Here is a 102681-nt window from a genome sequence, read left to right as displayed (position 1 = left end):
TGTAGGTAAAAAATCCACTTATAAAATATCAGTCTGGTCTTGTGTCGTTCAAGGTCGCACAGTGGCGCATGTCTGGAGAGAAATGAAATCCCAAATCAATCGGATACTCTGCTGGGCTCTGACGGTAAACTTCAAGAGAGAAATACTGTCAGGAAGCCTCAGAGCACGACCAGAAATGAAGCAGTCTAGTCGTTTAATATAGAGCGGTTGTTTAATGTGAATGATGCACTCACGACAGAGAGGAATAAGAAATGACGGTTGTTGTGCAGTGATACCGAAGACTGCATTCTGGATTCTGATTTGATGGAGGTACAGAGAGCATAAAGAGGGGGACTTGCAATTATAGGCAGAAAGGTTTTAGTATGCTCGGCTTATTTTTATTCATGGCACAATCTGTGACCCCACACGTGCACACACTTCTTATCTTGTCAGTGAGGACACAGACACACACACTTTCGTAGTCATAGTCACAGGCATGAGCCTCTGCATCATAAAAATCTCTCCAGCCTCCCCCCACAGCCTCTGTGTTTCTCCCCGGAGGAAAATAGCTCAGGAAATCTCACTTATGTATCTTTTATGTATCTATTTGCTACTTGTTATTGATAATCGGTTGCAGGTGACTTGGGGGAGGGACATTAGAGACCATCTGATTGGACGAAAATTTGCACATGCCTGTGAGTGCAGGATGAGTCACCGGCCCGGTTGTAGATGTAAAAAATGCTAAAGGTTAATTAAGTCCATGTTTAGGTGTACACAAGCATATAAATGACCACAAAACTCCCATTTCGGTTTCACGGGGTGTCCATTGGATCTCTACCCAATCTCAGGGCAGTCTAGGAAAAAAATAATTGCAAAATTCAAGAGATCTCATTTGTGATTTTTCTTTCCTGTGGATCTCTCCTCATCTGAGTGAACTCTTTCAACTCCTGCCTCATCCACACCGCACTTGCACTGTTGACTCACACACACAGACACACACACACACACACGCTTCAGCAGCAGCTCTGATGAAAGATCTCTAACCTGTGAGACACCCTTTGAAGCTGACATCTTTCCCCTCCATCTCTGTCCTCTCTCTCTCCCAGCTAGAGCAGGTGGTCTCCAATCGACCCCCCTCACAAATCAGCATTCACACATGCATTCTCTCCATCCATCTCTCACTGGCTTGCGGACGGGCTGCGAGCCCCCCTGAGCTAATTCCATTATACATTCCATCTGGAAGTAAGAGAGGACTGCCCTCTAATTGCTTTCTTATCCCCCTGAGCCCCCTTTCTCTCCTTTACGCTCCTTTCCTCTCCTCCAAACAGCACCCCCAACCCCGTACGGCCCACCCCCAGCCCCCGCCCTGCTCCGCTCCGCTTCGAACATGGCAGCAAAGGGAAGGTGGAAAGTGAAATAGACCGAGAGCGACTACACACGCAGGAGAGAGAGCGAGAGAGAGAGACGAGTCTGCCACTGACAGGGAATATCTGCCATTTTCCGCGTTGCAGGAGGCTGCAGCCCTGATCCAGAGGACCGGGATCCAGGCACAGGCACCGCCGCAGGTAGAGACCCATGTTACTCCACATTTAAGGGGCTTAATGTCAGTGCGAGCGGATGGATGGATGGATGGATGAGCGCTGGGGGAGCGGAGCGCTGCTGTGCGTCTCCACAGCTGCATGCATGGGGACAGGGGGGCGTGTTGGAGAACAGGATGCCCATGTGTTTGCCGTTGCGCTCCGAGCCTGATCTGAGATCAGTTTGCTCCCGTGCGAATCCCATTCCAAAAACTACAGCACTAGCAACAGATAATATATGAGAGGGTTATTTTCTTTACACATTGTGTTCATGTCAACACTGTACTTAGTATGTAGTACAAGCTCATACACTCTTATGGCGATGCCATAAAAGAACCATACTGAGTTTCAGTGAACCATGTTTCTGTAAAGTAAAGAACATTTTAATATTCTAAAGAATCTTTTTTTATTATTATTTTATGGAATGGAAAGGTTCCATTGATGTTAATGGTTCTTCGTAAAACAAAAAAAGAATGTTTATTTTTAAGAATTAATGAGTGTTTTACCAATAAGAAAGGCATTCAGTCTAGATGTGAATCATGCTCTGTATTTATGTATGGATATGCAGCTGCAATAGAGCAGAGCTATATTTAGACGCATCATGCATATTCAATATGTGTCTTATATAAAGACCTGTGTTTATGTGATACTATGAGGATGATTTTTTGCGATTGAGACGTTCTAGAATGTGCTGAACAGGGGCTGCATGTTGAGTCGAAATCAAGAGGAACTAAAAAACTCGGCATGCTCCTGTGTTTATGTTGACGACACTACATGCATATGCATATGATAGCCTGTGTTTATGAGATACTATGAGGACAATTTTGTGTTTGAGACATTCAGTAAAGCATAAAGATCTGTTATAACATGCATTCAAGGGAATTCATACTTGTGTGTGTTATTTTGCATGCACCATGCCCTTGATCAAGAAAGCTCAGGGGTAAGACAGCTCTAACCTATTAAACGCTGCACTGAGACTGCAGTGTCACAGCTGACTGATATTGATGCTCTGGACAGCCCCCCTCCGCAAAGAATCCATTTAGAGACGTGTGTGTGTGTGTGTGGAGGGAGTGTGGCTGACAGGCAGAGAGCGTTGTGTGTGTGTGTGTGTGTGTGTGTGTGTGTGTGTGTGTGTGTGTGTGTTGGTATGTGTGAGACGGACAGATACGGAGTGGAGAGAGAACAGAGGTCTATGAAGGAGGGGGAGAAAAATGGAGGGATGACATGAATATGTGAGTGAATTAGAGAGAAGGAGGAAAAATTGATACCAACATCTGTAATAGCATACTAGATGGAGAAAAAAGGTGGCAACTGCATTCCCAAGGTTAAGAGCGTCACTCTGCATGTAAAACAACCCAAGACATCATCAGACAAGATCATGTGCCAAACACACACACACACACACACTTGCAGGGGGTGGGCGGTATGACCACAATCTTATATCACGCTATGAGTCATTTTATAACATGGTAGTGTAACAGTATTTTAATTATAAGAATTTGATGATAAATTTAATTATAAATTAAATCTTTTTTTTTATATTATTAGTATTTGTCATAATTCATGATAATACAGATAAATATAGAATAATCACTGTCTACTTTTTGATAATATAGGAAATTACATTAAAAAAAAGATTAAGGTACTTATTGATTTCACATTTATTACTATTATTGTCATTGTTTTGTATTTGGAACTTGATGGATACAAACCAGCAAAATGCCAAAAAAATAATTTGCATTGTTATTTTTGTATTTTTATTTTTGTATTTTTATTTTACTATTGAATTTTTTTTCCCAATAAACTATTTCCTAGATATTTAATATCTACTGAACCCTAAACAGGGCATGCAGGAAAAAAATAGTAGGCTAAATCATGTGCACGATTTTCTATTTTGTTCCCTCGATTTATAAATTGTGCGCACAATATACTAATTAGTTTCCTCTATTTGTTAAATTGTGCAGACGATTTATAAATCAAGAGAACAAAATAGTAAACCGTGCACATGATTTATAAATCAAGAGAATAAATTAATAAATTGTGCGCACGATTTATAAATCGAGGGAACAAATTACTAAGCTGTGCGCATGTGCACAATTTATAAATCGAGGGAACAAAATAGTAAATTGTGTGCACAATTATAAATCGAGGGAACAAAATAGTAAATCGTGCACATTATTTATAAATCAAGAGAACAAATTGCGCATGATTTAGCAAATCGAGGGAATGAAATAGTAATCATGTGCACGTTTTAGTACATTGAGGGAACAAATTAGTAATTCGTGTGCACAATTTATTTATTTTTTCTTGCATGTCATGTGTAGGGCTCCATAAACATCTAAACAAGATATATTTAATTGAAAATTATTCAGAATTCAAAATATTCAGACAATCTTTTTACTATTTTTTTTTCTTACTCCAGTGACATTTACTTTCTTATTTTAAACACTTTCATATTTTCTTAGATTTGTGCTAAAATAAGATTTTATAAATAATTACTAATATTAGTAGTAGCATTAGTAAAGTGCTAATATTAATAAGATAACAGATAAATACAAATAAATACATTTACCTTGTTTTAGGGATGCTTAGTACCCCCCCCCCCCCCAAAAGGCAATCATTAGAAATGAAAAAAAAAATTAAGTACAATGCTATTTTTAGCTAATCCAGTGAATAAAATCCAGTAAATGTCTTTTTTCATCTCACTTCAATATTTCATATTTTTATTTAGAACTTGTTGACAGAAAGCAAAAGATCGGATTAAGTGAGTGAGTGAAGTGACATTCAGCCATTATCATAACTGAATTAAACATCTTGCACAAAAGTACAAACAGCATCACAAATAAACACAACCCACAAAACTAAAACTAGCATTATAATGACTTTGAATTCTGATTGGATGAGCCATATTGAATCTGCTGCAAAATAGCTGATATAAACACATCAAGTTAATTCTATATTAATGCAGCCAGTTTTGATGTTGGTTGGCAAACCCCAGTTACTTCCCTTAATAACACGTTTGTTTGTCACTTGTTTGGGACACGACATAATCTCATCACTCTCATGTGTACTGAAAATAACCAAATGCAGTCCTGTCTACGCAAATACAACATTGAAGCAAAATATATAGTGGCTGACAAATGTCACCATTGCACAGTATATACCATAGTGCCTCCCAGCTCTACATGGCGCTATACCGCATTTTGTCAGGACTATACTGAATGTAGCATGGAGACTGATGCAATCCCCTGAAACTGTCACACACCTGAGGGTCAGTCAGAGAACAACCATGAAAAACAGAACGAGAGAGAGAGAGAGAAAGGGAGATCGGAAACCATCGCCTCTTTCAAGAATAGAAGGTAATAGGACTGAAATTAGATAGAGGCAGGGGGAGGAGTAGATGGAGAGAGAGAGACAGACGGATATGAGGTGAAGAGAGGGGAAGACAGCACCCCTCCCCCTTCCGCTGTTTTCTAGGTGCGAGAGTCCTGAGCAACAATCTGGCACGGCTCAAAACAGATCTATAAGGTCAGGACGGGGCAGAGCGCGCAAGGGAGGAGGAGAGGAGAGGAGCGATGGAGGAATTATTTATCTCCAGATGCTGCTGTCTCTGCAGCACTAGGCTCAGCAGTCTTGCTCCTAAAGAGCGGAGAACAGGAAATGAATGGATGGAGAGAAGAAATAAATAAACAAACTCGACGTTCAGGGGTCAGATATGTGACGCCGAAATGAATGGACACCACACAATGCACCAGGCTCAGGCGCATTAATGCGCAACCAAGGGTCGCCAAACAACCTGTGTTCAACGGATGACATATTTACAGGCTAGATGTGTGTGATTTCTCACACAGTAATAGCTTCAAATGCTTACCAAAAATACTGTTTCCAAACTGGTTTCCATAGCCCCACCGCATCTGCTATTGGCCAAATTAAACAGACACTCCCGCCCTAAACTCAATATCGTAAAGTAAATATTGCTGTCAGGATGCTTAAACCACAATATTTTGCTTTTGGCCATCTCTGCATATGCTACGATAAAAGACAATATCTGCTGGAGGGTTTTGTTTTGGAAACCTGGCAGCCATTCTCCATTCTCTGAAGAGTGCGGAGCTTCAAAAGCTCATGCTCGCAGGTACACCTTGCTTCCAAACGCAATTTTTGACTACCACATTCCTATTCATGATCATTCTGGTTGCACGTGAAGACAGCATTAGTGAAAACAGGCAGAGACAACGGTAGCTTTAGCAACATTAGCCTTTCAGAGAGCTATGTTTGCATAGTTTGGAACCGCTCATGTGTAGAGAGATTGTTTATGATTTTTTGGAATTATAAAACAATGCGTGGGTGGATTTTTACCATTATAGGCTGGTTGTTTTCACACAGCTGTGTTCAAACACCTTGGAAAGTGTTTTGTTTTTTGTGCATTTTTTGCATTCTGTGGCACCTTTAAATTGTGATAATATTTCAGAACATTACAGTTTTTACTGTATTTTTGGTCAGATGCAGCCTTGGTGAGTGTAAGAGATTTATTTCAAAACAATTAAAAAATATATAATAATTATTCCAAACTTTCAAACATTAATGTACGCATACATATTTGTGAAACATATACAACTAAAAGAATAAAGCAATAGAGAAACTGTTTGGAGATATCAGTTAGATAACACTACTTACACTTTTTCACAAGGAAGCAACACATTGTGACACACCAAAACTGCTGTGCACCGCTTACAAGATTTTCTGTGACATATGATAAGATTTGTAAGGGTAATCAAAGCAAAAATGGTTAATAGAAAATTTGTTAAATTAAAAAACAAAAATTCCTGGAGGCTTTTCTGTGTAGGCTTGAGGTCTCTGTTTCTGAAGTGTGTATGTGTGTGTTTGTGTTTGTGTGTGGTTGTGCTTAATGAACTCATGGCCTGTTGTTTATGTGTGTGTGTTTACGCCCCTCACCTCCACGTGTGTCTGGATATACACATCTGTGTGCATTTGGGAGCGTGACGTATGGCGTTGGTGGTATAGCACAGTGAAATCGCTTGGATGTCATCCAGCTCAGAGGAAGGGCATCTAGCGTGTCTCCAAATAGATCCAGCCTTCATTTCCACTCCACAGCCGCTGTATTTACCAGTCCACTGGCCCAGAACGCTAGTGCACACACGCATGCGCACACCTCACACACACACATGCACCTTACGGCTGAGAAACGATTCTTTAATGAAAGAGCGGAGTAATGTTTCCAGTGCTAATACAATGGCTTAGCGGTTAGCACAACTGCTCTGAAACTGCAGCATTCATGTGGGGAATGCGTGTTCGATTGCAGTGAATGTTCTCCTTTTGTGTTCTTCTGACATTTGTGGGTGGTGCTCGCCTCCTGGCACAATGATAGGCCGCAGGTTCAAGCCCCCATAGAGACAGAGTGAAATCATTTCCATGTGATTTATTTGCGTCCCAATTCTGACTGTATGAGATCCATACCACGTCCCCTCAGGAGAGACCAGCTGCGCAGGCCAATTTACCTCCTAGCATCAGCACATCCTGGCCTGGAGTGCGACACTATCAAGGGCACCTACAGGTAGACGCTGGTGTGAGATTTTGGGTGGCGATGGTTGATCTCCGAGGCTGCTTTCGGACGCCGCAGAGCAAATTGTGTGGGATTTTTAACGACTCTCAGGGGCCGACAACAGATGAGAGGGCGGTTTTAAGCCACGCTGTTGCAGATTAATATTTTTCTTGCCATGATCACAGCAGCAGAAAAAGCATTTGAAAAGTTCTGCAGCTTCAAACAGCCGTTTGAATTATATAACCGTCAGAAGGAGGGCGAGAGGGAGAGACAGCGCTTAGCCTAGCGTTAGCATCAAGGCCCTCGCTGTAATAAAGACCACACAACAAGGTGCTATAGTCAAAACGGGCTCTGCTTTTGAAAATGAACCAAAAACTAGTGCTTTCATAGCATTACAAAAGCTGACAAAGTTGAAAAAGCGTTGGTTTGATTTGAGAAGATCTCATAGCTTTTTTTGAATGTCTACTTGCTGCATCAAACACACTGAAAAAAGTGATTTTGGAGAGTTGTAAATATAATCTGTGGAAACCATATAAAATGTACATGATTATTGCAGCCAGCCAACGAATTCTAAAGTAATGGGTAAATTCTACATATGCTACCCATTCATCAACAGTAAGAACCATCACATAGAAAAATGCAGTAAAATATACCCCCAAACCGTGAGTTTTTTTTTGCTTTAAATTGCGCATGCGTCAGCCCGCATTTTTGATTGAGTGTGGACTCATATAAACACTGAAGCATTGTTAAAAGTAACACTGAAGCAGAGTTGAAGTTAGTGAGATAATTAAGAAATTAATTGGGTCATGATTGACCATTATTGAAGACATCCGATGTTAACAAGCAGACTCACCAAACTAGAAAATCACAATTTGTGTGTTACCATTGTAGTGGTCAATGTTTCCTTTAGTTGGGTTCTTAACCTTCAGATGTTTACTTTAGACTTTGTGGGGCTGTGTTAACAGAATGATTACAGACAAATCAGCCCAAAGACAATCATGTGTGCTATTGATTGTTGTTTGAACTAATTGTTATGGAAAGACCTGAATGCGTCAGTTCAGGTTTCTTTAATGTATACATAAATTAAGTGGTGGGTGGGTGGGTGGGTGGGGATAGGAAGTCAGCATTTTTTGGCATAATATGACGTTTTTAAAAGTTAGTTCTACATAAAGAAATAATTATTATGTTTAGAAACACAGACATCAAGAATCAGCGTGAGCATCACAACAACGGTGACCATCAAAAAAGCATGTTGTAGCCAATAAAAACTCATCCATTGCTCCCATCATGCATTGCGGCATGAATAAATTATGGGCTGAACTGACTTTTTAACTTTTTAATAACTAAATTGTATTTTTGCTGAGATATTTTTTACCTAATTTTAATGAGTAAGTAGCTGTTGAATATATACATAAATGTGAGGTATTGTTACCCAATTTATGCAAGCATTTAATAGCTTTTTACTTCAGATAGTTTATACTCAATATATGGGATTAAATCTACCCCACCAAAGTCTATGCAAATTGTTACCTCACATTTATTGGGTAAATTCTATAGATTAGTTTTTACAACAGCCTTCACCTATCAGGGGCAGCATTCGTGTGTGTTGAGGAACATCATGCATGTGTGTGTGTGTGTGTGTGTGTTGGACGACAAAGACGATCTCTTCATCGCGTGACCCATGAGGAGTGACAGTGCAGTAAAGTTGGCCATGCAAACACACCTCCGTCCTGGATTTGGAAAATGCTGTTAAAGCTCTTGAATAGTGCAGAAGATATCATTTCTCTGTCCTCTTTTCATTGTACTTCAAACATCTTGTTCTTAATTGCAATAAAAATATCATTTAAACAATAAGTTTAGTTGAGAAGCAAATCATACTTGTTTTCAGAACGTGCATCTTGAATACAGTTTAGTAATATTTATGCTTAAACCTGAAATGCTTCATTTATTAGATATCTCAATATATTTCTAAAACTATCATGTACTCCATTTTCTTTTTAACATTTTTACAATTTATTGATTTTATTTTATTGATTTACGATTTATTTAGTTTTCAAATTTATTGAGTAAATTCTAAAGCTGTGAAATCATTGAAATATGCCTTATGAATTGGGTAAATGTAAAAAAAAAAAAAAAAAACAGTATACTGAGTATGCATGTAATAAACGACATTTAGTACTATGACCAATGACCGATAAAACTGATCTTAAGGCTGGTTCACACGGCAGGATAATTAGACCGATTTTAGCCCCGATTCACCCCTTCCGACAATTTTAGGATGCTCCGATTATCGTAAAATAATCTGATCAAATATTCCTGCCGTGTGTGGTGTGTTAAGACTGCTCTCCTCTGCTCGGAAGAATGTCGGGACCGCTCCGATCTCAAATCGGGGATATCCAACATGTTGGATTTATTTGGCCCGATTTCTTCTCGTTTGTGGTGTCCCCCGAGGACAAACAATCACGCAGCCTGTGGACTGTGGGTGTAGCCAATCAGAAAGCGAGGTGACGAGGCAGTGATAGTACCGGGAAACAAAATCAAAACAGCCGGCGTATATAATATAACAAATACAAATAAAGTCGATGGGCATAACTACATCCACAACTGCAGTCCACCAGAGTACAAACGAATATATGAACGTTTATTTCAACGGTTATTAATCTGTGTAGTACGTAACAACATTTCTATGAGATAAAACAACAACTTATCTCCATATTATGATATTTTTCCCGTTAAAAACAAAGCACAAACTATGACCACTGCATCCTCTTCGTCCGCCATGATTGTTTACTCTAAAGTCACGTTTGATCTCGAGGGATTTTGCGAGATTTCCCGTCTGACCTGGGAATGCTCAGGAGTCAAATCGGTTCGTGTGTGATGTGTTGATATTGCCGTGTGGCTGCACACCACACACGGAACGACCAAAACTGTTAGATCCGTGATTTTTTATCGCTGTGTGTGGGGTCTCTCATATTTGGAAAATCGTCCGACAATTTTAAAATCGTCCCGTGTGAACCAGGCCTTACACACTGTAAAACCTGATGTAAAACACAAAATAACAATCAAGTTCAAAATGTTATCTTTTTTGCAGTTGTTCAGTTTGTCCAGCTTCTTGTTTTTAAAGATGAAGAAACTAATTATATATATATATATATATATATATATATATATATATATATATATATATATATATATATATATATATATATATATAATAAAATGTATTCGCCATTTTTTTAATGAAAAAAAAACCTTGAATGTTGTACAATTAACAGTATTCTATAGACATTTTTGGTATGTGAAGACTTTATTAAGGTATTACAGCGTTTTATTATTGTGGTATAATTTTTTTCAATAAAAAAAACACTGATTCATTTATTTATTTATTATTTTTTATCAGATGTTTTACTCCAAAACAAATATAAAAAATATTTAACCTACTGATCAATCAGACTGCTTGGACCCTGCAATGGATATGGAGGACCAAACCTACAGACAGGAAGGAAGGAAGGAAGGAAGGAAGAAAGAAAGAAAGAAAAATAAAAAAGAATTATTCACTGGAGCTCTGCAAGGACCACAGAAAAGTAAAAAGAAATAAATTATTAAATTAATAAATGATTTAATAAGTCTGGAAATAAATACATGTGGGAATATAAAATAAATATGAAAAACAAATAAATGTATGAATAAATAATTAAATAAATATAAAATAAATACAGAAGCTATTACATACATGGAAAAAAAAGTTTTATCAAGTCATTTATTTCTTTATTTTTCTATTATTACATTTACTTATCTATCTATCTATCTATCTATCTATCTATCTATCTATCTATCTATCTATCTATCTATCTATCTATCTATCTATATTTTTAAACTAATTAACTAAATTTAGGAAAAGAGTGAGAAAAAACCCACCCCTCTATAACCCTCCATGGCTACTCTACAGCTTTGGAAGAGGTGTCATGCCCATATTTTGGACCCCAGTGGCAGTTGTGCCTCACTTGCTGCCCTATGAGACATGACCAAAGGAAATAAAAAAAAAAATAAACATGTCCAGGTTTTTAAGAGAGAATAAAGGTTTCAAGCAGCATAGGGATCAAGCAACATGAGTAAATGATGACAGATTTCAGTCTAAGAAAGTAGTGTCATTTCTATGCATTTAAATGCACTTTTTGGCTTTTTAAGTGGCTTTTTATTACATTAATATTATTCTTTTTGCAAGTATATTGCTTTTTCTGATTCTTCATGATTGAAATGATTTCTAATGGGGAAAAAATATAATCTCTGACGGTTTAGCTTATTTGTCCTAATATCACATTGTGCAAGTAAACTGCATTTTAAATCTACTTTAACACACTTACAGTATGTACGCTTTAAAAAGTCCACTTTAATAATTTCAAATTATGTGTTACTTAATGTTATTTAATAATCGTTGTCGTGCTTTAAAGATGCGTACTTATTCTGATGTGATGAATAACACTAAAATACATGTAATGTACTTGATTGTAATTTTAACTGCATTGTGTTATTAAATATTACAGTAAAATATATGTTAATTTATATTTTAAATAGATTTTTATATTTAAAAAGTAAATGCATTTTAAATATAGTAAATGACAACATTATTATAAATGTGTAATTACAATATGTGCCATTACATATAAACCACATACTGTATAAAGTGTACTGAAAAATCACTCTTATATTCCACTATTTTCACTTAAACAAAATTTCAGCTATAATACCTTTACATTTAATTGTAAAGAACATCATTAAATGTATGAAAACATTACATTCAGTTCACACTGACATGTATTTTTTAAGTAAGTATGTTATGAAGTGTACTTATTCACAAGGAAAATCATTTCAAAGAAGACCTTCGGGAACATTGCACCACTGAATCATTCCCATTAATGATAAAAACATGTATTAAGTTTTTTTTTGTTTGTTTGTTTCACGCATATATATATATATATATATATATATATATATATATATATATATATATATATATATATATATATATATACACCTATATATATCTATATATATATATATAGGTGTAACCTTAAAGTTTAGTCCACCCAAAACTGAAAATTTTGTCATTATTTACCCTTGTGTTGTTGCAAACTTGTAAACTTGTGAGTAACCAAAGCATTACCCATTGACTTCCATAGCATTTTTCTTTCTTATACATCCATAGCATGGGGGTCAATGGCTACCAGCAACTGTTTGGTTAACAAAGTTATTCAAAATATGATTTTGTGTTCAGCAGAAGAGAGAAACTCTTGCCGGTTTGGAACAACATTTAAATGATTGAACTGTCCCTTTAATTATGAAAGATTTTTTTTTTTTTTTTTTTGGCTTTCAATTTGCATTCAAAATGCACTTAGCTGAAAAAAAATCTGAGGGGGCACGAGGCTTCTGAACTTTGCTGTGTGTGAATACAGGCCCCCTGCCAGCCGAAAACAATGCCCTCGGCACTTTACCATCGGCAAAGACAATGGGCAAGCTGTGCCGGCGGCGCTGATAATGGCGCAGGCGTGATGCCGGCACACACGCTACGTCAAAACAGAGTGAAAGAAAGAAAGAAAGAACAAGCACCCACTGCAGATGAAGGGATGTCCAACACACTGCCTGTCTGTCTGTCTGGGTGATGAGTGTGTCTGCAGATGTGTGTGTAATTATGAATGTGTGTAGGCTGGAGTGCTTCCATCGCCTGGGAGGACCCATCAAAGCGGACGCCACCAAAGCTGGAGTGACAGAACAGACCCCTCCTCTACAGAAACACACACATGCACAGGCACGCTAGATGCTCTCGGCCGTCTGATGCTAACTAGCCACACTTCCATTATTAATGTCAGTCATTGTCCGGACACACTCCCGCTGCAGTTAGTCTGTCTGGACTCATCCGCTCACACACTAAGACATGCAAACAGAGCATTTCATTTTCTGTCGGCCGTCTTAGCTTGTCTCTAGACTCCTAACACCTGCATCCTGCTACAGGCGATCAGGGTGTAGAGCACTGCACAAATGTGAGGTACTGTGCTTGAAAATAACATGCTACAGTACTACACATACTACTCCTGCAGTATGCATGAAGATAGTTAACCTACTTAATTTACCAAAGTGTGTAGAATGCAAAAAAAAGCACACTACTGCAATGCTTAGAATAGCATACTAACATACTACTTATGCTATTTCTGCAGTATGCGTTATGCAAATTGTGCATGAAAGGAGTTTGTATGCATTGAATATCCAAATAACCTACTACATTTACCAAAATGTCTTGTATACTACAGTGTACACTGCCATTATGTTTAGAATAGCATGCTAAAATACCACTCTTTCTGCAGAATGCAGTATGCATATTGTGCATGAAGGGGGTTTGTATGCATTAAATACCAAAGTAACACTCTACAATTATCAAAATATCTAGTATACAACAGAACACATTGCTGCTATGTTTAGAAGAGCGTAGTAGTTTACTACTTACAGTAGTACACTATTTGTAGTATGCAGTATGTATGTACTGCATGAAGACAGTTTGTACACATGGAATACTAAAATACTGTAATACTGTGAATAGGGTTAGAATAGCATACTAACATACTACACTGGTTATGCAGTATGTATATTGTGCATGAATGAAGTTTGTTTGCATGGAATACTAAAGTAGTCTAATATATTTACCTAGTAATTGTGTAGATAACAACACAGCACACTGCAGCCGTCTTGGAGTTACATACTAGCATACTACTGTTACCTTTGCATGTATGTGTGTATAATTTTCTTTATGCAAGGAATACTCAGATGACCTGCTAAATGTGCTGAAATGTGCACTATACAACAGAGATTCCTGTGAGAAATAATCTATCCCAGAACGCAATACGTTCACCTTCCTTCCAGTGTAATGAGTGAACAAAAAATAATTACAGACAGAATTTTTAACACATTTTTTAACCCAGTATATGGTGCCAAAATATATATTAACACAACATTTCTATATAATTCTTTTAATTTCTAAAATGATAATGTGAAGGCAGTAACGTGCTACATGATGAGGTCATTCCTCATTATATTGTTTTTTGCAGTCTATTTTTTGTACCTACTGTTAAACCTACTATATTTAAAGATCTGTCATCACTAAATTAAACATGCAGCATGCAACAATAATAGCATTCTGCTGTTTAGTGTTGCACTAATGTTTAGTGTTGCATAATGCATACAGCATACTATTAAAAAACAGCAGTGTTCCAATACATACATATCCATAGACAAACCAGACGAAGTGGCATCTCTCTCTCTCACACACACACACACACACACACACACCTTTGTACTGGACAGATGAGAGTGTGCCATAGTCTGTGTGTGTTTACATGAGAGACATGCACGTCTGAAGACATTAATCCTCTCACTGTTTTCGTATGCATGGTTTCTAAGTGCATGCACACACACTCCGAATAGCTGTATGTATCATGGACACACACACACACACACACACCGCAGCACTACAGACAGATGTAGAGGCAGGGGGGGGGCAGAGCAATCGGACGGATGGATGCGTGTGTGTGTGTGTGTGCGGTGGAGAGGTGTGATGAGAGAGAGGTGAGTCGGGCTAAATGAAGTGTGTGTGAGTGTTGATCTCTAATGGGAGAGGGAGGCAGACAGATGGGGGGTCTAAATGATTAGTGTGTGTGTGTGTGTGTGTGTGTGTGTGTGTGTGTGTGTGTGTGTGTGTGGAGAGGCAGACAGCATTACCATGGCTTCTGTGAGTCATACTGAAGCTGTGCAAATCAATTCAACAATAATCCACACAAACATCATGATCACCGCACACACACAGCCATATGAACACACACGCTGTTCAAATAAAGGGTCAGCTTTTATTTTTATATTAGTGTTCATTTTAGGTTCATGTTATTATTTTTGTTACGAGGTTTAGTCATTTTTTATTAATATTTGCTATTATTTGTATTTTAGTTTTAGTCATTTCTTTACTTCAACTTAATCTTATGTCAGTAAGTTGCCAGGGCAACATTTCTTATTTATTTAAAACCCTGCTTTTTATTAAGAGCTATGTAAGTTGCAGATGTTCTTCAGGTCAGCGTCTTGCTTTCTTTGGAGCACCAGAGAATTAAAGGCTCTTTGTAAAATCATCTTTGGTTTTATGAAAGACCGCACAGCAAACAAAAAGTTAAAATACCTTATCAACTACAAAATAATGCCCTAGCAACCAGCCTAATAGCTGACTAGCACTTCGAACACCTTGGCAACCACATAACAACCAGCCACAACATCATGATACTGCATCAGCTTCTACACACTCACAGTACTACATCTTTATAACATTAAAACATAGATGCTAAAATGTTCAATCAAACACAATTAGAATACATTTATTATTATTATATAAATTGATATTTTGGGTGGCATTTCTTAACAATACTGTTCAAAAGTTTGGGGTGAGTAAGTGTTTTCTGAAAGAAATTATTATTTTTATTCTGAAAAGGATGCAATAAATGTATTAGAAGTGACAGTAATTTATGTTACAAAAATGTCATATTTCTATATCAAATAAATGCTGACATTTTATTTTTCCAATTTGTCAAATAATCCTGAAAATATATATATATTAAGGTTGCCAAAAAATAAAAAAAATAAAAAAATAAATATGATGCAGTACATCTGTTCTCGATATGAATAATAATAAGAAATGTTTTTTGAGCAGTAAATCAGTATATTAGAGCATTCAGATTTAACATCAATGGAATAAATCACACTTTACAGTATATTCAAATAGAAAATTCATTTAAATGATAATACTTTTTCACAATATTAACATTTAATATTGTAACATTTAATATAGTAAATGCAGCCTTGATGAGCAAAAGAGACTATTTTTAAATCTCGCAGACCCCAGACATTTCAATAGTATAACAGAAGTACCTGCTCCAGAAAGCATTGGGGTGTGTGGGTTGTATGATGTCTCTTGGTTTTATTTGGCGTTTCTGCACACAGGCACAGTCTGACGCTTGCTCAGCGGCCTACAGCCGTTTATATACAACGTGAGCCCGGCAGCCTCCGAGCAATGTAAAGAGAAAGAAGGAGAGTCTTTGAGAAAGTGGATCTGTCAGGTGTGTGTGTGTGTGTGTGTGTGTGTGTTGGAAAGGGAGGTAGCTGCACACACTAATACAGCAGAAAACAGCACCTCTGCCTTCCCTCCACGTCTGTCTATTTTAAAACCACACATCTTCCCTTTCACCCTCTGCGTCTGCCTCTCTCTCTCTCTCTTCACTTTCTATTTGACCCTTTTGTTTCCGTCTCCCCTTTCTCTTTCTTCATCTCATCTTCCCTATTTCTATCTATTTTTGCGATAACAATTTCTCTCACGTTCCCCGCCTCTCTCTCTCTCTCTCTCTCTGGTGCTCTCTCTATGACCCTGTCTCACTCTCTTCCGCTCTCGTTCTCTCATCTAGCTGCCAATTTGAACACTAAGCATCTCTCATGTGCATGCACCCCATGCACCCTCCCTCTCTCTGATTCATCCCTCTCTTCCTCTATCTCCCCGTTCTAAATGTAGCTCTGAAACCCTATCAGCCCAATACGGCACGATCATGTCTTCTGTGTGATGCTGAGAAGCACACGCCGGTCAGAGAAGAGGTGGCTGATGGGAATAGAGGCTCGCCGCAGCTTTAACACAAAGCGGCTGATTTCAGGGCAGATGTAGATAACAAAATCCAGATATTTTCTGGATAAATAAAATGGAAACAGTACGTTTTCATGATCAGTTCATATAGTATCATATGAATCAATGAATAGATATTATAAAAAAAGATCGGAAATGTATTTGATGCTTTACAGATAAAGAAATATACCTATACAGGTTTGGTTTGGAGTGACATGAGGATGGATACATGATTTAGATTTTTTTTTTTTTTTTAGATTAAATATACCTTGAATAACAAAAAGCAGAAACTTTCTTTGCAAATAATGTGAAACCGGAGCCGTATTGATAATATTTAGAATTAGCTTTCATGTCTGTTTTTCATTTTAATTTAATTAGTTTTTGTAAATTCATGTTTTTGTCATTTTTATTTTATTTATTTTTTTAATTTACTTTAGTTTTAGCTATTATTTAGTTATTTTAAAATTGATTTCAGTTAAGACAACAGGGTTTTTTCATTTTGATGAAATAAATGTTCAACAAAACCTTGTTTATGAAAAATGTGGAACCAGAAAAGTGTTATTTTTTTATACTATTATTGTTTTTTATTAATATTTTGAATAAACTATTCATATTTTCATTTTTTTTTAAAAATTGTAATTTTTTCTTTTGACATTTTTATAATTTTTTATATTTCTATTTAACTTTATTTTTATTTAGTAATAGTTTTAGTCAATGTAATACTTTATAACCTAATCTTATTTCATTTGCCGAGACGACCGTCCTAATTATGCCAACACTTTTTTAAAGCTCACGGTTTTCATCTAATATTTATTTCTATTTCAGCAATATTTCAACCGAAACACGTTTTAATAGTTTTAGTTTTAGCTAACCAGATCCAGTATTATTATCAGCATAACATAGCAATTTAAGAGCATATACAATATAGTACCATATAGGCGTAGTTAGTCTAATGTAGTATCAAAAAGAATATTATAGATAGTATAGTATTTAGTAAATACAGCAGGGGATGGGTTATCGGTTGACTTTAATATGTTAACAAAAACCCTTCAGAATACTGAGTGTGTGTGAGACAGAAAGACGGCTCAATCTCATTGCTCTCATCAGGATTTCCTGCTTCGTTTTACTCTAACTTTGTCTTTAATTATGTCACTTAAGAGCAGAAGCGTTCTTTTACAGCGAACTGAAATTAAAATACGCCTCCACACACACCACTCTCATCAGCTAAAAGCAGCCCAAAACAAAAGGAGAGTGTGGTTTTCCAGGTCTCTCTCCGTCCGTTAGCGTCTGTAGCCAGCTGTGTCTCGTGGCCATTAGCGTTCTGAGCCAAGCCTGATCCCCACCTCCACTCATTCCCTCCATGATTTCTATCCGTCTATCCTCCCACTTTGATCAATCCAGCCTCCGTGCCGCTGAGAGGCCAATGTCACAACATCCTTCACTGCTTCTCTTCGAGCTCGCCACAGAATTAGGAAGACGTGTGTTGTTTCAGAAAGTGTAAAATATCTGTATGATCGGGTGTTCATGGTACGACTCGTGAATTTATTGTATCTTCCATGAACGTTTTATAACTGAGAAACATACTGTTGTACGTGAGCATGAACACTTTAAGTCTGTGACGTACAGTGTGTGAAATAGCATGCTGTAAATAGCTTCAGACAAAAGTATCTTGATCACATTTGTGTGATGCAGTATGTGTAGGTATGAGATCCGCACATGCTGTGTGTGTGTGTGTGTGTGTGTGTGTGTGTGTGTGTGTGTGTGTGTGTGTGTGTGTGACAGACTAGACTAGTTTCACAGTTGGTCTATATAGTGAGGTTGTATCCTACTATACACCACCAGAGTTGCTGTTTTTAACCGGTTTGGGATTTTGTATCCGTTTTGTGCTGTGTGCTTTTATCTTAACACTTTTAACCTTACTATTTATTATTCTCTCAGGTTAGGTGAAGTAAGTCGAGTCTGGCCTAGGTTCAAAGCGTTTCCAATTACTTACAACTTAAGTAAAGCACTATACATCAAAACCTTGGTAGGCAGTTTTAGTAATCAATTACATTTCTTTGAATCGGTTACGTTTCTTTTTATAATAAACAAAAATGATCAAGGCAAATAATACTCAACGACTGAAGTATAAAATAGAGTGATCACATTTTCAATCAAAGCTCGCTCCTCTTTAGGTAGCACACACATAACTAACAGTTATTGTACGACTCTGACATTATAGTATTGGTTTTAAAAGGTAGATTTAGATATAGATTAGATAATGCATAATACACAAATGGGACAACGATATGGTCAGATTTTCAATTACACTACTTTATGAATTACCTTTTGTTCTCTTGTTTCTCTGCATTACTGATTTAAACATGGTAACATAGCATGCACACTAGCAAAGCAAGCTAACTAACGTTACTGTTCAATTTTTGGGGGGTTTACACATTTTTCAAGTCTCTTCTGCTCATCAAGGCTGGATTTATTTGATCAAAACACAGTAAAAATCAGTAATATTTTGAAATACTATTCATACTTCAAATAACCTTTTCTCGATCAGAATACATTTTAAAGTGTATTTTATTAACATTATTAAGTGTCAGCTTCATTCCTCCAGTCTTCAGTGTCACATGATCCTTCAGAAATCATTCTGATATGCTGGCTTGATTTATTATTTGTTGAATAAATATGAACAGCATAGATTTGAAATAGGAGTCTTTTATAATATTATAAATGCATTTACTGTCACTTTATGTGTGTGTATTAAACGTGTGTATTAATTTCCTTTCAAAAAGAGAAGAAGAAAAAACTTTCCGAGCCCAAACTTTAGAATGGTAGTGCATGAACAGTAATTTATACATTTTTATTCTTTATATATTTTTATACTAGTACATCCTTTCCATTCAAACATTTCAGATCTGAAATGGGTTACAAACATTGTCCAAAAGGTCAGTTACAGGTTGCTTTGGTTAAATAAGTTCTTGTGAGAGTGTATAAGTGTGATAATTTGTCCAGCTTGAGTACGAGTGCAGCTGAAGATGACCTGTTTTAGTTGACTCCCATCTCTCTCCCATATCTCTCACAGTCTAAAGGTGTTGTCACTGGTACTTCTAGCGGCAGATTGCATCCCAAGTGTGAACCATGTGGTTTGCGGCTTCATGCTCATCTTCACTTTTCATCTTGACCTGTTCGCCTGCTTTCCTTGAATAGAGAGAAATAGAGAAAAGGGATGGGCAGCGCATATGAGGCGCATTACATCACTTACATCTGTACAATGATCTAATCTCTGTCTGTTTCTTCCTCTCTCTCTCTCCTCCACCCCATTGATTAAATCGCTCCATTTTCCTGGCACCTTTAAATATGGATATGAGGTAAAGAGGTGGACCGCTGCGGACGGAGCCAAGACTGAGAGAAAGAGAGAGGATGAGTGAGATTGAATTGATTGGGAAAAGGTGGAGGGTTTGTTGTTGTGCATGCATGCATCAGACACAGGCATGTGTCTAACATAGGAAAATACACTTCCCTGCTTCTGTGAAACCGGGTGAGTCGGGATGACATCACTTTCCTCACAGCCGAGAGGAAGAGTGAGACAGAAAATCACTTTAAGTACGTCTCCTCGCTCCTCACATCAGTAATGGAGGTGCTCTTTGTGACAGGATTCTGGCTTCTTTACGCAGTCCCTTCTCAATATCCGTCGCTGACAGAGCCAAGGTCACTGTCGAAATGTGTCTGTCTCACACACTTTCATTGTAGAGTTTAGAGTCCTCAGCCTCAGATGGCACGCCCTAGGACTCTTTTTGGACTTCAGACGGGGCGTATGATGCACATTACATATAAATCACATTTAAATGCACTTTTATATGTTTTCCAGAAGACAAAGGCTTGTTTCCATGGTACCAATCTGCTAAATGCTTTTCTGAGGAAGAACTAAACACTGGATTTTAGAAAATTTGTGACGCTCTTGAAGTCAGATTTTTAAAAGACGTTTATCATTGAAAGCCGATATCTTTGTGCACACCTATTCAGCTTGTTACTTATGTCCAACAAATGTACTTACCCCAATGTGTCACGTAAAGATCAGACTAACTGTGGTCCTGTCTCTTCTTGTCTAAATGTGCGTGGTTCTTGGCTAGAATAAGTTAAAAAAGAGAACCTGACTTAATTCAAATTATTGTCTGTGCATTTGAAAAAGGTCTTTTGACACTTGGGAAAATAAAATGCACTTAATTTAAGTAAATGTACAGTGATTAAAATCTTTAAAATATATTTTAAGAATGGTACTTGCAATTAATTGTACTTAAAAAGAGTACACTGTTTTAACACACTTAAGTAGACTTTTAAGTGCACTTTGTAATAATCTTAAATTCACAGTTTTACTTTAAAGTACATTTTGAATCATTTTGTTTGAATCTTTTTTCATTCTTTATAAAATACATCTATTTGGTGTGTTGACTAGCACACGGAATGTAACTACATGTAAAGTACTAATTTTAATATATTTTAATATATTATAATGAATCATGTTATATTTTTAACTGTACTTTGTTATTCTGTATTACATTTAAACGTACAGTATGGGATTTTTGGCCACCAGGGGTCACTCAATCAAAATAATAACATAAGACGTACTTTGATGACGTCGGGAAAGAGCGTAGGCTCATGGGAGTTGTTGTTCATTGGAACACGCGCCATGTCGCTCCCTATCATTCCTCACTCATTCTAACTTAGTATTTTGACAATCACGTCTTTTCGAACAGAGAGATATATGAATTATGAGACCCCTATCAAATCAATATTCCATCTAGCTAGTAGTAATATATGTTAAAAAAAACACGGTCGCCTTTCGTTAATAATTATAATTACGTTTATATACTATGATATCGAACAAGATGCAGTGAACTGCATTTGAAGCTACTTTATCCAACTAGATGTAGAACAAATGTAGATTTACATGAGAGCTAGTCCGTCTGCGTTTTACACAAGACATCATCGTTTCACTAAATATACGGATAGATAAAGTTAGCTGAATGGATGCATACCTGTTTATCAGAATGCAAGCGAGTTCGGCATCTCTCTGTAGTTTCAGCTTGTCACGAAGCTCTCTCTATCTTGGAAATGCAACTCCAATATTTACCCGTGTCTTGTTGCTTGTCTTGTCCCAAAACCATCTCGGGTCATTTATTTCACCCGTATGTTTGCGCTTCACAGAACGTGCAGGCAAATCATAATCATGATCCATAAATAAGTTATTGATTGAGGTTTAAATACGAATATAAACAATATAAATATAAAATATAATAGTCTCGATCAAGGCTACTACTACTTTTTCTTCTTCGTCTCGTCTTTGCTTCTGTTCACCTTTGTATTTGGCGGTTCCGCAGGAAGTTAGATAAACTAGAGGGGTCAAAGTTTATATGATGCCATAGACGGGCGACAAAACGGAAATAAAGAAACGTGCCGTTTCTTCGAATTAAACTATAATTTTCTCCAGATTTGAAAGTTCGTAGAAACTGTCGGGATAATGTAAGTTCACAACTAAAAAATATATCTAACATAGATATAGTGATTTCTGCTATTTTTAAAGCAGAAAAATTACATATTGCGCCTTTAAACTTATATTGTAACTCAATTGAAACTTTATTACAAGTGTGCAGGTACAAATATATTTAAATACATGATACACAAGTTTCAAAGGAAATGACACACAATTTATTTTAGTTCAGCAGTACACTTAAACCATGTTTTAAAGACAACAGAATTAATTTACATATAAAGATGAACTAAAGTCCTACTCATCCCAAAGAATCATTCTTAATTGGATTTAATGTAAATCTTTGTAAATAAATTGTAAATAACATACATGTAATTATCTGAAAACATATAGTATATCCCTTACAATACATAATTCCCATAATAAGCAATCTTTAAAAAAAAGAGAAAAAAAAACTTCTATGCTTCTTTTTCACAACCTGATGAGTGTTTGCTTTAAATGCTGTCTTGTTTCCACATTTATATCCGGATTCTAATAGTGTTTACGTTTATTTAACTTAACCTTTTTCTCGGGAGAAAGGTCACACGTTAGATTTAGTATTCATGAGGTGATGCATTGCGTCAGTGGGAGACGACAGTGTGATGATGGCGCTGATATGAGGCTTATTAGTGGGAGGGTTTGTGTTTAAACTGCCTCCTCCTCTGCTGGAGCAAAATGTAATTACTGCAACTCTACTGCACTGCACTCCCAAAGACCTCTCACACACACACACACACACACACACTTGCCAATGCATGTCTATATGTGTGTGGTTCTGTTTTAGACATTGTCAACATGACACCAGCCAGCATACATCAATAAACACCCCTTTCTCTGGATCAATTCTCAAAACTGAAAACAGAAGAGAAAAAACAAAACAATGCTTGTCCTGCTTTTTATGACGTCATACAGGGCCATGCTCGAAAAAAACTTTCTGAAACTTATGTGAACCCTGAAGGAGTGTATCACATAACATCCAACTCATTTTTTGTAACTTTGGTCTTGTTTTGCAATGCATCTCTTCAACAGTGTACATAAGCCAGAATGCATGAACTAGCATTAGACCTCTCCTTTAAAAAGTACTTAATTACAACTCAATTGCAAGTTTTTAATTATAAATATATTTAGAAATTAAATAACATGGCATTGTAATAAGTCAGTGCATTCAGCAGTACATATAACCAATTAAATTAAAAAACAATAATCCTGTTTAGTCGGTCAAAAAGCACTCTCGAGCTGAACTAATTGCATTTATACTACATTTACACCATCATAGTATATTTAATTTAATTGTAAATAACTTGCAATTAAGTGTAGAGAAACATTACATTAATTGAAAGGATGTTTCCATAATAAATATCTTTCTTAAAGTATACTTCTTTTTCACAAGGTATCAGCCTTTTGAGACGTGCAACACCCTGCTGTGGAGATCTGAATGAGAATTGGTCAGGGAAATGCTGGATAATAATGCTAACTTAGCGCTTAGCGTGTTAATGAGGCTAGCCTTGCCATAGGGCTAGCAGAGGAGGCTCAGAATATATCCTTAGTCATAAGAGCAATGTGCCAGCTTATTGACTTCTGCCTGATCCAGCCTGCCTCAGAGCTGCGGTGGAGGTCTGCTTTATTGCTGTTCACCCCTCCTTCCCCTCTTTCAGATATTACACAGAGAGAGAGAGAGAGAGAGAGAGAGAGAGAGAGAGAGAGAGAGAGAGATCACAGGGGAGATGTGGCTGCGCTGCATGGATGGATGGACAGATGCATTGATAAGCACCAGCACTGAATGTCCAATCACTTCTCTCTCCCTCTATTGAGTTTCCTCTCATCTCAGTGGTCTCGGTCCCCTCACCTCATTCGTCCTTGTACACAGCATTAAAAGAAACTGAACATTTTGTGAGACGCGATTAATTGTGATGACTTATTTGAAGCTCTGATATTTTCTGTTGAATAGCTTTGACAAAATCAGTCAGCGAACTAAACCAGCTAAGACAAACCATCCTCCTTAAAAACATAGCTAATATATTGACAACTATGGTTTCATGAAGAACCTTGTAACATCCAGCATTCAACATATTAAACTAAAAAATAATGAGTAAGAAAAATCTACTTAAGTCAAAGTACACTGCAAAAAGTGATAGGCTACCCTAAAAATGATAGTAACAACTGGTTTTATTCAAGTCAAAAATACTACTTGACATCGCTGAACCCTATATACATTTATTTATAGTTATATGATTTATTATATGTTAAATGAGATTAAAGCTCTTTAAAATAGCCTAACAATTGCAGGTTAGCATTTTTTACAGAGTCGTTTCTCAAAAAATAAGTCACATTAGGGTCTCACGAAAATAGTTTTAAAGGCTGTTTCGATATTTGTGCTGGAAAACGAGACAGAACTACTTATAGAGACAATGAGTTTTGGAGGGTATAGGCCATTCCACTTTGCCCCTCTCTGTTCGCTCTTCAGGTTTCACGAGGTCCGAGCGCTCTCTAATGTCTTCGTGTCTATTAGAAGCTATGGGTCGAGGGATCACACTGGCAGCTCTTTTGCTTTCGTGCACCGGACCCAAACTGCCTCCATTTTGGAGGCGAGGACGTGGCAGGAGAGAATTAGAGGTTGTTTTGAATGTGGTGGTGGTGGTGATGATGTTCAGGTCTGGACTTATTCAGCACTCGGCTGCATTAGGCGTCTATTGAGAAGGTGTTTACCATTGGGACTCAGATGTTTACCGTCACACCTTGGGTCTGTTTTGTTTAGTAAGTTTTATCCATGACGTCGGTTTTATCAATTGGCAACATTTGTTTTGTTTGCAATGTTTCTCTATTGCTTTCCCTTTGAAAATCAGTGGCATTGGCCTTGAAACCTGTTATTGTCTTGCCTCTAGGATGGAGGCAGCTCAAAATGAGCTCGCCGGTTTCCATGGTTACCTCCCCAGAGACGGGAGCGCGCTTGTTTATCTCTGGCCGGTGCGCGCGCGGGGCAGACGGTCCCGAGCAGATGTGAGCTAGCGCTCGGCTTGAGGGAACGATTAAAGAACACACGTCTCGTTGCTGCGAAACACGTCAGTCTGCGGCGCTCTCACCCGCATTCATTGCCGACGCGTTTGTGTGAAAATCAAACCAGCTCGAATTAAAGATAACGAGGACGACAGGCTCCAGTGCGCTGAGACGCGCTCTGTCAACACCGCGCGTGATTCAGCCACTGAGCGTGCACGCGAGCGCTGACGTACGCAGCCCAAAATAAGCGGCATATAAAAGGAGGATGTGGAATGACCGCAGTCAGCTCCTGAGCCGCTGTCTGGAGGCGATACATGTCAGATGTCAGAGTGTGTAAGTCACAGGGTTGACCAAGCACAAACCCAGTCCTTTCTGCAGGTCTACAGCCTTTCAAAGAAGCAGAGACTTTTGCATCGCAGGGAGATAATCATGATGAGATGAAAGAATTTCAGTTTGCCAGAGATGGGATGGAGAATGCCTTTGATTTAAATGTTTTATGTATGAGCTCTCCCACTGTTTAGCCTGGATTTCAGTGAGCAGTTTGCTACTATGTGCTGCAAAATAAGAAGGCATTTTTATATAATGCTGGTTCGCTGCCACGCATGCCTATAACAGGGTAAAGAAATGCCCTTCTATTTCCTTCTGTCCCCCCAGTTTTTTTAGACAAGTACCTGTGAGGTTAGCATCAGAGTCACCCTCCTAAAAATAACCGGCTTGCTGCACAGCAGGTCCTCCCTGAGGAACAATAGAGCTGTCCTGCTGTGGCCCAGCTCTTCACCGCTGCCCTAATTCATACACACACACACACACACACGTCATTTGGTATTGTACCCCTCACATACACTCTGTCTCCATGGGAGGGATGCTCACACAGAAAAGAAAATTCTGTTATCATTTTCTTACCCAACCAAACCCATAGCCGTACAATTAAAACAATTTTAAATGTACTTTAAAGTAACATTTTATTGCAATATTATGTCAAAGTATACTTTTTAAGTGTGTGAAACTGCATGTATTTTTTTTTCTATGGAAGCCCATTTTCTGCCACTGAATTAAAACATTTAAATAGGTCATTGTGACTTTATCTCTAGCTATTAAGACTTGTGATTTATAGTCAGAATAGCAGGATATAAACTTGCAATTGCAAGAAATAAAGTCAGAGAGAAACTAGCAATTCTGTTTTTTTTTCTCACAAATGTGAGTTTGCATTATGCAATTCTGCCTTTTTTTCTTGCAATTCTGCCTTTTTTTCTTGCAATTCTGACTTTTTTCTCAGAATTGTGAGATAGAAACTACCAATTCTGCATCCAGTATATTTGTATTTTTTCCCCCGAGAACTGGACTTTATAACACAATTGCGTATATATATATATATATATATATATATATATATATATATATATATATATATATATATATATCACAACTCTGAGTTTTTTCATGCAGTTCTGATAAAAGCCGGAATGGCAAGTTTATATCTTGCAATTCTGACTTTTTCTCATAACTGATAACATGACTTTTTTCAGAATTGTATCATGCAGGGGTGGAAGTCAGAATTATGAAATAAAAACTCGCAATTACCTTTTTTATTTTATTCAGTGGCAGAAACGAGCTTTCACATTTTAACCTCGAAATGTCCGTTTCAAAATCATTCTGGTGTAAACCTGACTTCTAATGAGGCTAATGGCTTTGTTCTTTTTCTCACTCCCACCAAACGTCTGTTTTGGGAGTATGTTGAACAGGTACAGAATTCTGCGAAAGGGCGGATTGCTTTACAGCAGCAACAAATGGACGTCTACAGCGATCTACTGTAATTACGACTTACTGTGAATTCCACTTACATAACTGTAGGGCGTTGTGCTCTCCTTACTTACATTTAAGAGGCATTTTGTGAAATATGAACTGAAGTACTTTTGCAAGTGCACATTCAATACAATTAAGTGCAGTTCTTTTTAACAAGGATCTTTGTTTTCAGTGAGCAACATGGGCACTTTTTTCTGAGATGAAAATAACTTTGGAGTGAATCTAATGTATGGTTACAATGCAGGTTAGAATCAGTGGTATTTGGCAACACAGCTGTTTTGATGTTCATACAATATTATCAGTGTACAACTTTACTTTAAATCCTTTACTCAGAACACTTTGAACAAACTCCATATGTCACAATGTGGAAGTGGAAGAAATTAAGGCATACAGGTTTGGAATCTACTCCAACAATACTCTTTGTCTTAACGCCTCGGTCTTGGCATCACATATTGTGTTTTATGACCACTCTACTTATCCAGAACTCTCTCAACCCAGTCATCACCTCACAGAATAGAGGTGGCAGACCGTTTAAAAGTGCCCAGCGCACTGGTCAGCTGGTATTGTGCCGTCTCCATGCCAGGTGGGTGATTCACTACAGATGCCACATGATGTAGCAGCCGAGCTAAAGTGGGCAAGGTTGGCACCCGCTCCTCTGTGCCCAAGCGGTGTCGTTGTGGAGCCAGAGAGGCATCAGTATTACACGCTTCCTTGGTTCATCCCCATGGACGCGGGCGACTAATTGCACAAACTGTGCCAGCGCAGATGAGGAGTGATTTGGCGCTGATGGGATGGGATAATATAGGCAGGCTGGAGGTAAGGAAGAAAATCAATGAGCTTGAGGGCCGAGAGAGAGAGAGAGAGAGAAACAGACAGCCACCCACTGACAAAGTGTGAGCCCCTTTATGCCTGATGGAGTAAACACATACAGTATACGAAACTGAACTCAAAAGCATTAGTTTGTGTGTTGCATTTATTGTAGATTTCACTAAATGTATACATTTTATCATTTTGTACTTTCCTGCAAATCAAACCCATGGCGTTGCCTTTTCTACACTGGAGACTGTGCATTGCTTTGCATTGTGCCCAGTGCTTAATTTGTAAATAGTGGAAGGGCTGGTGAAGGATCAAGCAGGTTTGAAGGAGTTACGAATCTGGCAAGACTGGGAGATGAGGGAGTGTGTTTGACACCTAATCAACACTGCAAGCAAGCACCCCAATATAACCACCTCTCCCACTAATCGACAAAGCGGTATAGAAATGGAGATGCTACCAAATAAACAGTGTGATGTCAGGCTCTTGCAGTGTACACAGTTCTGTTCATTACCCTGGAAGGGATTACGTTTTCCAGCATCGCAACGCCCGCTTGTTGTGTTCATCGGGCGAAACAGGTGCATTGATAGCACTGGCAAAGTAATGGTGAGTTTCCTAATAACTTGTATTAGTGTAAATTAATATGAAAATAAGATTTTTCTGCAAGCAAGTAAACAAAATTATGAAAAAAGAAGCATTTTATCCTGACTACACTAGTGGAATAGCGACAGATCTTTTGTACTGTATTGTGACGTATTTCTGATATGCAACGGACAAATGTAGACCGAGGTCTTGGTTCAACCTACTCAAGTCCTGCATATATCTCCAGAGGGAAATCTGACATTTAACTGGAGAAAACAAGCATGAGATTTTGATTAAAAATGTAATACGGATGGATGAATCGTTCACCATAAGATCAATAACATGCACTTGGAAAATAAATGGTGGATTTTCCACTTAATACAGACTAATGGAGATATCACAAGGCTTTCAATAACATCAATATTACTCTTGATTTCTCTTGAAACTTATGCACAGCATTATCAATTTATGGTTAACGAAATTTGGGGATCCATTAAAACACATGCCTGGTCCAATTTCAGGGGTACCGGATCTGTATCTGACTTGCTTTGGCACAAATTAAAGCCTGAAGTGTGTATTAAAACACCTTCCAGTTGTGACTATTCAAAATATTGCACTAAATCTCATGCCTCGTGTACATTTCAACTTAACAAAATTGAAATTTGAACACAATATATCAAAGCACATTTCCATGTGATTGTAAAGGTGCTGTGTTTATATCCATGACTTTTCCTACAGACCAGCTTGAATGTCTCAGCTGGGGGAGGGGACACATCCTCGCTGTAGGTGTTGTGGCCACGTCTGTAGGGGGGAATTGAGGCTTCAGAGTGAATCAATGCGTTTGAACTGAGGGATTGCAGCGGAGAGCCGTCACAGCAGCGCATAGCCAGCTGGAGCACACACACCCACACACACATGCATGCTGTCAGCCCGGCGCTCCCTCTCTCCCTTCACTGTCACCACCTTTCTTTCATGCAGACAGGCCCGAGAAAGAGAGAATTTTAATGGAGGTCTCATCTGAGCTCTCAGAGGTGTTAGCTGTGGTCAGGGAGATAGACAGAGAGAGGAAGCTCTTATGACAATTGATGAAAAGGCTTCTCTCTTTCCGATCTATTCTCAATGGAGGAATGCATATCTCTTGCACACAAGTCCTTTCTTTCACCTCATATGTATGCAAATCAAGCATCCGATGCAAATGGGCCAGGCTGGCGAGAAGGGGGGGGGGGCTTTCAAACCTGCTGTGCCTCCAGCTTCCAATCAGTTATTCTTGACGCACACGGCGGAGTGCACCTGAATCCACGGGTGAATGGAAATCCTGTTGCAGTTCCGCAGTCGGCTTCATGCCGTTCACCTCGTCACACCGCCGATGCTCGGAGTAGCTGCTGCCAGGCTTTGCATTAGTTTCTGGCATCTGCATCTGCTCCACGCCCTACAGTGGCAACCATTGTCGCACCGCAGCCCTGAACTTCGTGTGTGTGATGTTAAGCTGCTTTCTCAGACACGGCTGTTTGCGCCTTCTGGTGAGAGACTTAGCAGGCCGACGGCATCATTTGCTTTCACGCTTCAGAGCCATATTTCCCCCCACCTCTACTTCTCTGTGTGTATCTCTCTCTCTCTTTCTCTCTCTCTCTCTCTCTCTCTCTCTCTCTCTCTTGTGAGGGAGAGATAGTGTTTCCCAGCCTCAAAGCTCTAAGCTGTCAGAGAATGTATGTGCAGATGCGACTCCTGTGTGGCGTGGTGTCAAAGCACCCAGCACAATGTCTTTAAGAGACCTTCATCAAAGCCATATTTGCAAGATCAGATTTGCCATGGACTACTTGATCTGAATAAGCAGAGTTTTTTCTTATGTTGACTTTCTTCCATGGAACACAAAAGTAGAAAATTTGAAGAATGTTCACACTGCTCTTTTCCAACAAAAGCATACAATAAACATCTTTTTTTATTCTTCTTTTTTTCAAAATGAGTTTTTGTTACAAAAGAATGTGGGACTGTGTCAGTTTTGTGTGCAAAAATCCTGTAACCATTCAAGACCCCAAGGCATCATGAAACGCACACATAAATAATGTAAAGAGAGTAATTGAATGTTGTTTAGAGTAAAAAAAAAAAAATTCAGATAGAAGGTAGTTTTTCAGAGAAGCTCAGCTGTGCTGATATACTGGTTAAAACATCAAACAGCAGTAAGTCAGGAGCCTGTAAGGTGAAAACTTAGCCGCTGATTTAATATTGTAAAACAACCCGTCATGCACTACACACACATTTATCAACAAGAGCTCATGTATGAGCAGACATAGCCCTAGCACAAACTACTATGCACAAACACACAACCTTCTCCTGAGAACATGAACAAGCGTGCAAACACATTTCATCTTGGCCTCGAACCATCATAGCTGCCATTTGTAGTTGGTCCAGTTTACAAAGGTGACTGCAGAATCACCAAAGCAGCTAGGCCTGAAACATACTTCACACAAGTATGCAAATTCGATTTCACACTTTGTAGAGATCCAAAATGTGTCAGAGCAGAATTTCCTAAATGCCAGTAGTTGTTGCATTCTCAGCATTGCCAGAAGGGGCACTATATACCAGGTATTTGTAAAATGTCTTTTACATTCAAGTTCATTTTCAGATTAGCTACTCCTGCCATGAGTTTGAATTGAATCTTATAGAGATGGAAGATGAAAGTTTTAGCTATATATCTGAAAAATGAAACAAACCTAGCCTGGTTCATATCAAAGATCTGCTCTCTGAATGGGTCTTGAAACACTTGAGGGTGGTTTTTCACACACTTCCTCTCCCAATGGACAGTATTTTTTAAATGCACAACAAGGCAAACACACACACACACATTTCTGCACTGGAAATGTAAAGATGTTTATAAGATCTGTTGGTGAAAGAGAGAGAATACTGGCACAAGGACTGCAAAGGGATAGAGGTCGACAGAATGAGACAGACAGATGAGAGACAGAGAACTGGAGTGCTATTGTGTGCCTTACCCAGGTGCGGAGCACATTGAGTCAGACAGGAGCCTCAGCTGACTGCTCCATTTTTCGAGCATCACAGACACCACTGTCCTCTATCCACTTAAAAAAAGAAGAGAGAGAATGAGACGTTTCCCCAGCAGGAGGGCATGACCTTCAGTATATCCCTGCATCCAACCCCTTCAGTTTTTAGTCGCAGCCCTCTTTAAACCACAGCTCTTTGCTCAATTACATTGCAGGTAATTTGTGTGGTATTGGAGATTTAAGTTTAATTAGGGCGACTGGAGTAATTTGAGCCTGGGTTTAATATAATCATGGTGAACTGGCTGCTTGTGGAGTGCTCTGATGTCAGACTGAGGTATATGGGATCCAATCGCAATTTTTCATCAACAAAGAGCAAAGCATCCCGACTCCTCCAGCCCTCTACTGGCTTGGCTGAGATCCACAAACACATTTTCACTCACCCATCCCTGTCCACACTCCCCTACCACACATACACACTCACAGCCCCCTAGCAAACAGTGGCACAGAAGCTTTGGACAGAGAGAGACACAGCAAAGAAGGAAACCAAAAGAATGAAAGAGAGCGCGAAATAAATATGCCAAAGCCAGCGTGTCCCTTTGTCTTAGACCTCATTCGCAAGCCACAGACTCTCAAGCATCAGAGAAAGCATTTCTGACAGAGCAATCGAATCGGTGGGCACTTTTCAAAGAGCAAATCCTCTCACCAACTACCACCCACCCCAGCCTCTGCAAGATAGGACGACTCGTGCGCTCTGTCAAAGAGCATGTTGTTGCGTGGATGTGTGCATTTGCGTTCTGAAGGAATTGAACACAGAGGCGTGTGGAGGCGGTCAGCATTGGGGGTCTAAAAGAAGCCAAACAATAGAGATCCCAAACAGGATTTTATAAGACACTGGGAGCCTTGTCCCAATGTCAGTTTGATTCCACTAGATGAAGATGCCAAAAATAAAAGAGGGGGATAGAGATCAACTGCAAAACCGCCTGAAAATAACAATCTCCATTTCATCTTCAACCATCCATCCACGCTAGTAAAAAATAACTTAACTGACAGATAACTTTCTGATATAAAAATTATAATTAAACTTTCCCTGGCATATTACTTTTTTAAAATATTAAGTCTAAAATGTGTTTCAATGTCACTTTTGATGAGGACTGTATGATATTTGAATAATATCAGACTTGAAAAATATTTCAAGTGTAACTGAAGTGTGCTTGCAATATATTGCAAGCACACTTCAGTTACACTTGAAATAAATAGTTCCACTTTAACACAATCAAATGTACTATATATCTTTTATATTACTTTAGCACTTCTTCTGCACAATTAAAGTGCATTAAGTAAAAAATGTGTTCCTCTAATCATCCCTCCCTTCCTTCCCAATCTACTATCTCATTCCTGCTTTCCCTGCAGTCTCTACCCCTTCAGCCTGCTCTGATTTCATCCATACTGTCAGTGGATTGTTGAAAGAGAGGCTTTTAGTGTCAGCCCATCTGGATTTTCAGCACTAGAAAATAACCCTGCTCATTCCTCAGGTAACAGGTCGGTGGTTGATAAGGCAGAAAGTTGGGATGACATACATAGAGCACGGAGAGACTGGGAACATCAAGGGCACCTTCTGGGAATCGCCCGAGGTTCTGTCACAAAATAGAAAAGACCCCTGCATGTGCACCTCAGCAACCCCCCTAAACCTTGCCACATTCACTTCTTTTCACCCTTTATCGTATTAAAATGCACTTTATTTTGCATCTCCTATGTGCCAACCTTGAATTCCGGCCTATTCTTTCACTCATCCTGCATTTAGACAAACCTTAGAGCCTAAGCCAAGTGAGTGTCCATATCAGCTGTCATTGCTAGAGCAGAGAGCAACACTCTCTGATGGTTCCCTCTCTAAAGGGCTTGAGATGATGTGATGATCTGCTATGTAAAGAGATCAAATTAGCATGAGCTTGTGGCCAAACTTCAGAGATACTCAACTTTGCCATTCAGAGAGAGTACAGTGACTGTTATGTCTACACTAAACCACCTGTGTAACGGAGGCCACCTTAAGAGATGCACTAGCGACTGACTCCAGTGGGTACAGTCTTTAGCCTACTTCTTAGTGCGTCCGCCTCCCATGCAGGAGACCTGGGTTCAACACCCACTCGGAACAAGAACAAGGTGTGGCAGTGAGGAACCGGGAGGACCCACATTGGTGCCATGACCCGGATGAGAGTGAGGTTTATGGGGGTGAGTGTAACGAAGGCCAGCAAGTAGGTGATGTGCAGATAAACCTCACTTCCCTGATCTCAAGAGACACACCAGCTAGTAGCTGTAGTCTTAAGCCTCCTTGTTAGTATGTCCACCTCCCATGGGTCTCCCTCCCGAAGACCTTGGTTCAAGACCCACTGGGGACAAGAAAGAGGTGTGATGGTGAGGACCCGGAAGAGAGGGGTTACATCTGCGTAGATAGCATGTTTGGATATTATGAAGAATTTTGGGGTATAAAAGCTTACTAGACAGTATTTTTAAGAACCACTAAAGATACATGAAGTACCTATACATCTGATGCCCAGAAATACTTTTTAGGTAGCCAGCTGATTTGGTTTTGAGCCTCGGTCTTTGTCTGTCACTGCTCTGCAGCTCCTGCAACAACACACAGCTTCGTCTCAAGGTCACTGTCAGCGTGTCCCCTGCTTCAGGGTAGAAAGGTTAATCTGTAGTTAAGGTGGAGCCAAAATAGGACAGAGCAGGGGTGCAGTACAGAGATATGAGACGGAAAGAAAAGATGTGTGAAAGAGAGAGAGATTTCGGTAGCCTGAGTGACACTGCGACCACTTCACATCATCAATTAACCGAGCTGAAGTGGCACAGAACAGGAGTGAGCGCAAAGTTGCGTGCCTCACAGGGAGAAATAAATGACTGTGCCCTTATTGAGCGCAGCAAGGCATATAGCATTTCAGGCCAGTAATGTCATTGTGCCTTTGTACCAGCGTTATTGATGAAGTCTGTCTCAAAGAAAATAATCCCTCAGCACGCCACCATTTGAGACTTCTCATTCCGTCTGAAAGATCAATGTAAGCGATCTTCGGGACAGAAAATGCACTGGGAGAACGAAACACAGCGAGCGTGAGTGTGGGCTGGGGGTGTGGAGAGCATGGCCACAGTGGAGCGCTGCAGCAGAGAGAGGGTGAGATTAAAGCAGATCGCTGCTTCACTGGAGCGCAGCACTGAGAGACAGGAGCGCAGCGGTCTCACCTGCCGCAAAACCTCCCTCTCTGTACATCTGCTGCACCTCACCCCTTTACTCGACTAATGCCTTCTCCTGTACATGCAGACCTGCTGAAGAATATCAATCAGCCTCGCGCCCCAATTTATAGCAGCTCTTTCTTTTAAATGTAGAGTCGCAATTCCCCAGATACTATGTGCCTGGTTATATTGCCACGTACAGGCTTGTTCCTTGTTGAGAATTTAGAGATGTTGTGTGCCATCAGCAGTTGGCTTTATGTTTCTTTAGTCCGCCACAAAGCAGCTTAAAGCCCATTGTGCTGGCGCAAACATGCACCTCAATCTTATTTAGGTTTTATTCAGGTATTAGGGCTCTTGGAGAGAAGCTTTAGCCCTGATTTACCTGTGAACAAAAACACACACACCACACGTCTTTCGCTTAGTTTCACATACTCTAATGCGCAGGCAAAAATCGATCACAGGAAGAGGACTCTCACCATCTCATACCCCGCACCCTCTCTAAACAGCTCTTATTTCAGACCCCTGAGGTGTGATGCCTTGGGTACCGCTGGCACAGATGAAATGGGCAGCAGGCACCTCATTGCAGGGAGGGCAGGTTTGCTTTTTCACTCCCCTTAGCGTCGCCATGCCAACGGTGACAGGTTTCAGCATTTAAAGGGCACGCTTTGCAGCCTCCTAATAGAGGAAGCAGCAAAATAACTCAACGTATTCTGGGGGGAAAGCATTGAGTGCAATTCTAAGCTAATTGGAGGATTTGTGTCTTCTGCGCAAGTCTTTCAAAAGTACCTCCCGCTTCCGTAGTCAGATGCAGTCATTATCACACTGTTGATATTACGACTCATGATTTTTGAATGATGAGGTTGTCAGTGAAAAGGCAATTATGTGGAACATCGCCACATCTGAGAAGATCTTGCGTAATCCTTTTATCACATAAGATCTATAGGCAGTCATACCTTTTTTCAGTGACTACTGACACAAATAGGTTAGTAAACTCTTTTAAAAATGTGTAAGTAATTAAAGGTTTTATCTCACAACTCTTGCTTTTTTTCTCTGAATTGTGTTTATATATGGCTTTATAACACAGAATTCTGAGTTTATCTTGCAATTTTGATTTTATAACTCAAGTTTATATCATGCAATTTTGTGAGATAAAAGCAAATGTGTACCATATGGTGTAGATCAAAATGCTTACTGCAAAGATAAATTATTGAAAACTGTACATGGGACATTTTAACTAAATTGGAAAAGTCATGACACTGATTCATTTGTAATTAAAAACTATAATAGTGTACTTTTTATGAACCTCTCATTTTGTCTTGTAATAGATATGCTTATTTACAAGGTAAATTGGTGAGGAAACCAAAAACACTTGAAATACTGTGAATAAGAAGAGAATGTTCTAGACATTCCAGGGGTCTGCTGCGGACAATGCCTTTAATCCTTTATTTTCCAGAGAACGCCGTTTCTTCTGTATGGTTCTGTTCTTTAAAAGGTCAGCAAAAAGCCGCGATGATGTCAATCAAAATGACATCTCCGAAGGATAGGCCTCATGCCTGGCCAAGACAGACACTCCAGTGGAAAGCCTCCGATCTGATTAGCATCTTTCAGTCCACTGTGAACCATTCAAAGCAATATGAGCCATCTCTAGAAAACCGACACTCTTATATAATAATATTTGTTACCCCCCAATTGTCCCTTGAACATATTTGTCTATGGATTCAGGTTGTAAAGTATGATTTTACTAAATTAATGCATCTGACTTGTGTATGCTTTTCTTGCAGGAAGCAGATTAAATTTGTTCCTCAAATTCAGTTCATGTCCTTAACGGACTGCACTGAAATTGAATCGACCCCCTACCCTGACCTTCACTCCCGCCTCCTTTCCTTCTTCATTGGCATCTTCTTTCCTGACTCAATGTTTGCTCTGGTTGAAAGCTCCTTATGTGCAGATTGCCTTTCTTGTGCCTTATGTCCCTCAATCTCATAACTAAGCTGTGTTATGAAGGATTCAGAAAATGGCAGAGAGCTGGTTTATTGGTTTATTATTTCTCAGAACAATCAGTGTGAGAGGATTCCTTCACCTTTTTTCTAATCCAGGGAATTTTTATTAATATAGATCTTGACTGCAGTGGTGGTTCATGCTTGTATGATGCCCTGGGCGACCCACCCCTTCAGCCATATATATATATATATATATATATCTACAAATGCAGAATATACACACAAATGGAATTTTTAACTTTTACACACAAACACACACACACACACACACACATAATATTGTGACATGATTGCAAAAACAAACAAAACAAAAACAATAATAATAATAATAATACAAATTTATACTTTAGCACAAAACATGCTGAAATGGTAAATTGATGTTTTAATAATGATTTGATAATGTCTAAATATAAAACTAAATGATAAACTTGGGAATGCTATACAGGGCATTGAGTAATCCACTGCTGCCATCTAGTGCCATTTATGTTATTTTAAAACCATAAATCCCCACAAAACTGCCCAAGTGCACAGTAAAAACATTAATAAGAAATATTGGCCTATTTTGTTATGTGTATATATATATATATTTTTTTTTTTTTTTTTCTCAGAGTGTCCAAAACAGATTAACTGACCCTCGCGGCAACATGATATCATCTATCTAATGTGCAAATAAGGAGTAAAACCAAGATTGTGCTTTTGTGCATTTTCTTTTTCTCCCGTGGGCACTCAGTGCCACCCCTGTCAAGATGCCACCCTTGGCAGTTTCCCATGTCACCCCCAATGCCTGACTGTGCTCCAAACAATGTGAAGACTTCATAGGCAGCATCCGAATCAAATTACAACATCTTAAGTTACTCTAATGGACATAAACAAATGTTTAGTGAAATGTATTGTTACATTTACATTTACATTTAGAGAAGTCGTGGCCTAATGGTTAGAGAGTCGTACTCCAAATTGAAAGGTTGTGAGTTCGAGTGGGGTGGGGAGAGTGCATGTACAGTTCTCTCTCCACCCTCAATCACACAACTTATGTGTCCCTGAGCAAGGCATCGAACCCCCAACTGCTCCCCGGGTGCCGCAGCATAAATGGCTGCCCACTGCTCCGTGTGTGTGCTAACAGTGTGTGTGTGTGTGTTCACTGCTCTGTGTGTGTGCACTTCGGATGGGTTAAATGCAGAGCACAAATTCTGAGTATGGGTCACCATACTTGGCTGAATGTCATGTCACTTTCACTTGTTAATAGAATGGAACTAAAAAAAAAAACTTTTCAGTACTGAATAAAAAATTTACATTTCATAAATGAAATTTCTGTCAAACTTGTCACTTACACTGTTTTGTTCATAAAAGACACAAAATAAGCCCTTATATATGTCTCACTTAAACTGTGAGCATTTGTGTTTATTTTAGATATGTTTAAGAGTCCATTGCACATCCCCTACATAATCTATAGGAAATACATAATTGAGACATGATTGCCTAACACTCAATGTGAGAGTTAGGGTGAAACCTGACTCCAGAGGTGATGTAATCAAGGAAAGGTTATTGACTGCAGTTGAGATAAACACACATGCAGACATAACAGAGCATATTCTGCTACAGTACAAATAAAAAAACAGGAACATCTTTTTTTTTTTTTTTTTTTACCTACATATCTTTTTTTAAAGTTGCCATCAATTCACACTTACTTTGTAGCACCACAGAAAGTTTGATAAATATAGCCATAGATTTTGACTCATGTTGGATATGGGCCAGTCCATAATTGTACAGTCATAGTTAGTCCTACAGTAAGAGTATTCTGCAAATTCTGCCCTCTCAGCAGACCTAGAAAACGTACTGTACCTTTTAGACCATGCTCTCAACAGATCTGTGGCTGTGTCAGCAACACAGCCACATATAAGTCTTTAATCAGCTGCAGTAGATGTCATGCAGTGTGTTCAAACAAGATGATCTAAATGCCAATGATTCCACAAAAAAACTGTATGGGAACAAATTTAGAAAGCAGGATCAGACATGTCACTTGCTCACTCTGGCCAGCTTGTACATTCCGCCACATACTGTATGCATTTTTAAAAGCCTAAAGCATAGATCCGAGTGGTCCTATTTGGGTCACTGTGTAAACAAGCAGAGCAGCTAACAAGCACAACTGAAGCAGTAGTGGATGGTGGGACCTCTTGGGAGGCTGCTATGAGGGGAGCACGTTGCTCTTGGGTCTGATGGCTTCAGACGGTGCGCTAGTGAGATGAATAATGTGCGTGTCTGATGGGACTGAGCGGCCATCCCTCGACAGGCCTACAGCTCCGGAGTGGATATAGAACAGCCTCCATCTATGCCTAAAACACACTTGCTACTTCAAACTCACTGTTGAGTGAAAAGAATATTACCAGAAAGTCACATTACCGAAACCGTAGATTGAAAACAAAAGGGACAATAATAATAGAACCCTCTCATTGCAAATGGATGATATTGAATATAATGCTGGTTTTATTTAAACATAACACTTCATGATCCAATAATAAAATGCTTTGTTTGTTTGTATACATGGCCCTTATGAACACATCGATTTTTAACCATTGTGTGTTTAATAATAATAATAATAATAATATTGCTGCACCTATCATAGGTATTTACGACACATCGCAGAACAGATGGGCTCAAATTCCTAGATTTAATAAAATACAACAATGATTGATTGAGCTGCAGTAAGGGAGAATAAGATTTTATAGTCTCATTGAGAGAGATATGATTAGATTTTATGAATGACCGAGTACGTGTATATTCTAATATGATTTGTTTTAGGGCAAATACAGCAGTGAATTCAAATTAATTGAATGAGAGAATAATCACTGATAAGAAAATGAAGCCACTAAGCACAGACTCTCTCTTTCTATTTTTCTCTCTCTCTCTCTCTTCAAAGAGCCCCTAGCCAAAGTCATGCAGTCCTTCAGAGAGCGGAGTGGTTTCCATGGCAACCAGCACTGCTACCAGCAGGAACCCCAAGAATTATCGCGCCTTGAGAGTTATAGACATCATCACAGCCAGTCCAGACAGGGCTACGAGCCACACTCTCTAGCTGCTGCAGGGATGTCAACAGCGGGAGTGGGTTCTAAAGACTGTTATGGACAGCAGACCTATCCCATCTACACCAGCACCAGTGGTACTCAGACTAAAAAAACTTATAGAGGAGCCAAAACTCCAAACCAGCATCTGCAGGCTGGCTACAGTAATCACATGGGCACTGGATACTCAGCCCAGTACATGAGTGAAGGTCACTTGCAGCAAAAATGGGATGAGTCACCTCAGATGACCCAATTTGAGCAGGATATGGTGGGACGGCTGGAGTCTGGGGTCAGTGGGTCATCCCTGTACCTAGAGCAGAATATGCTAGCTATCTCTCAAAGTCAGTGCCATCTACCTTCGCAGTCATCTGCCCCAACCTATACAAGTTCCCATCAACAGGGCCTCCCACCCAATCCAGCACCATCTCCTTTAATGTATCCACAGGGTCATCTTCATTTCCCTCAGCACTCACAACCCCTGCCTTCTTCTTCATCATCTTATTTGGAGAAATGTAATACAATGCCACATGGCTACAAAGGCTATGGTATACCACCCAATGTCCAGTATGGAAGACAACTCAGCAATCACAACAGTCTAAAGCAGAGTGGATACAGACCTCAGAATAATTATGGTTATCAGCAAACTCCATCTAGATCAGGATTTGAACAGGGTTCCATGCAAGGAATGTCTGGTACACAAGAGAACATTCAGAAATTCCAGCACTACAATCCGCCCCAGCAAAACTACTGCATAACAGATATTTCTGTAAGGTCACCAGAACAATACTATCAGACCTGCAGTCCAAGTTCTAGTCATTCACCTGCAAGGTCGGTGGGAAGATCTCCCTCATACAATTCCACACCATCCCCCTTAATGCCAAACCCTGATTCATTCCAGTATGGCCAACCACCCATCAACCCTGGTGCTTCATCATCCACAGGTTTGCAAGACCAAAATATGCTGATGCCCCCTCATACTCATTCATCACCCAGTGTGAACCACCAGTCCCAGAGCTATTCTGGTTCCATGAAAGAACGATTTTCAGAAAAGCTCTTGTCCAACCCCAGTTTGTGGAGCCTTAATGCCCTGACGTCTCAGGTTGAAAACATCTCCAACAATGTCCAGCATCTGCTGCTGTCTGAGGCCCTTATGGCTAACAAAAAGACCAGCAAACGAAATCATCCAAAAAAGGAAGAAGACTATAGAGGTCAGTTAAAGGGTATGGAAGAGTCATCTTGTCCTGATAACCAACATGGTCCTCGTCCATCTGATGCTTGCACCAGTTCCAGGTCCATGACAGCAGAACTCCAGGAGGGAGGATACTCTAGCAGCACTGAGGACCAGATGGACAGGAGCTACTACTATTTTGGGCAGGATAAAGGTCAAGCACAAACCCAGACACAGTCACGTCTCAACCTTGACGCAATGTCCACTTGCTCCTTAAACTCAGCTGATGATGTATCTGTTAGGTCAGGTGACTCAGTGCGAAGTCTTCAGAGTGTAGCGTCTGAGGATAATCTCAATTGTGACCCAAGAGTTCAAAGAGTATTGACTGGAGAAGAGCCCGACAGCTCTCTCTGTTGCATTAGAGATGAGCGTTCTCCTATTGGTGTAACAGCTCCAAGTCCTATGAAACAAGAGAGTAATTCACCACCAGACATAAAGAGTTCAGAGAGCACTCTAAAGGAGAACTTTGAGGAGTCAGCATGGACTGAGAGGATGGCTGATGAGGAGGAAACTGGACAAATTAACCTGTCTGCAGAGAATGACTGCAAAGGAAAGGTTGCAGGAAATCAAGAGAAGTGGATGGAGGATAAGAAATGTCCTTCTCTTTTTCATAAAATAAATAAAGCAGTACTAGAGGAAGGTTACTCATATGAAACAGAAGGAAATATCTACCAAGGACTGCAAAACAAATTTGATTCAGAAAAAGAAAACTCCACAGAGATGGACTGTTTTTCTGAACTTAATCAAAAAAGTAATGAAGGCACAGGAATAAAGTCAGAAAATTTCAAAACAGAGCCAAAGACCAATGCTGAATTGCTTGTGAAAACATCACCCAGCAATTCAGAAACTGATCTGTACTTGCCAGAGAAAGAAGAAAATGTAAAGAGTGAGAATTCAATAGAGAGCCTTACATACACTGAGGGACCAGTAGACACCCTTGAGGAGCAGACGTCTGTCCTCTCCCATAATTCCACTGAGGTGAGAGATGAAAAGGAGAGTCTGACAACCTCAGATGAGGTCATTAATAATAGAGCAAACCCACAAGAGTCCTTTGCAGAAGTCTGCAGTACATTTAAGGAGATAGGAAACATGCCACAAGTCGACATAGAAACTGCAGAAAGCTTTGCCCAGGACACACAATACAGAAGCAATGAAAGGAGGTCAGCCATATGTGACAATGCACCTCAGCCTTACACTGCCAAGATGGGCTTCTCAGCTCTCAATGAGAAAACAACACCTTTGGCTCAGGCTAGGGATCATCACATTGATCGTAGTGATGCAAAGGTACTGGAGCCAGACTCTCCTCAGTTGCCGGGCAAGTCAATACTGCACTCTGCACCATCTTGGGCTGACACCCCACCCTCTCCCAAGAAAGGGGATGAGGATATGGAACCAGGCATAAGCTGTCCCAGTGCAGTGACTCCCTTGGCCAAAACAGAGCTTATAGCCCCATCTACACATACAAGAATGTTTGGTAAGAAACATGCAAGGGGCAGGAGAAGACTAATGCATTCAAGTGCGGGAATCAGAAGGCAGCTAGTTGTGGAAGGAGACAGTGCTCCAACTTCTGCCCAAAATCCCAGTATGCCCTCTAGCAAAAGCACCCGTATTCTTGATCAGTTGGAAACTGCACATCAGGATATTAGCAGTCAAACACCAAAACTTGTGACAGAGAGTATACCATCCCGGATGTGCACTCGCTCCTATGGTTCACAAAGTAGCCCAAAAGTCTGCCCTCAAGAGAGAAAGAAACCAGGTCCAAAGCCTGGTCCAAAATCAAGTTCAAAACCAGGTGTGAGGCCAGGTCCAAAACCAGGTCCAAAATCAAATCTAAAACCTGGACCAAAACCTAGTCCAAAATCAATTTCAAAACCTGGTCCAAAACCAGGACCTAAACCTGATGTTATGCCCAGTGTAAAAACTGGCCCCAAAACAAGTTTAAAATGTACAGTACCCACAGAAAATGCAAAGCCTGGTCCAAAACCTACTTTAAAGCCAGGTCCTAAACCTGGTCCTAAATCAAATTCTAAACTACGCTCAAATCCTGTCGCTTTGGCAAGAGAAATACTTTTTACAATGCCAAGTCAAACCTCCACAGAGTCAAAGCCATTTGAGGGGTCAGTACCTAAAGGCCCAGGTCGACCAAGAGGAATCACCTCTAAGATTAAATCAATAAAACTAGATGAAAATGTTCAAATTACAAAAGACCATATCAAGGGCACACACTGTACACATGAACTTATTTTGCAAGACACGACCAGAGCATTCACTTTGGACACACTTGTTGGTGTTGTGGACATCACTAAGGATGAAACTGTGGGTTCCACTTCTGAATCTACTCTAGACAGCAGCTGTGTGAAGTCCTTAGCAAGAGATCAAAAGTCCATGGTACTGAGATCACGGAAACAAAAGAAAGAAAATGTGACTGAAGTTAAAGAGCAAGAGAATGGTAAATCAGCTGGGACACCTTCACCAATGTTCATACACTCACAAATACAGGATGTTACTGTGGATCAGTCATGTAAGACCGAATCTTCAAATCTTGAATTACCTGAGCAGAAGGATGTTTCTACAGACTCACTTCAACAACCAAATGAAGAGGTGGTTTGTATCAAAAGAAAATACAGTTTACCATCCACAGAAAGCAAAAAGAGAAAGAAAGGCGTTAAAGAAAGTGAAGTTAAGACACAAGAGCCTCAATCAGATACATTCACAGGAATCTGTACTGCAAAGGGAAAGCGAAAGAGAGGACAACACTTGCAAACAAAATCTATTAGGACCACTGTGACCACTGATAGCTCTCCCACTGATGACATCAGTGACATGCCTTCTGTACCTCCTCAGTGTCCCACTAAAACCAAATATTTGCCTCCTCGCAAAGGCAGGGGACTTAAATATGAGGCAATGGTTCAGAAAATCACATCTCCAGGGTCCAAAAAGCAACCTGTAAATATCCAACCAGATATTGTACCAGAAGAATCAACATTAAAACTGTTGCCACAGGTATCAGAGCAGAAAGAGACAATGGAAACCCCTGAGGTGACTCACGAGGCGGGTGAGGGTACAATAAGTACACAAGAGACCCAAAACACAGGTATTCAAACTCCAAGGAGGAGAAAGTGGGCCACTGTAGAGAGCAGCGATGCACCAGATGTAGCCCTGGAGGCTGGGAGCCTCATTATCAACACACCAAGGCTAGCCAAACAGAGAGCCATTAAGAACAACCATGAAATGCATCTGAAGCAACGTAAGAGGAGAAGAAAAGGCATTGAACCACCAGAAAACATCCCTATTGTGGAGCAACAGGAGCCTATCCAGACTGATATTTTGCCCCCACCTCCATGCTCCTTCTCTTTACCAGAAACAGCTGAACAGACACAGTATGAAGAGCCACCAACAGAATTATGCTTACCACTAATAAAACCCAAACGAGGCAGGCGGCCATCACTCAAAAACAAACAGGAGGACCTCTCAAGTCAAACAGATAACAAAGTAAAGGAGAAAAGAAAGCCTGGACCAAAAAAAAAAGTTAAGAATGTCCTCAAAGTTGTAGTGAAGAAACCTAACATAAAGACAAAATGCAGCAATGATCTCAGCCCATCAGTGAAATTGCAAAACTTGCATCCAGCAATTGGTAACGGAAAATGTTCTTTTAGACCATATGTACACATTGACAGTTCTTTGGAGCTAGCATCTCTTTGTACAATTGTCAACAGGCCTGAGGAAGAGCAGATGCTCAGCAAGGCAAGAAAAAAGAGTGCAGCTAAAATAAAAAACGTAGTCACAGTTACCAAGGCAGTATCAAACTCCTCGGTTATGCTACAAGGGCCCTTAGTTAACAAAAGCCTAATTGACAGGAGTCTTACATGCTGCCTATGTGGAAAGCCAGCAAATTTCAGAGAGCTTGGGGACTTGTGCGGCCCCTATTATCCTGAGGACTGCGTACCACGAAAAATGCTGTCATCAACACACAGGAATGATTTCAGGCAGAACAGCAACTGTGCAAATGAGACAGAGGTCAGCTGCATCACAGAACAAATGAATTCACAGAGTGCATGTGAGAAGGATGTCTATCAGGAAGGGGCAAGTGAAGGACACAGCGGCCATCCCAGGAGGGGGAAAAGGGCAGTTAGGGAACAGTTCAGAACCCGCCCCACTTTGCGGATGAGGTTCAAAAGACTGCTGCTGCTGCAGAGAAAACTAAGTGGAACTTCTCCCAATGCTGGTGAGGGGGGCAGTGGAACGGCTCTGAAGAAATTGCAGATGGAGGCTGAGGTGAAAGAGCACTGGGCTCATGAAGCTTGTGCTGTCTGGACCACAGGCATAATCCTGGTAGGAGACAAACTCTTTGGGCTGAAGGAGGCTGTTCAGAAAGCTGCACATGCAGTAAGCGTTTCATTTGTATTAAATGCACTTAATAACTTCCTGCACTGATAACTTCATGTACAAAACATGTTTCGATGTTTGAAAAACATACTCAGAAATAGCAATATACACCACACTGTATTCCACAATGCAATTGGTGGGTTTTTGTTAAATGTGAGCCAAAATCATCACAATTAAAACTACCAAAGACTTAAACTACTTCAGTCTGTGTGCACTGAATTTATTTAATACATAAGTTTCACAATTTGAGTTGAATTACTGAAATAAATGAACTTTTCCTCAACATTCTAATTTATTGAGAAGCACCTATATTATTGATTTCTATATTTAAAAAAGAACCCAATGATAATAATAAAATACATTAACAATGGGTCTGGAATTATATTAGTTATACTATATTATTTGCAAATGGTGATGGCTAGAGGGGCTGTCAGGAAAAGGGTCAGTATTTTAGAGAGTAGCTTCTCAGGCTTTCTGTCTCATCACAGAAATGCTCCAGGTGCCAAGGTGAAGGAGCTTCCATCTGCTGCAGCTGGAAGAGCTGTACACAGAGGTACCATTATGTCTGCGCCAAAGAGATGGGTAAGAGTTCTGGCACTTAGAAATGTGATATATTTACTGTCCATCTAATAACTCCACCTATGAAGCTCTGTTTAGGATCTAAGCACTGAATCCAAGCATATAGAATTACTAGATTCCTCCTACACTCACACACCAGATTTTTAACTATTAAACTACTGAAAGACCTGAGCAAAAGGTTCTGACTAACAGGTAAAAACAACCAACCACACTGTTATGATTTTTATTTGACATTTAGATATAAGTAAATCTGAGACTGGTTCAGAATATTTTTTTCTCAGAGTTACTTCACGTAATTAACCTTATTATGACAATGTTGTAGTTTACATACTACAATTCATGTGACTTGCTTTTCCTTGGACGCTTCCTGGGAACTGGTTTGACTGATAAAAACCTGTGTACTCCAAATCCCAGAAATTGCATAGAAATATAACTGGCAGATGTCGTCAGTTCTGGACAATATGCACCAGATGGTTCATGAATGCTCCATGGCGTGTCATCCAAGGCTGAGACTAGTTTCCCTCCATCATGCATTGCTCTCCGCCATTAGAAATTGACATCATATAAAGTGGTAGTTACATCATGGATTAAGTCAGAAATTAGGGCATTAGCATTTTCTAATTTCTACCTTTAATTCTTTGCCTTTCTTTCCTCTGTATCTTTTTTCCAGGCTGCACATTTCAGGAAGAGACCTTCTCCATTAGGTGTCCGAAACACAAGGTAAGCAGGTGAATTGGTTTCACACACAGCAAAGGACATCTCTGATCTAAAAGACAGTCCCATTATACCATGAACTTCAGTGTCCTTGTAACATTCTACCACCTCCCTAACAACAGCCGGGAGTGAAACTAGACAGCAGAGCACAGTTCCTCATCAGCACCATCTCTCAGGACAACAGATGAGCCCTGAGCATATCTCACCCTTATCTGTCTGCTATTGACTGGGCAGCTCTCCACTGACAGGAGAAGTTAGTGAGGGATGTTAATTAGACATTCTAGGCTCTCTCTCTCTCTCAGTCTCCTTGTCCCCCTTTAGGAGCCACTAACTTTAAAGAGCAGAAAAAAAGAAGACATTTAGAAGTGCTGCCTGATGATTATTACTCGTTGGGGAACGGCTACATTTTTCACTCAAGGTCTTGGATCTTGCCTGAAGCGGAAAGCCATCCAAAAGCTTAATTGCTCCTACTGATTTCTCAAATTCCTAAACCCTTAACATTCTGCATTATTTACTCAGCCTTCACGTCATTCCAAACTCACTGGAATCCAACGGGAACATCTTTGAAGAATCTTTGCACAGATCTTTTCCAAACAACGACTGCTCACCCCAACTGTCAAGTAACAAAAAAGACTACAGACCATAAAGAAGTCCATGTGGTTTGTCCATTATATTCAGAGCCATGACAACACAACTGGGAACCAATAACGTCAATCCAGGCTTGACAGTCTGTCAAAGTGCCATTCTGGTGACGTTGTAGAAATAGGTTGTGATTTTATGTATAGAGATTTTATAATATTGTGTGCTTGTATGATGTTTTGGCTCTTTTTGGAGCTTGGTAGAACTTTTGTTGAATGACAAATAGCTGCATGAAGATTCTTCAAAAAGTTTTCTTATGTATTCAGGTTGACCATAAGTTAAACTCATTTGATAAACCTTGTGGGGTAATGTTGGTTACTATGCACATTTTCTAGTCACTTGTTAGTAGCTGATAACCTGTGCAAATGGTGCACAACCTGTGCAAAGGTGCGGGCCAGTTCTGGTTGCAAAGGTGTTCTGAGTGTTGCTATGATGTTGTTAGATGGTTACTGGGCTCTCTAGATATGGCATGAGAATTTTTTCACAGATTTTTCACCAATGTCCAAGTCTAATACTTAGGGTTTTTTCAAATCCCTAACCTAAGCTTTATGCAGTAATATTCATAATGCTCACCTTTGCTTAGATTCACATGCTTCTTCATTCTTGTACTGTTCCATTTCGCTGGTCCACACGCCACCTACAAGTAATCTGTGAACTACAACAGAGGCAGCTCAGGGAGATAGACAGGAAAAGATGATATTCAGCAGTAGTACAGCTTCCTCTCGGAGACAGTGAGACAAAACCTGGATGGAGATCAAAACAACCCGCCCTCCCCTCTCTGGCTCTCCCCCTCCCTTCCTCGATCACCCTCCCACGACAAAGAAGAGGAGAACGAGAGAGAAAGAGACAGACAAACTGAGCGAAGAAGAAAGTTCAGAACAAGCAGGGGGATCTAAGGGCTTTGGGTCTTCGGGATGCCAATTTGCCGCTTTAATGAAACCGAGCGGTAGAGATACCACCCCCGTCCAGGTCTCCCAGGAAATCTCCTTCTTCCTCTTCATCTTCCTCTTCTCCTCTGTGCTCACACGCACTCAGTGGCGAGCTCTCTTTTAGGTTCATGTGGCTTGAGAATATGACAGCAGCAACACAGCGCTTTAGGTCAGGCTGAAGGGGGGCAGGACACGAGAATGATGTCGTTCTTTCCCCTGTGCTTGCATGAGAAAAACTCCATTTGCATTTCCTGAAGGAAACACCAGTCCTGGCCAGGCAGCAGAAGGATAAGTTTTGGGTGAATTTAGGTTTGAACTACGGTTCTGAGTGTATAAAATGCAGCTTCCACGGTACTGACTATTACATGACAAAAAAATTGATAAACATGGCGGGAAAAAAAAGAGAAAAGACCAATCATATCAGTGTGCAACTAGATGGAAGGAAAAGAACACTAATGCAAATGTTGCAATGAAGCCACTGTAATCAGATTTAGAATGTTGAACATTCTATCAATGTAAGTCAATAAGACATTCTCCATTACTACAGCTGTGATCGGAGATGGGCGATAACTATATTACTAGACTAGACAGCTCGAGCTGAACTAACTGCCTGTGTTTGTTTGGAACACCAGAACGTTTGATGAATATCAATGCAGTCCTTCCTTGCAAACACTGCAACACGACTGCGGATGCGTCGCGTGTGTGAGAGACGTGCAGACTACCCGCGATGAAGAGCACGAGGATTAGTTCAGAGATCAGAGAGAAAGCGAGGGATCGGACCCAGAGCAGAGGAGGGAAAGAGAGCGAGCGCAACAGCAAGAAAAGCTGCGGAGGAGGAGGAGAGACACATAAAACAAGAATAGCAACCGTGCCAGCGCAATTATAGGAAACGGTCCTGCAGTGTGTTTGAGAGAGCGGGCCGGCTGTAGATCCCGGCTCCACAGTGCTTTTATATCGGCGCAGCCAATTAGAGAGCGCGTGCAGTGCGTGATGCACAACCGCCCCGACATAAACATGTGCATAGTGCACCTCTGCTGCCAACACACGTGTCATGCTAAAGACTGCAGATCAGTGGCGGCTCCAGACAATTTTGATTGGGGGGGCAATGGGGGGGTCCTGGTCTTTTCAAGCGGGGTCTCATGAAAACCAACAAAAAATACAGTGGACATGGCTAATAACTGCATATTTCTGCTACTAAACAACAAAAACACCTTTGCAATGTAAACAAATGACAGGCTACATTTGTTATTCATATCCTTCACACTGCACTTTCATGTCAGGTATATTATGCATTATTATTGACATTGATATTTTTACATTTATTTCCAGATAGATATTATTGAGTTTACAGGCTAAAGTGGTCTTGCTGTTGTAAACACTGTTGCTTTTGTAGAAAAAAATATTTGCATCACATTTAAAATATAATTTTATTTTAATTCATTTCTGAATTGTTTTTATTTTTATAATGATAATTCAGAGAATGAGAAAATCTGAATAAGCCTTACCAGTGTTGTGATAATTATTTTTACGTGTTAAAAATAAATAAGTACTGTAATATAATAAAAGTTTATTCAAATAACATAAAAAAGACCAGACCCCTCGATGTCTGTGAAACTTTTCTCCCTCAAACAGCACGCTAATGTTACTTCTACACTACAGGCTACACACAGCAATATAAACAACGTATCTGCATGTTCTCACATCACATCGTTCTTGTAAAATAATAATAAGTAAATAAACACCAAAATCACTTCGCTGAGAATGAAACACCACTTACCAGCTGCCACGATGTTGAAAATATCCTCTAGCAATTAAAAAATGCGCGTGCAGCATGAGGAATCTTCCCGGTTGGATGAGGTCGTAGTCAGGTGAACGGTCATCATGTTGGTCATTTTATTTACGGCTAAATTATTATTAAGAAATTGTACTAATATTATGATTGGGCGTGGGCAGGCATTCACAAAAGTTTATGTTATTACAAACATGACAAAAGGGCACTTAAGGGGCAAAGGAGCAGGTGCTCAAGTGAACCGGTTCTTTCGGACAATTCGATCAAATAAACCAGCTGAAAAAAAAAATGGTTCACCGGTTCTTTTGCGCTCGATGTAATGCCGTCATTGGCGATGATTGCCCTTCATTCAAGCCTTTGGTTTACCCGCGCTTATAACATTAGCAAAGAATCAGAATCAATCACCAAAAGAATCAGTTCGGTTCAGATGCGCTCTGTGTCAGTCTGCTTCACACTGAATCACGCATGCGCAGTTATAATCAGCTCATCGGTTCTCGAATCGGACGCGTCCGACAGAAACGGTTCTCGGTTCAGTGTATGAATAAATGTCGAAATAATTATTATTTATTATTGTTCTGCGTAGTTTGAAGAGAAACATCTTTGGATCTTTATCCCGAATATATATATTTTTTAATCAGGAAGAGGCTGGGGGGTCAAATGGGGGGTCAAGGCATTTTTTGGCATGGTCTTGAGACCCCCCAAGACCCCCCCTGGCGCCGCCGGTGCTGCAGATATGTATTACTGTAGAAGTAATCATTTATTTATAATATATGTCAATAGTAAAAACAAATACAAATATTTTAATGTTAAATATTGTGTCAATTTTGTTAATTCAGCACATTTGTGTACATCACATTTTTGTCCTTGCCAAACTGATTATCTGCACATTTTTGGTTAATATCTTGCTTCAAATCAAATGTGAGTACATAAATAAATGAAATTAAATGAAATACTTCATTTTATGGCAAGAAAATGAACTGGATAGAAATAAAGAGCTGAATTAGCCATGGCAGCTGTACATGAGTAATGAAATTTTCATGAAGAATTATGACATTTTAAAAATAATGTTGAGGATGTTTCTTTCTTTCATTTTTTTTTAAGATATATTGTTTTCAAGTAAGACAAATCAACTAAGAATTCATTAATCCATTGCTATTTGTGATGTTGTTTTGGCTTGAAGATGTATATGACCCAGTAATATTTCAGAAAGCTCCAGAATTATTTCTCCACTCTTACACATTTCAAATGGCTCTGTTTTTCAGGCAATGTAACATCCCAACACATGGTGAATGTCACTCATGCAGTAGAACAAGGACATGTCTGCCTGTGTGCTAGCTGCAAGTCGCTGTGGACACCTGAAACACCGAGAACAACAGGAGCTTCAGTCGAAGCACAAAGATACTGTAGCAATACCGACCCAAGATCAGATCATCTCTGAATCCATTCAACCAGGCCTAAACACAAGACCCTTCATCACCAGACGCTTGAAAAGGGAAAGACGCTTTTGTTCTGAATCCGAATGTGCCATTCTTCCATGCTTTTCCGTGTTCTGGAGCGGATGCTATCTGTCAGGGACACCTGGTGGCAGATTTGGCCTGCTGCCCCGAGCACTGGCTGGCACTGACGCATTTCCGCTGAGGAAGGGCAATTGAAATATGAAGATGTCATGCAACATGCACTCACTGGATGTATTTCAATTTACACTTAATGTTACAAAGAAAAAAAAAAAAAAATGAAATTGTACATGGTGTGCTTTACAGGTATAAATATTCTGATATCATGGAGAGAAAAAAAAGAACATATAAATGCATTATTTTAATATATTGCTACTCCAAGATGTAGGCTTATTTTCATGTGCATTTGAAGACAAAACAGCACCACTGAGATGTCCAACTGTGCATCTGGATGACTAAAATATCTTACGTTCATGTTATGTGTATCAGCTGCTCAGCATTTAGGCTTAATTCACCTAAAAAAAAAAGAAAAAGAAAATTCTGTCATCATTTACTCACCCTCATGTCGTTTCCAAACCTGCATGGGTTTCTTTCTTCTGCGAAACAAACACAACGGCGCTCTAATTTTAGACATTTTCTTAAATGTCAGTCTGTATATCACATGACTTTTAAGTATTTATGGTGCATTTTTGTCATTTTTGAGCTTGACCGCTCCAGGCCCCGTTGACTTTCAATGCATGGAAAAGGGCAGCTTTGACATTCTTCTAAATAACTCAAATGCACAAAGGTGTGAAACGACATCCGAACGAGTAAATAATGTCAACGGTGTATTTTTTGGTGTTGAACTGTAAGCTTACGAAAGCCTCGGCAAAGTGAAACGATCTATACCACAAACCGATTTTACATTTCTGTTCATGTTATTTGTGAAACGACGCAGAAGACAAGGTGAAATGAGAATTGATAGTCATTGAATCAGATGTACATGTGACTTACAGAATAAAACCATCACTTCACTGCAGTATAACAGGTAAGAGATGACCGAACATCACATAATTATTTGATTCCTGATTCCAAGTAATTGTGTATATAAGTATTTGACGCTGTTTAAATGTAAGATGTGATGTACTATTATAATTGTGTATAGTATTTCTTAGAGATGTTTATTTTCTATAAAACGAATATGTTATTGCTTACAAAAGTTATTAAAACGACGAATCAAAATGACGTTTTCTTTGCAATTGTATTTGTTTACAGCTCATACTGCGATGCTGGTTGTTTTTGTATATGTAATACTGCCTTGAAATATAATAGATGTGTGAACATGAACATCTGTCTTTGGAATTGAGATGAAAATCACGTTTTGTTTTCTTTCTACGCATCTTTTTGGGCGTTCAACACAATTCAGTGCTGTTATCCTTAAAGATGTCTCTGTACGTCTCACAGCCTGTGCTCCGAAATTACATCTGGAGGCATACGAGAAACAGATCTACGCCTGCTTGCTTTCTTAACACCTGTATTTACTCTGTCGGGTGCTTCTGTTGGTTTAGAAACCATTCTGTTTCAGGGCGAAGAGTCTTGCACAAATGTTCAGCCCGTCTGGGCTCAAAGGAATATAAAAACAAGTGAAAAATTGCATTGGCACAAATGCACTTATAACGAAGTCTGTGGAAATTATGTTCAAATGCACAGCTCTGCAACAAAAAAAAAACTAAAACGGGAGACTGGAGCTTTTATACACAGATAGTGTAAATATATCAACTGTTACTTATATAAAACACTCTTATCCTGGGAACACAGTTCAAGATTTTGGCTAAAATCTGTGAGAGGTTTAATGTGGTGTCATGGGTCTTGTTCGTCAAAGCTGCATTTATCTGATACGTGAAATTTTATAACAGTTTCAAATAACTGTTTTCTATTTAAATAGCTTTTAAAGGGACAGTTCACCCAAAAAATGAAAACAAGGTCATCGTTTCCTCAACCTTGTGTTGTTGTAATGTCGTATGCCCTTCTTCTTTCCTCTTCAGACGACAAAAAGAGGTCACTCAGACTCAAGCCAGGAAAAGCACACAAGTTGTGGAAAAAAAAAAAACAATCAGCAGAGAGGATTTCATTACAAAAGACTTTTTATTTACATTGGTAAGAATAAATCGAACAGAAGACAGCATGATATGCTATGTGTGCGCCTGTGAGTTTAAACACATCTCGTCTTCGAGACTCGATCACAAGCACTGCAGAAAAGTTAGTGTACATGTAATGAATGTCAACTGCGAATCTCACGGTTACTGCGAATAGAAAACATGTCTAGTAATCAGAGTCCGTTCAGAACGGCGACTAGAGATACAAATATACGTCTCTCCCTAACAAGAGCTGCAGGCAGATCCCTATCAAAGCTTATCTTTGGATAAAGATGTCCGATTATTCAATAACATTCGATGCAGATGAAATTATTCGGATTTACTAACTCCGATGGAAGACTGGTGTGAAAATACAAGCTGAACAGTAGATTCGATGGGCTTCTTGTTGTCTGTAGGTGAGCGAGCAGCCCACTCACTAAACAGTGCAAATGGACACAAATCCAGTCAAACTGTATTTATTTAGTCCTGCTGACTTCTGGTTCAAAGTGTGCCATCAAAAACTGCTGTCCCACAGCATCAGACGAATCATAAATACACGTATTTAAAACATATATACAAAGAAAAATCATTTTTCTCAAATCAATGTGCAGAATTCATCCCAGATGATAACGTGCTGTGAGTAGAAACTACTTTATTCAATTTGAGATTGACATCGCAATGTTTATTTCTCTTAAAGGTGCTAACAGTGAAGCAGAGCTCTACAATACGCTTTCAGTTCAAGCAGGGTCCGGCGTCCGGTTCACCCCACCAAATCAAGTCAGCACGGACGGCGCATCGTTTCACAAAGCCATCTCACAGAAGAAAACAATCTCCTCAGTTTCTTTTAGGGCAGATAAATAAGTTAAATATTCAATTTCATATCAAAAATGTCAAGAGAACACTGCGTTTGGATGAGGGTCCCGTTATTGCCTCGTCATTGGTTTTGAATATGCAGTTCTGAATTGTTGGGGAAAGTCGAAACGGTCGTGGATGATACCGAGGCCTGAAATAAAGAGCGTGTTGATTCTTGATTGAGAGATGTTGGGGTGTGTTTGTGAAAGTGCTCTTAAGTGTGTGTGTGTGTGTGTGTGGTTGGCTAGGTGGACGTGACGGTCGTTCCGCTGCCTAGTTTGATGATCATCTGTTGACAGTCGTGGAGGGTGCGTTTGTCGCCCAGTTTCTCCAGCGTCCGAGCGGCATCCACCAGCATGCCCACCCTCTGGCCCGGAGCCGACAGGAAGGAAGGGGGCAGATAGCGGCACGCCAGAATCATGGCCTCTGCCTGCTCCCGCTGGCCTGGATGCACCTCACACTCTTCTGTGCAAACACACACACACATGAAACATTCATAGGGTGCCAATGGAGTTCCCCGTCAATAAGAACTGCAACACGATGCATGATGTAAATCACCTGTCCTGCCTCCAGGCGTGGCGCGGCGGCGCAGACTGCGGTCCAAGAGCTGGTGTGTGCGTGTGGGACTGGCTCCCGCCATCAGCCGAGCTGTGGCCTCATGCAGGAACAACTACAGAGAGAAACGAACCATAACTAAATAACCCAGTCAGCTCAACCCAGAAAACAATGCATTTCTGATGTCAAACTTTTTCTGTAATCCGCTTGACATAGGAACATCTGACTAGATTTGAAACACACTGCCTGACCCAGGACTAGTTGTATGCAATAGTGTGGACTCTGGCCTCTCACCCTGCGCATGGCCGGTCTGAAGCTCTGGGCGAGTTTGCGGAGCGAGCTGAGGTCCTGCTGGAAGCCCTGCAGCTCTGCAGACGAGGCGGCCGTCGGGGAGCTCTGCTGGGACGCCCCCTGCTGCTCCCGCCACACATTAGTGCGCGTCACCAACAACAGATCACACAGCAGCAACTGCACCAGCTACAGCACACACAATCATTCAAAGAGACGGGTTTCTTTCAGAGCACAAATACCATCTGCGTGTGTGCATGTGTGTGTGTGTGTGTGTGTGTGTGTGTAACACGCAGCAAGACACAACATGCTCAAATAAAGAACAGTTTGTGTTGTTATACAAACGATGTCTTGACATCTGTAATATCATTCAAACGAGGTGATGCCAGACATTATTTCCCTCCAAATGTTTGAGACTCAATTCGCATATTTTTACATAAATTGTCAGTTAATTACATTTTCTTTTCTTAAGAGGGAACTAAATGACTTTTTGAATAACAAAAATAAACAAACATATTTAGACGCTTAAAAATGGATAAATGTTTTGGGACCGTTTACATTTAATTAATATTAACAATAAAACAAATATAGAAATGGAACAGTAAAATAATTGATACATTTATGGTTTCATTATTGTATAATCGTATTATTATTAAAATATTAGAACTATGAATGCGTGATCAGTGTTTGTTTTAAAGACCACACAAACACACTTTTCAACCAAAACACTTGATAAAACACTTCAAAATAAAAGTATTGGAACACTTTGTGCTAGTGTCATTATTGTTAACTAAACTAAAACTATAAAAATCAATCAATTTTGTTATTTTAATTAAAGCTAAAATAAAATCAAACTTAAATAAGAATAAATAAAAATAAGAAATGGCAGACCAATTGAAAAAAAGTTTAAATACAACATTTTTGGAAATAATATATAAAATATTTATAATTATTATTATTTTTTTTTCAGTTTTATTTCCAAAAATGTTGTGTGTGTGTATATTATATTATATTAAATATATATATATATATATATATATATATATATATATATATATATATATATATATATATATATACATAATTAAAGCTCATTAGAAATATTAAAAAAGTAAAAAAAATGACAAAAGAGTATACAATTTTTAAAATTTTAATTGAAAATGTAAATAAAAAAAAATGTGGTTGTACATGTCCTGAAACAGCATGATGAACTACTACTATGACATCTGTGTTACCTTGAGGAGAACTGATTTCATTCAGTTAGTAAACGGTTACTAAATCAAAGTGTGTGTGTTCAGTCACTGCGGTCCAGCTCTGTATTGCACTGCAGGAACATTGCACAGTTGAGACACATGCAATGCAACTACAATGCACCACAGCCCTGTCCAAGACAAACCCACACAACGCAAACGACCTGCTGCTCACGATAAAGTGAACCCAAGTGTGCATGTGTGGCTCTACCTTGTCTAATGTGTTGGTGCTGCAGTGCGGGCCGAGATTGAGGCTGTCTCTGAACAGACCGCTGGCTCTCTCACAGTAGCTGAGGCTGAGCTGGGAGCTCTCTGGTTTGGCCAGCAGGGAGCGCACCGCTTTAAAAGTGTTCAGACAGGCTTTGGGCAGCGGACTCCTACAACACAGACAGGATGTGCTTAGCACAGACCGAGCTGAAAACAACTAAGCACACATCAAACCAAGTGTTTTTCCCAGACGGTGAGTGGAGAGATAAACACAACTGTATCAACAAAGACGGATTCGCCAGGAAAAGCCACTCTGATAACTGCAGTCTCTTTACAACCAATCTGATCTTTATTTACTTGTGGTAATCATATTTTTGAGAGTAAATATGGTTTGAGAATGGCATTGGGGGTGAATTTAACAGCTTTTCCCGGAGAAACCACAGCATTAATAAAAATAATGGTAATGTTTGATATGTATATATAGTTAAAATAAATAATAATAAATACATTTTATATATATTTAAACATAAGAAGTGTGTGTATATATTTTAAAACATTTAAACATTAGCAGTATTGATTTTAAAGAAAGTATTGATTAAAAAAATTGTTTAAAATTAAGAATTATTCTGACAAAGCCAGTGTTATTGTTAACTAAACACATGACTTTTAAAAATAATTTTTGTTAACTGAAATAAAGCTGCAATAAAATGCAAATACTACATGAATTAAAAAAAAATAATACATTAAACTTTATTGAAAATTATAAATGGCAGAATAACTGAATAATAATATTAGTACTTAAACTTTTTTATACTAAAAAAGAAATAAAAATTAAAGATAAATATTGGAAAATAAATAAATATGTCAAAAAAACTTAACAAAAAACAAGAGCACATAGAATTTAAAACAAAATAAATAAAATAAAAGCTCATTTAAATTAGAAAAAGATAATTTAGTAAATTATAGTAAAACAACATAAATGTTTGAAAATTATTTTTTGTAAACTTAAAATATTTGTAGGATTTATAAGTTGTAATTTTTATTTTTATTTTGTAAATTTAAATATTAAACCATACATGAATACTACATGAAGTGCACACTTTGTGGTTGTCAAATGTGTCAGCAGACAACATGATAAACAACTCTCAGGAACCTGTCAGCCAATTTGATCTTCATTCACTTAATAGTATGTTTCATCATATTTTTGAAAGTAAAATGTGTTTCCTGTAGACTGTGTGACATGTGACTCACTCAGCGGTCTGAAGGCTGCGTGGCAAGTGCTCCACCGCTGGGTACAATCTCTCTGCTGCCCCATCATCCCCCTGGAGCCAATTAATGATCACCACAGCAACCGACGACCACCATTTGGAGTGAGGGTCACATCCTGGAGGTCAAAGACACAATGGTGATCACACACACACACACTCACTCATGAAGTGTCCTACATTCACCCGGACTGACATCTGCTTGAATGAAAACATGCCGAGAGGTGAAAGTGCCGACTGTACATACACAGCCCAGCAGTCCCCAAAACAACCCTCGGGGTCAAAAGGTGACGAGAGCTGACCTGTGACGGTGGCCATGTTTGAGCCGATGGCGAAGGACTGTGTCGTGGCTCCTGCTGCGTCTGAGGCGCTGGTGAGTAACTGCAGGTACTCCAGAGAGTCCGAGTATTCTCTGTCCAAACACACACAACTCAAATCAGCGCCCCAATCACTATAAAAACTGATTCAAGAGCAAAGCATTTGTAAAATAAAGGGTCAAAAAAGCACAAATCTGTCCAGTTGAATTTCAGTGAAATCATTCATCAAGATGAGATTGTGTTGAGAAAGATGACCCACCCTTCTCCATCAGTGAGGCTCTTTTCGCCTCGCGGCTGTGCCACGCAGTAGAGGGCCTTTTCCAACAGATGCTCGCGAAACGCCTGGGTCACCTGAGCCAGCGGGTCAACTGCAGACAAACACGGGGCACGTTCAGAAACACACAACACAATGACAAACCGGATCCCTTCAGCCTGATGTTCTCTGTACGGAGCTGACCTGAGTTCCCCGCCTGGCTGTAGATGCTCTCTTTAGGGGTGCTGCGTATGGACCAGTCCTCATCCACGAAGAAACGGTGACCCAGCGGGTGACACAACCACTGCATGGCAGGAGGGACGCTGCCACTGGGCGAGAGACAGGCCTGCCGAGCGCTGCTCAGGAACACTCGCTGCAGGACAGAGAAATCAAAAGTCATGTCTCCACTTAACAATATAAGCAGCACGCAAACAAAATATGGATACACTATCAAACAAAAAGAAAAGAAAGAAAGATTCGGATGCTGTTCCAAAACCTAGTGAGCTTCCTACCAAGGCAGCATTTTAAGTGTCACACATGCACTACAGTCGCCAAGTCTAACAAGTACTTGCACTTCTGAGATCTCTCATTTTGGGCAGCATTACATGTATCCTTGACACAAAATTCAATCCCATAATGCACTATGACAAGCTTGGTGAAATATGAATCCAAGACCAGGTGAGAGAAATGTCAAATTTCAGAAATAATGGAAATTACCGTATTTTCCAGACTATAAGTGGCACTTTTTTTCATAGTTTGGCTGGTCCTGCGACTTATAGTCAGGTGCGACTTATTTATCAAAATTAATTTGACATGAAACGAGAGAAATGAACCAAGAGAAAACATTACCGTCTCCAGACGCCAGAGGGCGCTCTATGCTGCTCAGTTCTCCTGTAGTCTAAACATAGAGCGCACTGAAAACATAGAGCGCCCTCTCGCGGCTGTAGACGGTAATGTTTTCTCTTGGTTCTTGGTTCTAAATAAATGCGACTTATAGTCCAGTGCGACTTATATGTTTTTTACCACGTCATGACGTATTTTTGGACTGATGCGACTTATACTCAGGTGCGACTTATAGTCCGAAAAATACGGTACTCAAAAAAAAAATTTTTTTGTTTTATAAATGAACAAATGAAAAAAAAAAAAAAAAAGATTACAAATGGATGTTTTCCCCAAATATTTATGTTATTTTTATGCTTATTTAGAGTACCATGCCGTTAGCTTAATAACATGCTAAAGGCAAACTCCACTGAAAATCCAAATGTATACTTCAGTTATGACTCTAATCTACAGTGTAAAACAAACCCAGGTGCATGATACACCCAAGATGCAATGTTTCAACCCTGTTCCGTGTTGATTGTGGAGTACGTTCGGTTAGAGTAACTGGGTTGCACACTTAGGTTATGCACATGCTATATTGATGAAATTTATGTCAGGTGCATTGTGAACATACCTTAGCGTGCATGTAAAAACTGACATATACTTAGGGCTTAACTGTCAGTTGCTGCCCATATACAGTCCAATGTTAGGCAAGATTTGCATGCGGTAGACAGCAGAGCAGCGCACTAGGTTGTGGATCAGGGCTGTGAGTGTGCATGTGTGTGTACTAACAGTAGTGAAGTGAAGCAGGCGGGGCAGGCTGCTTTTAACCCGGAGGGCTGCAGACACATAGATCTCCGCCAGTGTGGCGACGGGGAGACAGTCTCCTGCACACTCGGCCAGGTTGAGAGCGCTCAGTGCCATGTGGATCGCAGACAGGTGGCTTCCTCCGAGCTTGCCTGCACACAGATCAACATCACGAGCAAATCCCATGAATGGATGGAAAGCTCGAGAAGACCACATTGTTCTTTCAAACATACATTTGTGCGGATATACGCATGCATTCATTATTAGTGTTATTCTTGTGAACCAGTGGGTGAAATTCGACAGTCGTCTTGTCAGAGATAGTAAAAAGGTGGCCAAACAGTCGCTCTTCACAAGTTTTCCTGATTCCTCTATGCTACTGTGACTTACCTGTCATGTGGAGTTGGTGTAGACGGTGGTAGACCAATGCAGCATCTCGGCAGCTCTTGCAGGCATCTTCCTGCAGGGGGCGGTTGGATCGGAGGGCTCCGGCGCGGCTGGCTAGCCAGCGGCCCACCCACAGTCTCTGCAGACACAGACGCAGGGCGGACCACAGCACCGCACAGGTCAGGTCCAGCTGAGACGTGGGCAGAGGTCGACCGAGAGCTTTGAGGCACGTCCAGAGGTTCTGAGAGGCCTGAGCAAAGTCTCCCTGCAGAAAAAAACATTCGAGAAGCGGACATCAGATGTGCAGAAGAAGAAAGGTCTGGTGAAATCTGACCTCCGGATCAATAGCGGATGAGTGCAAGAGAGCATCTCATACCCTGGCTAGATCCAGATCGGCCTGTTTGCGGTGTCTCCAGAAGAGGACGGAGGATTCTGAGTGGGGTCTGGTCACAGGTTCTCCGTACACGAGCAGGCGGATCAAAACTCCAGCGACCAGAACACCGTTCAACAGCCACAACAGAAGAGTGGGCAGCATCCAATCCATCCAACCCCAAGACTCAGCTACACGTATCAAAACCAGATTGGATTGTTAGCATCAAGACTGCGATGGTGTGCAACTCTCACAAGCGAAGCGGTGGGTATCAGCACCTGCTTCCGGCACGGCTAGCGGACTCCTTCCTGTGTGTCCAGAGACAGTCGTCCCGGAGCTGCTCCAGCCGCCACACAGCAGGGACGCCAGCGGGTTAAAGGACAGGAAGAGCAGGGTGAAGGCACACAGAGCCATGCGAGAGCGGTCCAGCATTCCTCCAGCCCTCTCAACCACAGGCTAATCGAGAGAACGGGAAACAGAAACTCTTGACCTCAAGCAATCGAATTATCCACATACAATTACTTCACGGCCCAGGGCCAGTTTTATTCTAGGCATGGCAGGAGTTTCTGCTACCTTGCTGTCTTCTTCCATCGGGCTGTCCGGCTCCGAGTCGCTGCCGTGGTGCGAGAAAGCGCCGCTGGACTGAGGCGAGCCGACATCTGATGCTGGAGGGGTGGGGATTTCTGGTTTCACATCCACCTCCATGATCACAAGGTCCTTCAGAGACTCTGAGGAGGACAAGCGACAGGTCAGTGCAAAGACAAGCACGCCCCACTTGTGGAAAAGAAATGTGCATTAGTAATATACTTCAAATCTTTAAAGTATACCCCCCCCAAAAAAAAAAAAAATACTACATCTAATATATTACTGGAATAAAAATAAATAAATAAAAAAGCCATTTAAGTGTACTTAAAGAGAGACGTCTGCACATGTAAAGCACTCGATTATCATTTAATTGTTGGGTTATTTGATAATGCATTTAAAGTTAAGATGTTTAAATGTACTTCATCCTTATAAATGCTTAATAACAAATATTTGCATGACCCTGGAGCATAAAGGCAGTCATAAGTAGCACGGGTATGTTTGTAGAAATAGCCAAAAAAACAATGTATGGGTCAAAATGATCCATTTTTCTTTTATGCCAAAAATCATTATGATTACGGTCTAAGAAATTATTTTGTAAATTCACAATCGTAAATATATCAAAACTTCATTTTTGATTAGTCATAGGCATTGCTAAGAATTTTTTTTATGCACAATCAGATTCCAGATTTTTTTTTGTATTTCATCCAAATATTGTCCTATCCTAACAAACCAAATATCAATGGATGATGTATAAATCTCACTTTCCAAAAACGGACCCTTATGACTGGTCTTGTGGTCCAGGGTCACATTTTAATATGTGACAGACATGTTTCAATAGTTAAGACGATTGCCAGTACCTTCAAGTATATAATAAACACACCACAGAGGTAATTATGAATGACATATAAAGATTCACTTAAGTGGTTCAAATACTCTCTAAAGTTCAACTTATATTAAATCGTATTATTGCATATAATAGAAATTGAAACTGAACTTACTGTTCTTCTGGATGGACATTTTGAGTGCAATGTTCTCCTGCTTGAGTTTTTGGTTGGACTGCTGAAGGTAGCGAATGTAGTCAATGGCTTTCCTCAACACGGCCGACTTATTGAGCTGAATAAGAGACAAGATTCATCTCATAATGATGTTGAAGACATGATTTTGGTAAGATGAGAGCTACGAAATCTACTTCGATTAGCTCATACCATCTGGTTAAAGTCTTCAAGTGAATTTCAAGGGTCACTACATGGGGGAAGTTTCGGTTGCACTTTATTTTACAGTACGTGTACTAACATGTACTTATGGTATACTTACAGTGTATTTATCTAAGAAAGTTCTGGTAATACAAGGTAACTACATGGGTTAGGGTTAGGTTTAGGGGTAGGTTCAGGGTTATTACCTAGTTATTACATAGTTATTGTAATTACTAAAATAAGTACATAGTATGTACATGAGGAACAGGACTTTAAAATAAAGTGCTACCGAAGTTTCTCTTGGTGACTAAACCAGATCTGTAATTCGGTTTTGACAGACTATGAGCCCACCTTAGCTTCTGTCCCAGCCACCAGGTCTTTGAGCTCAATGATCTTGTCGTTGATGGAGGAGCGGTAGCGTTTTTCAATGGCGTTATGGGCCGTGCGTTTCTCGCCCTTGGGCGGCTGGCCGCCTGGTTTCCCGCTGATGGTGATGCGATTGATGGGCAGTTTCTCTGCGTCCACCACCAGTGGAACGGTGGTCAGGATAGTGCCTCCGCTCATCAGTGCCTGAGACAAGAGATGCACAGATCCACAAAATAAAAACTGGGGCATCTGAGACCTAATTTAGGTTTAAATTAGACACATTATATCAAATATCCTGAACATGGATCTACAGCACTACTACAGCCAGTTCACACCAAGAACAAAACTATAAACTGAAGCAAATCTGCACGTTTTTAAGTTTGGGTTTGGTGCTATTTTGCAACTCTTGTTGTTGGGACGGTGTTTGGGTACCTGCAGTGGGGTGTTCTGGACTGTGGCCGAGGATGAAGCCAGCGATGTGATGCAGGGTGACGCTACTGTAGTTACGGTTGTTACCGTTGTGACTGGCTTCAGAGTTGTGAGTAAGAGCGAGTCTGCCTTAATGAACTGCGGCTGCAACAAAACCTGCATGCAAAAACACAGAGACTGCTCAATGCACACAGTAAAGGCTAGTGGGCTGTAAAAGGTCAATTGTTGTGCATGTGGGCATCAGCGGGCGAATAAAAGCACTTACAGGAACCTGCTGCACCTGAGGGGTGATGGTCTGTATGGGAGGGCTGGAGGACGTGGTCAGGATGGGTGAAGCCGAGAGGCTCTGCACCTGGGCTTGGATGGCCATTGGCTGAACGTTCTGTGGAGAGGCGGGGAGATTCGGGATTGGCTGAGGGGAGCTCTGCTGAGAGACGGCTGCAAAAGCCAGATTATGAGAGGAAAGAAAGGCAAGAATTTCATTAAACATGCAGTCTCACACCTACTTCTAGCCCACATAAGAATAAGAATAATATCCTATCATGTTTTTTTTTTTATTCAAGCACACACTTTTATCTGATCAAAGAAATATCAGGTTCATACTGATGGGACGTCCAGTAAAGCTTGTAAGGGGGCGGGGAGTCATTTAGGCTATCTATAGAAATACATAACTCAATTCACCGTGACTGAACTTTGATCTACGCTAGTGTGATGTTGTATTCTCTCTCTGGCCTGGTGGAGACATTACCTAAGCCTTGATAAGCAGAATGAAACAAAATCATAAAAGCATATACAAAGAAAGAATGTGGGCTGGGCAGCTCTACACATGACACGATGTACGGTAAAAGTTCACTGGGTTTCCGGGACGGACAACAGTGACTTCACCATCTGCACCTTGAACTCAAACTGCCTGAACTCAGAGATTACAGCTGGCATATGACTGATCAAAGGTGAAGGATTTTATAGTCGTCGTAATGACATCATACCATGCATTACTCACGAGTAACAATCACTGCACAACAGAGCACAAAGTCTGATGGAGTTCGATTGATGCCAACATTTGATCTAGTTACTAGAAAGTTTCGCACATGCGCTTTCATAAAAGCACATATCTGATTGTAATATCTAAGCACTGAACTGATTTAGAAACCAGTATAAACACTGGGAAATCACCGTGAAACAAACATGTCATGCTTAACCACTATAGCTGAGCCCACATGAAAGTTTCATTCTCCTTTTATTCCTCAGTGTACAGTTGCAAAGGAATCAGATAGCAGACTTATGAAGCTTGTGTAGTCCAACTCAAGACCGAATAACAAAATGTCATGGAACTCATACACTAGCATTCAAATGTTTGGGGATTTTTTTATTTATTTAAAGAAATTAATACTTTTAGTTCAGCAACAAACAACTTTGAAACCAGTTTTCATTTTCAAGCCCCCAAAACACTTTTGTCCTGTGAATGAATGGCTAAAATGCATACGTTTTTTTTTTTATTTAGTTGGTGTCATGTAAACACCTTCTTATTGATCATATACTTTTTAACCCTTTAAGTGTCAAGCCCCAATTTTTTTATATAGTTGTGAAAGTTCACTATTCAAACTTACATTTACATTTTTAGAAATAGATCACAGACCCAAGGTTGGACTTACTCTTGTTTTTTTTTTTTTTTTTTTTTTTGCTTTTTTTTAAAGAAAACAATCTGCAGATTATTGCAGAAGTGGAATCATTTCAAAATATTAAAGTATCAAAAAGTTAAAGAAGTTTAAATTTACTGTTGAGGAAAACGCACTGTACCATTCTTTCTTTTTTTTTATTTTAGATCAAATAAATATTTTTCAAAGTATTTTTTAAATCCACAATTGCTATAAAATGAAAGCCTTATGTCTAAATAAGTTATGTTCCAAATTTGAAGTTAATATATAAAAAAAAACATTAAATGTTGTAAACTTTAGTTAGTGTGTAATGTTGTTGTTAGAGTATAAATAATATCTGTAAAATGTTAAAGCTCAAAGTTCAATGCCAAGCGAGATATTTTATTTAACAGAATTCGCCTACAAAAAACGACCCGTTTGGACTACACCCCTCTAGTTCCTGCAGTAATAACGTCACTAAAACAGTTTTTGACTAACCTCCGCCCACAGGAATTCACGAAAAAGGGGGTGTGGTCTTGTTGCGCTCTGACCGAGAAGAGGAAGAGCTGCGTTTGTGTTTGTCGCCATGTCGTTGAAACGCTGTTATTTTCATCTCGGAGTCCAATCACCTTTGTTTGGGCTTCCCAGGGACGCTGTACTTCGAGATCAATGGTTACAATTTATGTTTAACTCGGTTCCCGAACATTATAAGGCACATGTAAAACTATGTGCAGCTCATTTTGCTGAGGACAGCTTCCTCAATCTCAATCAGTTTAATGCCGGATTCACACAAATATTATTCTTGAAAGATGGAGCAGTTCCCTCTTTGTCTGGAGAAGGCGTTGTTTATGGACCACAACCGGTAAGTGTATTTTATTATTTAAGTTGGTGCGTTTAACAGTTTCTGTAACTGATTACACAAAGGGCAACGCTGTTTAGCTTTGTTAACAAGATGTTAGGGCTGTGCAAAAAAAATCGAATGTGATTTTCATGCGCGTCACGTCAGTAAAAATGCTCCGGTGATTATAAGTACATCTCCAGCACGTGCGTTCTTTCACTGTCTATGGTTCAGATCAGGATTGCCAGGTTTTCAAAACAAATCCTGTCCACTTGCTTCTCAAAACTACTCCGAAACTAGCCCAATCGCGTTACCAGGAGGGCAGCGTGCGCTGTTTATATGACAGTGAAAACTGCGGTATACAGATAGCTGAATAGTGTTAAAAATTACTGTTTTTTTACATGCGAAACATGAACACATTATATTGCACACTGTAAACACAATCAAAGCTTCAGAAAAGCAAGAAAAACGGGACCTTTAAGGTTCCTGAAAGATTTTATTTAGGGCGTTATACCACAAATAGCCACCACCTGCCATCAAAACTCTGTCACAATGTTTTCTGTCACAAATGTTTAAATCTCTCGGTCAATATTACTTCTATCACAAATTATGGAATAACCACCAAATATGGAATCTTGAGACTCGGACCTTTCCAACGATATGCATTTTGTCAAGATTATAAAAGTAAGAGGTTAAGGTAGTAAAACTTACCAGTGTAGCTGTTTTGGTTGGAGTAAGTGACCAAGGGCTGCTGCTGTGGTTGGGGTGTTAGTGGGCTAAAGAGGGCCTGCGGGGTAGCGCAGAACGCAGGGCTTTTCCCGGCTGGGGCAGCTTGGCTCGGGGCCTGCGGGGTGGAAGGGTGGAGGCTGGGAGATGGAGCAGGCTGAGCTTTGGGCTGCGTGGTCTGCAGGGTGGTGGGGTTTGCAGGGGCGGAGGTCACCTGTGCCAGAGGCGACTGCTGGAAAGTGGGAGGGTGAAACACCTTGTCTGGGATGGAGGAGCTGCGGGTGATGGGGGGGCCGAGCAGGGCATCCAGGTGTGGGCTGCTGCTGAGGATGGAGGAGGTGTTGGTGGGCGTAGAAGAAGCAGGTGGAGGAGAGGAAGGGCTGGAGTGGGGCAGGACGGAGAGGTCCTGCGAGGGGGCAGGAAATGGAGCGTGGTCGAACAGCCCTCCAAACTCTATGTCCTGGTTGTTGATAAGCTGGAGCATATCTGGTAAAACAAACAGGCAATGCATAAACTTAATCAGATGTACTGACAAAAAGTGTGCATTTGACAGCACTGTAATCAAAGGGAGGTGCATCACTCAGATTAATCCTTCTAATGCAATTATATATGTACAATAAATTACCTCCTATTAGTGACTGAAACTATAAAATAACAAAGCATTTCTTAGTACATTACAAATGGATTCATGCCACCTGATGGAAATAAAATGTTTTAATATTTTTTAAAGATGCATCTTATTCACACCTAGACCACATTTATTTGATCAAAAATACAGTAAAAACAGAAATACTGTGAAATATGTGTACAAGTCTTTTCTATTTCAGTATGTTTTCAAATGTAAATGTATTCCTGTGATGCAAAGTTGAATTTTCCTAAGATTTACTTGATAAATAGAAAGCTCAACACATCAGCATTTTTTAAAAATAGAATTATTTTGTAACATTATAAATGTCTTTACTGAATTTTTTTTTTTTTTATCAATTCAAACCATTCTTTCTGATTAAAAGTACCAAAAACGTGTATATGTATGTATATATATATAAATCACTTCTGGGAAAACGGACCAAAAATACTGATGACTCATCTTGCCCACCAAAATGTTCTTAAAAGCCCCTGACTTCCTAGCACTAGCATGTAGTAAACCATCTTGGCACATAATAAGAACATAATGCACTTCATTGTCTTTCCGCACCATGAATTGTTTTGAATTCAGTCATTTTAAAAACATCACTGCCTTCTTTTAGGTGTGGTTTCACCAGGCTATGAAGTAAACTAAAGCCTGCTGGCTATAAAAACACCCTGCCCTGGCTTCCTGTTATAGAAACATAACCAAATAAATACTTGCTTAACATAATATCTTTTTCCGGGGTTTTGCTTTTGCTAATTATATGAAGGTCCCATATATTTCAACATTTATTTAAATGTGCATAATTTTTATGTGAAATGGACTTGCACAACTATGACCATTCTTTCTTGAATATTCAACAAATGCATTCAATTGAATACATTTTAATATGAACGGTTGATGATGATGAAAAAAAAACATGCAAAGGTTTTTGTTTTTTTTCCACAAAGATTTTTCACTTTGACTGAGGTGTCAAGGCCTATGAGATCCAAAGAGCACAGGATCATTTTCACACTCATCAGGTCTGATCCCACATCTGCACTAAACCATGAAGAGTTCTGCTCATGGCTTTAACTCAGCTTTGGGATGGAGACGCTGATCTGACTGCAGAGTGTATCATTCACTGAAAACCCTCTCGCACAAAGACAGAGACGCAGCCTGGTCAAGATCATTCGTCTCACCACCTTCACCACTGCCCCCAACTAATAAAATCATTATTATAATAACAACAACAATTTACACTTTTGGGAATTAACTCTTTAGACGAGTAACCTCGCTGACTTTAAATAATGACAGTAATAATAAGTATAGAAACATACCTATTAGTATTATTATGTAATAAAAATAACAGCAACAACAAATATTTATTATTATTGTTATAATACTGATTACAATTTTGAATAGTTATCAAATTATCATCATCATCATATTTATTTATTTACTTAAAATACGTATAGTAAAATAAATAAATCCAAATGTGTTTTGCAGACATCAAGTAAGCCCATACAACATGGGACTCTTTCAGTGTGCAGAATCATGAGGTGATCGCGCTCAGCCAATCAGAGGCCTGGAAAGCGCCTCGCTATGTGAGGTTACTATCGGACAGCGTCCTCTTCAGCGCACGGTTACCGTCGGTCACTTCACTAAATTCACCGGACAATTAATAATCTCAATACTAGAGGATGCAATGGTGCAAAGAATATAAATGTAAACAAATGCACACGGTGATATATAATCACGTTCTGAAGGTAATTCCGTGCCGAAATAAATTGTTAATCACGTTTTGATGTTAGATACAGAATCGATGCCGTTTTATGTGCTTAGGTATTAAATATAAGGTATAATGCAACTGTGTTGGTAGATCAGAATATATCTGAACCGTTGGCCGACAGTGACCTCGCGTGACGTCACCGAGCCGAGTTGAAGGGGGGCGGGGCCGCTCTCAATGCTTCTTCTGCAGCTAGACAATGAACACTCTCCAGTATAATCACACCTTTTCGCTTTCACGAAGTCTAACACACAAAGCAACAATAACCATGTGCAAATATAGCTGCCAGGCATCTGATCTGTGTTTTCGTCGCTAACGCCCAGATCACGGACGGCACCCGATCAGACCTAAAGCTACTGCCTTCCACTGATAGCGTTTTTAAAGAGGATACAGTCGATTCTGAGCAAAACAAGCATCCTACATGATGAAACAGTGGTCAGATATGATAGTTCGATTTGAAAATATAACAATATCATTAGCATAGTTATTATAAACAGGTGTTTACGCCTGATAGATCCATCTATATATATATGTAAATAGAGTAAACAAGCGATCTCTTACCATCTATGTCATTGAGCAGAGCCGTGTCAATATCACTCGGGTCGTGGAAAGTCAAACTGGAGTCCAGGGTGTCCAGAGACTGGTCGTCAAAAGACAGATTCATTGTCCTTAAATGCTCTTTCAAGCCGGCTTCAAAAGTATTCAAGTCCCAGTAACGTTAACACACACAGCAAGCGTTATTCCATGTAAACTTCTTGCACTTTTCGGTGGAGCAAATGTACGCGGACATGTACTGGCTGCGTGTCTTAAGATCCGTCTGCTTAATTCTCGACAAATTCAGCTTTGTTGCTGATTCTGTCTACTATCTTCTCGTGTTCGCTTCCATGCTGCCGCGCAAGGCAAAGTTGTCATCAGAGTTCGCTTTGCACATTAGCATGCTAACAGAGAGAGCCAGGCACACCCACAGACCGTTGTGGATGATTGACACGCCGCTCGACCAATCAGAACTCGTTCTTTTACTTGACGCTCTTTCACTTGTCGTGCGCGCTCTCGGTACGGCCTTGAGATGGACTTTTTACTATAATATTTTGGATTGTTATTATAATTATGTTGAAGTTTTTTATCATATATTATTTATTTTAAGTATTTAAATGTTTAAAAGCATTTGTCAGCTATTTAAACAGGTTAATAAGTATACTGCCCTGTTTAATTAATACGCTGACAGTCAATATGTGTTAATAAAAAAATATAAGTATTCAATATATCCTTAATATGAAGTGCCAAATAAAAAAGATTTTTTGTTTACAAAATCTCAGTCGACAGCGGCGTGGTCGGGATTCCTGTGGGCTTGTCTCCGTCAGCCAATCATAGAAAAGGAAAGGCGGGCGCTCGGCAATCAAGTTAGTCTGAGCCGCAGCGATGACTCCACCTGTAGAACCAGAGAAACAGACCAATAGGAAGCCCGAAGGCGAGTGGGGTGATATGACGACACACGTGTGGCTCCGTGATTACATCATGCGTTTCTCATAGAATAAAGGTAATAAAACTGAACGGCGATATAATATATATATATATATATATATATATATATATATATATATATATATATATATATATATATATATATATATATATATATATATATATATATATATTATATATATATATATATATATATATATATATATATATATATATATATATTCTTTATATATATATATATATATATATATATATATATATATATTCTTTATATATATATATATATATATATATATATATATATATATATATATATATATATATATATATATATATATATATTCTTTATATATATATATATATATATATATATATATATATATATATTCTTTATATATATATATATATATATATATATATATATATATATATATATATATTTTAATAATAATACAAATTATAAAAATTAAATACATCCAATATTATGCACAAAATATATAATTCCCTCCAAAAATTATATAAATACACAAATTGATAAAAAAAAAAAAAAACTAAATAGGATGGATTGTTCTGACATAAATAATTAGCTGTCGTTTTGTCTACAATAATTCTATACTGAACTCTCATATATCAACAAACCGAGGTGAAGTGGGTCAGTGACCGAGAGTAACACCGCAGTATGACTACAAAGAGAACCGAGGAGCTCTGAAACATGGCATCTTACAAAAGTGTGTGCTGAAGACAGAAGAGTCTCGAGGCTTCAGTCATTTCATTTCTCCATGAAGCTCTTCAGCAGCACATCTGCAACCCAATCAGTGGTTAAAGAGACTTGACATAATACAAGAACATCATTTAAATCGAAAATTAACATAGCATTCATATTGTTAACAATGTTATCATTTGTTCATAAATTATTATAGTTAATAATAAACATATATGCATATGCAAAACATGTTAATTTAATTATTATTAACATTCTGTTTTATCCACCTTATTTTGTAAAATGCTATAAATGCTATAAAACTAAAGCACTTTTGAGTGCACAGAAAAGCGCTATATTGATGTAAGGAATTATGATTATTTTTAACATAACTTTATATCAGAGATTTAAAAAAAGATTTAAAAGGTAGTTTAATGACAATAAAATATTAAGTATTTATTTTTCACAACTTCTTCTGCCATCTAGCCTGTTTTCCGCCACTGAATAAAAAATAAAACAAGGAAATTGTAACTTTTTATCTCAAGGGAAATTCATCATTCTGAGATATAAACTCACAATTATGAGAAATAGTAAAAATGGAGATATAAGAGAAAAGTAAAGGTTTTTTTTTCCTCCCTCAGCTCACAATTGCTCACATCACAAAATGTGTCGGAAAAAATTTGCGGAGAATTGCAAAATGTAAACTCACAATTGTGAGAAATAATTGCTTTCATGGAAGAAACCAAAGAAGTTTGAACTGAACTTTAAGACAAAAAAGTTTGCACACATGGTAAAAAAATAAAATAAATGAAATACATTAAGAGGGAGGCTAATAAATGTTTAATTATTTCGCTGTGAAAAGGTAAATTTTTCCCTCAAAATAATGGATATAATATAATATTTTATAGATAAGCTTGTTAAAATGAATGACACAGTAAACTGTTTGCACTAAGCAAATGAATCACTTTAATAAAATAGTTTGGATTAGACAAATCTGACCATAGGAAATCTTCATTATTCTAAAATACATTTAAGACTTTAAGAGATAAATAATCAAAATAGTTAAGACTTTTAATGTCACATGGCAACATTCATTGAATCAGTTCATCTCAATAATGACTGCGACAGATGAAAGCAGAACAAGCAAGATATTACTAACAGCTATTACGCTTTCTTTCTTACAAGTACTTATTAAAGGATGGAAACAAAACGAGATATTAAAGTCTTTAGAGATTAACATTAATCTGTCTGTAGCCAGCTTTCAAATGGCATTGGTTAAGAAATCAAGACAATTACTGATTTCTGAACATGCTGCAATTTAATTTCAATCAAAACCGCAGTGACTTGTGCCTCATTTGCAAGTAAAGCATACAGCCCTCCAGTGTTTTACACATTTGGCCGCTGATTTACGGGGAGTAATGGAGGTTTGATTCACTGGCAATAAAATTTAAGCCCTTGCCATCATTAGACGCTTAGCATTTGAGGTCTTTTAGTGTAATAAAATGCATCATGCTTGATCTAGCTGCATTTCCTTTATATACATGTAAGACTGAAGTGAACGTCTTCCTCACATTATTGGAAGATAGCAGTGCAATATTTAGCATGATATTAAGGAAGAGCTGTCCGGTTCAGCTAATAGTTTCTGGAATGAACACCTACAGCGGAGGGATGCGATTAAACATTTACACCAAAGTTAATACAAACTTTTAAGTACTATACACACTTTCCTATTGTATATACACATTTTTGTCTATGTATGGATACATATTTTACAAATGTCGTTAGGCTTATATAATTCTTGGTTAGGTCTAGCAAAGGACAAAGCAAAATATCCATTCATTTCCCATCTTTACTGCCAAACGTGTCGGTTTTTGCTAACTGAAATCACTCCGTAAACAGGAATCTGACAGAAAGACGCAGCAAGTGGGTGAATCTTAAGAAATGTGTCATTTTCATATACCCAGAGAAAAAAAATAATGAAGATGAAACCTATTTTTGGCAAGCAAAGCCTAATTATTCTCCTATCCCAGTTTAAATATGTAGAGTCTAGGGATGCAAGATATCATTATCGGACCAATATCGGAATCAGCCGATATTTGCTTTAAATGTAAATTGGCCTGATATGAAAAATGATGCCGATACGTATTGCCAATAAGAGGAATAGATTAACTCACATGTGCTCAGGATGTGCTAGTGATTGTCGACAGTGCGATTAGATCACATCAGCTTTGTGGCACATTTTTGAAGCAAATTTTTGCCTGGATAATGATTGGATTCACTGTTTTAGATCATTGCATTTAAACCAAGAATGCAGGTACAGAATGACAAGTTTTGTGTTTGATAGAGTAAACAGTAATAGCAGGTGCGGTGGCAGCAGTAAGTAATGACCGCTCGGTAAGGAGTTTTAATTCCGTAGGGGGCGCTGTTGGCCTACTTCTCTTTCTGATTAAATAAAGTAATGTAGAATAGAGTAAATAGAGAATTAATAGAGTATGTTTTGATTTAAAGGTCAGAAGCTATAGCTTACATGGACCAAAAAAAAAAAAAACATGATTAAACTTAATTAAATAATTTACATATACTGATTTATTAATTAATATACAATATGTTATTTTTTTTACAAATTATGATTTTTTAATTTTTACAACTTTTTTGCTTTAGACCATTTTCAAATGTTAAATCATAAAATAAAATTTTTAATCATAAAATAAATCATTTTTCTGAAAAAATAAAATAAATGCAGTGATTAATATATTGTTTATTTACAGTTATTTTCAAATCTTCAGTGCACTGTCATTATAAAATAACTTTTTTATTGTTTATTTCTTACTAACAAATAAGTTATTGTTAAAATACAACCGTAATATAAAATAATTATATATCGGTATCGGCCAAAATGAGTTGAAAATTATCGGCATATCGGATATCGGTAAAAATCCAATATCATGCATCCCTAGTAGAGTCTATAGGTAAGATAGAAGTTTATGAGTTAACTATATATATATATATATATATATATATATATATATATATATATATATATATATATATATATATATATATATATATATATACGTAAACTGCTCTGAAAAGTTGAAACAATACTGGTGTGAACACATTTTTAAGGGTTCACTTTAAGGAACTACTGTTCAAAAGTTTGGGGTTTGTTTTTTCAATTAATTACATTTTTTTATGTTTTTGAAAGAAGTCTCTTATACTCAAAATACTGCATTACTTTGATTTAAAAATACAATAAAACTAATATGTTATGGAAGAGGATTAGGGCCAAGCAATAATAATGAAAAAATAAATAAAACGAGATTGAAGTCATTATAATTCAAGATTATTATTTTTTTAAATCCAAATAAAATGTTAAGAGTAATCTCTTTCAATTTGGAAAGAGTCTACATATTTTTACAAAAACCTTAATCGATAGAAAGCACGTTTATTCGTCTGTCTTTGGTAATTCGCACATGATGAGTGCAGGAATGTAGCAGAGCCTCTCTGTTTACCACAGAGACAGGCCGAGCCACAATCCACAGCTGACTCACCGCTACAGAAGAACCGGCCACAATGAATACCTCACAGAACGGGAACCTCATGCAATGACAAACGTTAAGAGCGTTAGTTCATCAACGAGCGATAAATACGAAACCAATTTCCATTCGACAGAAAACCAAACTCCATTCGACATGAATCAAACAAACAGGCTCTCTAGACAGAATTATTTAGGCTACATGTTTGCTCAAGCCATCGCTTGACTGGTTATAGCTGTCATGAAGCTGGATTCTCACAGTGCGGGGAACATAAGACACATTCAGGAGGTTTGTAAAGGAACAGCAAGCGTTTTGAAGGTGTGATCCTCTGTCCCGTCACTGTACTACAAGGCAAAGAGATTGTCCTCGGTCTGCGGTGTCTTCCTGCGGCTGCTGCTAGACGTGCTCAGGGCAGCTCTGGGCTCTCCAGCAGGGGCCAACGCTAAAGCCTTGTCTGCGCTTTTGGCCCGTCGCTCTAAGAACTTGTCGAACTCTAAAGAGACATCAGGAGAACAACTGTCAACTGCATTCAAGAGTTTAACCCTGTAAAGACTGATCTGTTCTTTTGAATGGATATTAAACATTTAGATGACTGTGCAGATTGTGTCCTATCAAATTTGATACAGTAAGCATATTTGAAATAGTATTGTATAAGATTTCCAGAAGGGCTGGATATACAGGTTAATCCAATTTTAGCGCTCACACTGTACCTTCGCTCGTGACTCCTTCCTCGGCCTCTTCACCCTTCTGTTTAAAGAAGTCAAGAGTATACAATTATGAACACATCAGACCAGTCAGTTTTATTACCTATACGCCACATTGTGCCATATAAACACAGAAAGAACAACTATTTCCCATTCAGCTGGAAAAAACACTTCACAATTTGACATTTGTATAAACAAAGGTACATATTTAAGTATGCATTTTCCGTATTATTTATGACAACAGATCAGTGCTGGGGAGAAACGTACTTGGACGTATTGACATTAACTGTGACAATAGACAGGTTTCTGAAATAGTCAAGCTTTTTCTGTAGCGTGCTACTGCATGTAGTGATAATACCTCAGACCTAAACAGAACTGAATGAAATAAATACGGTTTCGTATCACTAAATCAGTACTGACTGCTTACAATCTGCTCAGTTTTACAACGCAACAATCCCAGTGGTTTGCATCGAAGTAACTTCCCCAACACTGTTCAGTGGACGAACGTCACATCACATTTACTGACTTCAACAAACTACACACTTATCTGAATATCAGTACAAACACAAACAATAACCAACTCCATAAGAACAGATGAGAGAAAGCATCTGGCACCAGCATCACACTCACTGTAACTCCAACGACACAGGCTGGAGCTTTACAGACGTCTAAAATTGGTCATTTATCTCTAGTTAATGTTCATTAGTATCATGTGCATGAGTGGCATATGGTGGACTGACAACATGACCGGTGGAAATGAATGATTAGTACTACTGAGGTGGAAAAGTAAATCCCAAACCTAACAGACTTGGTTAGAAGTTACCATTGAAACAAAGAGAATGAAATCAAGGTAAAGGAGTCTCACCACATCGGCACAGAGCCACTCCTCAATGTCATCCATGACAGAGGACTGCGATACGGGGATCTATGGAGCAAAGCCATGGACAAACCAATGCCACCAAAGAAACAGAAAAACAGCCCCAACAAACAAAAACACAAACAATAAAATCACCAGAAGGCCGGAGAGGAAAATAACAACAACAGAAACAATGCAATCAGCATCAAACCAAGCCCAAACACACACACACACACGGCTTGCACACAGAGCTGGAGCAACACTGTTTCACATGCGGTGAGAGTGACACTGAAGGAGTGATGCAGTGTGAAGCGTCTGATGAAGAGAGGAGCATTTATCCTCAAGAATACAGGATTATGTCAGAGAAGATCCATAATCATGAGAACAGTGGCACAGGAGCTCCCCCTACAGAGCACTTTTCTCCCTGTATTTCTGCTGGACAGGACAGGACAGAAGTGTTCATACTTTTTTTGTTGTTTTGTTTACATTTTTCAATAAAATACAACAGCTACAAGAAGTCTGCAGAGCCATTTCTTCTATGTGTTAAGATGAAGATCAAAAAGTTCTTAAACATCCCCAGTCCAACGCCTGGACAAAAATAATATTTTATTCAGCTGTATGAAATCTGTTTTCTGGACATATTTAGATGGTGCCAATGTATGGATCTCTCTTTTCTTGATGTTTGGAATAAACAGAGAAATAAAAGTAGCCAAACACGGAGGATAATATAATATGATATAATATTCCCTTATGTTTATTTCATCGCAGGTTATATTTTAAATGTTAGAACAGTTTAGTCATTCAGCTTAGTCTGTTGTGAATTAATGAGGTGAGGAGGGGAGTGTTTCAATGTAGTGATGATGAAGATTATGGACATGGAAAGGCTCTGACCACACATCTGTCCAGTTTAAGATGATGAAGGACCAGCCTCTGGACAGTGTAAAGCCCATTCACTGACAGTGATTTCATGAGTGGATTTACACTACCCTTTGGTAGTTTGGGGTCAGTAATTATTATTATTATTATTATTTTAAATAAATACATTTATTCAGCAAAGGTGCATTCAACTGATGAGAAGTGACATCAGAATAAAAGATCCAGAGCCTTCCATGAGCCGAGGGCTGGTTGTAACGGGGTTAATTCATGTTAACGTCCCGGGTCTAGCTAGTGTATGACATGAAATAGAGGAGATGAAATCCACAGCTTTTAATATGGAATAAAGGTTTCCTACCTGTGATGATAAATGAATATGAGGTGATGAGGAAATTCACAGTAAAAGGGACAGAGCAAAGAGAAGAGCCCAGAAAAGGCTCTGGAGTTATTAAATCAGAGATGCTGAGAGAAAAAGAGAAGAAGGCTGCTCTTTCCATATAATAAAAAAAATCAAACACATCACTTGCTCAAAAGTGACTCCGCTGTAGTGAATGGGTGCCGTCAGAATGAGAATCCAAACAGCTGATAAAAACATCACAAGTAATGGACTGGAGTCGTGTGGTTTGCTTGTGGATTGTTGTCAGCTGTTTGGACTCTCATTCTGACGGCACCCATTCACTGCAGAGGATCCATTGGTGAGCAAGCGATTTTCTCCAAATCTTGATAGCCTGAGGGTGAGTACATTTTCATTTCTAGGTAAAGTTTTCTTCTATAATTTTTATAAGATACCATTGAAAATCAGATTGCCAATGGAAAATGGATGTAGTTTTTACTTATTTCATCCAACTGTTGCACTATACACCTTTATGGTGCGCTTTTGGAGTTTGACAGCTGTGATCATGATAAACTTTGGAACGACAGGAGGCAGATCATTCATGTTCGGCTGATCTCTCCCTGTTACTGTGGGTGTGTTTTAGATGTGGTGGGAGGTCAGGGCTGAGGGGATGGGTGTGGACACGGAGGAGACAGTGGTTCTGGTGAAATCCTCACCATTCCTTGGGTAATGAGCCAGCTGTCTATGGGCTCCAACTCAGCGTTGGGACCTTTTACATTCGGCTGAATCAACAACAGAAAACACCTTACAGATGTGAAGAAGAACAAGAGCACCCACCACAAACAAACCCACCTCCATCTTCAGGAGAACTGGAGCAGGTGTCATTTAAGGCAAGAGAAAGTAACTCTGAGTCAATGAACTAAGATAGATGGGAGTGGAAAAACAAACAAAAAGGTGCAAACTTTGACCCATGGGCTGATCGCTATGAATTGCACCTCTAAACCACGTCCGTTATGTAACCGTGGTTGATTTCAACACTTGCATGTCTGGAACCAGAGATACAATCAATCTAGAACCATTTCCATATATCAATCAAATGATTTACATTACGTTTATTCAAAAACATGTTTTTGTCATAAAATAAAATAGATTGAGCTGGCTTAAAATGATATGATATATATTGAAATGATATACACATTATCCACTTGACTGATAATAATTGTGTAAATTGTAGATCGAATAATATGTGCTTTTAAAGTACTAAAATGTGCCAGAAACCTGGAACAACTTTTCTGACATTAATGGCAGCTGATAGCAACAATTGCTGTAGTGGTATTTCGTAAGGAGTATATTTAGCAATGTGGTCTTGCAGCAACTAATATTCTTTCATCCAGAGCAAACCCAAGCTAATCTGGCAGCAGATATCCAGTCCAAATTGGGCTTTAACAAGCTGAAAGTCATTTTGTGACTTGGAGAGCTCATAGTGCCAATACATGAGTCAGCAAGAACAGGAGCATTGTTAAGTCGAAAGTGACAATGAATGACATGCAAAGACTAGAAAAGTGTTTCATTTAGCATTCAAAACTAGTGCAAGTGCCCATCTTCTGAGAACCAGTGTCTAAGTCGAAGTTATAACATGCACACACTGGGTGCTCAGAGTCTCAAACACCAAACTACATGCTGTAGGAAACTCACGTCAGTGGCATTATGCTGTCTGATGTCTAAAGCAGACGCCAGGCCCACCAGAGCCTGAGGCTCCTCGTATTTAACGCTGGAAAATGAGCAGAGAAAATAGAGTTTATTATTTTATTTAAGTGGTTTAACTATAGTGGTGTGGAAGTGCCACTCACTTTTTGCGCTGGTCAGCCAGAGAGCTGGACCTGGTGTGGGCGAACATGTCAAAGTCGTCCTGAGGGTTGAGAGCGGTCAGAGAGCTGAGGGTCCGGCTGACGCTGTCTGCACCCACTTCTACCGGAGTAAATCATGTTCAACAGAAATGTTTCAGTTGTATACAGAAAAAAAAAGAAGTTTTTTTTAACTATACAACAAAGCGAAATAAATCATGTTAAATACTTTTGAATGAAACTGATTTTTAGTCTATGTTGTCATCCTAATTAAGAGATGTGTGTGTGTGTGTGTGTGTGTGTGTGTGTGTGTGGGTGTGTGTGTGTGTGTGTGTGTGTATGTGTGTGTGTGAAAGCCTCACCCAGTCCTGCCAGCTGTGTGGAGAGAGATGCAGCAGGAGGAGGAGGCTGCAGGGTGGATGTGGGTGGATGAGAGGGTGTAGCGCTGACCCCAGGAGTGACCACTGCTGGAGAACCAGGGCACAGATCTATCAGATTATCCTCCTCTGAAGCCTCATTCGGCACCTGTGCATTCACAGCACACACTGAGTCTTCATCAGAATCAACAAACTCTCCACTACTTCACCTGCTGTGTAATGCCATGATAAATGCACTCTAATAATTTAATAAGTTCAGCTCAATTCAACAATGACAGACAAACAAACAAATGCAAATTCAAAAGCAATCGAATACCCCTTGAACGTCATTGCATCTTTTACATTTTATTTTCAGGTTAATATTTTAGCTTCATTTAATATTCATATATATATATATATATATATATATATATATATATATATATATATATATATATATATATAAAATAGATAAATAGATAAAAGATTATGAAAACAGTATACTTATAATTGAATAACTTTAATGTAATGTAATAACTTTTATAAATTATACATTATGTAATTATAATAATAATAATATACTATAATATAGTGTATTATTATATTATAAACTATATGTAATATATTATAAATGTATATTACACATATATAAAATATATTAGCGTATAAGTACAAATAAAGGGATTTTGTGTGTGTGTATATGCATATATATATATATATATATATATATGTGTGTGTGTGTGTGTGTGTGTGTGTGTGTGAATTTGTAATTATTAATATATTTTAATATAATAATATAATATTTTATTAACATACAATAACAACAATACAGTTAATGAATTAAAGTAAAAATATATATTTCTTGATTTACCATACTTTTAAATTAACTGCATTCATTAATTATTTTAAATACATCATAAAAATGATTACACTTCCTCCTGTGTTACACTTCCTCCTTTTTTTATGTAAAAGCTGTAAAAATTGATAGAGAAATATTATAACATCTGTATAGGATAGGGCAAGTAAGGAGGGCAACGAGAAATAATTGCTTTATTTCTATGGTCTAGATCTCTAAGAGTTATAATGTGATGCATTATGGTTAACACTTCACTTGAATCTACGCGGCAGAAATGCTTCATACTTGCCTCTCTGCAAACAGTAAAAAAACAGAAAGATAGCAAACAAATAAAAGATAGAAAGCAAACTCACCCCGTTGTTCTGTGCTGCTCTGCCTACTCTGTATCTCTCATACCTGTTAGGACACAGAGCGCCGGTCAAATATCAAAAACACTCGTCAGGATGGAGATGAAAGAAATGGTGATGTGTTTTCAGCCCCTGAGCGCTCTGGGAAATCAAAGGGAAGCCGAAGTCTGAGCTTCCTCTGAGAGACTGACGTGACGGACGCCTCTCCTCACCTCTCGTAGCGCAGGAAGATGTTGTTTAAATCATCGTTGATGTGCAGCAGCTCTTCGGTGACCTCTTCATTAGACACGCGAGAGATGAGCTCCACTATCCTGTGCTGCATGGCTCGACACGTCCTGTTCAGCTCCTGACACACAAAACATCACGGTTTTTCCTTATATGAAACGCATTTCAGTCTAGATTATGGAATACTTCTCTAGATGAGTTTAGAGAGGAAATAATATGTAACAGGCAAGATTAAGTGCTTCCCTGGTTTGAAACACTGTACTGCTACACCCTCTTGTGGCGACGTCTAAAATACAGAAATCTAGACTTTTTTTGTCACTTTTATCATTGTGCTGAGAAATAAGAAGATGGGAAATACTGGGGTAAAGAATGGAGAATTGGATGTTGCATGCTGGATTAGAAACCCCATAGCCAATAAGAGCACCACAGCTCAATGTGTCTGAGCACCTGTGCAAACTGCTAGGCCACGGATCCATTGCATCTAATTTGTGTTCAACTCTTCTATCTAGGCATATGGCATGACTTATATGCATATTCTCTGTACTAAAAAAATTGGCCGTTGTGGGAAAACTTGGAAAACCTGGAGTAGCTCGAGATCAGAGGCGTCTTCTTGGCCAGGCACCATCTCTGTCAGCATCTCCGACATCACTTTAATATTCCCACGCACGACGTCCAGTTCACTTCTCAGCCTTGCGATCTGCACACACAAACAACACGCTTACAAATCAGCAGAAACGGTAATATTGTGAAATACTGTTAGAAAGGAATAACAGCTGTTCAGTTCTGAGTGTGACCTGCTCTGGGGTTGCTGTGATGGGTCCTGGTACTGATGGGATTTGGATGGGGTTGAAGTCAGCTGTTGCAGCCGCCTGAGGTGCTGTGTTGGGCTGCGAGGGCGCTCTGTATATGTGTGTGCCTGGATCTACCTCTGGGACTCCCTAGAATGACACACGAGACGAGATGAGATAAGTAAGAGCTGATTTGCAAGAGCCTGTGAGTGTCGTGTGTTTCTCACCCGCTGCGGTGTGTGGATGGGCGACAAAGTGTCCAGGTCTGCCATGGGAAACTCGATTCCTTTCCTCTTGAGCTCCTCGTAAATGTGCACGACTCCAGTGAGGTCTGGGCTACTCCGGAACGCATCGGCCCAAGCCTGGACCGAAACACAAAGGCAGAGAGGTGATTGGCTAATGTACAGAAGAGGCTTTGAATCTGCACCTCGCAGATTGTTATGAGGTAAAATTCAGACCGTTTTCAAACATTAGCAACATATGGTTGTTTAGAAGGTAACCTACAACTTCATGCATGTGCATCCTGAATTTTGTTAATCAAGGTTGCTAATGGCGTTCTTGATAAATTTAGTCGACACAAGTTGAAATCATTGACGTATGGGCAGATGGAATAGTTTAGAGCAGGTGTCTTCTCGGCACCTCATTGTTCACAACAATATGTAAATACACCATGATTTTACCATTTTACATGATTATTGGATAAGGATTTTTTTTTTTTTAATTTTACCTGATAAAGTATTTTAGAGCTAAATAGAAAGAAGTACATTGAATTAAAATAAATAACTCAAAAAAAAAATTATTTTCTTATAATCATTTTACGTCAGCAAAGGAAAACTCCATCCCAAAATGAAAAATTTGTGATTAATCACTTACCCCGATGTCGTTCCAAACCCATTAAAGCTTAGTTCGTCTTCGGAAACACAATTTAAGATATTAATACTTCTGTATCAGCCAGTGCCACAAGGATGCACTGTTTCTATGGCCCCATTTACACTGCATGGTTCAAGTGACCCAAATACGATTTTTTCCTCTCATGTGGCACAGATCGGATATGACCGGTGTACGTGTAAGCAGGAAAAAAAACGCATGGATTCTGATGTTCTCCGATCGGATTCAGGCCTCATTCATATGTGATAATAAATCGGATATGAATCGGATACGTGCATTTGCATGTGCCATGTAAGCAGACAAATCGGATATTCCCCAGCAAATGCTAGTCGTACGTCATTAAAAAAAGCGACGTCAACTCAGATGGACACCACCAACTGAGATCACATCACATGACTTATTATAGGCGCGATGGAGGATGAAGAATACACACAGTGGAGCAATGCCGAGGTTTCGTGTCCTTTAAGTCTTTGGGGCGAAGAGACAGTGCATACAAAAATGCAGGGTTTTTACAGAAATAAAGGGCTCTCCTCTTTTTCTCCGCCATGCGAGACCAATGTTTTGCTGATTTTTTTTGTTGACTTTACAAAATCTTGTGGAAAGCAAAACACTGTATAATTTTATTTACATCTGCATCCATTGTATTTCGTGCTGTTTCACATCTTTTTCCGGGTCAGAACGTCTACGTTTGGTAGTTTCAGCAGTGTATAGTGTAAATCCAAAAATCGGATACGGGACACTTTTAAAAGATGCAGGTCATCAAAAAAATTGGATATAGTCAGAAAATCGGATTTGGGCATCAAGACCTGCAGTGTAAATGCAGCCTATGTGTATTTATGCGTTGATTTGAAAAAAAAAAAACAGCGCATCCTTGTGGCGCGGAGGACACAGCAGACCATACGCAGTTTTGAGTGATGTGGAGAGACACAGAGGAGACTGTTGACACAGGAATTGTTGAATAAAGTCATTATTTTTGTTTTATTTGCCTATAAATAGTATTCACATCGCTTCATAATGTTACGGTTGGCAGATGGCGTACTCTGACCATGTCTTTCATACTTTTCCTGGACCTTGACACTTTTATTTACTTGGCAGTCTATGGGACAGTCTCAAGCCTCACGGTTTTCATTCAAAATATCTAAGATTGTGTTCTGAAGACGAATTAAGCTTTTAGGGGTTTGAAACGACATGGGGGTAAGTGATTAATCACTAAATATTCCTTTTGGGTTGGAGTATCCCTTTAAGGCTACCTTGAGCCCTAAAACCCTGGTTGAGAAAAACTACGTGCCAAATTTGTCAGAGAAGATGCTCTAAATGTTGTCTAATGCACTTGTTGTCTAATAATGGTTATTATAAAGGCCACATTTGATACATTTGTTCTCAGTTAACCCAAAAATTTAGTTCATAAATTTTTTTTTTTTTAATGAAATGAAATCAAAAGACAATTCAGTATGAAATTTCAGAGACTAAAAAACATGTAATCATTTGTTTTGAGAAAATGAAAGAGAAAACTAAGTGCAGCTATGTCCTGTAAACCATGAAGGAAAGTGTCAGCAGTCTAGTGGTCAAAATGATTTTTTAACGGCTTCCAGTCAAAAAGAGTTAATACAACTGAAAGCTTCCTCACAGACCAAGTCCATTAGACCTAGTTTCAGCCGATCTCACCGGTCATCAGCGGTGGTTTGGTTATTATCTGGGTTGGGCAGTTCACCTGAATCAGTGCCAGCACTTTGTCCTGTACTATAGCAGGAGGGTTAGTCTTCGGAGAGATGATCTTCACCAAAACACCTTCGATGAAGTCTCTGCTGGTGACGTGGATGTGAAAACGGTGGCCGCAGTTTTTCACACAAGTCTCCAGAACCTAGAAAAGACAGTTATGCGAGCAGATAAGATTACAGATTATTTAGACAAGCTGAAGCTCCCAGATGACCACACAACACAGCACTTCCAACGAACAGGATCATAATGCATTCAAATGCTCACAAAATAGCTTATTAAAATTGTAAAATAGCCTCCGGCGTGCCTAGAGGAGTTTACAGAGAACTCAGTCGCCATGAACTATTAATGGAGCAAAGCTTCAGACTAAAAAGCAGATTTTTGCTCCTCAACCTTCGTTTCTGGACAGTATGCACACATGAGATCAACGTCCAGCACACGGTCACTCACGGTTAGAGCCAGCATCACTTCACGGAAGTTTCTGTTGCCGTTGAGTCTCTTCTTCAACGCACGCATGGCATCTTTGGGCCTGTGGGGGCACATAGTTCAGCTTAAAGGTCCATTTTCACCAAGAATAACTATAACGATATTATTGTACACATAATATAAACAGACATATTCAGCATGATTGGATTTACCAGTCAATATCCATGCAGTTTATAACATGCAATTAAGCAGAGCACTCTTGTGAGCTCAGGATAGGAATTAAACGACTCGATTTTCAAACACACTGTAATTCAGGGACAGGAAGATCATCAGCTCCAAGCTTTGCCTTTTCCCATGTTGTCTTTTCATAAGCTTTCATTAGCAAGAACAACATCATTATCGACCACTAAAAAGTACGCTCTGTTTAGTATGAAAGGGAATAAAAACCGGATGAACTACATTTGCTATGTTATCACTGTCATGTGACTTAAGCCTCCAGTTGTGTTGATACACTGCCATCCACAAATCTTCGTTTCATCTACTTTCTATAAATAGTTAATTCAGACTCTTTTTGATCGTTGTTCTTCACCTTTTCAATATTAGGGAAGTAGAAACAGAGAGGAGGAGCTATACAGTAATACTAACTCACATTATGGGAAGTACAAAATAGCAGAAGTGAAAATTATAAATGCATGGGACACATTTGACTGGAAATTTGAATAATGAATACTTGAATGCACTTTCTATCAAAGCTAAGACTGAACTACTCTAACAAACAAAGTCCAAAGTGCTTAGTCTGACATGATCTGCTTAAAAAAGCATTGATGTAAATAATTCAATACATTACAATACAAAAAAAGGGAAGATTGTTTAAATTCTTGAAAGCACCCACAACTTTGAACACAACAGGAAAAACCAACCCTAAACAGAGCAGAGCACAACGGAGTCCTGTGTTCCTTCACACAGAACAGAGACAAGCCTGTAGTGCCAGTTTGACCACAACTTGTGTGAGAGGAAAAGAGAAAGTGAAGAATCAGAGGGTGTAGGAACAGCACATGACTCTGACACCTGGTATGAACATTAATCTGATCCAATCATGAGTTCAGCTGAGACACGGCAAGTGTACTGTAGTGACTGGCTTTCATTTACATGCTTTCTTGATTATCTTTATTTATTTAAGTAAAAATACTTGTATTAATCAAGGATGCATTAAATTGTTTGAATGTGACAGTATTGACATTTATAACATTATAAAAGATTTATACTTCAAATAAATGTTTTTCTTTTGAGATTTCTATTCATCCTGAATAGAATCGATATTCAATCCTGGAAACAAATGCGTCATATCAGAGTGATTTCTGAAGGAAATGATGTGACGGTGCTAAAACAATTTTACTTTTGCATCACAGGTATAAATAAAAACGGTAAATACTTTCAAACAGAAAACAGTTCATTTGTAATAATATTTTACTGTTTTTATTGTATTTTTGATCAAATAAATGCAGCCTTGGTTTAAGAGAAATAAAAATGCTTAATACTCCAACAGTTGTGGTCTTCCAAGGTTGTACATAAGTATTTAAAAATGTTTCTTTTGGTGTAACAATTATATGTTAGGGGTGTTTGACCACCTCAGAAAGTCTTTGATACGAGTTTGACGTGCATTTAGCACTGATTGCATGTAATCAAACCAAACCTTTAAGACTATTTCTTTAAAAAAAAAGAAGATATTTTGACATTGTCTCATTGTCAGCTGTTAATGGAGCCAGGAGGGACTGTGAGAACCCATTACTGGTGAAATGCATTGCTTTGTGTGCTGGCCTCTCACCCTTCCTCGGTCTCATTAATGATGTCACAGATCTCCATGTTGAGCGTCCAGTCTTCATTCTGCAGGGAGCCATCTGTGGCTTTTTCTGTGAGAAACAAACCGAACACAGATCAGCAGGCCGTCTCGTTACTGACACAAACAAACACAGGCCAGACAAAACATTTCATCTGTTGAAATCAGGTGGGAGTGAGTCGTGTACATAAGATGTGCTTTCATATCACCACAGAGCACAAAAAAAAAACATAAAACAACACATGGCTTTATTGAGGATGTACTGTACACTTGAGTGAGATTTCACAGTCGCTTCACATGAAGCTGGCTTTGCTTTCCTGAAGAGTGACTCAGGAGGATAAGGGCCCCACCAATGACGAAATATATCAAAGGAGAACTTTATAAAACAAACAAGCAAAGACATCTTTAAGAAGACCAAAAAAATATTTTTTTTGCACGCACATATATATCACGGTATTAAAAACACAATTCGGACTTCCTCCTCAAAATTGCACGTTTACATCTCAAAATTCTTTATTTATTCATTCATTCATTCATTGTGGAAACAAGCCCCATTTGGTTAGTTAGTTACTTAGTTAGTAATCCAGTTTAGGTTTACCCTAAAGGGAACAATGCATAAGCCTATTAGTAACAAGATTTCGATAATGAGGTCAAAATTAAATTAGATGAAGATACATAGCTGAACCAATGTATTTATTTAGAGCACTGACAAAATTCTCGCTAACTGCACTAAGACAGCTGACACCAAAATAACGTCCTCACTGATATAAAAAAAAACATGGTGAACAGACATTGCCCTAAAACACTACGCATGCAATGCAAAATTCAAATATCAGTGAAAAAGGTATATGGAAATTCGTTCATATCGACACAGTACTTTCGGTGCTATTTTTACAGACCTTTCTTCGTCATTTAAAAAACTCACACACTGCATACATGAGCAACAAAGCGCCAATGAACATCTGTGTAAACAACAAAAATACACACGGAAACTTCTGTCCGTCAAGATCTAATCAAATGTGTCTCTGTATGTCTGCATCTAGGCAACATATAGTTTGTTTGACTATATATCTGAGTTACTGTGGTTGACCACAGATGTGTGCTTTGGCCAAAGCGAACCACCTCAAACAAATGTAGAGCACACAACAGTTTGATCTCTCCAAAGCTGATGCAGATTTGATCCCCATTTGGGATAATTATGATTTATTAAGGATGGAATGAATGAATAAATTAATTAATTTATTTTGTTACAAAAATATTTATATTTCAAATAAATGCCCCTTTTTATTAGTCTAATCTGTTCATCGACATCTAGTGGTTGTGTAAATTTTTAGCAAATGCTCATTTTTGGCTGAACTATTCCTTTAAGACATATAAATATGGATGAGTTGCCTCGAATATTCAGACTTCGCCAAAGTGTCTTTTACAAAAAAAGACCAAAACTCCCATCAGTCCACAGCGCTGGATATCATCTTGGCAGTGCCAGTAAACTTTCATTCAACAAACTGGAAGTGTCTGGAGCATAACACCACTTTCACGGCTGGGTGAGGCCTCCTCCTGTAGTCTGCAGAGCCATGCTTTATTCATTCCCCTGAGCTGCTCTTCTATCAAACTGACAGACGTGACCAGGCGGAGAGAAGACTGCTGTTAATGTCTGCCCGCTCACCAGACACAAGAGCAGAGTTCAGAGCAGCTCTCTTCATCCACTCCTGTCCGACAGCAGGGTTGCTTCACCTGAAGTCGGTTTACTAGGGAGACACGTGCTGAAAATGCTGCAGTCTCACCTTGAGAGTGCGTACGGGAAAGAGAAAGAGTGCTTCAATACAACTAAACAAATCTGGAAAGCCATACATTACAGTGATTAGCTGATTTCTTAATACTTGGATATTTTGAGATGATTAGCTTAAAAGAAGAGTAAGTTTGGCCTCCTTAAGTAGATTGGTGAAGTGCAAGACATCAAGTAAATGAACAAGCGCAAGAAAATAATAAAAACTGGAAAATATCGGGTGCTCAAAAAAGTCCGACAGGTAGAGAAAGCAAGCGGAAAACAGGCAAAGGCACATGGCTGAGCACAGCCCTGCGGCGGGAGACAGCGAGAGCTGGTCTGGATCACGTGCACCAGCTGTACCAACCTCTGACAAACACCACACGGCCTTCCAGTCACACGTATTCATCATCAGTGCTTCCTAATCTTCATCAGTGGCCCTGCTGTGACTGCTGGGCATTCAGAAAGATTCATGAACCAATGACTTTTGATTCCACATGAGCTGATCCTTTTTTTTATTAACTGCTCAAAAAGACTGACAAATGAACTTCATGCATCTAATCAGCCAAACAGTATAATCTCATTGTCGCCACGTTGACAAAGCGACCACACACAGAACATGCTATAGCACAAACTGACATCAAGACACGTTTGAGGAAACATCTCAAGTGTCCTCAGAGGTACCAGTACATCAGTAATAACTAACATTAGCAGTCTTTCTGCAGTATAGCAGTAATACAGACTCAGTTTGGTAGCCAAGCTCTTTCACAATAGTCCAGACTGATGTGACAAAACGGCAAAGATCTTGATAATAAATATCTAATCCTAAATAATAATATTATATTTATTTGTATGGAAAACTTGAACATTGTTTACTTATTAAAAACACCTGAAGGCTACATGCCATTCATTTAATTATATCTCTTAATGTTCATATTTACAGGTGCTGGTCATATAATTAGAATATTAACAAAAAGTTGATTTATTTCACTAATTCCATTAAAAAAGCGAAACTTGTATATTATATTCATTCATTACACAAAGACTGATATATTTCAAATGTTTATTTCTTTTCATTTTGATGATTATAACGGCTAAGGAATTTCAAATTAAATTTGAATATAACTTAAGACCAATTCAAAGGATTTTTAGAAATCTTGGCCAACTAAAATGTATGAAAATGAAAAGTATGAGCATGTACAGCACTCAATACTTAGTTGGGGCTCCTTTTGTCTGAATTACTGCAGCAATGCGGCGTTGCATGGAGTCGATCAGTCTGTGGCACTGCTCAGGTGTTATGAGAGTCCAGGTTGCTCTGATAGTGGCCTTCAGCTCTTCTGCATTGTTGGGTCTGGCATATCGCATCTTCCTCTTCACAATACCAATAGATTTCCTATGGGGTTAAGGTCAGGTGAGTTTGTTGGCCAGTTAAGAGCAGGGATACCATGGTCCTTAAGCCAGGTACTGGTAGCTTTGGCACTGTGTGCAGGTGCCAAGTCCTGCTGGAAAATGAAATCTGCATCTCCATAAAGTTTGTAAGCAGCAGGAAGCATGAAGTGCTCTAAAACTTCTTGGTATACAACTGTGTTGACCTTTGACCTCAGAAAACACAGTGGACCAACACCAGCAGATGACATGGCACCCCAAACCATCACTGACTGTGTAAACTTTACACTGGACCTCAAGCAACGTGGATTGGGTGTCTCTCCTCTCTTACTCCAGACTCTGGGACCCTGATTTCCAAAGGAAATGCTAAATTTACTTTCATCAGAGAACATAACTTTGGACCACTCAGCAGCAGTCCAGTCCTTGAAGCGAGACGCTTCTGACGCTGTCTGTTGTTCAAGAGTGGTTTGACACAAGGAATGCGAAGCTGAAACCCATGTCTTACATATGTCTGTGTGTAGTGGTTCTTGAAGCACTGACTCCAGCTGCAGTCCACTCTTTGTGAATCTCCCCCACATTTTGTAATGTGTTTTGTTTCACAATCCTCTCCAGGGTGCGGTTATCCCTATTACTTGTACACTTTTTTCTACCACATCTTTTCCTTCCCTTCGCCTCTCTATTAAAGGGTTAGTTCACTGTTTAAGGTATTTTAGATTTAGTTAGATTTAGATTTGATCCAAAAATAGCAAAAACTACGACTTTATTTATCATTGTCTTCTCTTCCGTGTCTGTTGTGAGAGAGTTCAAAACTCAGTGTAGTGATATCCAGTTCGCAAACGAATCATTCGATGTAACCGGATCTTCTTGAACCAGTTCACCAAATCGAACTGAATCGTTTAAAACGGTTCACGTCTCCAATATTCTGCAAATGACTTAACCAAATGTTAACCTTTTTAATTTGGCTGACACTCCCTCTGAGTTAAAACAAACCAATATCCCGGAGTAATTCATTTACTCAAACAGTACACTGACTGAACTGCTGTGAAGAGAGAAATGAAGATGCACTGAGCCGAGCCAGATAACGAACGAAAGATTGACTCGTTCACGAGTGAAGAACCGGTTGCATCGGTTTTCGGATCACCAATACTTCTTTCGGACAGTTCGATTCAATAAATCGGTTGAAAAAAAAAATGGTTCACCGGTTCTTTTGCGCTCAACGTAATGACGTCATTGGTGATGATTGCCCTTGATTCAAGCCTTCGGTTTACCCGCGCTCATAACACTAGCACAGAATAAGTTCAGAATCAATCACCGAAAGAATCAGTTCGGTCCAGACGCTCTGTGTGTCGGTCTGCTTCACACTGAATCACACATGCGCAGTATCATCAGCTCCTCGGTTCACGAATCAGACGCGTCTGACAGAAACGGTTCATGACTTCGTTCGTTATCTGGCTCGGCTCAGTGTTCATCTTCAGTTCTCTCTTCACAGCAGTTCAGTCAGTGTACTGTTTTAGTAAATGAATTACTCCAGGATATTGGTTTGTTTGAACTCAGAGGGAGGGAGTGTTATATTATGGTATTGATGTTATTGTGACAACTTATCTATTTCAGATTTGCTACTTTTCTGAAGGCACAGGAAATGAATCAGGAACTGCGAGGCTTGTCATGTAAATACTAGGACCAAACATTTACTAGCTTTGTCTTCCTCATTGACACACTACCGTTTGGGGTCAGTGTGTATCCTGAAAAATAAAATCATGGTTTCCAAAAAAAAATAAAAATTAACAGCATATTATTATGATTTCTGAAGAATCGTGTGACATTGAAGACTGGAGTAATGATTAAGAAAATTCAGCTTTGCATCAGAATAAATTACATTTTAAAACATACTCAAATAGAAAACATTGAATTGTAATACTATTTTTAAATATAACGGTTATTACTCTATGTTTGAAGAAATAAATACTGACTTGATGAACATAAAAGACTTCTTTTAAAAACATTTAAAAATCTTGATTTCTTTATATTCCAGGGAGGACTTTTACAGAAGTGTGTTTGATCACGTACACTTAGATCCACTTTGAGATTTTTTAAATGTGGTTTGAGCGGAGTGATGAAAAAACCCAATATCTGACTCATAATGAAACGCTCATCTGTTGGGATGTTGTCCTATGGTCAGCACACCATGAACCTGAAGAATCAACTTTAAACCTAAAGGCCCGAGGCAAGAGAAGGAACAAGCCACTGTTCGCAAATTGTTACCAAATCAAATCAGAGTGTCCATAATACAATTCACCCCCTTACGTACCTATGATGCTGTGACAGCCAGAAGAGACTTTGTTCACTTATATTTTATTTAATAGTCTTTTCCTAAAGCTGTCATTTTCAGGGTGATAATTAATCAGTTTACATCAACATGGTCTTGCAGCTCAAAACCAAAGGAGCGATTCTTTCAGCTGAACATAAATAGTTTCCAAACCATCTGGTCCAGTATTTAAAACTACGGTGCCAATGTGCAGCATGCATATGGAAGTCATACAGAACACCATTGTTTAAGAAACAAGACATACCATTTATTCTGGCCTCTGTGATATTACTATACTAAGCCTAATGCTAGGAACTCCAGTCAAATGCACACACCGCAAACACACAATAAAAATTTTCACATGCAAACAAACTCCCAAACATAGATTTCATTGCATAACCGCTCACGTAAAACAGGGAGAAAGCCAAGTCAGAGTGGTTAACTTACATGTGCACCAGTTTGCACACCCTGCACTTTCAGCAAATCGAAAGTCACATGACTGGACCACTGCTGCTTTATGACACTTTATGAACCAAATTCAGGACCAGACATGCCAACACAAACTGGTTTTAGGATTCATCAATAAAGCGTACTTCAACCATTACTAAAATCAATTAAACCTGAACACTAGTTGTCATCAAATGAAATGAACATTAGCTTTTCAACATCAAGATTTCAAGATAAAACTATACTTAGGCTGCTTAAGGAAAAGCCATGTATATTCAAGGTCATGTAACTATGGGGTGCAACAATATGTAGTGTCAAAATATATTAATAATAAAATATATTAATTAATAATATATGAAAATATAAAAAAATATTATATATATATATATATATATATATATATATATATATATATATATATATATATATATATATATATATAAGACAAACATGGACAAAGGTGGAAAATGTAGTGTAACGTTACTCCCTAGTCTACCAATACAAGTGAGAAAAAAAAGTTTGTATAAACAGGTAATAACAATTAAAACAATAATAATTTACAGCTGTAATATTTACTAGAAAGAAAAAGGAGAGAGAAACAAATATTTTTTGTCATTTGAATGTAGGTATAAATCAGAATATAGTAAATATTTGTTGTTGTTGTTTTTTTACCATTACTGTCACCATCGTTATCCTAAAAATATGGCTTATGCAAAAAATATGGCTTATGCAAAATAATATGGCTTATGCAAAGTGAAGGGTATACGGATTTAACTGAGTCTTTTATTCACATATAAACACTGATCAACACACATTTGAGCTTCCATGTTTACTCATTATTAGTAATACATAGTATTTATTAAATAAAATATTTAAAATGTATGTATGTATGTCAAATGATACAATAATTTGCATTCTGGTTAATGAAAAGTACGTTTTGTAACATGTTTATCATATGCTTAAAACATTTCCAAACATTTTCAACCTATTTTCCCTTTTTTTAATGAATAAGTACCATGAGAGTATAACTTTCGTGAGTATAATTTATTAAACCAAATCATGTATTGTTACATTTCTCAGTAGTGATAGTATTCGTCATGTAAAACTAATATTATAATAATGAATTTATTTATTATATAAAAAAACACCATACTGACAAACTGTCAAACCGATTAATTACAGCACTAACTGAAGTATTACATGTCTGAGAGAGCTTTATAAACAGAGAGAGGTTGGAGCTCCATGTAAACTGAGTTAGTAAGTCCTAACTGTTAAACGTTAGAGAGAAAATGGTCAATTTTCCAAAAATGAAATGAATAGTTTCTTGGTAACATCTGTGTGTTTACACCGGGTGAAGATGCTGACTAGCACATCATCTAATGTAGCTAACAGTGCTGACTGTTCACGCTAAACACACATTTAAAGCATGTTAACACGAGCAATGGATAAACATGGTCCATTACCTGTTATTAAAACACATTCTATTAAAAGGAAAGGCTATTACAACTCACCAATGCACTGTCCGACGGGAGAGCTGTACGGATTCCCCAACAAGAACTCCATCTTGATGACAACAGCAGAGAAAGTCAGCGAGAGGCTGACGACAGCGCGCCGAAGCCCCGCCCACAGCGCTGTCTGATTGGTCTAAACCAGAGACTGTATAAACACAGGTCTAAACAAGATAAACTCGCTGCTGATTAACTTAACCTAGTAAAAAAAAAAAAAATATATATATATATATATATATATATATATATATATATATATATATATATATATATATATATATATATATATATATATATATATATATATATATATATATATTTTTTTTTTTTTTTTTTTTTAAATATGTATTTCATACTAAGTATGCTTAAAACCCATTAACATATTTATTTAGATATGACTTAAGACTTGCTGATTTAAAATTATAATTAAACTCTATTTGGTGCGTTTCTTTATTGCACAGTGCACATTTCCAAATAATATATTATTATATTTGAATATCACTGTTAATAAGGATTGTATGATCTCTGTATAATATCAGTCTTTAAATGCAAGATATTTAAAGTGTGCCTGAAGTATACTTGTATACAATAATTCCACTTCAGCCAAATCAAATGTATTTCAGTAGAACTTTAGTTAGACCTCAGCACTAGTTAAAGTGCATTAAGCACAAAATTAGTTGTTCAAATTTTGCAGATTTTGAGTTTAGTAGGCCTATACCAAGTACAATTGCAAGGTATTTTTGTAAAGATGACTTAGTAATTTAGGATGCTTAAAATAATAACTTTAAGTTTAATATAAACTAACACACTACAAAAGACTGTTTTTGCTTGTAAATGTTGCTTGACCTGTGCATATTTACCTCCTGATTCAGACGAGATGACTTTCACTGGAGAAAGCAATATTATATAGATAGAGGACATCTTGATTTATTTATTTATTATAAACAAGCAGCTTTTTACTTCACAAGATGTTAATTGATTGACTGGAGTTGTGTGGATTACTGGTAGATTATTGTGATGTTTTTATCAGCTGTTTAGACTCTCATTCTGATACATTAGTGAGCAAGTGATATAATGCTGAATTTCTCAAAATCTGTAAAGAAACACTCATCTACATCTTGGATGGCAGGAGGTGAGGGCATTTTCAGCAAGCTTTCATTTGTAAGAGACACATTCCTTTAATGTATTATCATATATGGATTATCATAACTCAATAACCACACAGAAGACTCACAAATCAGTTTTTTAAAGGACATCATTAAAGACTTATATGTAAATATTGGAATCTCTTTTTCTCTTTTTCTCGCAAGTGCATCTCAGAGATCCGAAAAACGACATTCGTTTTTATAAAGGATGAGCTGGAGGTCATGCGATTGTCTGAACACCATTAAAATGTTTATAAAGTCAGATTCAGATATAAATAACTGATAAAAAATAAAAATAGATAAAAATATCAGATAAAAATAATTGTAAAATAATTTATTTTTTTATTTATTTTTTGTTACATGTAAACAAGTATGCAGCATTATTATTTTTGTTTTTAATTACTGAGATGCATTAGTGTAATTATTTGTTTTCTATTTTATGCAATGCTGCCATCTACAGGCAATTATCAGTGTTACAACAATTCAATTTGTTGCCGGTAACCACAGAGAGAAGTACATAAAAGGACATTTCTCAAATTTTCTCAAACATTACACCAGCAAGAATGTTATTTTTATATATTTATATATACACAAACTGAAAACCGTTAAACATGTTTTAATGGCAAATTCGTTGTTTAGAAACAGCTGTCACATCTACAACATAACGACATTTCTGCAGTAACGTTTCCATCAAGTAGGACTACAAATCCCATCGTGCTTTTCCCAAAGCAGCCAATGAGCATTCAGCATCCTTGTTACTCATCCAATCAAATAGCAGCGTGCTGGGTCACATGACTCGCCGTTGAGCGCCTTCATTCTGCTCTGAAGGGACGTAGCCGCGCGTCCTGCGGGAGATACTCCAAAACTTACGCATCGTGCCGTCAGTGTTGCGTTTTCTCCTGTTTCAGTGAGTCAGATACGAGCTGCTCAGCTGGTTGTGCTCGGGGAGAGCCCCGCTGAAGTGATCAAACATGCCGGTCCGTACCGACCGCCGCCAGGGCCCGTGGTTGGCCTGTACGGCCTCGGCCTCTCTCGTGCCGCCCCCGCCGATCAACACCCTCCAGCCCGGCGTCAACACCTCGCTGCTCTACAGCGGCTCCCAGTTCCGCGGCTACCAGAAGAGCAAAGGAAACTCGTATGATGTCGAGGTGGTTCTGCAGGTAAGCCCTAAAATGTTGTTTGTTTACAAACAGGCAGTCTACTAAATACTTGAGGTCAGAAATGCTGTTTATGTGGCAAATGTTTATGTGTCAAACGCGTTTCTGTTTCTAATATTCTACATCAGTGAATCTGGTATGGATCAGTTAAGTTACTCATGATAATTTGTCTATCATAACTTAATGTTTGAGGCCAGGTTAGCACTTTAATGAAGTTGCAATGGAGGCTACTGCTCTGACGCACGTCTGCTGGTTTATGTCTGAGTGGTTTTATTAAAAAGCTTTGGTTTGGACCCACAGCACGTGACCACGGAGGACTCGTACCTGTGCGGATACCTCAAGATCAAAGGCCTGACAGAGGTGAGCCAGACTCATGGTCAGTGTGCGCGCATTATCAGAGTGTGGCTTGTTTACTAAACGTGTGTCCGTTTATGACAGGGCGTGATATAAACAAAAAACACTCTTGTTTGTCTGAGCGTTTCTGTTTTGGGGGTCTTCTGGTGGAGCAGACGCGGACACGGCTGCTGTCCTCACACTGATGATAGTCCGTGTTTTCATCAAGATACAGAAGCCTAACATGCACTTTAAAACCAAATGCAAGATCCACTGACCTGCAGATCAGTTATAGTGTGTCAAGGGATTATAAAACAGTGATTTGATGTTCTAGTAGAATGAGTGTGATTGTATCAGATGTTTCTGTCAGCTCAGAGCAATGCTGACTGAAGGGAACGTGTTTCTCATCCTGCTCTGTTGCTCTCTGTAGGAATATCCCACACTCACTACCTTCTTTGCTGGAGAGATCATAAGCAAGAAAAGGCCTTTTTTAACCAGGAAATGGGACGCGGATGAGGATGTCGACAGAAAACACTGGGTAATAAATAGTTATGATTCAGTGTGTACATAATGCTCTACACAAGTTATGATTATGAATCACTATGCATCATGACTCAAGTGTGGCTCATAGTAGAAACCGATCTGCTAAACATGTTTTTCTCTCTCTCTCTCTCTCTCTCTCTCTCTCTTAGGGGAAGTTCCAAGCATTTTATCGGTACGCGAAAAGCTTTAATTCGGATGATTTCGACTATGAAGAACTAAAGAATAGCGATTACGTCTTCATGCGGTGGAAGGTATATTTTATGACTACAACCGTATGCAGTACTGTTCAAATGAAAGAAAATAGTGCTTTTATTCAGCATGGATTCATTACGTTCTACGTTAACGTTCAATAAATAATGTGAATAATCAAAGCGAATGTCGTGTGCGTTCGTTTCAGGAGCAGTTCCTAGTTCCAGATCACACGATCAAAGACATCAGCGGTGCTTCCTTCGCTGGCTTCTACTACATCTGTTTCCAGAAGTCTACAGCCACCATCGAGGGCTACTACTACCACAGAAGCTCTGAATGGTATAGTATTAAAAAATGATTCATTACATACAACAAATGAATGTTGATATGCAATATATCTCACCTGAAGAACCCAATTTGATTCCTGCTCTTATCAGGTATCAGTCTCTGAACCTCACACACGTCCCTGAACACAGCGCACCCATCTACGAGTTCAGATGACACTGACGTCCTGGAGGTGAATCTACAGCGGACCGAGGAACTGGACACGAGAGGAACTGTCTAACGATTACGCCCAGGACTCGGCTGTCCTCTCCCCTCAGTCTAAGAATTAAACGGAGGTACAGATGACGGAGAAACTCTTTCAGGAGACGGTCTACACAAGCCGAGCAAGCGAGCGGGATTCGGGGATTCGCAGCAGTGTTTTGGGTTTCCTTTTAAGTTTCAGAGTTTTTAACGCTTCTGTCCTTCGATCATCTTAGAAAACTACTTTTATCCTTAAGGTTTGGGGATTAAAACCACAGTTTTTCTTTGTCCTGGATCGAAGAGCCAACTCACTATTTTTTTCTTTGCTTGTAATTTGGTAAAACAGCATGGCCAATCGAGAAGTTTTAATTTATTTTTTAATCATTGTCTGTGGAATCGAGGACTGTGGAAATGACTGTGAGCTGGGGACGGTGTATACAGACGCTGGGATGTCCTTCGAAGACGTATCAAAGATCTGGTGTGTGTTATGATGAATGCATAGAGTTGCAATTGTCTGTGGCTTGCTTGGGCCTCAGACGTTGTTTTTTTTATTAACGTAAGGTGTATCATCAAAACTCTCATGTGTTTGTCTAGCAGCTGGGTCCTTCGCTTCTATGTGTGAGATATTTTTAATGATGAAATGAAACAGAGTCAGGCGTTTGGAAAGAGGTATATATATATATATATATCCATGGAGGTAAAGCTATTTGTAAAGCTGCTTTGGATGAAACATTTCCTTCGAAGTTGGGGAAAAAATGTGTGTGTAGTTTTACGTTCCTTGTTTTGCTATGCAACCTGAGAACAAATCTCAGCTTATAAGAATCTCAAGTTTATGGAAGTCTGTGTCCACCACGCGACGCGATACCAACGTAAAGATAACTGTGACTTTTTTTCTTTCCATTACACAATTCTTTTTCACAATTCATTTTTTTTTTTTTAACATCTCACAAGTCTTTCTTTTTTTTTTTTTTTTTCAGAATTTCAAATGTACAATTCAAAACTCCAGAAGAAAAAAAATCATAGATTTTTTTTATTTTTATTCCGCGTCTATCTCGCTAATATATATATATATATTAGTGCTGTCAAACGATTAATTGCATCCAAAAGTTTTTGTTTACATAATGTGTGTACTGTGTATATTTATTATGTGTTTATTTAAATACACACACATGCATGTATATATTTAGGAAAAATTTTACATTTTATATATTAAACGTATATATGATATCGTTTATATGAATAGAAATATATACATCCATATATTTTCAAAATATATGCTGTATGTTTGTTACTATATACAAATATACACAGAACACACACATATTATGTAAACAAAAGCATTTATTTTGGATACGATTAATTGCAATCTTTTTTGCACGCAATTCTATATTCTGCCATTTTATTTCCTCTCAGAATTCAAAGTTAATATCTTCCAATCCGGAATTTTTTTTTTTTTTTTTATTATTATTGGAATTTTCGATTTCTCTCACAATTTTTACTCTTTCTTTCTCAGAATTCTAAATTAACTTCTCTCAATTTTTCCAATGAAATAAGTCAGAATTGGGATTTTAAAAAGTCACAATTATCTTTTTATTATCATTATTATTATTATGAGGTGGACACGGGCTTTCATACGAGTCTCTTAGGTTTGAGAATGATCACTTCTCACTTGTTCACTTTAATATCGACCGCTCTGAGAGTAATAATGATTGGTATTCGTTCCAATGTCACACGGTGTGTGGGAACGCAAGGCCGCAGAAGCACAACATTGCTTTCAGTCCTTGCTGAAGAAGTCAAAGAATAAGAAAGTGTTTTTATCGGAAGGCTCAGGAAGATTTTTCAAAGTAGTTCAAAACAGCCAAGATGGTGGACAACACTGTTTTTCTGAATTACCCATCAGCCTCAAGGCGCCATTTTTAATGGCCGTGATCTGATGCTACGGCAGCTCTGGTGATCTACATCTCTTACAGAATAAAAACAACGCACAAAATATAACATCTGAGGCTTCGAGGAACCTCTCACAAGGAGGAACCTCTCACGAGACACAATACCTGTGTCCGTCCATTTAAGCTTTAGTCAAACCCTTTGCCTTAAAAGTCAGAGATTTGTCTATATAAACTACTTTTATAACCATTAGTTTAAGCTCTGTACAGACAGAAAGACTTATACGAATGTGAGTGTTAGGAAAAGACGTCTGAAACGAAAGATTGCTGTACCTCATCCGCCAAAACCTATTTGTGTTTGGCATCAGATTCCTGCCACATTTCAAACTGGTAATGTTGAGGCGTCCTAATAACATTTTGTACATCCAAAATAAAATTCTTTGACCATCCCTGCTAATAATGCACATTACGCTGAAAACACCCAGTAATGGACATGTTTTGCCACTGTGTGTACATCTGACATCTTTTCCCGTCAGTTCTTTTGTTGTCCTCAGAAGCAGACACGTGGTCACCGAGAAGGGTTTGTGAAGACGTGGGATGTTTGTTTGCTGCACTTAATAACCTGCTGCCTGAAGGGCAAGATTTATTTACAGAAATGCTAAGCTAATGAAAGACCCCTGCACATGCTGTTACAGGAAGAGGGGATGTACATAATAGGGCTGTTTGTGGTGGACACAAGTGATTTCATTCTCCACAAATATGAGTGATCTTTTTACTGGCACAAAAGGATAAGAAAATAAAGGAAATAAGAAAATAAAGTGGCTGTTGTTGTGACTTTCTCAGGTTTGTGTGTTAAGTTATAATCTACTTAAGGAGATGTAAGCAACTCTCTCTTCCACTAGATGGTAGAGTATCATCTCTTTACGTTTAATACACAGACTGTGATCTAGCTACTGTGCCATGTACTTTAAATACCGTCTACTTTATGCACCTGTACTTTTTAAACAGTAGTGCGACACATTATTGACACATAAAAGTAATTTCTTCACATTGGAAACGAAGGTCAAGTTGAGCACAATGCATTATGGGAGACCGTATTCTGAGTGATTTGTTTTCTCCCATGCACTCCACATCCAGGATTATGGATGAGCAATGCAATATTTAGAGTGGCAAAGCAATAAAGCATAAACGATTAACTCAAAGTGCAGAAAAATTGTGACATACAAAGTCATTAGGTAGGGTCTGATACTATATATGCTCATTGAGGCTATATTTATTTGATCAAAAATGCACAACAAAATCGAATATTGTTTATATATATACATTTCTGATTATGATCAATCTTAAAAACAGTTATGCTGCTTGATATTTGAGTGGAAGCCTTATAAAGCACACCATTTAGCTATTTGTAACAAACGTTAAACTCTTTACTGTAAATTTAGTGCATGCATACATTTAAATCTAATTCAAGGAAGAGGATTTGATAGGCTACTGAAGTTTGTGTAGAAACACAACAGCACATTTTTTGCCCAACATTAAATATGTTTCTCCGTTTTCCTGAGTGTTTTGGACTTTTGTCCTGAATGTTTATCATTCACACAAGCATTTCACTTTTATCATTATATTATGCCATGTGGTTAACGGTAAGCCAGTAATATGACAACCAAATATTTCCCAGCACAATGCATGATTCACCACGTAGCCTACTCGACACCAAAAAAAACAAAAAATAAATGAGACTGACAGTTCATTTTATTATTCTGTGAAAGCGAATCCATATGACTCACAACAGGAAATGATGGACTTCGGGTAGGATAGTTTACAGTTACTTTCCTTACACAATGGCACACTTAGAGGAAGACATCAAGTTACAATAGAGAATAGGTTACATATTTACATTTGTGCAACATTCATTAGAAATGTGTTGTCCATTGGATGTTGTTCATTAATAGTGACTCCATATGTCACTTTTGATTGCAACATTCAACAGAGCCCACAGTTTCAAAATCTGCTCAAAGGAATAAAAGATAAAGCTTGGGGTGGAAATCCACACCGACTTTAAGCTATTCACGAATAGAGTCCAGCTGATGGCCATATCTCTGGGAAACTCTCTTATCGCTGTCTGAGCAACTAACCACATTTCTCCTACTTCACACGCCATGGACTTCACTTCTGACACGCAATAGTGGAAAAAGGCTTGGACCATTTGGACCATAACTCAATCTAAATGATATAGCGTCACATTGTCTTATGATGGTTTTATTAACTCTAATGGGAAGCAAAAAACAAGTTTCTGGTCTGTCAGAGGTTTGAAAACCCAAGAAAAAAAGAGCAGTGCATTCTATTCTTATATTTGCCTTATAAGAAAATCAAAGACGCCCATCTAAAAGTCAATAAAAGAGTATAATCCCCAAAGTTGGCACAGTTGGAAGGTGAAACAGGAACACTCTTAAAATAAAGGTTCTTCTTTAGCATTTGTTTCCAGTGAGTTTGTCTGCTAAAATATTACTTATTATATATTATATATTATATATATATTGTATTTTAGTTGTTTATTTAAT

The 102681-nt window shown here is 38.8% G+C and overlaps 4 protein-coding genes across 7 annotated transcripts; 2 read left to right on the top strand and 2 right to left on the bottom strand.

The window, feature by feature from the left end:
* The first annotated feature begins 988 nt into the window (after positions 1 to 988).
* On the top strand, positions 989 to 53553 carry LOC113052341 (retinoic acid-induced protein 1-like). The gene is made up of 5 exons (XM_026216799.1): positions 989 to 1544; positions 39659 to 45414; positions 45903 to 45996; positions 46664 to 46713; positions 51327 to 53553. Exons 2-5 carry the CDS (start codon positions 39676 to 39678, stop codon positions 51333 to 51335), a joined length of 5892 nt encoding a protein of 1963 aa, XP_026072584.1. The 5' UTR covers positions 989 to 1544; positions 39659 to 39675; the 3' UTR covers positions 51336 to 53553.
* A 74-nt stretch (positions 53554 to 53627) lies between these two features.
* On the bottom strand, positions 53628 to 70128 carry LOC113052347 (sterol regulatory element-binding protein 1-like). Its single transcript, XM_026216810.1, has 19 exons — positions 69728 to 70128; positions 66756 to 67256; positions 63838 to 64010; positions 63576 to 63728; positions 63129 to 63347; positions 62583 to 62697; positions 61573 to 61727; positions 61278 to 61455; positions 61006 to 61190; positions 60633 to 60894; positions 60231 to 60397; positions 58824 to 58992; positions 58626 to 58734; positions 58352 to 58461; positions 58036 to 58168; positions 56789 to 56954; positions 55334 to 55516; positions 55043 to 55154; positions 53628 to 54949 (listed from the first exon to the last, which is right to left on the bottom strand). The coding sequence occupies exons 1-19, from the start codon at positions 69828 to 69830 to the stop codon at positions 54729 to 54731; spliced, it is 3414 nt and encodes a 1137-aa protein (XP_026072595.1). The 5' UTR covers positions 69831 to 70128; the 3' UTR covers positions 53628 to 54728.
* Positions 70129 to 74417: 4289 nt separating this feature from the next.
* On the bottom strand, positions 74418 to 94431 carry LOC113052315 (TOM1-like protein 2). 4 transcript variants are annotated; one of them, XM_026216767.1, is made up of 16 exons: positions 94349 to 94431; positions 86923 to 87007; positions 85122 to 85200; positions 84667 to 84816; positions 82295 to 82429; positions 82074 to 82217; positions 81860 to 81976; positions 81267 to 81400; positions 81061 to 81103; positions 79858 to 80020; positions 79502 to 79619; positions 79347 to 79422; positions 78368 to 78433; positions 76454 to 76513; positions 75595 to 75631; positions 74418 to 75377 (listed from the first exon to the last, which is right to left on the bottom strand). In XM_026216767.1, the coding sequence occupies exons 1-16, from the start codon at positions 94398 to 94400 to the stop codon at positions 75229 to 75231; spliced, it is 1608 nt and encodes a 535-aa protein (XP_026072552.1). In that variant the 5' UTR covers positions 94401 to 94431; the 3' UTR covers positions 74418 to 75228. The 4 variants fall into 4 exon arrangements, with proteins under 4 accessions (XP_026072552.1, XP_026072560.1, XP_026072567.1 ...); XM_026216775.1 differs by having other exon boundaries at positions 79502 to 79616; XM_026216782.1 differs by lacking the exon at positions 78368 to 78433 and having other exon boundaries at positions 74419 to 75377.
* A 1841-nt stretch (positions 94432 to 96272) lies between these two features.
* LOC113052305 (glucose-induced degradation protein 4 homolog) lies at positions 96273 to 98547 on the top strand. Its single transcript, XM_026216756.1, has 6 exons — positions 96273 to 96650; positions 96948 to 97007; positions 97411 to 97518; positions 97673 to 97774; positions 97921 to 98051; positions 98150 to 98547. The coding sequence occupies exons 1-6, from the start codon at positions 96462 to 96464 to the stop codon at positions 98211 to 98213; spliced, it is 654 nt and encodes a 217-aa protein (XP_026072541.1). The 5' UTR covers positions 96273 to 96461; the 3' UTR covers positions 98214 to 98547.
* The last annotated feature ends 4134 nt before the right edge of the window (positions 98548 to 102681 follow it).

Source organism: Carassius auratus, chromosome 3, assembly GCF_003368295.1.
Source record: "Carassius auratus strain Wakin chromosome 3, ASM336829v1, whole genome shotgun sequence".
Classification (NCBI taxonomy): Eukaryota; Metazoa; Chordata; class Actinopteri; order Cypriniformes; family Cyprinidae; genus Carassius; species Carassius auratus.
The sequence above is the reverse complement of the archived record's forward strand: the minus strand, read 5'-3'. Positions and strand labels throughout refer to the sequence as shown.

What these genes read in the sequence shown, in the direction of transcription:
- LOC113052341 (XM_026216799.1), top strand. Translation starts at nt 39,676, where the DNA reads ATGCAGTCCTTCAGAGAGCGGAGTGGTTTCCATGGCAACCAGCACTGC. An exon ending in TTCAGAAAGCTGCACATGCA is followed by an intron (nt 45,415 to 45,902) that starts GTAAGCGTTTCA and finishes GTCTCATCACAG; the next exon opens with AAATGCTCCAGGTGCCAAGG. An exon ending in TGTCTGCGCCAAAGAGATGG is followed by an intron (nt 45,997 to 46,663) that starts GTAAGAGTTCTG and finishes TCTTTTTTCCAG; the next exon opens with GCTGCACATTTCAGGAAGAG.
- LOC113052347 (XM_026216810.1), bottom strand. Translation starts at nt 69,830, where the DNA reads ATGAATCTGTCTTTTGACGACCAGTCTCTGGACACCCTGGACTCCAGT. An exon ending in CTCAGGTGCAGCAGGTTCCT is followed by an intron (nt 63,729 to 63,837) that starts GTAAGTGCTTTT and finishes TTTTGCATGCAG; the next exon opens with GTTTTGTTGCAGCCGCAGTT. An exon ending in CAGCCAGGCGGGGAACTCAG is followed by an intron (nt 58,735 to 58,823) that starts GTCAGCTCCGTA and finishes GTTTGTCTGCAG; the next exon opens with TTGACCCGCTGGCTCAGGTG.
- LOC113052315 (XM_026216767.1), bottom strand. Translation starts at nt 94,400, where the DNA reads ATGGAGTTCTTGTTGGGGAATCCGTACAGCTCTCCCGTCGGACAGTGC. An exon ending in AAGTGATGCTGGCTCTAACC is followed by an intron (nt 84,817 to 85,121) that starts GTGAGTGACCGT and finishes TGTCTTTTCTAG; the next exon opens with GTTCTGGAGACTTGTGTGAA. An exon ending in CTGATCTCGAGCTACTCCAG is followed by an intron (nt 81,401 to 81,859) that starts GTTTTCCAAGTT and finishes TTTGTGTGTCAG; the next exon opens with GAGCTGAACAGGACGTGTCG.
- LOC113052305 (XM_026216756.1), top strand. Translation starts at nt 96,462, where the DNA reads ATGCCGGTCCGTACCGACCGCCGCCAGGGCCCGTGGTTGGCCTGTACG. An exon ending in ACGTCTTCATGCGGTGGAAG is followed by an intron (nt 97,775 to 97,920) that starts GTATATTTTATG and finishes CGTTCGTTTCAG; the next exon opens with GAGCAGTTCCTAGTTCCAGA. An exon ending in TACCACAGAAGCTCTGAATG is followed by an intron (nt 98,052 to 98,149) that starts GTATAGTATTAA and finishes TGCTCTTATCAG; the next exon opens with GTATCAGTCTCTGAACCTCA.